Source organism: Bactrocera neohumeralis, chromosome 6 (genome assembly GCF_024586455.1).
Source record: "Bactrocera neohumeralis isolate Rockhampton chromosome 6, APGP_CSIRO_Bneo_wtdbg2-racon-allhic-juicebox.fasta_v2, whole genome shotgun sequence".
Taxonomy (NCBI): domain Eukaryota; kingdom Metazoa; phylum Arthropoda; class Insecta; order Diptera; family Tephritidae; genus Bactrocera; species Bactrocera neohumeralis.
In genome coordinates this window covers 26725897-26868838 of record NC_065923.1, presented here as the reverse complement: position 1 = coordinate 26868838, position 142942 = coordinate 26725897, and the positions used below count along the sequence as shown (strand labels likewise).

The 142942-nt window shown below is 35.9% G+C and overlaps 18 protein-coding genes across 27 annotated transcripts; 7 read left to right on the top strand and 11 right to left on the bottom strand.

The window, feature by feature from the left end:
- Positions 1 to 74180: 74180 nt before the first annotated feature.
- LOC126762970 (signal recognition particle receptor subunit beta) lies at positions 74181 to 75489 on the bottom strand. The gene is made up of 4 exons (XM_050480077.1): positions 75242 to 75489; positions 74871 to 75177; positions 74674 to 74799; positions 74181 to 74613 (listed from the first exon to the last, which is right to left on the bottom strand). The coding sequence occupies exons 1-4, from the start codon at positions 75345 to 75347 to the stop codon at positions 74418 to 74420; spliced, it is 735 nt and encodes a 244-aa protein (XP_050336034.1). The 5' UTR covers positions 75348 to 75489; the 3' UTR covers positions 74181 to 74417.
- Positions 75490 to 75878: 389 nt separating this feature from the next.
- Positions 75879 to 77670, top strand: LOC126762961 (vacuolar fusion protein CCZ1 homolog). Its single transcript, XM_050480066.1, has 5 exons — positions 75879 to 76124; positions 76185 to 76497; positions 76547 to 76722; positions 76800 to 77071; positions 77127 to 77670. The coding sequence occupies exons 1-5, from the start codon at positions 75943 to 75945 to the stop codon at positions 77645 to 77647; spliced, it is 1464 nt and encodes a 487-aa protein (XP_050336023.1). The 5' UTR covers positions 75879 to 75942; the 3' UTR covers positions 77648 to 77670.
- On the bottom strand, positions 77606 to 79061 carry LOC126762972 (ragulator complex protein LAMTOR4 homolog). 2 transcript variants are annotated; one of them, XM_050480080.1, is made up of 3 exons: positions 79043 to 79061; positions 78211 to 78348; positions 77606 to 77988 (listed from the first exon to the last, which is right to left on the bottom strand). In XM_050480080.1, exons 2-3 carry the CDS (start codon positions 78342 to 78344, stop codon positions 77772 to 77774), a joined length of 351 nt encoding a protein of 116 aa, XP_050336037.1. In that variant the 5' UTR covers positions 78345 to 78348; positions 79043 to 79061; the 3' UTR covers positions 77606 to 77771. The 2 variants fall into 2 exon arrangements, with proteins under 2 accessions (XP_050336037.1, XP_050336036.1); XM_050480079.1 differs by lacking the exon at positions 79043 to 79061 and having other exon boundaries at positions 78211 to 78557.
- A 595-nt stretch (positions 79062 to 79656) lies between these two features.
- Positions 79657 to 102178, top strand: LOC126762948 (spectrin alpha chain). 2 transcript variants are annotated; one of them, XM_050480037.1, is made up of 8 exons: positions 79657 to 79780; positions 89562 to 89678; positions 89821 to 93882; positions 94366 to 94413; positions 97100 to 99023; positions 99154 to 99757; positions 100654 to 101254; positions 101344 to 102178. In XM_050480037.1, exons 3-8 carry the CDS (start codon positions 89893 to 89895, stop codon positions 101470 to 101472), a joined length of 7296 nt encoding a protein of 2431 aa, XP_050335994.1. In that variant the 5' UTR covers positions 79657 to 79780; positions 89562 to 89678; positions 89821 to 89892; the 3' UTR covers positions 101473 to 102178. The 2 variants fall into 2 exon arrangements, with proteins under 2 accessions (XP_050335994.1, XP_050335995.1); XM_050480038.1 differs by lacking the exon at positions 94366 to 94413.
- LOC126762950 (protein disks lost) lies at positions 81917 to 86405 on the top strand. Its single transcript, XM_050480040.1, has one exon. The coding sequence runs from the start codon at positions 82041 to 82043 to the stop codon at positions 86286 to 86288; it is 4248 nt and encodes a 1415-aa protein (XP_050335997.1). The 5' UTR covers positions 81917 to 82040; the 3' UTR covers positions 86289 to 86405.
- Positions 102179 to 102393: 215 nt separating the features above from the next.
- On the bottom strand, positions 102394 to 103344 carry LOC126762967 (39S ribosomal protein L46, mitochondrial). The gene has a single exon (XM_050480074.1). It carries the CDS (start codon positions 103260 to 103262, stop codon positions 102447 to 102449), a length of 816 nt encoding a protein of 271 aa, XP_050336031.1. The 5' UTR covers positions 103263 to 103344; the 3' UTR covers positions 102394 to 102446.
- Positions 103345 to 103404: 60 nt separating this feature from the next.
- LOC126762963 (DNA polymerase delta subunit 2) lies at positions 103405 to 104894 on the top strand. The gene has a single exon (XM_050480070.1). The coding sequence runs from the start codon at positions 103534 to 103536 to the stop codon at positions 104818 to 104820; it is 1287 nt and encodes a 428-aa protein (XP_050336027.1). The 5' UTR covers positions 103405 to 103533; the 3' UTR covers positions 104821 to 104894.
- On the bottom strand, positions 104818 to 105325 carry LOC126762975 (U6 snRNA-associated Sm-like protein LSm8). Its single transcript, XM_050480085.1, has one exon. It carries the CDS (start codon positions 105217 to 105219, stop codon positions 104929 to 104931), a length of 291 nt encoding a protein of 96 aa, XP_050336042.1. The 5' UTR covers positions 105220 to 105325; the 3' UTR covers positions 104818 to 104928.
- Positions 105326 to 106285: 960 nt separating this feature from the next.
- On the bottom strand, positions 106286 to 108539 carry LOC126762958 (protein ST7 homolog). Of its 2 annotated transcripts, none has more exons than XM_050480063.1 (3): positions 108124 to 108539; positions 107768 to 108058; positions 106286 to 107704 (listed from the first exon to the last, which is right to left on the bottom strand). In XM_050480063.1, exons 1-3 carry the CDS (start codon positions 108260 to 108262, stop codon positions 106569 to 106571), a joined length of 1566 nt encoding a protein of 521 aa, XP_050336020.1. In that variant the 5' UTR covers positions 108263 to 108539; the 3' UTR covers positions 106286 to 106568. The 2 variants fall into 2 exon arrangements, with proteins under 2 accessions (XP_050336020.1, XP_050336021.1); XM_050480064.1 differs by having other exon boundaries at positions 106286 to 107701; positions 108124 to 108538.
- A 370-nt stretch (positions 108540 to 108909) lies between these two features.
- On the top strand, positions 108910 to 114548 carry LOC126762953 (cleavage and polyadenylation specificity factor subunit 6). 4 transcript variants are annotated; one of them, XM_050480046.1, is made up of 9 exons: positions 108911 to 109233; positions 109290 to 109418; positions 109477 to 109719; positions 109990 to 110460; positions 111815 to 111982; positions 112381 to 112907; positions 113088 to 113381; positions 113455 to 113520; positions 113619 to 114548. In XM_050480046.1, exons 2-9 carry the CDS (start codon positions 109350 to 109352, stop codon positions 113830 to 113832), a joined length of 2052 nt encoding a protein of 683 aa, XP_050336003.1. In that variant the 5' UTR covers positions 108911 to 109233; positions 109290 to 109349; the 3' UTR covers positions 113833 to 114548. The 4 variants fall into 4 exon arrangements, with proteins under 4 accessions (XP_050336005.1, XP_050336003.1, XP_050336006.1 ...); XM_050480048.1 differs by having other exon boundaries at positions 108910 to 109418; positions 113622 to 114548; XM_050480047.1 differs by having other exon boundaries at positions 108912 to 109418; positions 111818 to 111982.
- Positions 114549 to 117793: 3245 nt separating this feature from the next.
- On the top strand, positions 117794 to 119823 carry LOC126762968 (bax inhibitor 1). The gene is made up of 4 exons (XM_050480076.1): positions 117794 to 118126; positions 118507 to 118960; positions 119032 to 119202; positions 119664 to 119823. Exons 1-4 carry the CDS (start codon positions 118050 to 118052, stop codon positions 119700 to 119702), a joined length of 741 nt encoding a protein of 246 aa, XP_050336033.1. The 5' UTR covers positions 117794 to 118049; the 3' UTR covers positions 119703 to 119823.
- Positions 119824 to 120047: 224 nt separating this feature from the next.
- Positions 120048 to 121347, bottom strand: LOC126762965 (selenocysteine insertion sequence-binding protein 2). The gene is made up of 3 exons (XM_050480072.1): positions 120788 to 121347; positions 120384 to 120604; positions 120048 to 120320 (listed from the first exon to the last, which is right to left on the bottom strand). Exons 1-3 carry the CDS (start codon positions 121339 to 121341, stop codon positions 120076 to 120078), a joined length of 1020 nt encoding a protein of 339 aa, XP_050336029.1. The 5' UTR covers positions 121342 to 121347; the 3' UTR covers positions 120048 to 120075.
- A 595-nt stretch (positions 121348 to 121942) lies between these two features.
- Positions 121943 to 124040, bottom strand: LOC126762952 (uncharacterized). The gene has a single exon (XM_050480044.1). It carries the CDS (start codon positions 123999 to 124001, stop codon positions 121947 to 121949), a length of 2055 nt encoding a protein of 684 aa, XP_050336001.1. The 5' UTR covers positions 124002 to 124040; the 3' UTR covers positions 121943 to 121946.
- Positions 124041 to 124231: 191 nt separating this feature from the next.
- LOC126762976 (uncharacterized) lies at positions 124232 to 124720 on the bottom strand. Its single transcript, XM_050480086.1, has 2 exons — positions 124588 to 124720; positions 124232 to 124527 (listed from the first exon to the last, which is right to left on the bottom strand). Exons 1-2 carry the CDS (start codon positions 124711 to 124713, stop codon positions 124420 to 124422), a joined length of 234 nt encoding a protein of 77 aa, XP_050336043.1. The 5' UTR covers positions 124714 to 124720; the 3' UTR covers positions 124232 to 124419.
- A 40-nt stretch (positions 124721 to 124760) lies between these two features.
- LOC126762973 (uncharacterized) lies at positions 124761 to 126057 on the bottom strand. 4 transcript variants are annotated; one of them, XM_050480084.1, is made up of 5 exons: positions 126042 to 126057; positions 125415 to 125548; positions 125176 to 125355; positions 125029 to 125115; positions 124761 to 124961 (listed from the first exon to the last, which is right to left on the bottom strand). In XM_050480084.1, exons 2-5 carry the CDS (start codon positions 125457 to 125459, stop codon positions 124911 to 124913), a joined length of 363 nt encoding a protein of 120 aa, XP_050336041.1. In that variant the 5' UTR covers positions 125460 to 125548; positions 126042 to 126057; the 3' UTR covers positions 124761 to 124910. The 4 variants fall into 4 exon arrangements, with proteins under 4 accessions (XP_050336041.1, XP_050336038.1, XP_050336040.1 ...); XM_050480081.1 differs by lacking the exon at positions 126042 to 126057 and adding an exon at positions 125763 to 125986; XM_050480083.1 differs by lacking the exon at positions 126042 to 126057 and adding an exon at positions 125716 to 125735.
- A 512-nt stretch (positions 126058 to 126569) lies between these two features.
- Positions 126570 to 128512, bottom strand: LOC126762966 (ankyrin repeat domain-containing protein 54). Its single transcript, XM_050480073.1, has one exon. The coding sequence runs from the start codon at positions 128276 to 128278 to the stop codon at positions 127295 to 127297; it is 984 nt and encodes a 327-aa protein (XP_050336030.1). The 5' UTR covers positions 128279 to 128512; the 3' UTR covers positions 126570 to 127294.
- A 259-nt stretch (positions 128513 to 128771) lies between these two features.
- Positions 128772 to 131314, bottom strand: LOC126762957 (protein wntless). Its single transcript, XM_050480062.1, has 3 exons — positions 130743 to 131314; positions 129819 to 130681; positions 128772 to 129677 (listed from the first exon to the last, which is right to left on the bottom strand). Exons 1-3 carry the CDS (start codon positions 131183 to 131185, stop codon positions 129301 to 129303), a joined length of 1683 nt encoding a protein of 560 aa, XP_050336019.1. The 5' UTR covers positions 131186 to 131314; the 3' UTR covers positions 128772 to 129300.
- Positions 131315 to 131824: 510 nt separating this feature from the next.
- On the top strand, positions 131825 to 134150 carry LOC126762960 (signal recognition particle 54 kDa protein). The gene is made up of 2 exons (XM_050480065.1): positions 131825 to 132888; positions 133029 to 134150. Exons 1-2 carry the CDS (start codon positions 131971 to 131973, stop codon positions 133635 to 133637), a joined length of 1527 nt encoding a protein of 508 aa, XP_050336022.1. The 5' UTR covers positions 131825 to 131970; the 3' UTR covers positions 133638 to 134150.
- Positions 134151 to 142942: the final 8792 nt, after the last annotated feature.

Sequence of the window (142942 nt, the reverse complement as noted above, 5' to 3'; positions counted from 1 at the left end):
ATGCGTTCGTTCGATATTTTATTTGTTTACATACCCATTGAGCTAGAAATGGACCTTAACTCTGAACAAAGTTTGGCTCGAAGACGTCGGATTTTCTTGGAACTTTTCAAGCGCCCATAGAGAGAAGCGATATCGCCTGGGAAGGTCCCCATAAAGGGCCAAGTCGTTCCATGCGTAAGTCCGAGCTGCTGCGAACGGCACCGAATCGACTCTCCACGGTCTTCGTGCAGACTCTCAGGTATGGCTGCAATAATTTCTTCACTTTGTGCTGGACGTGCTCTAAACGATGGAAATAATGAATGCTGAGTCTCAAGATGGGTAGTGGTTCGTCAAAGTAAGGAAAAGAATGCCTTGAACTCTTAATGGATCTAAAATCCTATTTCACGATAAACCTGCATTGGCTTCTAACATATAGAGATATCCTGGAGAACCGTGAAGCAGATGAACTAGCCGGAACAGACACTACAATACAATTAGACACCGGAAAAATGGAAATTTATTTAAGCAACAAAAAAGTTATAAATCTATCTGTGGCTCAGTGGATGCAATCACTGAATTGCTTAACAAACAGGCAAACGTGGTAAGAATGGAATATAGGCCGCGCATTCCGACTATTAAATTTTAAAAGGGAAGATATACATATGGTTTCTAATAGGAACTGTCCAATTGGCAGGCATGGCAGTAGATAAGGAACGCCATATAACGACTTTTATAGAAACTGTAAGGAGCTAACATAGAGGAAGAGGAGTCTATAAAACATTTTCTTTGCAAATGCAATGCTCTATATAGGAAAAGAATCATGCAACCATCGGTCGAGGGTTTCTTGACGATGTCTGAAATCGAATGAAATTCGTCAGTAGAACGGGTTGGTTCAAAGAGGAGACAATATAGTGAGCGGACTTTAGTCTCCGTGGTATCACAAAAGGCCTAGGTGCGTCGTCAGACAGCCACTCTACCTAGCTACTTAACTTAGTCTAAACCCGCTGAAACAGAACAGAAATCCATGTGATAAAATTAGAATTATTAGAATTAAAATTAGAATAAGAATAGAAATATAATTATTAGGAAATATGTATAAAGTGTCAAAGTCAAACAATTCAAGGTAAATAAGTCGCAATTCTAAATATTTGAGCAACTGGTATAGTACCATATTTGTCTAGATTCACAAATACAAATATGAAACTACGATGGATAACGTTTCACAAGTGTGTTAAAAAAATTGGATCAAGACCTTAAGGTTTTTTGTTTCAAAATTTATCGAAACATTAAAAAATTACCACCGCTCCTTGAATAAAAAACATTATCCTTAAATTTAGCTTAGAATTAAGTGAAACATTTTCTTTGGAACATGCTTATTAGAAAGACTAAAGCTAATCGTACAAACAGGATATTTACTTTAAAATCAAAACAGATCTTCTCAAAACAACAAAGCTTCAGTAGGTCATCAAACAGCCCTAATATATTTACACATCTCTACACATATCTATGTATGTACATATATGTATCAGATATATTCAAAGAATTAATTGGATTTACACAATAATTTAAACGTAATCACGATCACCGGATCAAACTCCTACATACGGACATACACATTTACGGTAGCATCGGTGTGGTCACACGAACATGCGATAATCAGCAAAGCATACACAAATATTTGGAGGGAATTCCCAGCAAACGGCAAAAAATAGTTTGCAAATCTTGTTAGCAATTATTGGGAATTATGGAAATAATTTACTAAATATCATCAGAACAAATTGCTGATCTACGATGGATCTTCATGTATTCTGTGGCAAAACTATACTAAACAACACAGAAACCGTTTGATGATTTTTTCATCCCATTTTCTGACTGAATATAAATAATATTTCCGCTCGGTCGAACAATCAACCGCAATTTCTATCGGAGGGCGTTAGCCATTAAGTTATCACGCATTCTTGTGCTTAACTTTGTTAAATCCTCCATATGTAAATCTGTTAGGCCTCTCGCGAGCACATCAATATTCGTGTAACTTATGCTCAATTGAAGGTCTATCACAATGTATCATATATTTTAGGGTCTCCTACTTAATGAAATGAAAGAAAATTGAGATTTTGAAGAAACTTGTAAGTGACTTTTCAAATAGTCTACAAACGTTCGAAGCAAAATTATTAGTGAGAACAAAATTTGAGAAAGCATTGACATTTATGAAGTCCCACCAACTCCGAGCAATCACTATATCGGAGCATTTTTCGATCGTAATCCACCAAAAGCTTATCCGAAATCAAATTCATAAATCCATAAATAAATCATCTACGACCATATCTTGCCAATTCTCATAGTGAAGAAAAAGAGACAGAGTTGATAAAAACCCCATTGCTTCCAACTTATCTACAGAATCAACTTCATAAATTTATAAATAAATGATCGCTGACCAAATTTTTCCAACTCTCCTAATGAAGAAAAAGAGAAAGAGCTGTTAAAAACCTCATAACTTCCAACTTATCACCGAGTTTGGTGCACAAAAACTGAGCTCAAACAACAAATGTTTATTGGGAAACATATCTACATTTACTTTATCTGGCACAATTGGAGTAAACTTGTAGACTCGTGGACGGACAGACTGTGTAAATAGGAGTTTACTTGTAAAGTGTTCGCTTAATGTTGTTGGTATTGTAAAGCAATGGAATTTTCCCACAGTATTTTACCACTAGCGAACAGACAGACTTGGCTTCGATTGCCGACGCACGCACTGAGTTTTTTTCCGGATTCAAAGTTATTGAACAAAAATTAATACATAATAAAAAATCGACGCTTTTAAACGCTGGGCGAGGTGTTAATCAAATATTTTCGTATTTGCATGTTCATTTTCGACAATTTCGATACTGTTAAATGGAAAATTTTCCACTTGTCCTCTATCAGCGTAAGGCAATCAATTTGCCTGCAATCGTCAAAAGAGAACAAAGGGAAGGAAATTTTTTACTATCTACTATTTATGTAGATATATTTTTCTCTTTAGAAAGTAAACAAGAACAACAACAAAATATGTTTATATGGCTGTGGACAAATGATCATTTACCCGTTGATATTGTTATTGTAAGCATATTCACTTTCATAAGCCAGAAGGTTTCCTTAGCCGCAGACCCTTTTTCCCCACAGTTAGCCAAGTTTTTTTCAAAGGCTGAAATCCGGGTCGATTCGAGTAGCGTAGAACCGTCTGGTGTTTGAGGAACCCATGACTCTGTAGTCAACATTTAATCCCACACTTAAGAGGCTTCGACATTATAACATAGTTGATTGGTTAGAGAAATATTATTTTTCACTCTTCCATCAATTTAATAACCACCTCTTCTCACTTCTTACGCGGTTATAGCCGAGTTAACAACAGCGCCAAACGTTTCATCTTTTAGCAATTTTTGCGCCAATTCGAGATACCAAGTCCAGTCACGTCCTTCGCCACCTGGTCTCTCCAACGGAGTGGAGGTCTTCCTCTTCCTCTGCTTTCCCCGGACTACGTAGTTTTAGAGCTGGAGTGGATCCGCCACTGTCTCTTAATTCGCTGAACTATATAACTCGTACAGCTCTTCGTTCCATGGAATGCGTTATTCGCCCTAGCCAATGCGCATAAATCTCCCGCGGAACCTTTTTCTCGAAAATTCGTAACGTCGACTCATCAGATGTTGTCATCGTTCATACCTCTGCACCATATAGGAGGATGGGAATAATGAAGTGTTGCCCTCGTTCACTACTAAACCCATTTGCTTCGTATGCTTATCCATTATTAACACCAACAAGTCACCCATCCAGTATTTGCTCTTTTGTGGTGCGGACATTTGGTCATTGTTCATTCTGCGTCGACTTTTTCTTCCTATCAAATGCTAGTAAATCGATTGGGGAGCTTCCAATTATTACCGATACAGCTTCGATTGAAACTGTGCGATATACCGATACTACCCTTAGACCAGCTGTGCGATACACTTTTTCTAGGGCTTTCCGTCGGTTATACATTTCCTCAGTGAGTCTGCCCAAAACTCTGTTCCGTAGGGCACGACATTCGATATAGTCGATATTAGAAGAATCCATTTCTCCAGTGTCAGTCCCTCGATTGTTGCTGAGTTGGAAAATTATTTTAAACGGCTTCTCCGCAGTGTGTTGGGTTAGTGCTCAAGTATCTAGAGACAAAACCATATAATTGCTACAATTATTTGTGGGCACGTTTTATTGGCATCATAAATTAGCTTCGTTTAACTGAGCGACACGATCGTCTTAATGAATAAACAAATGTATATTCATATGTAAAAATGTGTATATGTATGTGTGTGTTGGTGACAGATCATAAGGCATAGCAAAAGTAGGAGTTGTGTTAATGAATATACAAATAAATAACCGATCGTAAATTGCTCGCTACACGCGCCAAACACGAACAGACGGAACTGCATAGGAAGCTGGCACGCCACCAGCACAGTTGGTAGTATATCCAACTATCGCCAACAACAATGTGGAATGACAAGCGCGCGCTATCACCTGCCGCAGCAGCAATCAAAGGTGGCCTACTCATATCTATGTACATATATACTATGTATGTATGTAAGCAGACATCTATATATGTTAGTAATCATGTATATATGTAAAGACAATTGATGAATGGAAAATTTATCTCAAACGTACGAAGACCGCTGAGCAGTGTTCGTCATTGGATGACGGTCGATGGAACGTGAGATCGTTTGATCGCTTGATCGGTCGCACCATGGTGATAATAAATTAAATGAATCGATTAGCACATACACTTGGCAGCCTGGCAGCCAGCGAATTGACAGCGTCGCTGCCGACCAGCGCCAATGGGGTAGCGCCAATAACGCCGGCTCAATGCGCTGCCGCTTAGCTAATGCACAAAGTAGTGTAAATTGCTGTGTCGGGAACGTGAATGACTAAACGGCTGAATAGCTGCGATAAATGGCATGACGAAGGTGAGCTGACAGCGGGCGATTGCGCGTGATTGTGGCGACGTGCAAAAACTTCGCAGACAGGTAATTGCCAATTAATCGCCAAGTAATAATTGTCTATGAACGCGCACGTTAGCTTCAGCGGCGGCCGCAATGATTACTTGACCGCACACCAAGGCACAGAAGGTAAGTCTGAGCTGGGGTCGGAGCAAGCGGCAGTTACCGGCACTGGCATGCGCAAATCGGTAAAGTAAATAATAACAAAGCAATTTTCTAGGAATTTGCTGTCAAAACAACAACGTAAACATAGCGTACCAAGTGGCGCACTTCAGCTGAGTGATGTATATGTATGTAGATCCGTGTTAACGGTATAGATGTGGCGCGCGCTTAAAGGAAAGGCTTAGACGAAAAAATGCTACTGTCACCCTGACCAGACTTGACCAAATTATGAATTTTTGCACTCACTGTTAAGCCAGTAGTATATACTGTGAACGCTCTAGAAAAATTTCTATGGCTTCAGCTAATCTCCTGCTTAATATGGCATTGCCTGCTTGTGTATTGCTAATTCATCTTCGCTCCTTATGCTCGCAACGCAGCTGAAAATTTATGTGGCGCGTTCATTAGAAGGATGATTTCCAGTCATCCATATGCAAAGTCATTGCCCGTCTCAGACGCACATCATACGCATTAGCCACCAACTTGGTTTGGCTGTGCTGTCGTGCAAAAAAGGCAAGACCACGCTACCGCCAGACGGGATTATCGGCACTTGAGCGGCACTTGTCGCCACCTCCGTCACCGTTTGCCATCCGCCACAATGATTGATCGTGCTGTAGGTTGCTCGAGGCTACACTATTTCGTTGCCGTCGACGGGTAGACGTGTTTGAAGATAAACAATCTGCTTTTTTTCTGGTTAAAATTTGTGTTATTCAATAAGCCGCTCTCTTCCCAATCTCTGTTCTAATCACTTGTGTGGTCAAACGATTTTACGCAATTCGAGTATCTTTATTTTCATCACAAAACAACAACAGCTCGCAGTAGGAGCGGTCAAGTGAGTTGACTATTCAGCTAAGGTCAAGCCAAATTGAGTTGTGTATTCATCTTTCAACAAAGGACGGTGGTCCATTTTGCGTGCTTATAGCTGCAGTCGACGGCTTAGGATTAGCGCTTTTATGTCAGTATACCTGGAGCATTAGTCAGTAGTAGTGAAAATTATTCAAATGTTAAATACTTCTATTGCTTTTTACTTGAATTCGACTAAGTTAACTCACGTAGGGATATTAGACCTCATCAATTTGTCCAAGTCTATAACGGATCCGGGTTTCATCTATTTTCATCCAAATAAACAGTATTATAGATTTCAACGCCAGACAACGAAACACTTCATCGCAGATTGATAGACAACGTTTATAGAGTATATCACCAATATCTTCTCATAACACCTGAAAACGTCATCATTTGCCTTACGTTAACGTAAAGTTAATCGAACTCCAGAGATTCTTCTGTGGTAATCTTAGCCGGGGTTCCATTTTTGTAGCCAAGGCTTTTACATTATTTAAATCTTGGTTAAGACCTCGATTTATAATGTCATGACTTTACTTCATCTAATTTTGAACAGCGAGCTTCTTTTGACCAAAGAATGAAAAATAGTTCCTTAGTTTTTACTCGAAGAACTTTTCATATACATTCTTAGTTTAGTCCCCTTATGTTGCTTGGTTAGCAAAATAAAAATCATTTTAATTTTTTACGTTCGGTTTCTGTTCCGGGAAATTCGAATCTGAAAGATACCCAAGAAAGCTTCTTTTTTGATGTGCTTAACATACTTCACTTTCAGAAATTAAAGTGATCCCATGAAAGAGAAACTAAAATGATTATACGAGCAAATATTTTTTATGGTAAGACACAGCCTTCAACTAACATATCTGTCGGACAATTGGTTTGTGTGATAAATCATTTTGGAGACGCAGTTTTAGGTATTTTCATATAAGAGGATAAAAAGAAATTTCGTATTAGAACGGTAAGAACCATTCGTAAGTGCTTTGCTTTGTACTGAGGCCGATGAACAGAAAGAAACAGAAAGGTCAGTAGAATTGTATCGAAACAAACGTTAAGGAATCAAAATTGTTTTGGATTACTTTACGATTACTTCAAGTTGATCGAGAGTGATATCTTTCCGCATGTCATTGCAATTTCTTAAATGCGAAACCACAGAAAAAAGGTTCCATTCTATTTTCATCATCGTGTTCCCAGTGAACGAAAACAATGGGTCCAAATTGCATCCCCTTTCATCGCATTCTCAGAATCGGTCAATGTTTTCTTGTTACCGCCGATACTGAAAAATATTTTGAAGTAAAAGACTTCTTCTTCTTTATTGGCGTAGACACCGCTTACGTGGTTATAGCCGAGTTTACAACAGCGCGCCAGTCGTTCTTCCTTTTCGCTGTTTGGCGCCAATTGGAGATTCCAAGTGTAGCCAGGTCCTTCTCTACCTGGTCTTTCCTCTTTAGCTGTCACCCCCGGCGGGTACTGCGTCGGATACCCTCAGATCTAGAGTTTTTTCATCCATTCGACGATATGACCTAGCCAGCTTAGCCGTTGTCTTTTAAAATGCTGAACTTGTTGTTAATTTCGTCGGATATCTCATATGGCTCATCGTTCCATCGACTGCGGTATTCGCCGTTGCTAATGGGCAAAGGACCATAAATCTTCCGCAGAACCTGTCTCTCGAAAACTCATAACACCGACTCAACAGATGTTTTCATCGTCCATGCCTCTGCACCATATAGCAGGACAGGGATGATGAGTGACTTGTAGAGTTCGGTCTTTGTTCGTTGGGAGAGAACTTTCCAAAAAGACTACTCCTACGATAACTGTATTGCAAACTTTTATACTATTTCCATGTATTCATGCGGAAGTCAGGTAGATTGAATAACAAAATCAAAATATGCTTAACACTTTCATGTGTAGACTTCAATGTCTCAAGCGTCAGCGGTTCAAAACCAAAACAAAATGAAAATTTATACTGAGAGCTATCAAAAGGAAATGAACCTATTTACATATATCTAAAATATTTTTCGATATTTTGAAAATCCTAGACCGGCCTTAACACTTAAAGGAACTTTGAATCCTTTAAAGCTTAAGCTCCTACAATCGTTTCCTCTTTGGCGAGGTTTAAACAGATTACCGGCAGATGAAGAGTTCTCATTGCAGATCTCAGTCAGTCTGAAAGCCTATCTGTTAATGACATTCAACAATTTGGGTCGAAATTCAAAAACTCAAAGCGGTTCAATACAACATAGGAACGAGAAGAAGCCGCTAATGATACAGATGTTTGGTGACCACATTCTCGCATAAATTTTAAATATACAGTAGCAGGTCAATTGTGCTGATTTTCGACAGAAATTTATGTACGCACATGAATATGCAGAATTAATAAATATACAACAATAAAATTATAAGAAATAAATGTGTTTATAAAATAGAAGAAATAATATTTATTAATAACATTAAAGATAGTAGAGTGTCTACGACACAAGAGCGCACGAGTTCGATCTTCGATTGATAATTAATTGGCGGCATTGTTCTCGAAGCATGTGTAATTTAGTTCACCCTACAAGCGCATGATCAACTACTAAAGCAATTTTGTTGGTGGCTAAAAGCTTTCTAAAGTCGCGATGACAGTGTAATCAATGCAAATCTTTATATGTAGATATTTATTCACTGAAGAAAATGTCGGGCCAGCGTGAGCTGAATAGGTTTGCCATGTCCCTCTGTCCATCTGTGTGTATATACAGGGTTTGTGCGGAAAATAATCCGACTGATTTTCTTCCGCCGCGACTGAACTTCGGAGCGTGCGCGCACCGACTGGATTCGATATAGAGCGTTTCTAGCTAACAAACGAGCGGCAGGTCAGTTGTCTCCAAGCACCTGCAGAGTCAGGACAAACATTTTCGCGCGACGTGTTTCTGTGAGTGGTGCAAGCCGAATATGCAGTGTTCGTTAGAGCAGAGGTACGCGATTAAATTCTGTGTGAAACTCGGTAAATCTGCGACCAGGCTTACCCAGATTTTGCTTTAGCAAGAAGTGGTGTGTTTCGGTGACACAAGGCCTTTTGGGAGGGTCGAGAAGAGATCGCAGATGAATGAGCAAATCCAAAGTGAAAACGATGCATGGCAGTGGATAGGAAGTTGCACCACGACAACGCTCCGGTCACACCGCCTTTCTTGTGAATAGCTACCTAACCAAGGCCGACATCTCAACGCTTCCGCAACCGTCCTACAGGCCAAATGTGGCCTCTTCGGACTTTTTTTCTTTCCTTGCATGAAAAGAATGATGAAAGGCCAGCATTTTGAGACAGAGAGGAAAGAGTTGTTCAGATCGGACGACTATAGCATACAGCTGTCATACAAACTGAAGGATTTGGTGGCCGGTTATGTTATCGGATTTTGTTATAAGTACACGGGCATTGCTGCATGAAATATCCTTATGAGGGATGCAGCCGAAGTTAAACGTTTTTTCTCACTTTTTATAATTTGTTGGTGTCAGATTTGATATTATTATTATTATTATTTTTTTTTTGTGTTTGGTATTTTTAATATTTTTTTCAGTTTTTTATTTTTAAATTTTTTTTTTTCTTTGCATACAATTTTTACTGCTTTCTGCTTTCACAGCGCTCGTCCCACGAAAATACATACCTACACACAAGCTGCTTTATTTTGCAAGCGCTTTTTACGGTAATTTCGTACGAGCTACTGTGCCTCTTTTTTCATTATTTTTCGATCATTTATGTGTTTATTTTACGCTTTTATAAAGCGACTGGTTTTGTTATTGCTCTTAAGTCGCAATTGTACTTGTCCAGTCGTCGTGTTTGTCGCTTGGGGAAACGACTTTGGTGACTGCGATTGCAACAACGTCAGCGGCGACGTAACCGCCAAACGTCAACATCACTGTCACAGCGCAAGCCAGAAGCAGCAACGATCACGACATCGACTGCATTTCATTCCGCAGCCAACCGATCCACCCCACGTCGCTGTCAAACGCTCTCCTGCCGGCGTTTGGCGCGAGTGAAGCGTGCACAAAGCGCGCAGCATGCGAGCGCATGCATATGAGCGGCGTGCAAATGGGTCAATGGACCCACAATAAATTGGCCAAAATGTCGACCTTGTTAGACCTTGAATTCTTACGTTGCCATCAAAGCGAATTGAATTTTTTACTGGTTTTTTTCTGTATTTTTGTGTAGCTTTTTATGTTGTTGTTATTGGTATTTGGGTTTGTAGTTGTTTTTTTTAGCTGTACTTTTTATTGTTTTTGTTGCTGTATTTTTATTGTATTTTATCTTTTTTTACGCTGTTGCTGCTCATGTCATGGCGCTTTCGTGCGTTATTGTTGTTTTTGGCGCAGCAATCAATTTCTTACCCCATCGAGCGCCAGCAAAAAATATTGAATATGAAAAATTTAAGCAAAAAACATCAAGAAAAAAAAGTACACAAACATTTTAACAAACAAAAAGTTGTTGATTAATTTTTTCTGGCTGGAATTTTAGCTTGTTTTGCGGCAGTTTATAATTCTAATGAAATCACAGCCACACAAACATACAATAGCACAGTTTTTTGGTAAATTTCGAGATCGAAGTCATTGATATGCGCACACATACACAACTACTATGTACATTTGTATTGGTGCCGCGATTAATAACTCACCAGCTCCAAGTTGACTACTTCACCGCTACTGTATTTGCTCAGCGTTCGCGGCTACCTGAAACCAGACGTTGCCAACTATGAGATGGGAGCGTGCGCACGAACACCAAGAAAAACGCAGATCGCGCCATGTGATTGTAAGTAGTTCAACATATACAACAACAACAATAATATTGAAGTAAAACCACAAACAGCACGGCTAGCCTGCCGCACACACCCCCCTCCGCTGCCGCTGAACCAACTTGTAAACTTGTTTGCAGTCAACAAAAACTAAAACAAAAAGCCAAAACAACAACAACAACAAATTAACATCGCGTTTCATTTCAAATTCTGGGGAATTCAATGTGCGTCACAGGCTGCTTAAATAACTGTTGAGCGTTAGCCGCCACGCCCCCGCGCGCATCTCAACTCCCGTCTGGTGAAATGAAGTTTCGAAAATGCTTCAGCACACGGCTGTCAGTGTTGTTAGAATCGGCTAATATGCAAATTGGCTTTCTTGTTTTGTGTATTTTTTTGTATTTTGTTGTTGTTGTTTTTGCTTTTGCATGTTTATGCTAATGAAATTCCAAGCAAGGTGACTTTTTTATGCAAACATTTTTTTCGTAATAGCCTAACATTTATTTTTCGGAATTTTTGTAGTTGTTGTTGGTGTTTTTTGTTTTCTACCTTTCCATCAAACCGGGTGCAAAATCTGAAATGCAAATCGCACTTGACGCACTTCGCGTCTGGTATTTCTCCATTTTTCTATTTTCCAATTTTCGGCTTTTGATTCTCAATATCGGCACAATCGTCAATAACACTAACAACGAGCCGCAAACAACAAACCAATCAGCATAAATGACAATAACATGAGATCACAACAAGAAAAACAACAAATGGTGGCGTACAAAGCAAATATGTACGAATTTTTAGCCAGCATAAATTAGCATTAACTTGAAGAAAGGCACACTTTGGACCCGTCAATGGAAAAACATAAACGAGAACAACAAAAAATGCAACAATAACAGATTGAAATGACATTATGCGATAAAGTAGGATTCGAGCAAAGCAACTGACAAGAGGCAACTTCGGTAAGGACAAAACCAAACTCAAATACTTATGTATATGCGTATGTATTTAGATATATTATATATGTGGATTGAAAAGTCTTAGGTCTGGCCGAAAAATAGCGCCAAAACTTAAAGATCTCTATCCTTACCTTAGACTACTAACCTAAAATAGAATACTCTTACATTGGAAACTTCACTCGAAAATTCTCAAGCTGATCTCCAAGTGACGCTTCTAATTGTTTCCTGATGAGTGAAAAAAAAGGAAAAATACTATTAATGCAAAGCAATAGCTTGTTACAGTAGGTCTGCCCTCGGACATTCAAAAGGCCGTAATTTCGAAAAAGTCGTGAGATGCATAAAATAGTGTTTGATGAGCCTAAATTGAAATTGAGACAGTTAGTTAAAATCATCAGCAAAGCCAGAAAATGCATAAGTGATATCAGGGGTGCCGCGTTTTTTGAATTAATTCACTTTTTCGACTTTTCACTCACACCACATTCTACAGTTTTGGTCTCCAGCAACTGCTTTCTTTGACCTGAGCCAATGAAAATGGTCAAGATGAAAATTGTCTATTCCAAAACTCGAAACTTAGCAATACGAACGGATATTGTGATGTCGGAGGGCATTACTGTTCTTCTTTACTGGTGTAGACACCGCTTACATGGTTATAGCCGGAAGATGGAGTCATGTGTAGAAGTTCACGCAAGTGAGGAAAGTTCTCTGATCACCATTCAATTGAGAGCGGCCTGAAATGATTCTTTTACATATTGACTCGAGCTGCTCACGACTTCCGGTCTTTGACGAAGTATCCTCTGGGTAGCCTAAGAACATCCGTTTGAAGGCGAGCGAAAGTGAGCGGAAGTGAGAATACGATACATCCCTCCCCAAGATTTGGAATCCGTCACGTAAAAAATACCCCTAATGAAAGGACATTTCTCTAGCTGAAGTTTAATTTAAAGACTAAAGCTAATTTCATACACTGGCAATATTAAGTTTTCCACAAAGTTTGTAACACCCGGAAGGAAACGTCAGAGATCCTATAAAATGTGTACATACATATATAAATCAGCAGAGTGACTTGCTGAGTCGATTTAGCCATATTCTTTAACCGCCTGTATATCGGTATATACGCAAACCAGTCCCCTGTCGTAGTGAAGAGTGATCCGTCTTCGGCAGTTGGTTTTCCTGATTTCTTGAAAGATAACTAGAAAACAAATGGTTGTGTACCACTCAAAATTTACTGTTCTGCGTTGTTCCCGTGGTATGGTTGCGATATGCCCAGTTAAAAAAACAATTGCCAACAATTTGCTTAGAAGTGCTTCCTGCGCGAACAACTCTTGTTGGATTCGGCTCACCTGGATACACTTATACAGTCAATTGCTGTGTACTTTCGGATTCATACGAGTAAATCCACGATTCATCTCCTGTCACAATGTCATAGACGGTTTCGAAGCACCGCTATCGCATTTTTTTAACATTTCTCTCGACCAATCGACACGAGCCTTTTTTGAGGTCACATGACCATCTTGCAATAGCAATTTGCACACAGCATCAACAGTTTCCTGAACAACAACTAATATGGGACGACCTTCCCGATATTCGTGGAGTGATCTATGACCTCGATTGAATTCACCATACCACCGATACACAGTGCCCTTTGATGGAGCCTTATTGTCAAAAATTTAATAAAGTTCTTCTATGCACTCTAAAAACTAAACGTGCGAAAATATTCGCTATTTAATTCCGTTTTTTTTTTTTCAAGAAGAATATTTTTAGTTACTGTAAACAACAAAAATAACACTTCTTCCATGCAAACTGCATGACCTTTTTTTTTTTGAAATTGTTCAGTTCGAAGCATTATAGCTGCCATAAAAACTGAGCTATCAAACTCAAGTGCGTGTACATACAAAATGGTAGACCAGTCTTCAGAAATTCGTGCTTTCTAAAATAAAATGAAGACGGGATTTTAAAGTGCGTAAGATAAATAAAGTATTCACATCATTGAATATGTTCTTGATGGAGCCCCCAAAGGCAGACTGGCAGCTCGAATTAAGGGGCTATACCAGTGTGACGCATGAAAAAATAGGCGATTTTCGTGAATTTTTATAAGAGAAAGTACGCTATTGAATATTTCGAACTTCTTTGAACGTAATAAGGTATATCTTTAACTATATTTTTAATTTTTTTTTTACAAAAATTTGGAAAAATAAGGGAGTTATGGGCTGTTTTCGGAGGTGCCAAACAAAAAGTGCCCCAACTGCTGGCATGATTCCGGTCGAATGAGTAGCTGAAACAAAAAAATTTTAAAAATCTATTAAACTTAAAGACATTTTCTATACAATGACCTACGATCTTTGAAAAATATCAAAAATTAACAAAATGCCGTAATTTTGAAAAAAAAAATCGTTTTTTAGGTAAAAAGTGGTCGTTTTTTTAATGCCAAATTGACAATTTTTAACCAATCAAAAAGATCGTAGGTCATTGTATAGTAAATGTATTCAAAAATACTCAGTTTTAAGTCGATCGGTCAATTTCTCAATTGAGTTATGACGCCAGCAATTTTAAAAAATGTCGTTTCGAGAAAAACGCGTTCAAAATTTCACTTATATGTATATGTTTGCACCTCCAAGCGGTTGCTCTTTAGAACGCTACCATCCCAAAACTATTCAAGATACGACCTTCCCGATTTCACAGGATATTTATGGAAAAATAAGCTATCGAAAAAGCAAATAAAAATTTTTTTTTTGCAAGTGTCACACTGGTATAACCACTTAAAAGAAACTTTTAGAAAGCTATTATTTCCCATAAAATTTATTTCATTTGTATTATTTTCTGCAATACACTTAAAATTTGGTTTCCGGTTGTAACGTTAATCAAGAATTATGTACATACAAGTATTTACACATATGGACTTCAATGACTTAAGTAACAACATACATATGTATGTACATATTTGTACACTTGGATTTGTATGTCTGTCAATGAGTACATTAAACATTTAAATGTCAATAAATTATTTGACATCACAAGGTTTTTAAATATTTACACTAAACTTATGTGTGTTACTAAGGCTTAGTATGATTTTACATAAAATTAAGGAAATTAGGAAATAAAACCAATTATACTTGTAAGTATTTACCGAAAGTGACGTTCATTCGGCAATAGTTCAGACAAACAAAGCACAGCACGTGGCCGCTATTGACACTATTTTCCATTGCCACACCCACTACCCACAAAATAACGCCTATCAAGATTTTGTATTTAACATACTTATATGAGCCGCGCTAACACACCCAACCGCGCCCTCTTCTGCAGCGCGAAATAGTCGAGTTTGCGGATCCACCTGTATCTACCGAAATCGGGCTGTGTTGGCCTGTCAGCGTGCGATAACTTGAAGCAGTATTAATAACAACACAACAAACGATGGCATTGATACGGATTTTCGATACAACAAAAACAACAGAATGATAATATCAGAAATCAGCGATACGAGTACCAGGCGCTTAGCTGTTGATAAAAAATACTCGAGAGTAGCAGAAGAAGAGAAAAACCAGAAATACTTAAACTTGTGAAAGTCCAAAACAAATCTAAAGTGACATTCCTAAAATGATGGGGGAAAACCAACACGCGCTCAATCAAGTCGAAACACAAGAAAGTTAGAAAAACACACGAATACACAGTCAATTGAGTGAATATTTTGCAGTGACAGGGACGACAAAATCCATAGCCTTGTTGATGAATGATTTTTGCCACTACAGAAACAACAACGATAACCAAAACTACAATAAATTCACCGCAAGGGAGTTCGATTGTTGCGCAAAGAGCTTTTCGTACTTATTTGTTGTTGGCGGCAAGTGAGCAAAGTGTTGTGTGCCTGCACACACGTCCGCACATATGCATACATACGTAATGGGAAGTGCAAATGCGTGTGCGCTGCATTAAGCTTGATTGATGCGAAATCGCCTACTTACTATGCGAGGGGCGAGCGTGCTTTTGTCCGCTCCGCGTCGCCATGTTAGAATAGGCACGCGCACACGATCGTGCCACTTGTTGCCTTGCCAATTGCCTTCGCTTCGTCGCTCCACCTTCTGTCGCCGTCGTGTTATCCATTGGCGGCTGTCGGCCGTTGGTGGTTGCTGTTTGCCAAACCGCAAGTGGAAGTGGAAGGTGCTGGGGTTAATTAGTATTGCCGCGCAGCGCCCTATTATCGTTATTATTTCTATTTTTCCGCTGTCACTAATTTTAACCAGTTTTAATGCATATTATATTATTATTGCACACGATGGGACAAGAATGACGAAAATGTGCACAAATATTTGAAAATTAAATAAAAAAAAATCCAAATTTGTATTACGTTGATTAATGGCTTTTGGGAAAAAATTGTCTGTCCCAAAAGTAAAAACAATCGATTTGTTTGAAAATAGTGAAAACAATCATGTATTTTCATTGATTTCAGCTACAAATCTTTCGAATTCGGGAAAGAGTCATTAAAAATGTTTTTTATTTACTTTTATTTGAAATGTACACATCTTCTTCTTCTTTACTGGCGTAGTAACCGCGTATGCGATTATAGCCGAGTTAACAAAAGCGCGCCAGTCGTTTCTTCTTTTCGCAACGTAGCGCCAATTGGAAATTCCTTGCGAAGCCAGGTCCTTCTCCATCTGGTCTTTCCAACGGAGGGAAGATCTTCCTCTTCCTCTGCTTCCCTCGGCGGGTATTGCGTCGAATATTATCAAAGCTGGAGTGTTTTCGTCCATACGTAACATGACCTAGCTAGGTCTGGTAAAGAGAATTATTATTTTTGCATTGAGGGGGTATTCTTGTCTTGGATTTTGAAAAAATCGATTTTTTTTTTTTGCCTATCTTGAAAGTTTAGACTTTCAAAAATATGACCTTGGAAGGATTTTTCAAAATTCGACTTATTTTCGGAAATACAGCCGATTTTGTGACGTGGCGTCCGTGTTCACTAGAATTGTCTCCTAAACCTTAAACGCGTTTTTCTCAAAACTGACTTTTTCGGAACGATACCCACGATTTCTCAGGTTCTACTGGACCGATTTACTTGAAATTTTTATAAAGTCTTCTTTATAGGCTTGTCTATGGTTGGAACTAGCCCCATCCTCAAATTTTTACTTTTATTATTTTTAAAAAATTCGAAATAGTCAGAAAAAGTTATCCAAAAAACTTTTTTTTCAGGCAGTCGCTCTGTGTTGCGGCTAGTGGAAAAGTAACTTTTCTCCGATTATTTTTTTCAGTATTTTTAATGATGCAATTTTGTCACAGACATTCCAAGTAAACAAAAAACACATAAAGCTTATTTTTATGTTGGCCCGTTGATTTTTAATTGATTTTAGAAGTCAAATATATAAAATTTTGACGAAAAGAGGGGATTTCAGGGCTGTATTCAAAATGATCTCATTTGATTTTGGTGACAGATATTTTGATTCGGAAAAAAAATCTGCCTTCGGACAAGTATCTTCTGTAAAACAAAGGGATGTTGTTTGAGACATTTTCTTATGCACCTTTTTTAGAGCGAAAACCCGACTAAAGGTCCATTTTTCCTTTAAATTTGGGTTAGGTAATCAATATCTAAAAAGTCCCAGAGAGTCCCAGTTCCAAACCACTACAGAAATGTTACATAATTTGTTTTCAACGAACTGTGAAAAAATCTGCTGCCCATACCTGCCCTCCTGGGAGTTATAGCGATTTTAGTATATCACTCTCAGTATTTATTCCATAGAAATAGAACGGAAATTCTCGGAATCACTTATTTTTTTTATTCTACATTTATTCTAGCACTCCACAAAAATGAGCATAACTCTCTTAAAACTGAAGCTATTGACTTCAAAGCGGTATCAAATTAAAGCTTTTATTGCCACCTTTCAAATAAGAAATAAAATAGATTTTGGTTTTATATAAAATTTCAGAGTTTTTCAACAAATATCGAAAAATCATGAAAATTTGACGTTTATAATTCTTGTTCGGACCACCCTATACTTTATTTAAAAAACTAATCATGGGGTATTTATCAGAAATAAAGGATGAATTAAAATACATTTTTTTTGTAAATTTTTGGAACAACTTTTTTTTTTTTTACTTTTGTTGAAAATTTGACCCAACAATTTTTTTCGGTGTAAATTTTTTTTTCACTCATTCTGTTTGGGATTTCATTCTGACCAATCTGTAGAAATTTCTCATCGATACAATTAAAATTACAGTTTAGGCAATATGATTTCCAAAAAATTCCGGTTTCGCAACACTGTGAGTCGCCATTTTGAGAAGAAAAAAAATTTCCCACTTTTCCGTAGTTCCGGCCATTGCGACATTATTCTAGATTAATAATCTTTTTTTTGGTTTCAGATAACTAGGAGGGTTGAAATCATGGGTATGGTCACGTGGAAATTTTTAGAGACCCCCACTTCGTCAGCTCATAATTTTTGAAATTTTTCACTTTTTTTAGTTTTTAATTTTTTTCTGTACTCTTCTAAATTAACAAATAACTAGTAAAAAAATGGATAATAAAAATATTAATTGCCTTTTTTTACGACACTTTAAAAATTACCTGAAATTCATGCTTCTAGACCAGAATACCCCCTTAATCCTAGTCAAAAAGATCTAATTTACGTCAAATATGAAGCATTTTTCGCGATGATTTCCTTCCGTTTTGAAGATAATTTCAGAATATCACTATCGTACAAAACTTATTTTGTAGTGAAAAAAAACCTCAGACAGTCGATTTTCTTTGAGTCGAAGTGTCTTTCTATTGGCCTAAGCTGGGATATTACTTCTTTCATATGGTCCAAATTTTGATACAGTTGAGAGGAGATCCAATCCAAAACTTGAAGGCCGACTTTGTAGTGACGGAGAACTCAATTCTTTACTAGACTAAGTAAAAGGTAGTTCGTTTAAATTTGAAGCAATTTCTCCGTCCATAAGTCAGAGTCGCTTAATGGTTCTTGAGCCCTATAGAGTGTGTCAACCAGACATAACATTCTTTATTTGCGATTTGGGGGCCATATCAGGTGAATACGGTGCTTGCTGAATGATAAATATTTGTTGAGTGTTTGACCAAAATTTAACACAAATACTGAGGACGACTGACATAAACAGCTGCTGTAAATACACTGGTTGACAGATTGCGCTAATTTTTGGCATCATAATTAAGTTGTACCAACCTAGGGAAAGAAATTTACATGTCTTCCATATGAGTGGGAGATAATAGGGGGAAATGAAGAATTCCCGATAATTTCTTGACAGGATGTATTAAATTTGTCATGATATTTGCAACACCCAAAAGGAAATGACGGAAGAAAGACCTCAGCGTGATGAGTCGATTTATCCATGTCTGACTGTTCGCTCATCTGTCTGTATATACGCAAGCTAGTCCCTCAGTTTTTGATATGTCGATCTGTATTTTGCAACGGTCTTTTCTCATCAAGAAGCTGTTCATTTGTCAGAACCGCCGAAATCGGGCCACTGACTAATCGAAATTAAGTGCTTGTATGGGAAAATTTCATTTGTCGAGGTATCATAAGGTAATTGGCAGATATTATTAACCAAGCCTTTGCTGCAACTTCCGAACATATTGCTCAGATGGGGCCACTATAACTTATAGCTACCATCCAAATTGACCAATCAAAATCACAATAAACATATTTTTATATCCTTTTAACCACCTGTAAAGGTTATTGTAGCCTCGGAGCAGTTTTTAATGCGTTTTGATTTATAAATTGCACTTATTCCCTATTAGCTAGGTGAACTAGTTCGACCCTAATGAACCTATTACATTGCTTGCAAACAGTACTACAACGGATCTAACAACAAATTCACTTATTCATTCTACTCTAAATATGTATACTATAATATTTGGTAGTCGAAAAAGTCGTTTCTTATTTTGTCGTATATCTCCAGAGCTACCAATCACATTGTGTCATACCATATAGCGTTGAAAAGTTGAGATTTTAAGCTTAATTTAACCAAATTCGGGGAAGTTGAAAAAAAGTTAGAGATGTTCAAAATTGGGTAAAAATAGTGAAGAAATTCGCTATATTTTGAAATTTTTGTATAAAAAAGGGAGGAATGCCCCGCAAGCCACCAATGAAATTTGTGAAGTTTACGGAGACGATGCTGTATCAGTTCGTGTAGCAGAACAATGGTTCGCTCGCTTTCGTTCTGAAAATTTCGAAATTTCGATTTACACTGATGGAGTAATGTCTCTAGCGGAAAAATGGCAAAAAGTGGTCCACCAAAACGGTACATATTTGTTTATTTATTTATTTTTATAAATATAAATATAGAAAATAAATAAAAGTATTATGAAGTTTAATTAGAAATACGAAAAGACTTTTTCGACTACCCAATATCTCCGTCGATAACTATAATAATGGTACTCCTTAAAAAATAAAATATTATTCTTACGAAAAAATCGAAGTATTGGTTTTAGCTTAGGCGTATTCAAACAAAAACATTTTCTTCCAAACATAGATTTGTTTTTATATCGTACAAAATTCTCAAACGTAAAAAACAACCCACTGTATCTACTTGTATTCGTTCGTGTTTGCTACTTTGTTCTTATTTTGCTATGTCCCCACATTTTTTTGTGGCGCACTCCGTTCACGCGCCTGACTTTGGGGAATTCCGATTCTGCTGGCTCGACGTATGGCGGAGCTATTAACTCGGTCGCTACGCTGCGCCCCCCATTTGTCTGTGTCAAAATCAGTTGTTTGGTTATAGCTTATTTACCCACACTGACGTTGTTGTTGTTTTGCATTGTCTACAAGCGTTGAACGTTGATTGCCACCACTGCCGCCGCTGTCACCGCTGCTGCCGCTGTACACCCCCTGCCGACGGTGGCGAACAATCAAATCCAATTATCATTAACGCTCGCCCTTCGCACCTCAACAATCGGCGAATATGTAAATGTGCGCCTGAACTGGAAATTACTCTCACACAGAACAAAGCGTTAAGTGAAATTATTCGAAGTTCAGCGGCAGCAACTAACAACAATGTTGTTCGCTATTTACATGTGTGTGTATGTATGTATATATTTGCATAACTGAGTGACAGTGTTATGTGGCGTTCACAGCATTGACTTCAGCATGATAAATGTTGTTGTTATTATATTATTATTGTTGTTAGTTTCGATTTTTTTTCGCTTGGTGTTTTGGTAGCTGGAGATGTGCCGTGTCGCCAACCGTCTGCTGACGCGCGCCACTTAATAATATCATGAATTCATTTGGTGGATTATATATTTTGCTTTGTGGTTGTTGTTGTCGCTAAGCAAGCGCTATTCGTAACTGCCTGGCGCCAACGACTTACCAAACCGCATTGCGAATTTTGAATAGCTGTCAAAAATAAATTCGGCTACAGCTTCAACAACAATAACAACTAGTATGAAAATATACTTATGTATGTATCTACGCTAATGGATCGCTCGCCAGTTTGCTTTTTTGTTTTGTTTTGTTTTCTATTTTTTTTGTAATAATTATCAATGCAAAAATGTCGCCTAATTAGCAATTCAAATATTGTCTTTGTTATTTACTGTTATTCGAGGTAGTCTGTGTTTGGCAGCCCCATTGAAGGCGTCACTAGGCAGCGGTCAACCCTTCTAGTGTTGGCTTTGGTTGGGCACTGGTACACCAGGCAACATTATCCAGAGTAAGCACGCGTACCTTTGTGAATATTCTATGAGTATTGGATAAGTTCAAGTTATTTACAAAAATACATACATACATACATAATTTTGTAATTCAGTACAGTGTACAAAGATACATACATATGTACATACATATGTACATCTGTAAGTAAATAAACTTATGTTCATTTGAATATAACTAATAGACCAGTTTTGATCCTTAGCGATACCAGATGGAGTCCAGTTGCTAGGTTCAAAAGAAGTACACTCTCTTTAGAATGCCTACGCTTGGCTTGGCAGACTCTATGGCCTCACTATCGATACCTCCTCCCAGATGCATACAGCGTAGTCTTGTCAATGCGGGACAAGTGCGCAGGAAATGTTCCATTATTTCCCTGGTGCCCTGCGCTAGACATTTCCTGCAGTCCTCCCGATCTGTCATACCCATTCTGCGGCCGTGAGTCGCTACCAGGCAGTGACCAGTTAGTATTCCGATCATATTGCTACAGTCTCTTCTATCGATTGCCAATAATAATTTTGTGTACTTCACATTCATATAGATTTGAACAACTAAAGTTACATAAACCATCTGATCAAATTTAACCCGCATGGGTCCATTTAAACTGCGTGCTCATACCGAACCGATAAAAAAACTTTCATACATTGACACAACGTTTTTTATGTTCGTATAAAGTTTGAACTTCATTTGTCTTTTAAAATGTATTTGGCAAATCTTTGGTTATGACGTGAAACGTTTTTCTGATGACTTTTGCCATGGAAAAAATAATTAACAATGAATTTGCTTGCAATTTTGTATTTTCAAAAGAATCACGAGTATGGAATCGTTCAAAACGTTACAGATGCGTTTTGAGGAGTCTACTTTATCACGAACTTAGGTATTTGAGTAGCACAAAGGGTTCAGTTGAGGTCACGGAGTCATGTCGTTCCCACGACCGTAGGGTCTACGTTACCGGAACGGACCCCGATTTTTACCCGGCCAAGGACGGTCAACTCGGCATAATTCTAGCGCTACAACAACAACAAGTCATCAATAACTTGCCTCTTGGGAGTCGTTAATCCATCCTTTTAATAACGATAACATCGTAAAGTTAAAGAAACAGTGCTTGAAAATCGTCGCGGTGACATCATAGAAATAGCAGAGTACCTTAACATCTCTTATGGATCGTCTCAAGACATTCTGAATAATATTTTGGATATGAAGCGTGTCAATAATGGGCTCATACCAAATGACTTGAACCTTTTGCAAACATAACATCGAGTAGATATCGCAAAGAAGATACTTGATAACATAGCTGAAGACCCTTCATTCATGAAACTCATCATTACTGATGACGAGACGCCAGTTTACGAATACAACGCCGAAACTGTCCGACAATCCAGCGAATGAGGATCCAAAAGTGAACCGAAACCGAAAACCCAAAACTTGAAAACTTGTTTACTCAAATAATGGTTCGGTTCGTCAGACACATCGCGTGCTGCTACCAATATTCAATCGACTTAACCGACTAACTAACGATTCGAGCAATTCGAGCAACCATAGATCACACCACGACTCTAGTGGATACGCACCCACAGAGACGCAGTACAGTGCACACTGAAAACGCTATAGCTACTGTGCTGCAAAGTGTCATAGGAATACAAGAATTGGAGCTGAATTGAAGATTTTCAGAAGGATCTCTGGTTTGTGAACTAACAAAATCCAACCCGTACAAGAATTGAAGACGAACGACCATCAAGCGCGATCGGTGAAACGAATCAAAATAATTAATTTTTGGAAGTTTTGATCGACAAGAATTCCTCGGAAAGAATAGGTAAACTACAAAAAATAAAACTGAGGGAAAATCTTAATATATTTTCCAGAAGATTATAGAAAACACCGCAAATTACCCTCAATGAACCATTTCACAACAAAATACCCTGAGTACGTATACAGCGAGTCACTCTTATCTATCTGGAATAACAGAGCTTTATATGCTCTAACGCCATCTTTAGGAACCGCAAAAGGTTTGTAATAATTTTTTCCCCGATTATTTCCGAACGATTAGTAATTTCACATTAGTTCACAACGATGAGTTCTATATTAATTAAAAGCTTCAGCTGACGACATCAAATAGCGATATATTCGACGAAATTTCCTGAGCCTTATATATACTTATATATAGTACATACATACTTGTACTATGTATGTATGTACAAAAGGGACTTTGATCATAAAAGTATTCAAACCCTCTGACGTGGTTTGAACTAAGTCTAAAATTAGCTTCTTCATTAGTAAGAAACAAAGTGAGGCATGCCAAAAAACAATTAATGTTGAACTTTGCTTTTGGAAACTCTTTGTCAAATACGCACGAGTAATTACTCATACCTATGTATGTATATACATAAGTATTTTATTAAATATAGTTTGAATGGACTTCAGAGATTAGGCTGTTTCCTTGAAAATGATTCACAATTATACATATGTATGTATGTACGAGAATATAAGTACATACTGACTTACAGACTTATGGCGAGTAGTGTATGTATTCTTGTGTTCATACTTGTGAATTAAATTTATTTTAACAGTAATTTGATGAATGAAATGCGGTCATATTACGCTCGTCAAACACAATGCCATGCCGGAATTTGAGGGGAAAGGATTTATTAGAGAAGTTTTTTTAATGCAATTTACCGAGAAATTATTTGAAAAATTCACCTTCCAGAAGTGTTTGAGTATTTTAGAAGTGCTAAATGCCACTTAACATAATTTTGAAAGATAAAGATTGTAGAGAGCTTCTAAAGAGATTTTCCCAGAACTTCATGTACACAAAGTTAATTTATTGATAAAAAAAGAGAGCTAGCTTCACAAACCTTTGAAAAAATAAGAAAAAACGTTAACTTCGGTTGCACCGAAGCTAATATACCCTATCTGTTCAGTTTGTATGGAAGCATATGCAGGTGCATTTATTTTAGTAAAAATAATCTATGTGTTCAAACGTTTTCCCATACAAGAACTATTCCGATCGTTCAGTTTCTATGGTAGCTATATGCTATAGTTAACCGATCTGAACGATTCCTTCGGAGATTACATTGTTGCCTTAGAAAATAATCTATACAAAATTTCGTGAATATATCTTGTCAAATGTGAAAGTTTCCATACAAGAACTTGATTCCGATCGTTCAGTTTGTATAGCAGCTATATGTTATAGTGGTCCGATATCAGCCGTTCCGACAAATGAGCAGCTTCTTAAAGAGAAAATGACGTTTGCAAAATTTCAAAACGATATATTAAAAACTGAGGGACTAGTTCGTATATATATAGACAGACGGACATGGCTAAATCGACTCAGCTCAACGTACTGATCATTTATATATATACTTTATAGGGTCTCCGACGCTTCTTTCTGGGTGTTACAAACATCGTGACAAACTTAATATACCCTGTTCAGGGTATAATAAAATAAGATCTTTATTAATGAAATTGATATATGTAGCTGTGAACGTTCCGCTAACCATTACTAATCGATTGCGCCAAATCTGATTATGGTATAATTATCTATCATTGTGGACGTAATGCAGTCACTCATCGACCTTGAATATTAGATAATACGACTAATCTTATGAAAGCAGTATGAAAAAAACTTTATGTCGCAGAACTACGTCATAGAGGAAAGTTTCAGCGTGGAAATGATTTCAATCTCTGACGTAGAAACATAACTTCTGATTGCTAGTCACATTTTTAGGGTAATTAAATATAAAAGCACTCCTAGCCAATGGTGAATCCCCCGTAACTGTGATATTACTTATGAATGACGAGAGTAATTTATACTCTTCCACGCGTTTAGACAATTATCAAAACTTTAAATCTTAAGTACGATATGGTATAGTCAATAAATTAACACAATAAATGCCCATATGCTAAGCTAAACAATTTTCGAAATGGAAAATGCAAATTATTCCAGAATGAGAATCCCATTGAACCCTTAAAGGAAAGTTGTTGGAAACCGAAATAAAGGGACCTAGTTTATTTTTTCAAATTTATTTGTATAATTACTCGGAAACAATGATCCGAACAGTATCAAATTTTTCTTCACGTTTCTGCATTTGGCGATTTATACGATGAATGAAATTATTTAACAAAGTAGCTCCAATAAATTTTGTGTGCGGAATGAACATTCTGGTGCGGAAACATTCAGAATGTTGGAAAAGGCCTTCGGTGATAATTATTTGTGGGGTGTGCGAGCAATTATTTTTGTTTGGTATAAATTATGCAAAAAGGGTCGAGGAAGCGTTGTCACGAACCCCTTCCAGGACTGCCATTAACATCAACTGAATGTTGAATGTCGAACGTCAATAAAATAAAGGAATTGGTACCAGAAAATCGACGATTAACAGTCAGAGTTTTCACTGGCATCGTTGGAATATCGGAAGAATCTGTGAAAATCATTTTGAAAGAACATTTGGACCTAAGAAAAGTAAAAGCACGATTGGTTGCAAAATCACTCAATATTATCGAAAAACAGTGTCGCCTTAACGTCTATGAAACAATGCTTTCCGACTACCAGGATATCATGAAACATATTATTAATGGCAATGAGTCTTGATCTATACTTACGACCCGGAAACAGACGATCAATCGGTTGAAAATCATGTCAAAGGTGAGCCGATGTCGAGAAAACCATGTCAAAGCAGGTCAAAAAACAAGATTATGTTGATAGTTTACTTCGATTTTCGAGGTATGGTGCACTCGAATTCGTTCCAACCGGCTAAACTGTCAACAAGGAACACTATTTGATTGTTATGCGTCGTCTAACAACAACAACCAATAACAACTGTTTCGATAATTGGAAAAACGTTACACTTATGTAGTATTGAGGTCATGGGGTATTACTTTGAGGGGGACGACATCGACAACGGCGGCAGGCCGGCGGCGATTCGTCCTCATAGTAGAAATCCTAGCGTCCGTAAAAAAATTTGAAACGCAAACGAAATTTGTATTTCTAATTTGTATATTTTTCCACATCCTTGGTACTAAAACGAAGAAGAAACCATGAAAAATGCAAAAATTTTGAGCTTTTGAAAGCGACTCTTTTCTTGTTACTAATTATTTTTTAGATGAACAGTTTTCAATATTTTTAGCAAGTTGTAGTACCATGGATACACAAAGCCCTGATGTGATCTCACAAGTTAGAAACCCCCTTAAGCACTAATTACGTCAAAAAATTTATACATAATGACCTTTATCGCAAGCTTGTAACCATAGCATCGACCGTTCTACGAATTTATGTGGACTTTGAACAGTTAGTATTGTTGATAAAGCCTATTTATGGAGAAATTTAAATTTCACACTTTTATCCAAGAAAAAATATGTTTCATTTCTAAACGCTTGTGAAATATGCAGCTTTCGATTTCATTATAAGGTAGTACTTTGAAGTGTTTATGAATCAGAAGGAATTAAATTGAGCTTTGACCTGCGCTGTCATACATATATGTACATACTATATCCATACTGATATGTACAAATACGTGTACATGTATGTATGTATAGTATAATATTGTGACGGATGACAGCGCAAACAAGGAAGCGCGTACGTGCGGACCTGACTTCCAGAAATAGCTACAAATGGAAATATATTTATGCACATTCATATGCGCGTGTGCGTGTGTGTGTAATTAAGACTATACATATGTATGATGAGTCATGGACTCATGGGTGACAGTATTGTCACACTTTGGCGTCGGCCGACATCATGCCATAATTTCCGTCGAGTATACTGTACATACATATATGTACTTATATAGATATCTATGTATGTTAGTATATGTTTGCATGTACATAAGTATGTATGTATTTCACACTTTGCACTTTTATTGTTTTTAGCGCTTATCGGTGCTGCTCGTGCCAGCGACTAACACAATGCATATGCCACCTTATAAAAGAAATAAATTTATTTGCTTTCGTCATTTATTGACTAACCTTAGAAGTCATTGCGGTTTTAGTTGCTAATTAATGCTAAAATTATTAGATAATTTACCGGATTGCACATGCATTTGAAATTGACTAACAAAAAGCACATGATACCAAAATTAAAAGAAATTAATGAAGAAAAAATCTAAGTAATTGATTGATTTTCGATGCCTTCCAAAAAAGAACTAATAGAAAAAAATTTCTTAATTATTTTTAGATGTCGTTCGGCTCAATGTCTTGTCATGTGCTCTCTTTATTTTTTAAAATTTTAAGTGTTTGGTACTTTTTTTGATGAAAGTAGGTTTGCAGTAGAAAAATGTGCTGTGAATCTCCTCAGTCATGCTTTTTGCTTTGCTACAGGATTTTCATCAAATTTCTTTTTTTTTTTAAACACACCTAAGTTCTCAAAACTTTATTTATTTGGTAAAAACTTCTAGAGCCAATCCGCCGTAATGTCAAAACGCTTGGATCAGTCAAAATATAACCAATTTTATTCGAAAAAATCACCGACATTTAACTTCTGTACTTCCCGGAACCATATCGCATTCAATATTCTAAAGATAAGTAGATCTTCAATCAAAATACAAAACTGAAAGATATAAAAGTCTCCCCAAGACTCAGTATCTTAACTATCTAACATCTAGCGTATAAATATTTTGATTTTTAAACAGTTAGAGTATAAATCTTGTTCGTATAAAATGTCTTCAACTGGTTATAATACAGATAGCCGTTTTCGAAACTTGATCTTTATACCATCTTTAAAAGACCTTTTCGACTAACCAATATTTCTCCGAAGCGATTATTTCAGTTGATTTATTCGTTTATCTGAGAAAGACCATAATAACGTCATTTGAGAAAATTTAAAAGCTAAGATTTACTAAGGATTATTTAAAAAATTTTAACTTTAACTGAAATTGTATATCCCAGAAAAGAGTTGAACCAAATTACAAAAAATTATAACCTCTATTTATCAGTAGAGCTTAAAAAGAAGCTAGTCAGTGTACCTCACTTTCAGATTAGATAGCTCAAACTGGAAAGATATTGAAACAAAACCTCTATTCATATTTAAAGAACTGCACGACGGTTGTTTGGCATAATGACAGGTCACAAGTTCCTGGCACCACATGCGAGCAGAAAGTGCAGGGAAGTAAATAAGAAAGAGACGTTGGAGCATCTCCTAAGCTTCTGTTAAGCCACTAGAATTCAACTTCAAGGGACTGAATGAAATATGTAAATTAGATATCAAGTCGCTCTTAAAGTTCACAAAAAGCGCTAACGTGACGAATACTTCAGCTCAAATTAAACTTTATGACCTCCATCTGGCATAACTAAGAATAGGTAGGTTTATGTACTTTATTAATATTTATGATACATTAATATTTTTGATACATACGTGCGACTCACTATCCTAAATGAGTAACCAAATACAAATTTTTGCAATCCCTTCTTTTGGCTATACTTCATATATACGAATTGAATGGAAGAGTCCCTTTTATGAACTCTAACAAGACAAACAAAGATTTATAAGAAAATTTAATTAAAATTATTCCCCTGTTATACTTTTGAGGCTGATTACTGATTCTGAAACTCTGTCATTTCACCGACGAACCTGATCCGATGAAGACAAAGGCGGCCCTGTCAAGAGAAAAAAGTATGACTATGAATTTCTGGGTGCCCTAAAGTATGAACTACACCGACTACTTGGAAATAAAAGTAAAACCGTCACAGGGCTCTGCGACGTTCAGCTGTTGCGCTAATCCGATGAAGAATTCCAGCAAAAATCACTCCATTTAACGAAAAAAAAAACGATCTGACTCACACTTTCATCATCATGTTCAAATTAGTCAATCTAGGCTACGAACTATTACTCTATACACTGTATTCTCCAGATGTGACTCCATACAACTTCTTTCTGTTCTCAAAGGAGGAGGTTATCGGCGCCATTTGACCTACTTCTACAATCTCCAGGAATCGTAGAGCACACCGAGCAGCTGATATTCTTATAGTCCCTGCTTTCATCATTAGAAAGTAAAGTAAAAATATGCAAAATATTTTTAAAATATATGATTTAACTTCTTATTTGCTAGAATTCCGGACTTTGACCATCAAATAAAACTCGTCATATTCCTGGAACACTATCAACACAATGGATCACCGCCCAATCGGACTGTATTGAGGAAAGTAGATAACATATGAGACACAACAACAAGTGTTTTCCTTAATGATTTTATCGCAACAGGTGACAACAGGTCGCACACGTAGGCTTTATGATTTCAGCAAACCGACTAATCGCATAGTACACACACACACTTAATTTACTAAATCTATATGTGAAATTACCAGCAATATTGAGGATGTTTTGTGAAATTCGCTTGCAAACATGCCGTGAAATGCATTCTATGTGTTGGCCATCACGTACACTTCAGTACTTAAGCATAGACGGCAAGTGCATGCTCAGGCCACTGACCACCCAAATAACGGCTGCACCGTACGCTCTGCACTGCACGCCCGCAGCAGTAAGTCAAACAAGTCAACGCCACAAAGTCCAGTGCAATTTTTCGTCAACGCGAATGTTTGGCACAAACACTTACACTTTTCATTTTTTTTTGCCGACTCACCGAGGTCAATGAAATCTGCGCCGAATAAGCCGAAATCGTCAAAGTTCTGCGAGTCAAACCATGTTACATAACGTCAATAGTAAGCACGACGACAGTGGTGGCAGATGCGTGAATGGGTTAAAGTACATGACGCGTCGAATCGAAACGAAAACGGCGGGTGAGTAAGACCCTATAGTTGTGGTCAGCGAAATGCTGGCAATTTAAAACCTCCGCAAGTACTTAAGTATGTATGTATGTTTGTGGTAAGCAAATCATCGAAAGTGCTTACACTTGTGCACCGTTCACCGCTTTAAGCTGGTGAGTCGGCAGCTTGTGGTCGTGTGTAGTTGTTGTGGTTTCAACGCCGAACTCGTTGCACCAGCGCTCAGAAGGCGGCCTGCCATTGACTTCGTAGCTCGCGGTTGCATTTTGGCCGTGCGGTATGTCAAAGGCATGCTTACGTAAGTTGCACAATTGCTTAATTGCTCGATTGCCATACTTTACATAACCGGCAAATGAGCTGATAGTGCGGAAAATATTTTGCACGATACAAACTTTAATAGCTTCATTGGCAACAATGGGGGCATAGCGCTGGCAATAGCACCAATAATTGTAACCGCAATCACACAAACGCACCGACATACAATAGATTCGTACAACAAAGCGTCCAACTGTTCTCCATTTACCTTGTGCTGTTGTTGTGTTGCCAACGGCTGCACACCCCTTTCTCACTATCGCGCTGGTGAGCACCTCTTTTGCTGCGATTGATAGTTGATAAGCTTATTATTTGCGGTCGCTGAACGCGTGTTGTCATGCACGCGCCACAAGCGTAGTAAGTAGCACAACAACAACACCAACAAAAAAGTCGTATAAAAAGTCAAAGCGAAGTATAAAAAAACGAGAAAAAAATGGAAATTAAAAATAGCAAACAATAGACGTCGCTGTGAAAGTGAAGAAAAATTGCAAATCACAAGCAATAAAGCGGAAAAAATATCACACATTTGAAGCGTTCGCAAACACAACAACAATGCTGGCGAAAGGTATTAGAAATTAGGTGTGTGCGCGTGACTTGCACTGACGCTTGTACATATACATATGAAAAGCTAGACACGTAAGCTGCGAAAATATATTATTAAATTTACAACAACAAACGCCTCCCGTGAAGTGGTAGATTTCCACTGAAGTCTATTCGACATAAACATTTTGGAATCGGAATATATACATACATACATATATGTATAAATAATCATTAAAAGTAAATAAAAACTGATTAAAATCAAGAATAAACGCTTTCAGATCGTCAACTGCTTTTATTTGTGGAGCTTCGCTTCCAGCTTCCTTTGAGAACTTCATCTTCTTCTACTAAATTAAGGTCTAAGAAATTTTAACCACTTTCCTAATAGTATTTTATTAAAGATAATTTATGTGAAGCTCCTTAATGTCGCAAAACTTCTCGCAATTCATTTAAGGGAAAGATTCTTCTTCTCCTTTATTGGCGTAGACATCGCTTACGCGGTTATATCGCAATTTACAACAGCGCACCATTCGTTCTTTCTGGCTGTTTGGCGGAAATGGGAGATTCCACGTGTAGCCAGGTCTTTTTCTGGTCTTTCCAACGGAGTGGAGGTATTCCTCTTCCTCCGCTTCCCCCGGCGGGTACTGCGTCGAACACTCTCAGAGCTGGAGTGTTTTCATCTATTCTGACGACATGATCAAGCCAGCGTAGCCGTTGTCTCTTAATTCGCTAAGCCATGTATGTCAATGTCGTATATCTCGTACAGATGACCGTTCCGTCCTGCGGTATTCGCCATTGCCAATGCGCAAAAGACCATAATATAATGTAGCAGGACGGGAATGATGAGTAGCTTGTAGAATTTGGTGTTGTGCGTCGAGAGAGGACTTTACTCTCAATCCAAAGTAGTACCTGTTGGAAAGAGTTATTCTGCGTTGGATTTCGAGGCTAACATTGTTGTTGGTGTTAATACTGGTTCCAAGATAGACGAACTTATCTACGACTTCAAAATTATGACTGTCAACAGTGACGTTGGAGCCTAGCTGCGAATGCGATGACTCTTTGTTTAATGGCAGGTGATATTTCATTCCGTCCTCGTTCATAAACAGTCTGGAGAAAGCAGAACTAAGGGCACGGTTGTTGAGGTCAATGATATCAATATTTCAATAGTATAGTTTTATCAAAAATAGTTTATGAGAAGTTCCTTAATGTCGCAGAACTTCTCACAATTCATTTGAAGGAAATATTGCATTCACTAAACAATTTGAGAGCCTACACCCGCGACCCTAACTAGTATTTGTGGCGCGCTAAAAGTGGCACTACCTCACTACCTTTGACACTTAATGACACTTAGAATATAATTTATTATCTGATACTCAGTGAAACTCTAGATGACAGCCAGAAAATCATTAAGCATCATTATCACTGATTGCATTCACTGTACCGAAGAACTTCTCATCAAGGAGCTGAATGTTTTTACTAATGATTCTAAGCTCCATTAGAAATTTTCTCGCACTAAACACTGTTCAAAAGTTTTCATCTACTCTGGTCAGACTTTTAGACCATTGCTACTTTAAAAAAGCAGAAGATTTACTGCTTTGAGCTGCGTTTTCTTTCAGAGAAGTAAGATTTTATTTCGTTAGCTTTGGATTGTGTCGAGTTGTCGATCATTTTTAATAACACTGATCTGACCTGAGCAGAGCGACATCACTTGATGATACAAGACTGATTACTCTGCAAAATATGACAAATTATTTAATAATTAAGGAAATGAGAATAGATGAAAGAACTTTTTTGTTATCCAACGCTAAACAATCGTCTGGAGTTGAAAACTAAAGATGGAGCTTCGTACTCTTCGTAAGATTAGTCTTTTTGTGGTGATATGGCTTTACTTTAAATGCTGCTTGATCTGTACTATTGATTGAACTGTGAGGTAGACTCCTTCCCTTTTGTTGGTCCTGAGCATCTATCGATATTTTAGTATGCGTTCGAAGATACTTTCAGCAATATCGGTGTCGAAGTTAACGTTTCCTCTCAGTACGTCGTAAGCCATAGGCTCCATCAAGTAAAACAAAAAGTAGAGAACAAAGATAAGAAAGTTTGAGGTTATAAGTGGTTTTCAAATAAAAGGACTGGAAAATCTTCGACAGGATCACCTCTTCTGTAGCGGATAGAATAAAAAGAATATCCTTAGCTAAGTTCTAATGAAACAGAGGAGAGTCATTTTAGCAAAACATTGATTATATATGCGAAAATAGTATGGACTAGTATTGTAAAGCTAAAGGGAAAGGCACAAAATCTAGTATAAATTAATATTAAAGAACTTCACTGATTTTTAACTGAATTTAAAAAAAGTTAGACCTACACACTTCATAACTGAATCACTCGAATATGCCATAAAATGAAATGTATGATAAAGCAAAGAGGCCCATCATTTTATACAAATATCATCATGAGATAGCCATAAAAGAGCAATGTGAACTTAATCTATAGTACACTACTAAAGGGTGATCCATTTCGAGGTTCTCTACCTTTTTAAATAAAAAACACGGAAACTTCAAATTTAATGCAGAATGTGGAGTTAAATTGGACTTGGAAATAACATTCTTTGGCATTTATTTTTTGAAGATTATCTCTTTCATTTGTTGGCCGTCTCAAATAGTCCATCCGTTGAGCCCAATTTTCGATGACTCATTCAAGCATTTCGACTGGTAACTGGCGAATGATACGCATTATGATTTGCTTCTAGGCGTGAATCGAAGCGGAACTTTAGATTTTACATGTCTCCACAAGAAAAAGTCTAAAGGTGCGATAATACACGATCTTGGTGGCCAATCGACAGGCCCAAAACGTGAAATTATCTACTCACTGAATTGAATTGAGCCAGTAATGGGCCTCATCGCTGAACAAAATTTGGCTCTTCTTGGAACTTTTCAAGAGCTCAAAGAGCACTGCGATCGGCATCAGTTTTTGCACAAGCTGAAATTTGCACGCTGTCAATTTAAGATCTCGTCGTAAAAGGCGTCAAGTCGTTCCATACATCAGTTCGAGTAGCTGAATCGACTTTCTATGATCTTCGTGTTCACTCTCAGCTACGGCTGCTATATTTTCTTCACTGCGTGCTGGACGTGGTCCATTCGGTCGAATATTATCCAATAATTAATGCTTGGTGATGGTTTTGCGAATAGTACGCTCAGTAGGCCGATTGTGTTGAGTGGAGCACGCGAAACACATTCTTCACTAAATGTAAATTTTCGTAATAAAGTTAAACGATTTGTAAATGTTCTTTTGGAGTAAGTCTTTCCACGATGAAATGCCAAACAACACTCAACAAAAATAGCATGACAGCTTGACACGACTCCCGAGTGATCTGTCAAAAAAGGCTATTCAAAAAAGTACCTCTACTTGGGTCACCCACTATTAAAACTAACAGTAATACTTGAAAGTAATTTTAAACCAGTTAAACGGAAAATTCCGCCACTGCACACCAAAATAGATACCATAAACTAACATACATTCGTAGCTAAATGTTTAATACAATTATACAATTAAGAATGTATGTCACTAGTATGTTAAAAAAACAACAAAATTTAAGTACTGCCAACAACCTAACATCAAGGCTTTACACAAACAAAACGCCTTGGTGGAGTGTGTCAAAAGCCACGCGCGCACCAGCCGCGAACAGTCGTCGTCGAGCGGCAGTCGTCGGCATTTAGCAATCAGCAGGCGGCAGGCAATGGGGCGGTAAACGATGAACGATGGGCGCTGGTCTACGACCGACCAGTAATCGCTGCGAGGCGACGAGTTCACTGTCTAAAGTTCTTGCTGACGCACAAGATCGCTATCAACCATAGCCAGTGTGGCGTTTTGCTGGACCCACTGTCGTATTGTGGCGCTTTGCTGCAGTGTGTGATCGCTAGTAATTGCTGTCGGTATGTATATATGTATGTGCGCTTATCGACACAAGTGTGTATGTAGGCTTGTAGGCGCAAATTAATATTAGTACTGATATACATACATATGTATGTGTAGTATGTATGTAGATGGCTGCTCGTGTTTTATGGATGCAATGGCAACAGTCGATGGGCGGGCGCGTGCACAATCGAAACGAAAACACTCACCCTTATCACATGTTGTCCTCTTGTCAACAACTGCAGCTACCAGAAAAACCATCAACAATAATAATGTTGATTACAATTAGACCAAGCGACAGTGCATAGGCGTGATAAACATATTTATATATATATAAAGTGTATAAAAGTGTACATATATCTATACAAACATACATATAGTATATGCATAGCAGGAAAGTTTTATCATTTTGTCAAAATAATTAGAAACCGTTAACATTCTGATACCGTGTCTTTCTGTACCGTAAGCCGTAGTTTTGTCTCGATTGAAGAAGGCTTGAAATCATTTTCCTATCAGTTGCATGTAGTATTCAGTTTTTCTAGATGTTGGTCACTACCGTCAAAGTGTCAGTGGCAAAAGCTTCTAAAGTCAATTGTTCGGGTATTTACCAAGAAGTTTATTAAGTTAGGTTCTATGGCTGAACGCAATTGGCTATATTCAGTTTTGTGAAGCCAGAAAAGGACTTGCATGTGTAGATGTTGACAAAGTGTCTTGAACCCACTACAAGCTGCTTGCATTTTATTGCTATTCCAGCTACCCATCTCGATGCGGCCGTGACACGACTAAAAGCAGTTTCCTATATACATAAGTACAAAAAGTTTCAGTGAATATGCTTGGCGCTTTTGGAATATAAAAATTGTTCTTAGTAACCCTGACAGACCTACCATTAAGATCCCACTTTCAGACAATTGGAAAAGTGGGTTCGGCGGTATGCGGTATGCAGTATATCTCCCCCGGCTTCCAATGTTTCAATTTAAGAAGCGATGGCCTGCTGGAGTGGAACCACCCAAGAACACATGGTTCTACTTACATATGACCTAAGTGCTGCCTCATGCTATCTGACGCTCCTGCGTATTATATTAGATCTGATATGCAGCTGCCCAATAAAGACGATCACCAAAGCACGCAACTGCCATTAGTAGTCAAGTAGACTCTCAACAAAGTCAAACGTACTGGGAATTGGGAGGAGTACAAATGCAAGCTAAATCCCTATAACAAGGAGATTAGGTCTGCAAAACAGAAATATTTCAGGGATTTCTGTGAAAACGTCTCCTCGACACCAGAGAGAATAAAGGCCCTTGGATCCATGTTTCAACCAAATATTGTAATTTATTAATATGCTGGGACTCAGTGAATCGTTGTGACTTAGGAGAGCACACAACAGACCTTAGGTGGCGTAAACTTCATTTATTCCTCGTCTTTTAATCCTGCGTCAACCAACCGACAGAGTTACAATAATATATCACACTTTTTTCATAGCAACAATCACTTCAATAGCAGTAAAAAAATCGTCCTCTAATAATTGGCGGAGAAGGCTATCGTTCCCGTAGCAGAGTGCTCGTGCGTCTTCAACGTTTTCAAAGTGGTCGTGAGGACATGTGGGCCAATCAAAATCCGTGATCACTGGAATTTCCATCGAAACTGAAACTGCGTGAATTCATCAAAAATCAGCCGAAATCATCATTGAAATTCATGGAAATAGAATAGTCGATTTATCGCATTTTGACCGAACATTGGGGCTTACGAAAGGTGTGTGCACGGTTTGTTCCGCACAAATTGACTGACGACCAAGAATTGCTCAGAATCCAACATTCGAAGGACGATTATTTGACCAAAAATCACATTTTAACCATTAACCACTCCCCGTATTCACCTGATATGGCACCGTGCGACTTCTTCCTTGTCGGAAAAATGCATTTGCCCATGAAAGGAAAGCGTTATGCAGACGTAGAGGCCATTCAAAAGGCTTGCACCGGCATACTGGAGTTAAAACGCTCGTTCGGCATGCTTTTGGACCGTACAAAAAGCTGTATTGAAGCAGAAGGAGACTATTTTGAATAAAATATATTGATTTTGCCGAAAAACCCATTTGTTCTGTTTTTTTTTAAGTCCTGTTTACTTTGGTAAGCACCTTGTATAGTGTCTCTGTCCACAAGTCTGTACCTTCCATTTTACAGAAATGTCTATACAATACTATATAAAAAGTAATATATGATGTGTCATATATAACGTAAAAAACCTAACAATTTAAGAGTTGAAAACAATAATATTGTTGAAAAAACAATTTTTTGCCACATATATACATTTAATATATTCCAAATCTCGCAAAAATACTTCCATTTTACTAAAAATAAAATCTCACCTGTTGCCGCATGTCCCAATTTTCGCTTCTAATAAACAAAAATATTAATATACTTATATATACATAAATATTTATGTATAATATATAATATAATATATTATATATGCTAAGTATGTATCCAAAAAACTTATATACAATTAAGCTTACAAGCGTACAAATATCTATGCAACGTTGAGTATGACAAAGGCGCACCAGATCGTATTGTAGTTGTAATAATTGTAATTCTACAGTCGAATGTTTTCTATTTTCATTTGTATTTCGTCTATTTTTAAAATTTCAACCATAACCGAAAACAATCTATGAGCTCATTGATTTCATTTCCAATTTTGTACACCACAAACAACAAATGTCGCACAGGTGTGAGTCGGCCTTTTTTGGCCCCTATCTTATCAGTGCTGTGAAGTGGAGTGGTGTGTCGTTCATAGGCGGCCTCATTCAAATAACGAATTTAAGGTCACCAATGTCAGTTGGCAATATCCGCTTCAAAAATGTTTGATAAGAAAAAATAAAGCACTCAAAAAGTGCTTTAAGTGTGCAGCATGGTGCTGTGTACTCTGATAAAAGCGATCAGTTTCTAATTTTCTTTAAGTATTTACGTACGTACATATGTATGCACATACATACATATACAAAGGTCTACTTCTTGTTTAAATAAGCGAGTGGGAAAATAATGCTCGGCTCAGAAAAGTTTTCACTGAGGACATTCATCTCCTTTTTTATTTAAGCCGGAAGTTGAATTGGAACTTTTGTCGCCCTAAGAAGCGGCTCCATTCATCTCACTGTTTTAAAATTCTATTTTCGTCCTGAAACTTTTCAATGTTAAATTAAACACTACGGCGGTTACTAAACTAAACAAGAATATTTAATATATGAAAATTATCTTCTTTATTTAAAAGTCTAATGAAACGATAATCTTCAGAGGATATATTATCTATCTACTATGTCACTGTTTTTTTTTTATGAAAATGCAAATTTATTGTAAGAATCTGGTTAAAAATGAACTATTCAAAGTATTCTTCATCGCTAATCACAGTTTTTTACAATCTTTCTGAGAAAACTCGAATAACATTACGATAAATCCATTCATCTTATAATCCTATCTAAGAAACAAGCCATTTTTCGATGTCGTCTTGTGAGTGGAACTGCCTCTGAGCCAAACCATGTGCCATCGAAATGAACAAATACTAAACGGACGCTGTAATATCTGGGGAACATAGCGGGTGAGGTACGACTTCTCATTTAACCATTTCCATATAGGTTTCAACGGGCTTAGCAACGTGAAGCCGAGCATGGTCTTGCAGCAGGATTACTTTTTCGTGCCTTTGCAGGTATTGAGATCATAAGAAACACAAATTTCTCGTTTCTGAATCATTTCCAGCGCATGTAATTGCCTTGAAAAGGCTTGGAGGTTGACTCCTAATGCTGAAGCAAACTCTTCTCAACTTACTTGAGCACCTAATATCTATACCTGTCGGGGACTTTGGAAATTTCAAAAAAAGTTCTTGGCATGATGTACTCTTACGGATTCTAAAAACGCTATAAAATGGTGTAACAGTAAAAAAACAATTACTTCTCTGTTCAAAAATATGTAATGGCGAAGCACTCTAAGCTCCTAAAATTTTAAAGTTTTTTTTTCTCGAAACTAAATTTTTCAAATCAGCCGACGCTGGTACCCGGAAGCTGGTTCACTTAAAATTTCAACTGCTGTCTCATAATAATATAATCTATTACACTATATTTTTGTTACTAAGAAGTTTTTATATTCAATACCTTTCTAATTTTTATGGTCAAAATGTAATTTTTTTCATTCATTTCACGAATAAGCCCTTTTTTATTATTTTTGAGATAGCTAAAATTCCCAAAAGAGCTCTCAAAACAGGTGATCCAGCAGATTGGCACAGTAGCTGCCCTCTCGTATTAAATTGTCCATAAAAAAATAATTTATACACTCAAACGATTGATTAATGAAGACTGAAAGAGTTTAAAATTCGACTTCTGTTTCCTTATTCCCAGAATAAATATTTAGTAAAAGTTACAGCTTTTATGTTCCAATCCCTTAAGAATGATATACATACGTGCATATATGAATATGTGTGTGTTGAATTTAGATTACACATACTCACATGTTTCAAGCGCTTGACCTTGCCAATTTTCTATTTCATAAACAAAAAATAATCACGTTCACTTGTTTGGCTGTTGGCGTTTAGTCATCAATCAGTTCAAAATACACCTACATGCCCACACTCTTACACACATACATATGTATGTATGTATATGTCAGCTAATTTTCTATTTTTATTCTAAAAATATGGATTTTTGAGTATTTTTACAATAACCCTGAACAACCTAGGCACTTAAATAAATAAAGTGGACACAACAGCCTATATAGAATACATATACGAATACAATATATGGCTAGCTATAAATGTAAGTTTGTGTGTATGTATTTTTATAATGTGTTTGTTTATAGATTTGTTTACATTCTGTGAACGGCATGGCCAAAATGGGACAGACACCGCCACAACCCTGCGCAAGCCAATTGGCAAGCACAAGTAACCATCCAATGTAATTAATTTAATTACAATAACAACGTACAACAGCAATAACAATGATAGTAATGCGCGCGACTGTAGCGCTGGGGCGTTTTTACGTGATGGCAAGAAGCAGCACAAAGGCAAAATAGATCAACAACACAGCTGATCGCTTTCCCTCGTTTAATCACGTAGGCACTGTGGGCCGGCTGTCGAGAAGCCGGGCAGTCGGCCAGTCGACCGAAACGAGCGCCATCAAAAACAACCTTATCAGCGACACCCAAAGTTAAAGCGATCGATGCCGCCACCGCCACCACCCTCACCAACGTCGTCAAGCCTGCCTGTATGTATATATACATGTCTGTATATATTGTGCAGCACCAATAAACATTGCCACTTGTTTGAAATTATAAATATCTATGAGTGACAATCTGCTTGTATATTAAAAAGCATACGGCAAATATGTATATATTTGAAGTATATGTACATACATATGTACACAGATTTTACAATCACCATGTATAAATTTAAACTGTCTCCAGACTAATACATTTCTAATGCCGTTCGCAGCAACACTAGTTCGTTACCAATGCCATTTGAGTGCAACGGAAGAACTCAATGCTCGAAAACAGCCAATTCACTCTCCGAAAAAATATCGTTTCGTTCCCAACAGTTAGCGATTTAACGTGAGAGGTTTCCTTGGTGTTTGACCCTGCTTAGCCTTTGAGTTAGCGCCAGCTTATGATTGTCGAGCGGTTTTTTACGCGGCTAAAATCAGTAAATTCTTAATTTGTGGATATAAAAGAGCATATGGAGCTTTTATGAAAAATGTATCATTTAAGATTTGATTTGGGATTGATAGAGGCAAAATTTTGTTACAGTCAGCAAACTGTCTTCGATTCGCCATTTTCTTTCTTCAAAATATAAATTTAAAAGCAATGGTTAAGTTAGCGAGGGCTGAATAGGCAATTGACAAGTAAACTCCTCTCACAACGAACAAAGACCAAACTCTATAAGTCACTCTCTATTCCCGAACTGCTCTGAAGATTCAAAGTTACGAGTTTTCGTGAGAAACGTTCGCTGGAAGATTTATGGTCCTTTGAGCATTGGCAATGGCGATTATCGCATTCGACGGAACGATGAGCTATACGAGTCATACGACATCATTGACATACGCCTACGCTGACTAAATCATGTCGTCCAAATGGATGAAAACACTCCAGCTCTGAAAATATTCGACGTAGTACCCGTCGGGGGAAGCAGAGGAAGGGGAAGACCTCCACTCCGTTTGAGAGATCAGGTGAAGAAGGACGCGGCTGTGCTTGATATCTCGAATGGGCGCTGTTGTTAACTCGGCTATAATCGCGTAAGTTTTGTTCACGCCAGTAAAGAAGAAGAAGAAGTTTTATCGTTATCTTTCTTGAAAAATCTCAAGCACGGATTACAGCTGGTTTCGGGTAAAAAAAAGCTTTCATACAATAACTGTTTTGTAGCGGGTAAACTTTAGCTGCATATCTATATTGAGCACGAATACTCGGACCGCTGTCAACTGACTCGCGCGGTATTCATTTTGCACCAGTTCGGGTGGAGTGACGAATGCATAGCAATTACTCATATGTATATAAAAAACCGTAAAGTACAAAAATATAACTCTATACACACACACTTTTTTATACACACACATGGTTACAAGTGCACATTATCAGTCGACGCCACCTCCTCCGTCTGCCACGCCATCGCCTACCGGATGCGCCTTAATCGCCGATAAGAATTTGTTGTACACACCCCAACAGGCATGCTGGTGAGGTGGCAACAGTCCACTAACCATCATCGCTAACCAAGTGAACCGAGTCAGCAGACCTCGAGATCGTGTGCGTCGCAAAGCCCAGATGTTATACTCATACAAACGTTGTCGCGACATTATGGTATACTAGTTAGTATGCCCATAAATTGTGTAAATATTTGCTGCGGCTGGTGCAGCACGACGACAACAATAGCAATGCTTGTTGAGAGTGTGCCTTAACAACAAAAACAGCAAGAACAATAGCAAATATGCAAACATACACATGTGTAAATATACGAGCAAGTGTGAACGTGACAGCGGCACCTTATTATAGCTAATGTTGTTGTTATAATATTATTGTTGTTGTTTTTTGATTTTTAGTTGCGAACGAAAGTGATTGCATGTAAAACCAATAAAGCGCCGAGCACCGGCGCTCTAGCCGACAAGTGCTCCATCAACATCAACACCATTAGCCACACCCGCACACCCCCGCACCCAAGTAGGCGTCTACAATTAACCGTATACAGTGCTCGTGCATGCTCATAAAAGCGGTAAATAGTTATAGAGCGGTAAATAATATATGCGACGGTGGAATTGTCGTGTGAGAAGTTGAGCGGGCGGAGTGGTGAGGTTGGCTACAATCGACGTGTTGCCTCCAGGCATTGCACGCTGCCGCTGATAAGTATATTACAGCGTGGCAGCGGGGTGGCGGAGGGCGTTCAGAAAATAGCAAATAACCGCTGATAAACGCCTCGACAAACAATTCATGGAAAATTTCTGAATAACAGTATAAAGCTACAATCGTACATGTGCTTATTGACATACACGCACACACATGCATACATACACGTAACTGCTATTCAGAATTTGCATACACTGGTACGCCTGTGTGTGTGTGGGAGTGTGAGTGGTGTTGGCGTGCTGTTGTTTTTGTTTATTTATAACTCAGCCACTCATCAGTCATGGCACACGCAAATCTGTTTTATTATTTTCCTTTATTCTAGATAAACACAATACCAACAAAACGCGATACAACGACAACACAATAACATCAAGTGTATAAATGGTGAAACAAATGTACTTAACATGAATGTGACCGTACAAAAATAACATTTAAAGTCTTAATTTAGACAAAAGCAATTGCGATCTGGAGAGATTCACGTTTTTGGCAGAAAATTTATATACATCTTCTTCTTCTTCATTGGAGTAAACACCACTTACGCGGTTAAAGCCGAGTTTACACCAACGCACCAGTCGTTCTTCCTTTTCACTGTTTGGCGCCAATTGGAGATTCCTAGTGCAGCAAGGTTCTTCTCCACCTAGTCTTACTAACGGAGTGGAGGTCTTCTTCTTCCTCTGCTTCCCCGGGTGGGTACTGCTTCAAGTACTCTCAGAGCAGGAGTGTTTTCATCCATTCGGATGACATGACTTAGCCAGCGTCTCTTAATTCACTGAACTACATACATACATATATAAAATATAAAAATATATACATGTATGTATGTCAATAGCGTCGTATATCACGTACAGCTCATCGTTCCATCAATCGCCGTTGCCAATGTGCAAAGGACCATAAATCTTCCGCAGAACCTTTCTTTCGAAAAGTCGTTACGTCGACTAATCAGATGTTGTCACCGTCCATGTCTCTGCACCATTTAGCATGACGGCGATGACGAGTGACTTGGACAATTTGGTCTTTGTTCGTTGAGAGCGGACTTTACTTCTCAATGGCCTTCTCAATCTGAAATACCACCTGTTTGGCAAGATTTATTCTGCGTTGGATTTCGAGGCTGAAGTTGTTGTTGGTGTTAATACTGGTTCCAAGATAGAAAAAATTATTTACGAATTCAAAGTTATAACTGTCAACAGTGACGTGGGAGCCAAGTCCCCAGTGTGACGAATTTTTGTTTGGTGACAGGAGATATTTCGCCTTGCCCTCGTTCACTATCAGACTCGTTTGCTTCGCTTCCTTATCCATTCTGGGAAAAATGATATCAATATCATCGGTGTATGCCACCAGCTGTACACTCTAATGAAAGATTATGCCTTCTCTATTCAGACATAGCGGCATAAAAGCAGCTCCTTTTCGTGCTGTCATAAGCAGCTTTGAAATCTACGAATAGGTGGTGTGTGTCGGTTATCTTTTCACGGGTCTTTTTCAAGATTTGGCGCTTGGTGAACATCTGATCAGTTCTTGATTTTCCGGGCTTAAAGCCACACATATAAGGTCCAGTCAGTTTGTTGACAGTGGGTTTTAATCTTTCACACAGTATGCTCGATAGAACCTTATATGCGATGTTGAGGAGGCTTATCCTACGGTAGTTTGCGTAGATTGTAGAGTCTCCCTTTTTATGGATTGGCCAGAGCACATTTAAATTCCAATTGGGCATGATTTCGTCCGACCATATTCTACAATGATACTGATGCAAGCTCGGCCATTAAGTCCATATAACTTTAAAAGCTTTTTTAAAATTTAAAATTTTTTAAATCGGGCAATGATGAATTCGGATAGTATCGTACATAACGATTTTAAATTTTAATAGAATTATTTTTTTTTCTGATAACACGTGCTACAATGTTCGCCCTCACCCATAGAAGAGCTTTTGAAAAAGGTGATTAAAAAATTAGCCCTATAGTCACCATTGTGTATCAAATGTTCAAAATAAATCAAATAGGGGATTAACAAAACCTAAGAGATATTCATTTTTATGTTCTTTACTCCTTGAATAAATTATCAAAGGTATATAATTTCATTCATTTTTATTCTCTGCTAATAAGAAAGCAAATTGCTCGCGAGCATCATGACTTAATTAGTGCCACAAGGCGGTAGGTCGTTCAATGCAAGCAATTTGAAAGTGGCCTTAAATTATGTATATACATATGTATGTATGTATTTCTCTTTTCAGTTATATAAAAGCAAACATATCAGCTGTAAATGTATGCACACATGGATATGTATGATATATACATATTTACTACCTTGCATACCATGGTGTTAACTTAATTAAAAAGTCGGGACGCACCAATGATATGATTCAGTGAAAACAACGGCCAGCATCCGCAACTCCATAGTAGCCTTGCAATTGTAATTATGTGTCTCGAACGCATTGCTTCACATCGTCTCGCATTTAAGCATTATGTAAAATAAATGTAGCGCGCTGCCGTGAAAGGGATTTCGGACCTCCAGTGCTCCAACGATGCAAAGGCTCCGCTGAAATGTGGCAGCAACTCCAATGAAAGACACGCACGCGCTGTCGATCGTCCAATTTGCCAGCCAATCATCACTGGCCATGCGGTTGATTATCCACATATATACATACATATGTGCATAATTCGAATTGCTGAAATAAACGAATATGAAGGTTGTGCAAAAAACAAGAAGATTCGCAACGGTGTACATATATGTAGGTACATTGATATACATGAGTATGTGTGTATAGAAAAATGTATGTACTTAAATGTCGGCAGGCTGCACATTATGAAAGCTTGTCTGACAGGTTGGCGCATATTAGCGCACACGGGAGTCACAAATGGACGCACACGACGCACAACGAATCGGCGGCAGCCAGATAAATGTATCAATAATAATGTCTACATATCAGCACACATGTAAGATATAGTATATAGATAAATATTGCACAAACATACATAAGTACGTGATTGGTATATAAAAGATAGCGAAAGTTGAATAGGCCTTGTGCTCATATTGTGTCAAAAGATGGATGCTTTGATCGAAAACGGAACTTTTCATAGCTTTCACAAGTCGACCGTATGCATAATTTTATGCACACAATATTAATTATAAGCAAATTCATGTAATTGATTTTTTAATAAGAAATTATTATTATTAAAATATGTAAAAAAGATATTCTGAAGCTTACGAAAGCTTTTCCAGTCAAATTGATGGCCGAAGGTTGAAACATGTTAATTGAGTCATCATATTTGGTCTCCAAATGCACTCAATTAAAATTAATAAGCATTAATAAAGGGATTTTCAATAGGGCACTACAAAAGTAGACAAAACGGCGCCATATTTTTCCCCGCTTTTGACACTTCTCCTCAGTAAGGTTTGCCATTTCATCATGAAAAGAATTACGATCCAACAACAAGTCGAAATTATTAAAATTTGCTACCGAAATTCAGAGTCAGTGGCTTTAACTTAGAACTATTTGACAGCTGTCAAAAAACTTTTATTTTAGGTTTTGTTCGTAAAAGTTTCCTTCTCAATAATATCTTAACTTAGAATAATATAACTATTTCGCTTAACTCTAAGAAATCATTTTTCAGCAAGTCGATTAGCTGAGCAAATTTATTGGTTAATTGACCCGTCATATTGATCTTAAAAGGTTCTCGATTTAGCTTAAGCAATCAATAATTGATAGCTCTCTCTAACAGAAAAATATTTCGGTTTACGTTGTGAAAATGTTCTTTCCTTCGAATTTCGTTTGCCTGTCATTTATCTTTCCTCCATTCCTCCATGAACCAACTTTCGAACTTGCATTACAACTCTTACATCAATTTATTATCACTTAGCTACTAATTAAGTAATTAATTAATTGTGCTAATGTATGGTAAATGCACAGTAAACAGTATTTATTATAAATCAAATTTCAAAATAAAATTTAGTTTTGAAGGTCTTAACTCAATGTGGACTTCTAAATCTTGATTTCGCTGTCAATCTGTGTGGACTGTTGAGCTCTTCGTAACTATCTTTTTTAAGATAAGTGATTGTAGAAACTCGTGCTATTCGAATCACATTGAGAAAAGAATTCTTAAACTATATAAGAATTAATAGTAAAGTACGTACAATTACATAGATTTTTCGCAAAGTGGAGTACCTATAAATAATGATTACATTTTTACGAAAAATTTGGCAATAATTTTTTTATAAAAAGTTCCAATAATAACAAGACATAGTACTTAGTTGATTAGATAATGTTTTTTTTAAGTTACAGAAGACAGAGATTTTCCGTGGGATACGCGTCCACAACATCGCATATAAGGTTCTATCGAGGGTACTGTGTGAAATGTTATGACCCACCGTCAACGGATCTTATCACTGTCGCTTCAAGTCTGGAAAATCAGCAACTGACCAGATATTCACCATACTTGGAAATCTTGGAAAAGACCTGCAAAACGCTTTTCACGCTCTTCGTCGATTTTTTAGGTGCTTGACAGCGAGAAAAAGAGCTGCCTTTATGCCGCTATTTCTGAATTTGGTATCGCCTCAAATCTAATAAGGCTGGGTAAACTGACGTTGAGGAATACCAAAAGCTCCGTCAGGATCAGGAAGGTCCTTTCCGAGCCGTTCGATACCAAACGAGGTTTCAGACAAGGCGACTCCCTATCGTGCGACTACTTCAATCTACTGCTAAAGAAAATAATTTGAACTGCAGAGCTGAATAGAGAAGGTACAATCTTCTACAAGAGTGTCGAACTACTGGCATACGCCGATGCCATCGATATCATTGGCCATAACTGCCGCGCCGTTAGTTCTGCTTTCTCCAGGTTGGACAAAGAAGCGAATCAAAGAGGGACCTGGCTTCTTTCGGAATCTCCAATTGGCACCGAACAGTGAAAAGGAAGAGCGACTTCCGCGCTGTTGAAAACTCGGCTATAACCGCGCAAGCGGTGTCTACGTCAATTAAGAATAAAAAAATTCTCTGAGTACCATTGTCGCCCGGTTCGAAAAATATAGTTTCGAGAGTTCCATCTGCATGCTACACACAGATTGTTATTTTAAACAACCAAATATTTTCAGTAACCATTTGAAGATGAAGAAAAGAATGCAGGACTACCCATCCGGTTATAAATACCGAAATGATTAAAATAAAAATTGTTGAAATATCTAAATAAAGCTTAATTTGTTAGATATCGCGTCTCCTCTCTTATACAGCTCTAGCTCTAGCTAATCTAACTTAATCCGAGATATAAAAACTCTCCGTTCTGCTTAAATATGTAAATATCTATGTATGTATATACTTTATAAGTATGTATGTATGAACATATGTAACTATTATGCATTGCATATACGGCATCACTATTCGCTATCCCACAAAAACACCGTTTGTTGATTATTTTGGCTAACAAAGGTATAATCTTTATGGCCTTTTGTGAAATTCCATAACCAGGAAATTGTTTATATATACATATATTTATATGTATGTATGTTTACAATAATAGCAAGCGTATGACGAATTCCTTACTATTTCAAGAATTTTGTTGTTTATCAGTTCACGTGACGATTCCTCGTGAGAACGCGCGCAACACGACACACCACACTGAGTGGAACCGTTAATGTCAGCAGCTTGATATTTTCCATAATTAAGTATGAAGAGCGTTGCAATTAGCTGTACCGACAACAACGCCGGCGTATGTCGAGCTTGTCGTGTACTATATGTATGGACATATATTTTTGAATTGCCCCTTGCCCTCCAAACGCTTCATCGCTTCATTAACACTGACCGATTAGTACACGGCAAATTGTTATCGCTAATGTTTTGAATTGCCGAGATTAATTTGTTGACGTCAATATGCAAGCGCCGAAAATAGAGCAGAGCTATGGAAAGCAACAAAAAACACAACAACAAAATATAATTGATAGACGGCTGCTGTCAAGCTCAGTGTCCACGAGTCATCCGAAAGTCTAGAATAACCTACATACAGGCAGACATACATCCAATAAACAGATTATAGCTAATACATTGTACTACAGGTACATACATACATACGTATGTATGTTTGCGTATACTGAAATACATATATATTCTTAATAACTATGTACATATGTATGTATTTTTAATAAAAAAATTTTAAATTTTAATTTGAAAGCTTAATATTTACGGCGAGAAATTATGAAATAATAAGTGGGTATGTACCAAGCAAAGTTCTGGGCCTTAGTTCATAAGTATATGTATGCATATGAACACAGGGCCGTAGAGAGAAAACCGGGGTACGAAGTATAGAATACGGATCCCTTGATCCCTTAAATTATACTGATGAAAATGTTGTATGTGGAGAATTGACTTTTAAATCTCAGCGTCGTAACTCCACGTCATAACACCAAAGGCATTAGTACCAAGTTCAAACACACTACCCAGTATCCAAACTTTTTTCGACTGTTTTTCCGACAGACCCACTCCTAGGGCCGAACTGCCTATGCCAATGCCAAAAGAAAGTACTTGTATATCTGAAGTTCCCCAAACTCAGCGGGGTAAAAATTAAAGAGGAAATATATATGTATGCCAACAAATGCGGAAACTGATAAAGGATAAGAGCTTTAAGGATATGATCTGGAAAAACTTATCTGGAAATCTTTTGAGAACGGTGTCTAAAGTTTTCTAGGAAATCAAAAATCGGAAATTACAAAACCGTAATAAACTAACTTATAATGTTACATGTTATATGTTTCACCTGGAATTCCATCCAGAGGAAGCATCTGAAGCAATTTGAAAAAAATTATTTTTGGCCCTCCTGACAACTCCGGTCACGGGATAAATTAACCCTGATCCCGCCCTCCGATACCCCCTCTCTCTCCAGCACTGCATGTACAAACCGCTATCACCACGTGCACAACTTTTTTATATGAAGGGGTGGCAAAAAGGCCATAATTTGTGAATAACAAACAACAACTGGGTTATTTATTTTATTGTTCATTAATGTTTTAAAGCGCCTGACATACAGACACACGTATGTACTGTGTAAACAATTATAGTACTTGTGAAATACTATAGTTATCAGCAACGTCTAACTATACTATATTGGCACTCGTGCCAGAAATAAATTGTATTCTGCTTGTCATTGGAATTGTCGCTGGAGATTTGTACTGATCGTATGTACATATGTCTTCAAACAAAGTGTGCCTACATGATCGTTCCCTCGTAAGCCATGGGCATAGAAATATTGAGAATTCAGTAATTACTTTGATACCCTGAACAGGATATGCTTAGTTAGCCACGAAATTTGTAGAGAAAGTTGTTGGAGGCGTAGTAAAGCAAAAATATAAGTGACTAGCTGGTAGTCCCTGAGTTTTTGAGCTATCTATCTGAGACTTTGCATATTTTCAAGAAGCTGCTCATTTGTCGGAACCAACGATTTCAAACCACTATAGCATGTAGCTGTCATACAAACTGAGCGATCAAAATCAAATCCTTGTATGTTTTTATTTGAAGTTTTTTTTTATATATATATTTTTTTTATTTTATTATCTACACATATTTATTTATCAATAAATATTTTTGTTGCTGGAATTCACAAATTGAATTGACAACAGAGATAACATTTAAGGAGATAGTTCAATTCGGTTAAATATAATTATACCATCGGTCTTCGATGCTCTCGCCTGTGTTTGGGCTTTAGTCTCTTAACAAAAATGTTACATATGAAAGCAATAAAAAATTGTCTAATTGAATTTAATAACGTATGGAAATGGATTATTTATTCTTATTTGATTACATCAATTCATTCTTTATTAGACCACTATTCAAGGATTGGCGAGTCCAAGACACACGTTATATAATTCGAAAGCCTGCCAGAGTTATGCTTTTTCGCAATAGCTCCGATAATATTTAAATAAATTCTTGGAACCTAGTAGAAGAAATATAGATTATTTAGAGAAGATATGAGCATGCAAATGGAGTTGCTTGATTTACAGTTAATCGGCTGTGCAAATTCGCCATTAAACTCATACAAGGAGTGTTCCTAAACAAACAGGACTTTTTGAATCTAGCGCCCCTGGTCATCTATATATCGACGTTAGAATCTGCTCTTTTTATCGATTGTCCAGTGAGAATTTCATGACATTTCATAGATTGGAAGTGAAGTTATTGCGTTTAAAGTGTCAGTATGTTTGAAAATGAGCTTCGAACAAAGAGCAAACATTAAACTTTGTTTTAAAATTGGTAAAACTTTTACCGAAACGTTTCAATTGATGAAACAAGTTTATGGCGTTGATTGCTTATCCCGTAGAAGAGTGCCCGCACCGTTTATTAACCGTTTTCAAAATAATCGTGAGGACATAAATGACGATCAACATGTGGGCCAATCAAAATCCGTGATGACCGGAAATTTCATCGAAACTGTGCGTGAATTCATCAAAAACCAGCCGAAATCATCATTGAAATTCATGGAAATGGAATTGAACATCTCCAAAACATCAATTTATCGCATTTTGACCGAACATTTGGGCTTACGAAAGGTGTGTGCAAGGTTTGTTCCGCACAAATTGACTGACGACCAAAAATTGCTCAGAATCCAACATTCGAAGGACGATTATTTGACCAAAAATCACATTTTAACCATTAACCACTCCTCGTATTCACCTGATATGGCACCGTGCGACTTCTTCCTTTTCCGAAAAATGCATTTGCCCATGAAAGGAAAGCGTTATGCAGTCGTAGAGGCCATTCAAAAGGCTTGCACCGGCATACTGTCCGCCATACCGGCCAACGAGCTAAAACAGTCGTTCGACGTGCTTTTGGACCGTGCAAAAAGCTGTATTGAAGCAGAAGGGTACAGTTTTGAATAAAATAAATTGATTTTGCCGAAAAACCCATTTGTTCTGTTTTTTTTAAGTCCTGTTTACTTTGGAATGCAACTTGTATGTGGTTTTTGTGGCAGCCAAATTTTAGGGATATACCCAACACTCTGGTAATACATGCCGTCAATATCTATGTTGAACTCAGAGTCAAAGAAACTGGATAGACCATTTTACATTTCTATTTCGTAGTTAGCGAATTTTATAAGTTTACTCCCGGTTAATATCTGACGATGTGAGTCTTCAAAGAAGCTATTCAAATTTCAATTGTCAGCTTAAATTTTGTGTTGTCTAATATTTGGTTGGTACGAACCTCTTTTTTGTAAGTTAATAGAGGACTGATGGACACTAGATATCTGCCAGTTGGGTTGAACCAAAAAACTTTCACTCTCGAAAATTTTCTAATACACGATTTTTTTTTTTTGAATAAGAAATACTATCCTTAGCTGAATATTTTTCAAAATTTTATTCTCTTCAAGAATTTGCCATGAAAAAAACAGTATTCTAAACTTTTATTTGCTAAATCACAATATTTATTCCCTATGAAATATGGGTGTCAAAAACAATATTAAAGATGAAAAATGCAAACATATTTGTCTACGGTACAAGTGTAAAGACTTATCACCAAGCACGTTTCATTGTTTAACGAATTAAAATAACAAATCTTATACACATGCATATGTGCATATGTAACGAAAACACATATTTCTCTCTTAGCAGACAAAAGTCATATATAGGATTATAATTGTACCTGTCGGCAAATTCAATTCGCGTAAACATCTAATAAAAATAAAAATAGCAACAACAACCAAATGTTAACTGAGTATTTGTAATGTAATTGTGTAACATTAGGGTGGTTAGCACATTAAACTTCTAGAGTATAACTTACTATCAAAAGTCTTACTATCAAAAGATTAAACATAGAAATATGAAATGACGGTTAAGTTGCTTAGGAAAATATTTTGAGTTTAAACATTATGAGATGAATTTGAAATTTTGAAAAGATGAAGTATCTAGTGACGAACTGACCAATATTATCAAACCGTATCAATAATATACAGATATTTATGAACTCATGTACTAAATCAGATTTCCATCCAAAGTACCCAATATAATACACCCATGATAAAAATATTAAACATTTTGAGCTTTCATTAATTCATGTAAATACTATTTTTACTCGAGTTTATTCGAACCACCCTGTGTCACTAAACATTTATGAAGTGAGCATTTCTACTGAATTTCAATATTTGGAATAATTCAAGCCCTTAATTGTTTTTGACCACATTCAAAACAATAAAGTTATTAAAGCAAGTGCCCAGTGTAGATATATTTATATTTAGCACACCTGTAGTAGACGGATATAAGTAGCTATTGAATCATGTAATTTTGGAATTATACCTGCAGGAAAAACTATCAAAATATGTTTTGGAACAAAAATTAAATATACGGTTGACACATATACATAAATAAGTTTTCTGTAGCATACTACAATATGTACTATACGTCTGTCTTTGGCATAAGGGCATATTCTAGTCCACAGGCCCGAATTTTGAGACTTTTTTGGCAATTTATAAAAAAAACATTCGATTTTTTTTCCATCCATTTTTCAGCATTTGTTTATTTATATTTGAAGAGTACACAAAATTAATTTAAAACTTTTTTCCATTGAGTTATGCGTTTTTGAAGTAGCAAGGAAAAAATTCCGTCTCCTCGTCGCCATGACTTCCACCTTTGTGTACATCTGAAAATTATAACAACGATGGATTCTTGATAAGGGAAAACTTTAGTATACCGTCCCAGGATTTCGGAAATAAAATGGGTATGGTCGAATAGAGGAGGTTCTCCAGATCAAGAATATATATAGTTATAGTCGCAGGAAGCTTATAGTTTTCGATATATTGGCAATAAAAAAAAAATTAAAATAATTTTACTTATATTTTTCATTTTTACATCCAGTAACACTTCACTAATTCGTTTGTACACATTTGTTTACATTAAATAGTGCATAAATAGTTTTATTTCAAGGATTCTCCTCTATCCGACCATACCAATTTTATTTCCGAAATCCTGGAACGGTATTCTAAAGCCTACCCCTTGATAAGTACGAAAAATAAAGGTCAGTTCTAATACTATTTTCTTATTTAATTTTTTTTTTTTAATATTAAACATTCAAATTTTCTTTTTTTTACTTCATATGATATTTAGATATTTGATTTTATTCATGACATACTTCAAGTATGTCGACTGATTACAACTAGAGATATTGTGGCAATTTCAACGAAAAAAGTAGTTTCGTGAAAAAAGCATTTAAAGTTTTAGGTTCACGTTACTTGGTTCTGTTGCCTCGACACTAAAATAGCCATAATTTGAATCTTGAAAAATTATTTTGGGGTGTGCTCTCAACTTTCGAATTATGGAAAAAAAAATTTAGATTTTCTTTTTAATTTCTGAACTTGAATACCTTCTTAAAATGTATACAATACATAAGTTTTATGGACTTACAGAATAACCCTTCTTATAATTTTAAAGTTTTAAATAGAACAAGTAAGGAAGGGCTAAGTTCGGGTGTCACCGAACATTTTATACTCTCGCATGATAAAGTGATAATCGAAATACTGTTATTAGCAACTTTTTTGCGAGAGTCTTATAATTTCAAAGTTTTAAATAGAAAAACCCTTGTTTTTCAAAACCCATTTGTTTGGTGAATATTGTAGGCTGAAAGGTCCCCACCAAATAAAATATCAATTTCGATGTTGGAAGCTGGGACCCGTCACTATGAATGTAGTCTGCACGCCACTTTAAATTATAGAAAAAATATTTCTTGAAAGATCATCTTAATTTAACAAAACCCCACAATAAAAAGGAAGAGGCTCTGAAGTTGTGCTAGAACGCAAACATCTCAAAAAGCTCTTAGCAACATACTATTAACGTATTAATAAACGTATTTTAGGTAATTTAAAGATTCCTGACATTATTTTTGTTGTATCATGGAAATATCTTAATAGAAACCATTTTACCGAAAGAAGTTAGTATGAGTGTCGATCTGTGGAGAAACGATAAAGACTAATGATATACTCGAAAGCGAAAAGTATACTAAATAATAAGGTATATTAAACAATAATTTTCAAAGAAGTACTGTCGCAATATAAATTCATTGAAAAGAAAGGAGGATACTTTATTCATAAAGTTTAATATAACATCCGAGGGCGATCCAATACGTACTTAGCATACAAAAGAAAAACTAACGAGGACAATCGACCGGCCCAAAACGTGAAACTATCTGCTCACCGTAATGTTCTCTTAATAAATCCATTGACTCATGCGATGAGTGGTAAACCAAATGTCGCCGAGATCACGAACTTCAATTTCTGGCATCAAATAGTCGGTTGTCATGGCGCGATAAAGGTCACTATCAACGATTGCGTTCTCACCTGCATCGTTTTTGAAGAAATGTGGACCGATGATTCCACACCAAATCATTGCTTATTCTGTATGAAATGGCAGCTTTTGAATCTCTTCAGGTTGCTCTTCGTCCCAAATGCAACAATTGTGCCCATTGAGCCAGAAATGTACAACATCGCAGAAGCCCATAGAGCAAAGCAAACTCGTTTGGAAAAGTCGAGTAGCTTCAGTTCTTAAACTGGGTCTCAAGATAGGTGATGGTATTGCGAATAGTACGTTCAGTAGGCCGATTATTTTCACCAGAAGTTGAGCGGAGCGCGCGTTTACGGAACGTGAATTTTCGTAATAAAGTTGAATAATTTGTAAACGTCCATGATGAAATGTCAAACAATAGTAAACAAAATATTATGACAGCTTGACACGACTCACGCGTGATCTGTCAAAAAACGGATATTGAGAAAAGTACCTCTACTTGGATCACCTGTTATATAGAAATTCATATCAACAAATGTATTTATTCATGCAAGTGTACTATATACATATATACTAATTCACTTCATAGCAAACTATTTTATATGTCCGGCCGCTTGTCCTCGGTACTCCAAGTCAATTACCAATCGACGGGGGAAGGGGGAAAGATTCACTATCTCTATTTGTAATTTCGCACTTAAACCTTATCATTATTACTGACCCAACCAACAAAGTATGCGACTAGCTTAACATATTTATTGTTGTGAAAATAAAACACTACTCAAAACGTTATTTGAATTTTAATATAAGTACATACATATGTAAATGTGAATGTGCTCCAATAAGTGCGGAATTTATTGTAAGGGCGCACTTTAATTGATTCTTATGCGATACGCAATGGCGGACACTTCTCAGAATATCAATAAATGAATATCTGTATAGTTACCGGAAGAGTTGTAAAAATAGACGCTATTTTAAACTTGACCCACATTCGAATATGGACGTGCTTTTATATATAGATATTTCTGTATACAAGCGTATTTACATACAGTTTTGGCAGCACTTTTTACTGCGCCATTCACAAAAACTTTCGAGGCAATGGAAAATATGAAGTTAACTATTTCGTTAATATTGCTGGAAACGCGTCGCAAATGGCCACAAATGGAAAACGACGCAGGGCGCCGTGCCTTGTTGATCGATGGTCCGATGGCTCAGTGGACCACCGGCGTTGCGCCACCTGCAACAATTGCAAAAAAACATGCATACACACACATACATGCATATATGCATATGCAAACGTGGTGCCGACGTATAAAGCCACAAAAAGCGACGCCGAAATGCAGTTGCACGAATCGAAATCAGAGTTTTGTGGTCATCGTCAATTGGCTAATGCGTGTGGCATAAAATTTGCGTGCGTGCGCCAAAACGGGCTAACTCCCCACCTGCACGCCGATTATGCCGACATACACGCTTGCATGCGATCAACTTCCGCCGGCACTGTTGCTCCACAGTGGGGGTCTACGCCTCTTTGCCGTTGCCATTTGCCGTTTAGACCGACTTGTGCTTGGTGGCCGGTGGCCGGTGGCGGTAAGTTTGCACCCAGCCTCGTGTAGGCACACGAACTTGTCGGCGCACACGGGCACTGATTCCCTTTAGCCACTAATTCACAACCCAGCGCCAAAGCGCAGTATACTGTATATAACATGTGTTTGTACAAATGTATGTAAATATTTTCACATATGTATGTATGTATGTGTATATGGCGGCGATCTGCGACTACTGATTGAATTTCAAATTACTCAATTTTTGTAGCCGCAAATTTGCGCTGAACCGCAGCTTGCCTGGGAACTGGGCGGCAAGCATTGCAAAAGGTTCTTTGCTTTTCGGCATTGTCGGCTGTACATAAAGCCAGTCCTCTATAGACATACATATGTATATGTATATATATATAGATGGTATGAGCACACACTGGCGGCGACCACCGACCGTCGACCACCGTGGTCGCAGCAAGCCACAATCCATGAATCAACTGTGAGTGAGTTGGTGCCTGCAAATTTCGGTGTCGGCGACCACACGGTCGAGTAATTAACGGATGCGATATGATAATTTCGAAGGTAGCAATTTAAAAAGAATAATGCGACAATGGTATGAACGCGTGTGTTTATATAATTATATACACCGTAGATATGGATACAAGCTCGCCAAAACAAAAGTGGGTAGCAAAGGATATGTAGATTGTTCGATGGTGAGCGTGCGATTTTTGGAGATTCCAAATGTTGCAGATACATATCTCTAAAGTTGATGGAAATTTAGAAATTTCACAGCCCCAAAAACTATTTTTGGTCTCAATATTCGGAGTTTTGAAGTGCTTTGTAACTGTATGTGTTAAGAGAACATCCTATTAGTACTTCTCCTTCGCTTATGCGGTTATGACCGAGTTTTCAACAGGTGAGCCTGAACTTTCAACGGATTGGAGGTATTCCTCTGCTTCCCTCGACGGGTACTGCGTCGAATACTCTCAGAGTTAGAGTGTATTCATCCATTCGGACGACATGACCTAGGCACCGTAGCCGCTGTCTTTTAATTCGTTGAACTATGTCAATATCGTCGTATATCTCGCACAACTCATTGTTCCATCGACTGAGGTATTCGCCGTTGCCAATGCGCGAAGGATCATAAATCTTCCGCAGAATCATTTTCTCGAAAACTCGTAACGCGGACTCATCAGCTGTTGTCATCGTCCATGCCTTTGCGTTATATAGTAGGACGGGGAGGATGAGTGACTTGTAGAATTTGGTCTTTGTTCGTCGGGAGAGGACTTTACTTCTCAATTGTCTACTCAGTCCGAAGTAGCATAGCAAATAGTTATTCTGCTTACTCTTGGTTACCATAGGGTTTTACCAGTCACTGAATGGACTCCTACATATTTATAATTAAATACCTCATAGCTTGTTAGGTCCTCCTTCACAAAACAACCTTTAAATTCCTATGAAATGGTACCTAAAATGGAGTACCAGTCGTGAGGCTTTCTTCGCTCTTTGTTACTGCATCCCTATTATTACAGTTGTAGCAACAGACATATGAATCCAAATACTTTTAAGGACTGCTGCTAAATGACAGTCCTTAACACGGTATAACTTGATATCCATTCCCATTTATTTAGAAAACAGACAAATTATTTAGAAAACTAAAAGGGAGAAAAAATTCTGTTCGTATTTCAATAGTACGTATATGTATGTATATCTTACAGATTGATCGATACTCGTATTTTTGTTTCCTAAGACCAGATTACCATTATGGACCCATTAAGATAACCGTGAACCAGCACAGAAGAGTGAAATATCGGTGGGATGGAGAAAGCTGAGTTGCGGTTTCAATCGCCTTTAGCCCGTCTAAAGTTCATATATACTCTCTTCTTTGCACTTGTAATTAGCAAAATATTGCGAAATTTCAAGGAATCCCACCAAATCAAAATGAAGTGATTGTGTGAAGGCAGGCATATGCGGTTTTCATACTTTTTGTCGAAGAAGCAGAATTCGGATGTGTAAATATCGATTTATGTGTATTTATGGGCTACATAGCTCTGCAAGTGTTTGCGGTAATGGTCAAGTCATATTTCCACATATGCGCGCGTAAATCAAAGACACACTACCGACTATATTACCACAGCCTTAAACCACAAGATTACAACCCGTAAATAAGTGCTGTGCATATAAATATGTATGTAAGTATATAACTGCTAGTAGTATTCCCCAAACGAAGCATTGGGTTTACGAGTGTAGACGCAATAATTGACGAAGCGTAAAAATACATTCCAGAGGCATTCGTCCATATCGTTAAATCTGCATACAAGCTTGGATCAATAAGACCTTGCCAATTTAGTAGGGCTGCCAACCGAGCTTTATTGCTTTTTCAAATAAAAAGCAAGGTATATACAAGTACATATATAGTTACCCATAGGAGACAAATAAGCACTTTTCAGGCATTGTGACTTGATATCACACTACGCTGATTCTACAAAGAAGTAGTTATAATATCATAAAGTCAAAAACCATTTCTTCATAGACTTTACCTCAGCGAGAAGATGGAGTCCTGTGTAGAAGTTCATGCAAGTGAGGAAAGTTCTCTGATCACCATTCACTTGGGAGTGGCCAAAAACGATTCTTTCACATATGGCTCAAGCAGCTCACGACTTCCAGTCTTTGACCAAGTATCCACTGGGTAGCCTAAGAGCATCCATTTGAACGCGAGCTGAAGTGAGAAGGCGAAACATCCCCTACATAGGGTTGTGTAAAAAAACACCCCCAATGAAAAATAACAACCAGCCTCGGATGAGAACTATCGAGCGCACTGTGTGAAAGATTAAAGCCCACCGTCAACAAACTGATTTGGCCTTATCAGTGTGACTTTAGACCTGGCAAATCAACAACTGACCAGATATTCACCATGCGCCAAATCTTGGAAAAGACCCGTGAAAAGAGAATCGACACACACCACCTTTTCGTCGATTTCAAAGCTGCCTTTGACAGCACGAAGGACCTCTCCGAGCCGTTCGATATCAAACGAGGTTTCAGACAAGGCGGCAGATCTAAACCGAGAAGGTACCATCTTCTATAAGAATGTACAGCTGCTGGCTTATGCTGATGATATTGACATCATTGGCCTCAACAACCGCGCCGTTAATTCTGCTTTCTCCAGAATAGATAAGGCAGCGAAGCAAATAGGTCTGGTGGTAAAGAAGAGCAAGACGAAATATCTCCTGTCATCAAACAAACAGTCATCGCACTCATGACTTGGCTCCCACGTCACTGTTGATAGTCATAACTTCGAAGTTGTAGATAATTTCGTCTATTTAGGAACCAGCATCAACACCAACAACAACGTCAGCCTAGAAATCCAACGCAGGATATCTCTTGCCAACAGGTGCTACTTCGGACTAAATAGACAATTGAGAAGTAAAGTCCTCTCTCGACGAACAAAAACAAAACTGTATAAATCACTCATTATTCCCTGTCCTGCTAAATGGTGCAGACGCATGGACGATGACATCAACTGATGAGTCGACGTTGCGAGCCGAGAGAGAAAAGTTCTGCGAAAGATTTATGACCCTTTGCGCGTTGGCCGCGGCAAATATCGCATTCGATGGAACGATGAGCTGTATGAGATATACGACGACATTTACATAGTTCAGCGAATTAAAAGACAGCGGCTACGCTGGCCAGGTCATGTCGTCCGCATAGACGAAAAGTATTCGACGCAACACCCGCCGAGGGAAGCAGAGCAAGAGGAAGACCTCCACTCCGTTGGAAGGACCAGCTGGAGAAGGACCTGTCTTCGCTTGGAATCTCCAATTGGCGCCACATTACGAAAAGAAGAAACGACTGGCGTGCAGTTGTTGCTGGGCAGCTTGCCTTATATCTAAATGTCATGTATGGTATATAAGTTCACAGATGCTTGGCTGTGCGAACTTTTGTAGGCGTACAACTGGAATTTTTACACAAATTAACATATTTTTGCAGAAATTAACACTTAACAGACTTTGAGTAAAGACTGGCTGAGAAATCACAACTGCATCACAAATAATTCCGCTCAAATATGTATATATTCACATTTGTATAGATATACATACATACATACAATGTAAGCAACAAAATATACTGTACTGGCATACTCTTGAAAAAACTTCGCTTTATTTACTCGCATTCAACTGTTTCCGATCATACGGATGTACTCGTACTTACAAGGTAAGTTCCAAAGTAAACAGAAATCTAGAGCCCCCTGGTGGCGCCATCTGTATGTCGACTGATGCGTTAGAAAGCTACCTTTATCGATTTGTCTAGTGAGAATTTTATGACATTTTATCGATTGGAAGCAAAATTAATGTGTTTTAAGTGTCAGTATGTTTGTGTTATCGGTGCGAAAATGAGCTTCAAACAAAGAGCCAACATTAAATTTTGTTTTAAAATTGGTAAAACTTTACCGAAACGTTTCAATTGATGAACAAGTTTATGGCGATGATTGCCTATCCCGTAGCAGAGTGCACGAGTGGTTTCAACGTTTTCAATGTGGTCTTGAGGACATAAATGACGATCAACATGTGGGCCAACCAAAATCCGTGATCACCGGAAATTCCATCGATTCATCAAAAATCAACCGAAATCATCATTGAAATTCATGGAAATGGAATTGAACATCTCCAAAACATCGATTTATCGCATTTTGACCGAACATTTGGGCTTACGAAAGGTGTGTGCACGGTTTGTTCCGCACAAATCGACTGACGACCAAAAATTGCTCAGAATCCAACATTCGAAGGACATCATTAAACCGATTATTTGACCAAAAATCACATTTTCACCATTATCACATTTTACCACTCCCCCTATTCACCTGATATGGCACTGTGCAACTTCTTCCTTTTCGGAAAAATGCATTTGCCCATGAAAGGAAAGCGTTATGCAGACGTAGAGGCCATTCAAAAGGCTTGCACCAGCATACTGGCGGCCATACCGACCTCGAACACTCGTTCGACATGCTTTTGGACCGTGCAAAAAGCTGTATTGAAGCAGAAGGAGACTATTTTGAATAAAATAAGTTGATTTTGCCGAAAAAACCATTCGTTCTGTTTTTTTTAAAGTCCTGCTTACTTTGGAACGTACCTTTAACATATCTGGGCTGCGTGTGGCAAGCATTTCATTCAGCGTCGGTTATGCTTTTGTCTAGACAGTTTTCTTTTAAGGAATAATACAATACTAAAAAAAATTAATGAACGGAAATATTTCCATGTCGCTTTCGACCCGCCAACAAAGAAGGCGATATTTTGACTCACTATAAAATCAAAGAAACTGTCACTCATAATAGTGTTGTATATTATAATATTTCTATTTAACAGTTTTCTTGTGAACTTTTTCAAAATTGCTGTTCTTCTTCTAAAATAGGTGCTATAAGTCCCGGAAAAATTTTTAGATGTCTTTCATCGAAGACAATATCTTTCCCATGACTTTTATCCGGCAAGGACTGTCAAATCGAAGCCATTCCTCGAAATTACTTCAGGAATGCTTTCTATCGCAGCAACAACAATCGGAGACCTTATAAACTACACTTTATACATTGTGACAACAAAGTACCAGGAAATTGTAAATAAAACCCAAAACATTTAATTATTCATTAATATATAATTTATTTCAGTTCTCGAAACATAAGCACTTTTTGGGATGGCTTTAGCTTCTTCAGTGAATTTTGTTTTATCTTTTCGATCAACTGAAAACGGGTTATACGGAGCAGCAATTTCATTTTGGGGAACAAGAAAATGTCATACGGAGCCAAATCTGATGAATACGGTTGTTTTTCGAGGGTATTCTTTGCCTTTGGACCTTAAATTCGGTCACATCGAGTAAAATCCATGAATTGTTCATCTACAATTCCGAACGTTTTCGACGGATGTTCTCACGCAAACGCCTCAATACGGCCAAATAGAACTTCTTATTGACCGTTTGTCCCTCCGGAACAAATTTATGATGCACCAAACAACAAATATCGAAAAAAACAATCAGCATCATCTTGATTTTTGAGCGATTTTGGCATGGTTTTTTTTGGACACGAGAGGGATGTGGAGCTCTCTTTTCAAGCACAATATCCTTCACTTTTTAAATATTTTCATCAGTTGAAGAAGTCGAAAGTCGTTCAGAACGAGGAATACCTTCAACGATCTCTCGGCCGTCTTTGAAGGCTTTGTTCCACTTGTAGTCCTGTGTTTTTGATAAAACCGAATCATCATAGGTCTTTTCAATATTCGCAACGATTTCGCACACTAAATTTAGATAGAATTACAAATACTGAAACAAATTACATTTTCGATGTTTTTATCCATTGTAAGAATCACAACCCACTACGACTTAAACAGCTGCTGTAAACAAACTGGTTGACAGATCGCGCTCATGTATTTGGCATAGGAATTAAGGACAGTCCTACCAACTTAGAAAAATACATTTTTTTGTGGAATTTAAATTTCAATTTCCGTATACTCTTTAGTCACTATTTATATAAATAAGCACCGCGATAAGATGAGTCGGTTAAGACATGACAGCCTTCATATCTTTCCGTTTTTGAGATACCAATCCTTTTCTCCTCAAAAAGCTGCTCAATTGTCTGAACTGCCGATTTCGGACCACTTGTCCTGATACTGTTTAGACTTTTTTGTTTGTTGCTTCAGAGAATCCACATGATCACACTACCCTAAGGTTTGGTATTCTACCTCAATGCACCTACCTAATCTCAATTATTCAGATTATCCCGTATGTGATTCCAAAGAATTAATCAAATATATGAGGCATTACGGAGAAATCAATAGATTGTAGTAAAACTGAAATCACTACATTCAATACTTATCAAATAAGGAACACAAATAATCCGTATTACTTATTTATGGTCTCTAGAATCGCTGTCAGGCATATATCGACAGACACTCACATTTATAGAGAAAGTTTTCACGAGAGGAACATAGCACATATATGTTATGTATCCAATTTTGTTTAAAATGGTCAGGTCAACTTTATAAATATCTTTGTTATACCAAAAATTCACACGAATGTTTCTATTACCCGCTGAAAACTTTACTAAAATCTCTATATCCTTTTATTTTTACCTAACCAAGATGCAATCAAAGCATTTTGTTTACCACCAACATATTTATACTATATGTATATATAAAATAAGCATATAAACATACGGAATATGTAAAAAATAAAAGATCTTGTCACTAAAAAGGATCTGCAAGAGTAACGTTAGATTCTTAGCAAACTCCCTGTATATGCGGCTAAGATCAAAGCACGAATCTAATCACAAATACATACATATGTACATAAAATGTATAGACAAATACCAAAACATCTAACAAAGCAAAGCACTTGTGACAGACGGCGGCCGCTGTCGCACTGAAAGCGCCAACTAATTCCAACCGCAAACTTAATTAGTGTCATATTACTGTGGCATGAACAGTTCTCGATTCAAAATTCCTCTATACTCGTATTCACGCTAAGCCGACAGCTATAGTAATTCAGTGAAACATTTGCAACCCTACACAGCTTGAATTGTGTGCATATAAAGGGTGTATTTTATTTCGACACATTGAAAAACGTAAGAACATTTATATTTAAGATATCTTTTTTTTTAATATGGCCTTTTGGAATTTAGTTTGGCTGTTTATTTTTAATACATTTCTTCAATGGTCCTAGAAAAATTAACTCTTTGTGCCACTAATTTTTGCTCGTTTGGGTACTTATAGCTGTAATTTCAGGACAAATTATTGTCTGCGGAATGGAAAAGCAATCACAGTGACGACTAAATTATGACCGTATAAGTAATAATGATGTCTCATTATCAGTCCAATCGAACTTTTTATTTGTCGAAGAACTCCAAATTGATCCAATTGCACCTCAAACAAAATTACAATTCATAGCCTAATTCTATTAGAGACGGTAAAGTTGTCGCACCCTGTATATTAAACAATCATTAAAAACATCGGTATCAATATAAATATTTATATACTTTACTTGTCACTTTATGCGGCATTTTCTTATGTGCTTGCCGAAAACTCGAAAACTATAACACTGTGCTGCACTGTATTTTGTAGCTGCAGTCGGCCAACTGTCAGGATATGGTCTTCCAGTGCAGATTGTAATTTTATGTTCCACACAAGCTAATTCGGCATAAAGTAAACAAATTAGTAGCTGTCACACATTTGAAGCGACTGGCTGATTTATTGCCCTAACGCGAATTATTGGTAGTGAAAGACAAAAGACTTAAGACACAAACTTAGCCAATCAATCTGATCGCTCACCACAATGTAGCAGATACTTCATCTCTTATATCTATATGTATTATGAGCAAAATATTGGCAATAATACATAGAACAACGTCTTTATATATTGCTTTTGGATATATTAATATGTCACATATATCAGGGGCGGTCCATTCAATACTGTTCACCATGCGATGGCGAATCTATCGCAAGAATACTTTACTATCGCATAATACATAAGTTTTTTGGTCGCTTTTGGAAGCGGTCCTGTCTGCGAATTTAACAAAAAATATATAAAAAATCTGTAACTACAATCTCGGTTTTGGAAAAGAAATCGCGTAATAAAGTAAAAAGTGTTTATGTTAACGACTTTCAACGGCCCAAAAACAGGCACCGCGGTTGAATTAGGTTACCAACTTTTGTATTATTCACCATATTTTCCCTTTATAATTAATTTTTGATGCTTGCACCAGCCATTGCTCTTAATTTTGGGCTCTGTCAAAAAAGTTTACAAGTATAAGTACTATATAAAATAAAAATTGATAGGTATACCTTTCAAATTTTTAATATAATCACTACCTTTGCTTATGGAATAGTAACTTATGAACGTGAAGATATGTATATCGTCACCTAAAATTCAAAATAACGTTATATAACTTCTCAAAAGTATACAGGCGAAGGAAAAACGATATAATGGAAATCACTCATAGAAACAAAATTTGAGTTTTGGTTATATCTGACAACGGAAGCTGAATATTTTATGCTACCTACATATATGTAATATGATGTAGTGAATCATAAGCAATAAAAAACTAAATTTTATTTTTTGGTGAAACATTATTTTGCATTTTAGGTGATGATTTATATTTGGAAATCGAAGATAACAAACGGCTGTCTTTATTAAACTGCTATTAGCTTACAGAATTCATAACCAACAGTCATTTTTTAGCAATGATTCCTTTGTAGTATTCAAAACAGTTTCATTACTTTTCAGAATCATATACATCCGCCCCAAAAACTCGCTTCAATCGACAATGGAATAAGTACTCAGAAAATATATGTCAAATGGACCAGTTTCGTTAATTCGAATTCGATTACCGGTAAGTTCGAAATTGTATGACAAGTTGACTAAACGACAAGTGCTAAACGATAATATTTTGGACACGGAAAAAAACATTTTCAAACATTATTGAACAACTGTGAAGATGATGACTTTTTAAAGCGAGTTCGAGTTCTGTGGAGAGCTTCATGCAAATAACAGAGTTTTCAATAGCGACGCTACCAAAGTAGACCGATAGGGACAGCAAACGATGCCATATTTTTTCAAGCTCTTTTGACATTTCTCTTCAGTAAGGTTTGACATCCATCAGTCCAATAACGAGTAAAAATTATTAAAATTTACTACCGAAATTAGGAGTCAGCGGCCTCAACTTTAAGAGCGCTACATCCAATTCATGGTCGTCATAATCCTCCTGTAAGATCAGCAATTGAGCGTGTAGTGGAAAAATTTGAATCCATAGACACAGTGCAAAATGTTCCCATGTCAGTGAGACAAAGAAGTGGCCGAAGTGTCGAGAACATTGCTGCGCTAGCGCATCAATTGGGGAAGACCCAAATCAGTCTCTCACACATCGTTCTCAAGCGTTAGGCATCTCTGTGAAGTCATTGTGGCGAATGTTGCGAAAAGATCTTGGCCTACATCCTTGCAAGAACTGAAGCCGCTTGACCTCCAGAATCGTCGTATGTTCGTGAATTGAGCTGAGCAACAACTTTAAAATGATCCGAATTTTCATCGAAAAATCAACTTCAGCGATGAGGCACATTTCTGGCTGAATGACTTTGTCAATAAGCAAAATATGCGTTATTGGTCAGACAGCAATCCACACGTACTCCATGAGTCACCATTGCATCCCGAAAAAATTACGGTTTGGTGCGGTTTATGGGCCGGTGGCGTCATAGGGCCGTACCTCTTCCGTGATGATCAAGACCGGCACGTTACTGTGAGCGGAAATCGCTACCGCTCAATGATAACCGAATATTTTTAGACCGAATTGGATGACATGGACTTGGACAATATGTGGTTCCAACAGGACGGTGCCTTAAGCCACACAACGAATGGTGAAGGTGTTATCTCACGAAATGGCCCAGTCAATTTGCCGCCTCGTTAGACTACTTTCTGTGGGGCTACGTCCTCGGATACAAATAAAAAGGCACATGACAAGATCCGCGGTTTATGAACATTGATCGCCAAAACAAGCATTTTCGACATTCATTCGGGCACTGATTGAACGTCACAAGAATTGCGCCTATTTGAGACAATAGATGAAATATGGAAACCTCGTTACACACTTAAGTTTGAATATCTGGGTCTAGATGAAAGGCGAACAACTTTTTGAAAGAAAGAAACAGAAACACTTCGTCGATAAGATTCTTGCCAGCAAATTTTTGGATTCTGATGGAATTATTTCCATCGACTACATCTTACAGCGTAAAACTCTCAATAAACGTTATTGGAACAATTAACTTTGGGATTAAAATTAGGCTCCTTTGCTAGGTCAAAGACTTTTAAGCCCATTAGTCTTTAAAAGAATTCGTAATAATCAAGTTCTAATACATAAAATTAATTCCAAAAATGTATACATACATACTATATGTATGTCCACTATACTTTCAGGTAGACTTAACGTAAAAAATTCAATGTCTGTGTCAGCTGGTCGCGCATGCGCTTTAGCACGTGCTATACGAAAAGAAATCTGTCATTTTTTTTAATGTTTCAATTTTTTTTCGACGCATTTGACCCGTTAACTTAACCGGCCGTTGTCCTGATCGGACCCATATGTCATTTCGTCTGGCATGCGTTAACCAAGCGGAAACTGTAAAACGGTAGCAATCGGATGAAAGACGCTCGACTGCGCACAGATCGATGATGTACCTGTGATCGTAGGTATATACCCATATACGCTCAGACAAATATTCATATAAGTGCGTATGTATGTATCAAGCGAAGCAGGCATCCAGTACAAATTTGATACATTCGAAAAAAGTTGCAAAACTTATTTACTGTTGGCACGACATGAGGTCTAAAAGCAGTTAAATAAAGCTAAGCGATTGCACTTATGGGGGGCGCTTGGATTTTTCGTATATTAAATTTCATCGCCAACCAGAGCTTTAAGGCCCGAAAAAAGTTGGATTTTTAAATTTTCCAGTTGACTTGGCACAATTTTCTTTTGAATACACTTAATCACATGTGGTTTTTGCTACTTAAGGCGCATGCGCTTATAGACATACTAACAGGCATTTCAAGTTTATGTAAATATGTATGCACATTGTACATTTAAATACGGTACTTGTGTATCAGATTCTTGTAATCAAAACTTAATGGCGATAAAGGACAAGTTGGCATGGACCACATGGTAATATGACGCCATGGCGCTGGTGTGGCGACCTCAATCACTTAACGACCAGCAATTCCTAGCATCGGCCCGTCGCAACTGCTTTATTAATTTATTTAATTTTCAAAAATTAATAAGATTTTAAACATTTAGTTTCCAACAACGGCAAATTTAACATTACTGCCTGAGTTGCGTTGACAGTCGAAGATTTGTATACAAGTATGTATTTTTCATATGGCCGCGATCTGAACTCAAACTCGCGACCACGCACATGACATGACACATGACAGTAATGAAGACAGCCTAAATATGAAAACCTTATCATTTACTATTTATGACAAAAATCAAAATAAAAGATTTCATAGGTCTACTAAAAAGAAATGTATTATTTTTGTATTAAATTTAGAGTTTTGTTTACCATATTTATTATATAATGATTCGTTTGAAGTCAAATCTGCACCATTTTATTCGATAACTTGTTAGTCATTTTGGATATAATTTCATAAAGCCACTCCGTAAGGACACATCGTTTCTATTGACAAAAAAAACATACTTGTCATCAGGCGCAGGTGAAATCATTTGCCCAGCTCGTCAACCAGAGGATCGGAATTCGTAAGCAATTTTTTTTGGTTGCTTGTTTTGCACAATATTGTTTAGTGTCCGATTATTTGTTTGTGCTTAAGAATAAATGAATTTATTCTTGTTGTTTTTTTGTTGTATGAAAAATGAGAGATTGGAGAATACTCACCATAAAAGTTGAATCATTGTTGTTCTTTTCTCTGGCTTTTTTCTTTCAATTAAAATAAACTTTCGTAATACGCTGAGCCGTCATATTCGGTAACGTAAAAAGGTTTGTTAGAGTTTTCCGGAAAACGAAAAAAACCATCATTATATTGAGTTATGAGCGTATATATGGCATTTGGGGTAGTATCGAGCCGATTTTATCCATTAACTAATTGTATTATCATGCCACATACTAAATAATATTCCTTGGCATTCATTAGGGTACCTTACATACAATCACTAATCATTACTATTGTTAGGAAAGGATTCTGTCTGAATTTCAATTGCATATCTCACACATTGAATGATATTTACGCTCAAAAGTCAACTATAGATACTGGGCTGCACATATTCGGTACCTAGGTTCTTGGAACAGTTTTGGTTGGATTTGTACAATTTTTGGTCAAAAGGTGGCATACTTTAAGAGAATTATTACTGCAAAAATTTATTCCGTTATATTAATTACTTCTTGATTTGTATACTAGAATGTGAAAGAATCAGATGGAATTTCAAATTGTCTTATATGGAAAGTAGGTGTAGTTGTGGTCCGATTTCCCCCTTTTGTTTACTGTAACATAAGAATATCAAAAAAAATGTTAGTACCGAACTTGGTGCATATCGGTCTGTGGATTTTCAACTAAATGAGGGCGGTGACACACCCATTTTCCAAATTTGATACCGGCTACTATAAAACCTCCTCTTAGCATCTCGAGTGTAAAATTGAATGTATCTGACTCTTTTAGTTATTCATTTATCGCGCTTTCAGTCGTTTTTAAGACACAGTTATATGTGGAGTGGGCGTGGTTATAATCCAATTTCGCCTTTTTCACAGTATCGTTAGAAAGGTAAAGAAAATTTTCGTATGCAAATTTGGGTGACATAGTTTTTTTAGTTCGGAAGTTAGGTACATTAAACTATCCTAATTCTAACTTACGGCTTAGGTAGTTATGACACCTTATGCGGTCTCGATTAATGGCGTTTTGTGGGTGTGACAGTGGTCCGACAACGCCCATCTACAATACCAAACTTATCTTATGATGCCAAGGATCATGTCTACCAAGTTTCATGAAGACATCTTAATTGTTACTTAAGTTACAGCTTCCACGGATGAACTGACAGACAGACACCGGGATGTCCGCCTGTCATTCTGATCATTTATACATAAATAACCCTATATCTATTTCGATTAGAGTTAGTTGATACATACAACCGTTAGGTGAACAAAACTATTACACTCTATAGCGATATGTCGCAGAAGTATAAAAACTAAATTTCAGTTAAAATCTCCAAAATTGAGGCCACATCTTACTGTTATGATCACTAGCTCTATATGAGTCATTGGAAGTGAAGTGTAAGGGAAAAATTAGTTTGCACTCTTAACAATTTTTGTTTTTTATTTTTTTTTTTAGAAAGTGCAGCCGATACGGGCAATAACCAGTTAACTTTTCCTTTCAATGTGGGATGAACCAGGCAAACGTGTTAAGGCGATCACTATTTTACGCATATTCTTACAAATAAGTACATAAGTATAAGTATTAGGGTGGTGAACTTCGTGAAAACGAAATGGTTTTTAATTTTTTTCATAAATTTTGTGGTTTCAATTGCTCACAATTCTATTTATGCTAAATATTTAAGAAAACTATTGTGTAACTAGTTTCAATATACTCATACGCCAATTACTTGCGTAGTCTCTTGCAACGCTGCACCTCTAGACTTCGCGTGAGCTTAGCAAGCGCTGGTCAACAACTAACTCCTGTGCGACTGCGAGATCCTTTATACTAATACAGAACGGTGAAGATCCACAAAACTATTACTTGGTCTCAGTAAGGTTCAGCTTATCGCAAATGTGGGTATACTTACTGGACAATGCCCAATATGCTAACTGCCAAAATTGTATAAAATAACGCGAGGTGGAAGGATCCGCACATTTTCTCCTTTTTTCGATCAATATTTACTTAAGAGTATTTAGGTAATATATGAGAATGGACTGTCGTTCCCAGCTGTTAAGTTCGTTCCCCTTTTGGTGCGACCTTCTAACTCAACCTAATTTTACCAGTATACGTACTTTTTTCGAGCAAAATGCAAAATTTTTAAATTTATATTTTCCTGGTGTTGGTGTGAATTTTTTGTTGTTAAAGTCTCGCAAATGTCGGAAAGTTAAATGTACGAGTGATGCAAAGGTTAGTGACAGTTTGACCTACATAACCAAAACCGTGCCAAAATAATAGACTAAAGACTGAAATTACCGCTTTGCAGACCAGCCGACTTGAAAAATCCATTGAATTTATTTGTCCGTACTTAAGAGTTTTCCTAGTGAAAATTAATATTCTTCAAAATTTTGTTTAAAACTGTCGCGTACTTCCCAAAATCTACACAACCTATAGCTCTCTGTGGGAGATTGTGCACCCTAATACACATCCATATGTGTGTATGGAGCAAATTAACGCGTTCAAACATTGAAGCGCGCTGATGTTTTAATAAGATTTCATGCAGCAAATGCAAATCATGCAGTGGCTGCCGCTACCGTTACTTAAGTTTATAGAGTGTCAACAAAATGCATTCTTCCAAGTGACAGCATGCCGCATCCTTTGATAACATGGCTATCGAACAATTCACTGAAATTTTTATCGCGGCACCGATGGACCTGTCAAGATATGCAATTTGTTTTAGCATATCGTTATGGCCATCAAGCGCGTCACTTCATCACCTCGTTGGTGAACCAATCAATTAACCCCTGAACGTAAAAACGTACATAAAATACATAACGGTGCTACATTCGGCAGCTCATAAATAAATCGATTGGTCGTGTGACGTAGTTAATAATTATCACCTCATGAACGGCAACACTTGTATCCTCATTGTGTACGAACCGGAGCCTTCACAGCAGTTTTACCTGTTCCCTAGCTCCACAAGGTCTCCTGTGAGCATTGCGATGATTATGTTTTGTTTATATTAAATATTTTTTTTTTGCTTTTACTTTTCCTTTTCCGCGTAATTGCTGCTTGACCGTAATGGTGCGCCATTTAACACCTTGTTGATGCGGCACCCAATTACAAGGCGCGAGCAGAGTGTAGTTACCCTGTGGAGACCTCAAGAGCTTCTGCGATGACAATTTCTCCTACAAATCATGTTTGCGTAAACATTACACATACACACAGACATGCTTACGTTATGTATTATATATATCTGCACACTACTTGAGGCACTTGGCTGGATTTCTGTTTGCTCCGTTCGCTAGCTTCTTGACAGGAGGTTACCAATTCAAAGCAATTCCATCTCAAATGTTTCGCCGACTCACCATCTTATAATGCAATTATCGTTTAGTATACAATATATTCTCGTAGAAATTTCAGCTCAATTGGACTGGGAGTTTGGTTTTGACAGCGCGTGGAATAGGTTGTGTTCGCTGATTTTAGAAAAATGGAAAAGGTACGATATCAGTCTTGATTAGTGATATTGAAGAAAGCTTAGAAGCTGTCTATGGTGACTCGTTGCTTTCGATGGCGATGGTCACGACGTAATTTCAGAATTTTGGGCGTTGCCAAATATGAAGAATACGATAAATGGAACACTACTTCGTCGACGGCTAAGATGTGGGCTAGTGAATCAAATTCGGCTTATAGTCGGCCAAATTTCGACATAACCGGGGTTTATGGCCATTATGCCATTCTTCAGTTAGTCTACCTTACCTTATGAATCCCAGATATAAGTGATCATCACTGATCTGACCGTGGAGATAATCTTCGCATTCTTCGTAGCAAGTTTATCGCGTAAAATCTTACTTTAGACTGTTCTTTAGTCTCTGGTATATTCACGATAAGGTCTTATGGTAGAGGTGCCGCCATCGTATTGGGTAACATTCTGGACGCTTCAGCTTCATCCACAGTCGTTTATATATATTTTTCGATTTATCGTCATTAATAGACGTGAATGGACGACTCGCATTAGGCAAGTAACGTTTTTCGACATATCACCCATTCTTTTTTAATATTTATATTCTTGTAACATGTTGCTGCACAGAATATAGTTTTGTTCATTTAACGGTTGTACGTATCAGCTCACAATAATGTATATATAAACGATCAGAATGACGGAACGGAGTTTAAATCTGGGTCACTGTCTGTCTGTCCGTCCATGCAAGCTGTAACTAGAGTAAAAATTAAGACATCATTAAAGGAAAACCTATAAAGTGCCATAACTAAGCATTAAATTCAAATATCGGACTGTAATTTGGCTCAAGGGATTACAATACAAGCTTCCCTTAGGACAATTGCCCTAAGAAACCTTACCGACAGTGTACAAATGGATGAAATCGGATGATAACCCCGCACACTCCCCTCCACTTTATACGAGACGGTATAAAAATTTGACGAAGGGCGTGACACCGCCTACTTTTGGTTAAAATCTTATATCTCAAGATCTGCTCGACCGATTTCAACCAAATTTGGTACATAACATTCTTCTGACAATTTTTGTCACCGTGTGAAAATGGGCGAAATCGAATTGCGGCCACACCTACTTCCCATCCAACACAATTTGAAATTCCATCTGACTATTTTCTTTCCAGCGTACAAATTAAGAAGAGGGTGTACCCTCAGTGGCTATGCACCTACCACAGTTCCCTGAGCCATGTTCTTCACCGGTTTTAGAAAACACGGACAGATCAGCGCTCGCCCGGGGCAACGCAGATGCGCCCAACGCACACTCCTTGACCAATAGACACCGCGGGTAAAACCTGGGCACAGCAGGTTCACATCACCCTATCCATCTCTGTAGCGGAAAAGTCACTGTTAAGATTGCAAGGAACTCCCAAAGCAACGATGTACATATATCGGTCAGATAATTTAACAGCCACACCTAACAGGGTGAACAGAGGCTGGCCAGTAAACCGCTTAATATGTGTCCGACGTGCGTAGATTTTTGTGTTGCTCACCAAGCCTATACATGGAGAGGGAGACACATATTTCTATGAAGCTGTTGGCATTTACACCGCATCCTCCGTTCCTGCCGCTCATCGTCCTCGATTGCTTATTTATTCAAACTTATTTTACAACTAACTCCCACAGTAGCTTATGTACATATAGTGGTATAGACATACATATGTATTTCCAACTAATATGAGATTGGCATATTTCTGACCGCGGTTTGACAATGGGCAGCTCGTTAAAAATTTCAATCACATATCAGAAGTACTGATCCAAATGAAATGAATGCAACGAATAATCGACCACATTTCCCTAATGTTCTTTCCAAACCAATTTTCATAGTATACTTTTAGGCATAACATAAATCAAGGGAGCGCACGAGAATCATTGTAAATATGTATGCTCTTTAAAATCGGTCGTAATAATGTGATTATTATCATATTAAGCTCTCCCCATTTCGCACCTCATCATAAGGTTACTAACATCTTAGCAGCTGTCTCCAGATGTTGTGCCTTCGGTCAGCTCTTAATTCACGGAAATTTGTTTTTGTATTGCGCTAGCATTTTATTTTTCTGACCTGTTGAACGACTTTCTTTTTTGGAAATTTTTTGTTTGACTTGTTGCTTTTCTCTTGGTGGCTGCGTGAAATTTTCTAGCATCTCTGCTGTTATAAATACTTATTTGTATATGTACAGATACATGCACAAATGCACACTTGTTACGCTTGAAGACCCGATTCCATAATAAAGATTAACTACTTGAATTTTTTTTGTTTCTCTCATTTATTTACATATAAAATTGTTATTTTAACTTGAAATTTTCATTTCGTTGCAATTAAAAGTCAGCATAGCCGCTTTTTGGAGGAACTTAACGCTTTGCAACTTTTAATATTTACAAAATTTATCTAATTTATTTTATTTTGTTTATTTGAATAAAAAAAGGAAATTTTAGATAAGCTTTACCATAAGGGCTCAAAACACAATGCTAACCATCCAAAATAACATAACATATAACATAACTAAACCCTCTTCAACCCTGTTCCGTTAAAACAGTATCGCTAACATTTGCAGACAAAGTCTATGAAAGATATTGTTCATTTTCTTATTATACCATAATATCAAAAATTGCATAGTTTTCCGCTTGTTTCACAGCATTCTGTCTATCCAATCAGATAAATTATTCAGTTGATTATCTTTTGCAGAGCATTCGAAGAATTGAACGTTTTGGTTAATGTGCGAAAATTCAAAGTCCTTGCCTTCTTTACCCAAAAATACTGGTTTTGACATGTTATCCTCTCCCACTGACTGTAATTTACGACCACGTGTTACCCGTACAATGTTCCTAACGTAAGAAATGATTTTAATTAGTAATCAACAATTTTACTTGAATTGCTTAATTTACATTTCTTTTTCCAATATACTTTTGATTACTTGAGAGCCCTTTGCTGTGCTCAGATCTTGTTTATTACAAAGCACTAAGAAGGGACAAGACTGTATTGCAGGATCGGCAAGTACGCTATACAAAGCACTATTATGGCAACGAGATTAATTAATATTAAATTTTGTCAAAAATTATGATTTTACGCAATGTATACTTACTCCGCCACGTCGCGGACATCTTTTTGTACTGTTACAGAATCCACCACAAATATTAAGCCCTTAGCTGTACGTTTATATTGATCAAAGCACTTATCCCTCACTCTATAATGTCCAGGTATATCTACAAGACGGCCAGACATACGCCCGGAACGGTATTCGCCCACGTTTTCTGTGATGGAAGTGAAAGTATCTGGGAATTTTTTGTGCATCATTTGCATAAATATAGCACTCTTCCCGGATTCGCTTAAACCGGTCAAAATGAAATCTCGTCGGCCAAAGGATCTTCTACGCAACAATAGAATTATTGCTACAAGGGCATTTTAAAAAGTATTTTAGATTTACAGTTAAAATATATATATAAGAACACTAACCCATTACAATGAATCCCAACACCGCAGCAACCAGTACAGTAGTCATATTCAACTCTGATACTTTGGATGTTGTATTCTCTTGTGCACTTTCTGGAATTGTATCCATTTTATATAAATTATAAACAAATGAAAAGTTTTTTATTGAAAAAATTTAATTGTGGCGCTTTGCAAAGTCGAAATCACTTTGGTTAATATAAATTCCAAACAAAAGTCACGTCAATGAGTTGACAGCGCTCAGTCGACACGCATACACTAGGGTAGTAATTTTGTTGGTGAAATTAATGTATCGATAAAAATGCTAAATGATATGAGTCCACTTAACAAATCAGACTAATTATCGGCTCACGAAAATATATTTCATGATAATTAATGCTTATTTCATCAGTATTATCATTTACTATGCATTGTACAATCCATATATATTCGTATTTACGATGTAGTATTGTATATTATTAGTCTTAGAAACAATTTATATATCAACCATTTCTATACTGGTGTGGTTTAAAATTTTGTTAGCAATAGGGTTAGAATTGATTTTAAATTATCGATTAATTATTGTTGGTCCATTGACCGATGGATGGCGCGCTTGCAGTCAACAATATTTCACCCACATCTATGAAGTAACAGCTGTTTCAGTCATTAAACAAAGATAAGCCGTATAATTAGGTTCATAAGTTGTATTTGGCGTATGTAGTTGGAAAATGGCAAAACTTTTACAGAGGGTTGAAACTACTTTGCGCTGCTTTTATGTTTTCAATTCGAATTATTGTAAAAAAGAAGGCGATGAGTACAAAAAAATACTCTACTATAATCCTGAGGATATCGAACTGAACACAAAGATCAAGGATGTTGGTTTAAGTGAAGCTATTATACAGTTTACTGGGTACGCCGTAATATTTTCATTGAAATCGAAATAATTGTTAAATTTTCACATTGTATTTAGCACTTTCGTTGGTGATGATGACTGCAAAGCGCTACATACACAGAAAACTACGCAGTTATTCTATCAACCCGAAAGAGGTTACTGGATTGTTATGGTTCTAAATGTGCCAAAAGAAGTTAAAAGCAAGGATGGTGTTGAGGTACCGGAGTATCGTGGCACCGAAGTACAAGATCGAATATATAGGGCCGTATTGCGTCAATGTTACAATATGTTCCGACTGAGTTCGGGTACTTTCCGTTCGAATTCAAATGATAGCGATGAAGATAATGGGCGTGAGCAATTAAAAGGGAGACTTTCTACATTTTTCAATAACGTAAGTGTAATTTATATTTGCTTTAGTAAAAGTAAACATATTGTTTTAGTATTTGAAAACTCTGAGGTTTCCCGTTGGAGACGTGCTCAGCTTTATGCACTCCATACAATATTTGCCTTTAGAACAAGCGTTGTTTCTTCGAGCCCATAATTTCATAAACATGATTCGTGCAACGTTTCCTGCCTTAAAAGAGACCGTTTTACTGTATGACGAACGAATAATAAGGTCAGTTTTGCTGTTAAACCAATATTTAGTTGTAATTTTAAATTAAAAAACATAAATATTCAAACAATATTTTACAGCGGTGGGCAAATCGATGCAATTGAATTGTGTAGTTTGCACCAGTATCTTTTAACCTCATTTATCGAAAAATCCGAACATCCCATAGGAAGTTCTCAAAATGAGAGTCCTCTAGTAGAAAAGTTTCAAAATGGAGTTTATGTCACTGGCTTAGGTAGTGAAGAACACTCAACCGACTTACCTAAAATATATATCAAAGTAAGGAAAGAGCTTCATTATTATTACATAGTAATTTTTCGAGTTTTAAGAGCAACGTTGTGTTTACTTATAAGTGGTAAGTATTGTTGAATAATAATATTCACCTAAAAATTCATGACTTTACTTTATAGCGACGGAGGATCCTCCATGCAAAGAGTTTTACGATGAACTACGGTCATATATGGAACCTCAGTTATCAAGTATCGCAAAGGACATAGAAGAAAATATCAGTAAACAAGGTCTTCGTAAAGCAAACACTTCTTCGTCGCTTTCTGCTATAGCTCCGGCTGACGATAATGTGAACCCCAAATACATATTCATCAATGAGCAAAGCTTAAAACATCTTACTAACATTCCCACAGAATATCGTAGAACAAATAAATCAACACACTATCTTCCTGCAAATGTCACTAATCTTATAGCAGATCTTATCCCCTCTGATGAAGCCAATTATTTAGAGGACTCGTACTCGGATTTAAAAGAAGTGCAAATTAAAACTACAAATGATTTTTGGATTGTACAACGATGTTGGAATTGGCGACGGTGCTATGTGATAATACATAACAGTAAAGCAACTTTGCTGGATATTACACAAGAAGCTAGGCGTGTGTTTGATAAAGAATTCACAGATGATGTATTTTTTGACAAATAAAAAGTATAATTAAATAAATGAAAGGCGTTTTCCAATTAAAACGACGCACTTCCTCATGGTAGGCATTCAATTGTCCCATAGCTCGATTACGGTGACAGAACACGCAGCATGATGTTGTAGCGTCTCAAGTTAGTATTGATGCCACACCAGAAGTCTCACTTTCTGAGAATACCACATTGCCACCATTGTTCGTAAGACCGTAAACTGTACCTCCACGCGGAGCATTCTTTAACTTTACTATATATATCCGATGATTGCTCATGGAAATGTTGTAACTGTGATCATCATACACAATTGAGATGCGTTCACAACTGCTATTGGGCATGAAGTTATCGTCAACACTATAAATGTAAAATAGTACACGTTTTAGCAGTGTTTCTAGAACATAAAATTATTAGATAATTTTGAAGTACTACGTTGACAACTGGTTATAAGGGTTATTTATATATGGAGGGTTAGAATGATAATCATTGCAATAAACGCTAATGAACTATGTGGTGATTATAGAAGCCAGCTACTTTATATGCTAACATAAATCATAAAAAAAATAAAACTTTACGAACCTTTCCGCTAGGTGTAAAAGTTCCATGAATATGTTCGCACTTCTTTCATCATTTTCTAAATCTCCACCGGAACCAATAACTGCTCCATCGTCTTGCAATAATAAATAGCCAATTTGATTGCTCAGTTTTTCCATATTGCTAATTAATGCCATTTGAAATGTGAATAATGTGCTGGTAAATTAGGCTTTCTTAAACTTATAGTCAAAGGAAGGATATTTAAATTGTTCCAGATAGAAAGTTCCTTTGTTTTTCACTTAAAATTATCTAAATGTCAATCTAGTTTTAGTGATAACAAAGTGCTTTATGCGCTTTCGACTTTTAAAATGTCAACTGGGACACATGAACCATGCCTACAAATTTGTTGTAATATATGCGAAAAACCTTGAAATAATTGTTCTTCTTTTATTATAAAATTGTTTACTACTTTACCAGTTTTTCTGTGTTAAAATTATTATACGTAATTACGATGCCTTACTCAATAACTATTTAGAATTTTCCTTCGATTAAAAATCGATTTCAGTTTGCACATCATTAGTGTAAATATCTCAAGCCAAAGTTTCGTAAAAAGCGTCTTTGGAGAAGTAAAATTGAATTAAATTTGTTTTGTACCTAACAGTATTTTATATTATTATTTGCCTTTTTTTCATTACCTCAGGATTCGTATTATGCAGTGTACGAGCTAATAAACTATTTTCTTTCGTAAAGTATAAATCTACACGTTTTATTTGGGAGGAGGTTTTTCGTTTCCCAAATCAGGTAAATGCACTTAGAATATTTATTTTCTTAGTTTTAATACACTCAAAATTTGGTGCTTGATATCGTGAAATCTTACATAGAAGCCTAGTTTAGAATATATACGGTATTTGGCAAGTAGCAAGAATGTTTATATTTTCTTTATATATTTATTATGAATGTCGCATACAAAGTAGGACAAAAACGCGAATGAAGAACTCAAAACAATAGCAAATAAATGATGTATAAAGAGGCGAAGAAAAACAAACTGGATTTCAAACAATTATTCATGATTCCTATAACGGAGAACGTACATTTATATATATTATATATTATACGTTCTCAGCAATTCATAACATTAATTGTTGAGAATGAAAAGTTTAGTATAAGAGAGTGTATAATCTAATAAGAAAAGCAGTTATTATAAATATATCCACTCTATTGATATTTGATATTATGTCATCACAACTCAAAATTAATTCAAAAATCTTATGTTAAACCAAATTACTTAGACAATTATACAGATAAATTTTTGGCGCAGTGACATTCCTTTTTTTTATTTTTATTCCAAAAAATTATTGCGTTTATGGGTCGGTTCGATTTTTATCATTTAGGTAATCTTAATTTTTTCCAACACTGGAGAATGCCAAAAAGCAAAGTAGAAAATGTCAAACGACGATCTCAACGAATATCGAATTTATTCGTTGCCATTTTGTAAAGTGCTCTTAAAACATACGAAAGTTGGTGTATTGTGCGCTTTGAATGAATTATTGAAAAAGAGGCTATCCAGTTTAAAACTAAAGCATATTGTGTAAAACGCGACTAAGAATTCATTCGTGTAAGTTAGATTGAAATTTCATAAGTACTTATGAAGTTTATAGTAAGATTAGGTAGTATTTTGTGAAGAAAATTTGTGGGTCAGTTAAGCAGCCGCCACACCCATTATGGGAAAAAATATATTTTGTAGCAAATTTAATCAATATTTAAAAAAGAAAATATTTCATTAAATAAAGAAATAGCTAGTTTTGTTAAAATTTGATTGTGTTTTGTAGTTTAATATTTGGTAAGTCAACGAAAATTTCTGTATCTGAAATTATTAAAAGAAAAAAGTTACAAAAAGAAAAGTATTTAGGGGAGAAATCGTTCATTAAGAGCATTGCCGATGTGAGCGACGTCATCGTGCTGCTTGCTTCGTGATGTGCAGAGCAGACGGCAAATTTGTTTTTGGAAAGTGTTTTGGGAGTTTAGTTCATGTGTTGTGTATGGTGAAAATTAAGCAATTACTATAAATTAGTGCTATCAAAAGAAGAACTTTCTCAATAATACAAGTATATGATATACTTAATATCACGTAAAACAAATAAGTTTATAATTCAAAATTTAATTTAGAGTGCGCTGCTTGCCTACGAACCACAATATACAATTAAATAAAGGGTGTGACCAAAGGATGACATTGGAAATCATACGTTTATATATTTGAATATAGAAACAACAAGATGCGAGCTGTTGCATATTTTTAGGATGATTACAAATTAGTCGAGTTTTTTATATGCTAATAAGAGATCAAAAACACTTTATTTTAATCATATTCCCATGGTCGCTTATAACTTTTTATTTAAAAAACCTATTGATTAACAAAAAATATATTTCATGTGTTCAAAACATAGGTTTCTCAGGTATTTGCGTTGGCTTACATTATCATTTATTAGAAGAAGTTGTAGATGAGAGTCCTTTTAAAATCCCAAAATAGTATTACGTCAACACCTAATGAAATCAACAGTGACCAATAAAGTTGAGTTGTCAAATGGTACATTTAGTCTGCTCTTCCTTCAAAACTGAACGATGACTCAAAGAGCATGCGTTACTTATCTTTTCATTTAGTTTGTCTTTTACTTGATATGTATTTTATTATATACTATTGTTTTTTTTCCATATTTTTGCTTAATATTTACCTTCTCAAGCAGAGGTATACCGGTAATATAGCTAGATAGAAAACGCTCCGACATGCCGATAATTAACAAATTCATTTATACAAAAGGCAGTTTTAAAACCAAATATTTGTGTTTACGCATTACGTCATTTCACAATTTTTGCTCAATTTTCTGAGTCAATTGGTTTTGTAGAACTTGTGTGAGTGTTTTTTTGTTGTTGTCAGTAGTTCAGTGCTGAGTATTCTCACAACATATCTATAGTCTGGTCAAATATGAGAATGTACAAATTTCCATTTGAGGTTGCATATTCACTTTTTTTTTAATTTTTGGGTAATTTATTAAGTTATATACATATGTATATGTACATACACAGATATGATATTTCTATATAATTGCTATTAAACTGTATATAGAAGTTTGGAAAAATACATATACTATGCTATTATTCCACAGTTTATATACTCTAAAATAGTAAAAAATAATGTTTGGTACGTGGTATATTCCAAAAATTGTTTTATTCGAAGCTCCCTTTTAATTTGAATACCCATACATTTTTGTACTTGTAATATAGTTCAATATTTTGAGAAACGAAAAATAATATTTCTATATTTGAAATTAATTTTGTTGTATTGAAAGGAATCGATCGCCTACCCACAAACGTTCAGAATTTATAATAAGTGACTTTGATGAAATAGAATAAAACCTAAAATATATTTGATGTCTGTTGTGATTGTAGTTCTTCTAGGTATTGTTTAAATTGAAGGTCTTTTCCCAGTACTATTTCTCCAAAATAATAACTAACTCTTTCGCACTTTTAAAGCCTAACTTATAAAAACAAATTATTAGCTGTAGACTTGTTGTAGATAATATTACAAACCTATTTATTAATAAACAGTACCAATATTGCTAAAACATGTTTACTATATATTACAATAATAAACGTGTGCATGCAATTTAGATCTTTCCAATAAGTCTGACGACAAGCTCATACCACTTCCTTCCTGAAATATCGTCCTCTTTTTCTCTGACATATTCCATTTCAGATGATCAAATTAAATATTACGAAATATTTAACACAATAGAAAGAGGCATAATGAGCAGTCTTTAGAGATTCAACGATTATCTAAGCTAAATACATTAGAAGTTAGAAAACAGGAAGGTTTAGCAATGACTACGTCGGAAATAAAATTGAAACAGTTGTTACGTGCTAATGTGGAAGTGCCAACACAAACAACTGAAGATGACGCAATTTCTATGGACCATTTTCGCAAATGGTTTCTTCAGCAATTCGAGGAGAATAAGTCGGATACTGGGGACAGCTTGGAGAATTTTGCAATATATTTCTTGAATACTATGCGTAGACAAACTGAAAAATATTTGCGCACAAACGAAGTAGAGCAAACTTGCCAAACGCCTCTAAAAACAAATAAATTGTTAACTAATATTAGCGATATCGATGGGTATGAAAAAATCAATACTCCGAAACGTGTGTCACTATACCCACAGCATTCGGCACCAACCACACCAAATTTTGCCTCTACACCGGAGCAAGGAAATAAAAGTAAAGGTTATTTTGAAAGCAGCCTACTTACCGAAAACTCAAGCAATTATCGAAATAATGGCAAAAACATCTCATCTACGGTTCCTACGCCTGCTCATTCGATGGAACGAAGCGTAACAAGTACTTTTAAAAGTGACGCATCTACGCCTATACGTCGCAGTCAGAACAGCAACCGGCGTTCGGGAAATAGCTCATTGCTGCCAGTAACGCCTCATAGTACTGAAAAGTCAGTACGCAACAACAGCGCTACCTCCAGCTTCTGCCTTGGTGACTTTATGGTGCTCCAACAAAACAGCAATCGTTCGAACCGAAAGAAAGCCACAACTACACAAACTCAAAATACTGCCGCATCGTCATATAATGAAACTCCAACTAATAGTAAACCCAAAAAGCGCGTAGTTCCAATCACTATAAGTAATCGGTCAGTTGTAGGTGTTGCGGGCGAGCTTAAAGCTTTTGGCTGCAACAGTTCATTCAGCAATGAAAACAATATACTTAAACTATCGAATGCTGAAATAGAGGATAAAAATAAGTGCAGTATTATGGCTGCTAGGAAATCTCTGAAACTAAATGCTATTGAAATAAGTAAAGAAATGGAAACCACATCGATTGGTGAAGAAGAGAAAAATTTACGTGAAATGGTTCAGCGGAAGCTAAGGGATGTCACATTGAATGCGGAAGCGGAAACAACGAGAGATACACCTAGAGCTCAACCGCCTATAGTAGAGCTAGGAAAAATCAAAAATCACGCATACATACAACGTCTGGCAGATATATATGTAGTTTTAATGGACTTGAATTTTGTATCTAACATACTGAGTGAAATGGCGTTTACGTTGAATTTGTTAAACATACAGGAAACCACACTTGACGACTTTGAAGTTAATACCAACGAAGGCGCAAATATTAAAACTGACCTAGCTCAAGAACAATCGATAGGCATGCAAATGTTAAGTAATATAACAAATTGCATTTATTTCGCTCTCTGTGTGATTAGACGTCAGCGACACTTGTTTGCACACCTCGATATTAAAAGTTTGGGTGTAGTTCTGCATAACGAACGCATTCACTGTCTTGATACAAATTTGAAATCGTACCTAGAATCTATTTATCAGCTTAAACAAAATTTGCTACAAGATAAGACACAAGCATTCGAAACCTCCACTACAAGCGAACGCCAGTTTAAGAGCGTTTACTATCAAGAAGACAAAGACTCGAGACAGCATTTCACTTCCAATAATGAATTTGGTGCCTTCAAAACTCAACGTGACCTTTTTTACAAAGTACTTAAACTTTGGGAAACTCATCATCTTAATCCCAATTGGAATTTTACACAAGAGTTGGCACCAAGAATTCGTGAAATTTTCAAACAGTCGGAAAATTCAATCAATATGGCACATTTTGCCAAATTGTTTGTCTCGCAACTATTGATATCAGCCAGTGATGCAACTTCACCCGAAGACATTGGTTTAGATGTTGATGCCGAAAAGTTCAGTAAACTAGCACAACGTTTAGTCGCACCTAGCAATTTCAGCGTCGATTATCAATTTCCACGTAATCAAGCTTTCTTTCGTGATTTCATTGCCGAAGCTAGATCTATACCATTTGCTGAACAGTTAAAAATGGCGCTATATTATCAACTAATTACACTAAATAATTCTACATTTGAACAAACGAATTTATTGACTGATAACAGAGATGCGGATGAGCTCGAAACGGATAATGATAAGGCGGAATCCAGTGAATTTATAGTGCGTGCCGAAACACTGGCGTCTATGATCATATTAGCGAAATTTCTCGGCTTCGTAACCGCTTATCCATATAGTCAACACTTACAAACTGCAACTATATCAGGGAGCATTGAAAAGAAGCAGTTATTGTTACGCAGCTTATTTAAACCACACTTCAATGTATCTCACCATTTGTTAGAGGCAATCAAAAATAATAAAATTCTTATTACATTACCGTGGTTGGTACAATATCTTGCAATGCTGGATAATGTTACATTACAATTATCTGACTTTGCCGAAACTACCCGAATGTTATTTGCCTTATACACCACAATCGGCTGCAATTTAACACCAAAATCTTTGATGCCAGCATCTATATTCATTCTACGTTGTTGTATGGGTTGGCTTTTTGATATTAAACCCTTCATAGCTGAAAATTATTTTAGATACCGAACGACACAAACAACTACAAATGTTGGCACAAGATCGCAAGCAGAAACACACGCCGAACATGATGAACCAGAAGAATTAATTGTGAGAATATTAGGTGCCACGCATGTTAACAGCAATGTTTCTGACAGCAAAGTTGTTTCCATTCCTAATGAAAAGAACATGTGTAAGGAAATTACACTTAATCCCTTACTTGAATCTTTACTATCCGTTGCCTGTCCATTTTTGGCAGAGTTTCGGGTAGCCATAATGCCAAGCAAATATGCAACAACAAAATTTGCCTCACGCACAGGTAGATATCGCCATATAACGACACGTATTGCCGAGCCACAATCCTCAGCTGTGAATTCGCCATCACACGTTGCCTGTAACACAAACACGAATGCCATCAATTCACAACGAGCACAACAAAATAAACTTATTGAAGCATTTCTACATTCGCAGAACCCCTCCATGCGTCGTCTTATAGAATTTGTCACTGAAAGAGTGTATAAGTCGGTTGTTAAGGATGGGCAACATAAATATATACTGCCTGCAAAAGCTACAGCTGATAAGCGTGTAAACGAGATCACTTCTTCTAATGTAGATGAGGTTTATAAAGTAGTATCTAACGTATACACCAGTGCCTACGATGAAGTGCACCTCCTTTGGGAATCAAACATATCAAAACTGTTAGATGAACGCACTGCAATTGCTCTAGCTGCACTGCTACCAACGGAGACAACGCCCATAGTACAAAAAACCTACTCCCAATTGATAAGACAAAATGCTATGAAACGAATAAAACAGTGGTTTATCGATAATGTGCAACCAACAAGCTTTTATTGTGGTGATCTCAATGAAATCACGCAAAAAATATGCAAATCAAATAAAAAGGAACAACAAACGTCATCAACATCTGAATTGAAAATAGTCAGTTTCAAGCCAAGCGTGTCTGATTTACTTGACGAACTACAGTACTGGCTTCATTGCACCTCCTTACGCGTAGAGCTGCTTAAGGCAGGATCTGAAGAAATTGTAGCATTTTTGCAAAGAATACCCAAAGCATTCGTAAATACATTGCCAACAATTTTTTACCGCCTTATTGGTGCAGGTGTTATACAAATTATTCAACAATTAATAATTCATAAGGCTTCATTTGTTACAATCGAATTAATGGAATCAGCTTGTACAATTCTATTGCATCCAAATTTTATTGCGCTCACAAATACCACAGAACGCAGTAAAAATAATAATAACAAAAATAACGCACAAGCTGTCAATAATGTCAGTGACGACGAAAGCACTAGTACCAGTTCAACAGATTTAAATAAGACGCCTAATATTTATGACGCATTGATCACGGTGGCATTTATCGAAGCTCTAGGAGATAATAGTGATTTATTTGGAAAACTAAAAGACTTGCTAGTTTATATGATAACACAACAAGTACTTAGCATAGACAAAGTCAATGTGTTGTTTATACCGATTTTCAAAGAGAATTGGCCCGTAAACGTGATGAATGAAATCTCAAAAACACTACAACGAATTGCTGATGAGACCGTTAAAATAAAAAGAACAAAACGTCCAGATACCGCTGACGATGACGAGAGTAGCGAAGACGAAGCCAAATCCCATTTACTTATGGAAGTATTGGCTGATCTCTCAAGAGATGTTGATAATTTAGATTTTTAATTAATACAGCTAAGATACTGCTTGCCTCAATAAGTTTTAATAGGCTAAAGTGTTATTTTGTGTGATTTTAATTTATGACATATAAAATAAATTACAATTCTATGTTTATTAAGCTAAGCATTCACGTGTTTTGTTTTTAAAACTGTATGGGTTATTTATAAGTTTTAATCCAAATATATTTTACAATCAAATTCAATGATTTAATTGCTGTAGGTAATTTATTAATGTTTGAATAAATCTTGATTCGCAAATTTTAAATTTAAAGCCATAACTTCATAAAAATATTTATAATCTAATAAGTCAAATAAGAGGCATTCAAAAATCTTCTTCATTGTATATTTACGGTACATTAGTTATTGTTATTGTTGTAAATAATATGTCCAGACAGTTTTTGGCCGATAGTAAATCGGGAATTTTAAGCGAATATTATTAGCTAGGCCCGACTTCGTGGTCCTTTCATATTTTTTTTTTTTTCAATTTAAAAAAGGTTTTCATGTTGATATTGTTAAGAGCTCGTAGCTTAACGTTTTTTTCTATTTTATTTGTTCGGATATTGTACCGTTGCTTCAAACAATGCCAAATTTAGCGAAGATTTCTTAGCCATATATGTATAAGGTTGATTTTGATCGATTAGTTTGTATGCCAAATTTAATGAAGAGTTCATCAAATAAAAAAATTTTCCATACAAGAATATGATTTTGATTGGTCACTTGGTAATGCAGTTATATGCTATAGTGGTCCGATATTGAGATTTGAACAAATAAGCAGCTTCTTAGGGACTCTTGCAAAATATCTCAAAAACTGTGTAATAAGTTCTCCGTCGTTTGTTGTTGTTGTTTTAACGGAAATTCAATCCCCGTTGGGATGGCAAGTGTCATTTGTGTTGTCGTCGATGTCATCTAACGAGAGGCCCAAGAAACATGCTGTTTCGACGGGGTCGGACCAAAGGGAGGAGGGTGTTAGATGAGTAGGGTTCGTGGGGCATGCAAAGAGGTGGTCAGTGTCATGCGGAGACTCGTTGCATGCTGGACATACATTCGGTATGTTAATTCTCCGTCGTTTCCTACTGGGTGTTGCAAACTGTTCAGGGTATACAAAGATATTTAAAAAATAATGACTCTACAAAAAGAATAAAGAGCAGAGTTCATTAACCAGTTATAAATAATTTAAAAACTCCAATTCTGAGAAATCCTAAATTTACAAGAATGTACCTATTTCCTCATTTTCTTTGTAGAGCGCAATGTTCAATAAATGATTTCAGGCACCTGATAAAATTTTAAGTTGGGTATAAAATAACTTATCAATTGTTTAGTAAATGTTTTAAAGTATTTTTATGCTGAGATAAGATATGGATGACTTGCTGACGAATGAAGAAAAATGCCCGATAGATTGCAGGTTTTGCAAAAGGTGTTGCAGAAGTGTAAGCATTGGTTCAAAAGTGTGTTCGTTTATATGGTTTTGTTAGATTATGTATTTTACATGAAGTGATGACAAATGTGCGACGATTCTAAAATTCGTTATACGAGTGTAAGGGGAAGATTTGGATCAATTCAAGCAATTTTTAGTCCAGACCAATTGCTATATGTTGCAAGGTGCTTTGTTAGTGCTTTAGTTATGTATTTACGGTAATGCTCAAAATGCTGAAAGCAATAAAGACGCTTTCAACGGACACTATAGCCCGAACTCGTAGAAACAGCTCGTTTCTTGAGCCTGCCGTTAACTGTTGCAAGGTGCTTTGTTAGTGCTTTAGTTATGTACATATTTACGGTAATGCTCAAAATGCTGAAAGCAATAAAGACGCTTAAAACGGACACTATAGCCCGAACTCGTCGAAACAGCTCGTTTCTTGAGCCTGCCGTTAACTGTTTTCGATGACAGTTAACGTTTTGCTTTCCTCAAGGCAGAGTCTGGATAATCGTCAAAGCAACAAATAGGCGTCGTCTTAATCCGATTATTATTGCTGGAGTTTAAAGATTATATATTGAATTGTTGGAAAATTAACACTTGTTTAATAGTTTTGAACAAGAGTATTAAAAGGCTTAAAGGTCACTTGGAAACGCAAAAAGTCAAATCAACAAAAAAGGACTAATCTAGAAAGCAGATAAGAGAACAACTTTTCATTCTGGTTATGGACTTTTTTGTTCTGGAATAATGTGTTTAAGCTAACTGAAAAATAGATGTATTTTTAATTGATTTCAATTTCTTTAATTAATTTGCTTTCGGTTTTTTTACATTTATTATTATTACTGATTTCATTATAACGATTACATACATACATATATGCTTTGTTACTACAAGTTGTGTCTACATATTTGGGGAATTGTGTTGAGTATGAGGCTCATTGAAATATTGATTTTATGTTTATTTTTCGGCTTAAATTGTGAAATTATTGTGTGTGATTAATTTTTGTCACCCTAGAAATCAAAAGCAAATTAATAGAACAGTTTCGTTTCTTTGTTTTCATGAGATCATATTCATGGATTAGGGTTATTTCCTTATTGATAGTTAAAAAATAGCAATAATTGTCCCTTTCTATCAATATTTTTAGAATGGCTTCGTACTATATTCACTCTCACTAAGAGTTGTGTGATTAATTTTTAGGTTTGCTTACTACTATGTATGTACATATGTATATGTATATGCCTACATTGTATAAATGTTATGAACAATTTAAATTAACTGCTTATCAAAGGTTTTAGCAGGTGATACACATTCTTCAATTAACCCTTCAACAGGCCACTTTTAAAAGTTGTATTAATTAATATTTTCGGTACCTAAAAATGTGCGCGAAATTGAATGAGCACCGATCCCAATTGGGTTATTAATATGAATATGTTTTTGCTATATGTATATAAACATCAAAAATTATCATCACAATAAAAGCAATGTCATCAGAACTGTGAGAAAATATATCGACTTCGTAATCGTATTTTGCAATAAAAAATAAAAATATTGTTTCAATGAATAGTTAAAAAGGGTTAAGTGTATTAATTTGATATCAAACTCATAGCGTTGTCGACAGTTGTGAGTTCGCATTAAACGCAGCGGCGAATCGCGAGCGCGTTATTTGTCTGTAGCGAGCGAAACGACCAACATTTTACAATCAGTTGACATAATTGAAATTTTGAAGGTCTGACTCACTATACGTACACGCTTACAATCACACTATGTATACATGTAGATACAGTTGATTATTATATAATAATGACTTTTTAATTAAAAAAAGAATACACAATAAAAACAAAGCTTATTAATAGTTTCTTTTTATTGTAGGTATAGAAGGAAGAGGCTCTGAGACAAGTCAAGTGTGGCTGGCAGCTCGAATTACAAAACGCACTTAGCAGTATTAATTTAATTAAAGGAAATAAGAGCGAACGAAAACAAACTAAGGTAGCTATCATCAACCCGCTTAAGCGGATGAGCGGATGAGGTCATCAATTGAAATAGTCTACAACTAAATGAATTATACAGTTTATTTCTAAATGTCACACCCCAAATATCACATTTTAGTACAATTATTTTTTTTTTACAGAAATTTTACAAAATCGACAACTAAAATATAAACGCATTACAAAGCAACGAACGAAACGAGCATACGAGCAAGATGGAGAATTTTACGCCTAAGGAGGTGAAAATTCTAGAAACCGTCGAAGATATTCAGGAGCGTCGAGAACAGGTTCTTTCGCGGTATAATGAATTTAAGATCGAGACCCGTCAAAAGCGTGAGAAGTTAGAGGATTCACGCCGCTTTCAATACTTTAAGCGCGATGCAGATGAATTGGAATCTTGGATTCACGAAAAATTGCAAGCTGCAAGTGAAGAAAGTTATCGTGACCCGACAAACTTGCAGGCGAAAATACAAAAACATCAAGCTTTCGAAGCGGAAGTGTCGGCTCATAGTAATGCCATTGTATCGCTTGATAACACCGGTCAAGAGATGATCAATCAACAGCACTTTGCTTCCGAAACGATTTTGCGTCGCTTGGATGAATTGCATCGTTTATGGGAATTACTTTTGAGTCGTTTAGCCGAGAAGGGTCAAAAATTGCAACAGGCACTTGTATTAGTACAATTTTTGCGCCAATGTGAAGAAGTAATGTTCTGGATTAAAGATAAGGAGGCATTCGTTACAGCCGATGAATTTGGTCAAGATTTGGAGCATGTTGAGGTATTGCAGCGCAAATTCGATGAGTTTCAAAAAGATATGGCTTCACAAGAGTATCGTGTCAATGAAGTTAATATTTTGGCTGATAAGTTAGTGCAAGATGGTCATCCGGAACGCGAAACAATAACTAAACGTAAGGAAGAATTAAACGAGGCCTGGCAACGGCTTAAACAATTGGCAATCGTGCGCCAGGAGAAATTATTTGGTGCACATGAAATTCAACGTTTCAATCGTGATGCTGATGAAACCGTAGCCTGGATCGCCGAAAAAGATGTTGTGCTGTCATCAGATGACTACGGACGTGACTTGGCCAGCGTACAGGCTTTGCAGCGTAAACATGAAGGCGTCGAACGTGATCTAGCTGCATTGGAGGATAAAGTATCCACTTTGGGCGCGGAAGCGTTACGTCTATGCTCCATTCATGCCGATCATAGCGATCAAATTCGTGAAAAGCAAGCGGAAATTGCCAACTACTGGCAGAGCTTGACGGCCAAGGCACGTGAACGCAAACAGAAATTGGACGAATCCTACTTTTTGCATCGTTTTCTAGCCGATTTCCGTGATTTGGTATCATGGATAAACGGCATGAAAGCCATTATTTCTGCCGATGAATTGGCCAAAGATGTTGCCGGAGCAGAAGCGCTATTGGAACGTCATCAAGAGCATAAAGGTGAAATCGATGCACGTGAAGACAGTTTTAAATTAACTACCGAATCGGGACGTAAACTATTGGAACGTGAACATTATGCTGCTGCCGAAATTCAAGAAAAATTAGCTGCTCTTGAAAATGATAAAAGTTCATTATTGTCCTTATGGGAAGACCGTCGCATCTTATACGAGCAATGCATGGATTTGCAATTGTTCTACCGTGATACTGAACAAGCAGATACATGGATGGCCAAGCAAGAGGCTTTCCTAGCTAATGAAGATCTCGGCGATTCATTGGACTCTGTGGAGGCTTTAATTAAAAAGCACGAAGACTTTGAGAAGAGTCTCGCTGCACAAGAAGAAAAAATCAAAGCACTTGATATATTCGCTACTAAACTGATTGATGGACAACATTATGCCGCCGACGATGTAGCGCAGCGCCGTCAAATGCTGTTAGCACGTCGATCGGCATTGCAAGAGAAATCAGCACGGCGCCGACAATTGCTGGAAGACTCCAATCGTTATCAGCAATTCGAACGAGACTGCGACGAAACCAAAGGTTGGATTAGCGAGAAATTGAAATTCGCCACTGACGACAGCTATCTGGATCCAACCAATTTGAATGGAAAAATGCAAAAACATCAAAACTTTGAACATGAACTTAATGCTAACAAATCACGAATTGAGGACATAACAACTGTCGGTACCGAACTCATCGAAAAGCAGCATTATGCATCCGATCAAATTAATACACGCATGCAGGAAATTGTTGTATTGTGGGAAACACTGGTCCAAGCTTCGGATAAGAAGGGCTGTAAGTTGCACGAGGCCTGTCAGCAGCAACAGTTCAATCGTACCATTGAAGACATCGAACTGTGGCTGAGTGAAATTGAGGGTCAATTGTTGTCCGAGGATCATGGCAAAGATTTGACATCGGTACAAAATTTACAGAAAAAGCACGCACTTCTCGAAGCAGATGTAATGGCTCATCAAGATCGTATTGAAAGCATTAAAGTAGCAGCTAATAAATTTATCGAGTCTGGTCATTTTGATGCTGACAATATCCGCAACAAGGAAGCTAACTTGTCCGAGCGTTACGCCGCACTAGCTGCACCAATGGGCGAACGCAAACAACATTTACTCGACTCTTTGCAAGTACAGCAATTGTTCCGAGACCTAGAAGACGAAGCAGCTTGGATCCGTGAGAAAGAGCCCATTGCAGCTTCCACAAATCGCGGCCGGGACTTGATTGGTGTGCAAAACCTTATTAAAAAACATCAGGCTGTCTTGGCTGAGATCAATAATCACGAACCTCGTTTACTTAATGTCATCAGCTCTGGAGAGAATATGTTAAAGGAACAGCCTTTTGCTAGTGAAGATATTCGTCAGCGCTTGGATGCTTTGCAAGAGCAATGGAACAATCTTAAGGAAAGATCAAACCAACGTAAACAAGATCTTGAGGACTCATTACAAGCGCATCAATACTTTGCCGATGCTAATGAAGCAGAGTCATGGATGCGTGAAAAGGAACCAATAGCCACTAGCAATGATTACGGTAAAGATGAAGACTCCGCTGAAGCATTGTTAAAGAAGCATGAAGCATTAGTTTCTGATTTGGAAGCATTTGGCAATACAATACAAGGATTACAAGAACAAGCTAGAAATTGTCGCCAGCAAGAAACGCCTGTTGTCGATATCACTGGCAAGGAGTGTGTTGTAGCTCTCTATGATTATACTGAAAAATCACCACGTGAGGTGTCAATGAAAAAAGGTGACGTGCTTACGCTACTCAACTCTAATAATAAAGATTGGTGGAAGGTAGAGGTGAACGATCGTCAAGGATTCGTACCAGCTGCTTACATCAAAAAAATTGAAGCAGGTCTTAGTGCAAGTCAGCAAAATCTAGTAGATAATCACTCTATCGCTAAACGACAGAACCAAATCAATTCCCAATATGATAATTTGTTGGCTTTGGCACGCGAACGTCAAAATAAATTGAACGAAACCGTAAAGGCATACGTACTAGTACGAGAAGCTGCCGATTTGGCTAACTGGATTAAGGACAAAGAAAATCATGCACAAATTGCTGATGTTGTCGGTGAGGATCTCGAAGAAGTGGAAGTTTTGCAAAAGAAATTCGACGATTTCAACGATGATCTAAAGGCTAACGAAGTACGTTTGGCAAATATGAATGAAATCGCGGTACAATTGACTTCTCTTGGACAAACAGAGGCAGCCTTGAAAATTCAATCACAAATGCAAGACCTTAACGATAAATGGAATAATCTACAACAATTGACCGCCGAAAAGGCAAGCCAACTTGGCTCTGCTCATGAAGTGCAACGTTTCCATCGTGATATTGATGAAACAAAAGATTGGATTGCTGAAAAAGAGAATGCTCTTAACAATGATGATTTAGGAAAGGATTTGCGCGGCGTACAAACATTGCAGCGTAAACACGAAGGCGTTGAACGTGATTTAGCAGCGCTTCGTGACAAAATACGTCAATTAGACGAAACCGCAAATCGTCTAATGCAATCACATCCAGACACGGCTGAACAAACTTATGCCAAACAGAAGGAAATCAATGAGATGTGGGACCAAATCATTACAAAGGCCACTTTACGTAAAGAAAAGCTGTTGGATTCGTACGATTTGCAGCGATTCCTTAGCGACTATCGCGATTTGCTTGCTTGGATTAACTCAATGATGAGCCTAGTAACATCTGATGAGCTTGCCAACGATGTAACTGGTGCCGAAGCTCTTATCGAACGTCATCAGGTAAATTATCAATTATTTTTGTTTAATTTTTTTTTGTTATTTCCTTTTGTTGTGTTTGCTGTTACATAATTGCAAAATAAGTATGTCCCCACTTAAGAATTTGCATCAGTTTGATTGTTTACAGTTTTTACTTAAATATATAAATATATATATTTTTATTTTCGTTACATCCGCATTGGTTTATGATTATGAACAATCACACTTATATGCATATCTACATATATTTGAATTAAACACATGTTTTTCTTTGTTTTGCTGTCGATTTTTCTATGAATTGTTTTCCACCTCGTTTGATCATTTACGCCATTGCCAACATACAAACAAATTTTACTGGATCTTCTACCACCTCCACCACCTGCCATATATGCATAAAAACAAAAAACAATTGATTTCGATAATTGATGGTTAAATAAAAAACCGGCATGAATATATTGTCAAAAAAAAAAAAAACATCCCTATACCAATCATACACCGCAATCCTAGGCTCGTCGCGCTGAAATCGAATCTATTATTGGACACAATAATGCTGAGGTAGTTGTTCGTTACATTGCAAACTACTAAATTTTGAATTGCTGCTTCAGCCAATTTTGTCAAATAATACATAAATGTTTTTTCCAAATTTTAATTGTAACTACTTATATAATACATATGTACATACAACAACATGCATATGTGTTTTTACATATGAATACAATCGTTCCTCGATTGGAAGTAGTGTGCTTATGCGTACTCATTTAGATGTATAGCATTTATTATTTGTGTATTATACTGTTACAATAGTGTTACTTTTTAATTTTTCTTGCTCACATTAGACAATTAACAATTCAATAATTTGATACTAAATTTTTATTTTAAACTAAAACAAAAGCAAGGTATTATACCTCCACATTTAGACGACGTCCTACCTTCTCGAAAGTTAATGTAATAAAATAACAATTAATCTATAAAGAAAGTTATTTCGTTGTAACACTGTCGGATATTTAAAATACTTGTTACTTAGTAAATACGAGTATATTGAATCGGAAATAAATATAAAAATCTGATTCAAAATAAACCTGCTTCAAAGTAAGTTGAAACTTTGAAGAAATTGAAACAAGAAAAAACAGTAACTTCGATTGCACCGCATCGAATCCCTTATATAATACAAACGATTCCGTACAAGAACTTAATTTTGATAGGACAGTTTGTATGCCAACTACATTTGTATGTGCTATAGACATCCAATCTGAACATTTCGGAGTTCGGAGATTGTAGCGTTGCTAGAGAAAATTTTATATGTCAAATTGTAAAATCCTGTCAAATAAAAAAGTTTTGCATAGAAAACCTTGATTTTGATCATTCAGTTTGTATTACAGCTATGTGCTATAGTGGTCCGATCTGAAGAATTTCCTCGGAGATAGCACTACTGCCTTAGGTAATAATTCATGCTAAATTTCGTGAAGATCTCTCGTCAAATTAAAAGTTTTACATGCAAGCATTTGATTCCGATCGTTCAGTTTGTCTATCAGCCTTTTGCTATAGTGTTTTTAGGAATTTATAAAATAAATATAATTTGCCTTTTTAACCTAAATTTTATAAAATTAATTATCAAATTAAACATTTCTTTAGTAATCAACTGGACCCGTTAAATATCGGGTGATTTTTTAAGAGCTTGATAACTTTTTTAAAAAAAAAACGCATAAAATTTGCAAAATCTCATCGGTTCTTTATTTGAAACGTTAGATTGGTTCATGACATTTACTTTTTGAAGATAATTTCATTTAAATGTTGACCGCGGCTGCGTCTTAGGTGGTCCATTCGGAAAGTCCAATTTTGGGCAACTTTTTCGAGCATTTCGGCCGGAATAGCCCGAATTTCTTCGGAAATGTTGTCTTCCAAAGCTGGAATAGTTGCTGGCTTATTTCTGTAGACTTTAGACTTGACGTAGCCCCACAAAAAATAGTCTAAAGGCGTTAAATCGCATGATCTTGGTGGCCAACTGCCCATGCATCCCGAAAAATGCACTGTTTGGTGTGGTTTGTACGCTGGTGGAATCATTGGACCGTATTTTTTCAAAGATGCTGTTGGACGCAACGTTACGGTGAATGGCGATCGCTATCGTTCGATGCTAACAAACTTTTTGTTGCCAAAAATGGAAGAACTGAACTTGGTTGACATGTGGTTTCAACAAGATGGCGCTACATGCCACACAGCTCGCGATTCTATGGCCATTTTGAGGGAAAACTTCGGAGAACAATTCATCTCAAGAAATGGACCCGTAAGTTGGCCACCAAGATCATGCGATTTAACGCCTTTAGACTATTTTTTGTGGGGCTACGTCAAGTCTAAAGTCTACAGAAATAAGCCAGCAACTATTCCAGCTTTGGAAGACAACATTTCCGAAGAAATTCGGGCTATTCCGGCCGAAATGCTCGAAAAAGTTGCCCAAAATTGGACTTTCCGAATGGACCACCTAAGACGCAGCCGCGGTCAACATTTAAATGAAATTATCTTCAAAAAGTAAATGTCATGAACCAATCTAACGTTTCAAATAAAGAACCGATGAGATTTTGCAAATTTTATGCGTTTTTTTTTAAAAAAAAGTTATCAAGCTCTTAAAAAATCACCCGATATTTACTTAATGTACCAGATCACTCACTTTCATTAAATTAGACCACAAAATATTATCTACTACACCGTACAGCAAACATAAGGCCCAATAACTAAACGCAAAGTTGGATTTTAATAATAATTTATAAAGAAGTATGCATGTGTCGTATTGACCATTTTTTAAGAGAGTCAATATTCTCCAATCATATTTACTAACATCCGTTTTGAATATTAGATTAAAATGTTTTTATTGTTGTATTAATCTGAGCGTTCTTCATATTATTGATCTTAAACGCAATGAGCGTTCAGCTTCAATGTTATTTTTGTTTGTTTGAAAGCTTGCGGCTAAAAAATAGTAACTTTTAGTAATTAAGATACAATAGTTTCTGTTAGCAATAATACAAGTTGTTAAGTGATTTTAAATTATTTTTGTGCGGCAAGCGCATTATTGTTTATTGACTAAAACCCGATTCCGTGCGATTTAATGTTTTTTCGTTTTAACCGAGTTTTGTGACTATGCAACTTGTTTTTAACCTTTCAAATGCTTGTGTTTGCCTTATTTATGCTCACTTGGTTTCTTTTTTAATGTAGTAAATTTAAAACAAAATTAATTTTTCTTGTAACTTAGGAGCATCGCACAGAAATCGACGCACGTGCCGGCACTTTTGCCGCTTTCGAGCAGTTTGGTAGTGAATTGCTACAATCGAATCACTTTGCCTCACCCGAAATCAAGGAGAAAATTGAGGATTTGGCCAAGACCCGTGAGGAATTGGAGAAAGCATGGACGGCACGTCGGCTACAACTTGAGCAAAACTTGGATTTGCAATTGTATATGCGTGATTGTGAGTTGGCGGAATCGTGGATGTCGGCGCGAGAAGCTTTCCTTAATGCAGATGATGTTGACAATAAGGGCGATAATGTGGAGGCTTTAATTAAAAAGCACGAAGATTTTGATAAGGCCATTAATGGTCATGAAGAGAAGATAGCTGCTCTTCAAGTATTAGCTGATACATTAATTAATCAAAATCACTATGCATCTAATCTGATCGATGACAAGCGCAAGCAAGTGTTGGAGCGTTGGCGTCATCTAAAGGAAGGTTTGATTGAGAAACGTTCACGTTTGGGCGATGAACAGACATTGCAACAATTCTCTCGCGATGCTGATGAAATTGAAAATTGGATCGCTGAGAAATTACAGCTTGCCACCGAAGAGAGCTACAAAGATCCAGCTAATATTCAATCAAAACATCAAAAACATCAGGCTTTCGAAGCCGAATTGGCAGCAAATGCCGATCGTATTCAAAGTGTTTTGGCTATGGGTGAAAACCTGATTGACAAGAAACAATGCAGCGGTTCCGAAGATGCTGTTCAAAAGCGTTTGACACAAATTGCCGATCAATGGGAATACCTTACACATAAGACAACGGAAAAATCGTTGAAATTGAAAGAAGCTAATAAACAGCGCACGTATATCGCTGCTGTCAAGGATTTGGATTTCTGGTTGGGCGAGGTCGAAAGCTTGCTTACCACTGAGGATTCTGGTAAGGATTTGGCATCAGTCCAAAACCTCATGAAGAAACATCAGTTGGTAGAGGCGGATATCGTGGCACACGAAGACCGCATTAAGGACATGAACAACCAGGCCGATTCCTTGGTCGACAGCGGACAATTTGATAGTGCTGGTATTCAAGAGAAACGTCAAAGTATTAATGAACGTTATGAACGCATCTGCAATTTGGCTGCACACCGTCAGGCACGTTTGAATGAGGCACTTACTTTACATCAATTCTTCCGCGACATTGCCGATGAGGAAAGTTGGATCAAAGAAAAGAAATTATTGGTTGGTTCAGATGATTATGGTCGCGATTTGACGGGTGTACAAAATCTAAAGAAGAAACATAAACGTCTCGAAGCCGAATTGGCATCACACGAGCCAGCCATACAGGCTGTGCAAGAGGCGGGTGAGAAGTTAATGGATGTCTCCAATTTGGGTGTACCCGAAATTGAACAACGTCTAAAGGCTTTAAATCAGGCTTGGGCTGAACTTAAAAATTTGGCTGCTACTCGTGGACAAAAATTGGATGAATCCCTCATATACCAACAATTTTTAGCACAAGTAGAGGAAGAGGAGGCTTGGATAACAGAAAAACAACAGTTACTCTCGGTCGACGACTACGGCGATTCGATGGCTGCTGTCCAAGGTCTTTTGAAGAAGCATGACGCATTTGAAACTGATTTTGCAGCCCATAAGGATCGCTGCTCGTTGATTTGCGATCAAGGAAGTGAATTGGTGGAAGCTAAAAACCACCATGGTGATTCAATCGCTCAACGCTGTCAACAATTACGCAATAAATTGGATAATTTAAATGCATTGGCTGCTCGACGCAAAGGCGCTCTCCTAGACAATTCAGCTTATCTGCAATTCATGTGGAAAGCTGATGTTGTTGAAAGCTGGATAGCGGATAAGGAGAATTACGTGCGCTCCGACGAATATGGGCGTGATCTATCAACAGTTCAAACATTACTGACTAAGCAAGAGACATTTGATGCTGGTAAGCAAAAATTTACCAGAATTCCTTTTTTATGTTTTTTTTTTATACCACATCGTAGTCTGTGTATGCTAGTTAGAATATTTTTAATGAACTATTTAAAATTATACTTGTCTTCGCTTTTTTATTGCAGGTCTTAATGCATTCGAACAAGAAGGTATACATAATATTACCGCTCTGAAGGATCAACTCATTAACGCAAATCACGCTCAATCACCGGCTATTTTGAAACGTCACGAAGATGTCATTTCACGTTGGAATAAACTTCGCGAAGCCTCGGAGACACGTAAACAACGCTTGTTGGCCATGCAAGATCAGTTCCGCCAAATCGAGGAACTCTACTTGACATTTGCGAAGAAAGCTTCGGCCTTCAATTCTTGGTTCGAAAATGCCGAAGAGGACCTTACTGATCCTGTTCGCTGCAATTCGATCGAAGAAATACGTGCTTTGCGCGATGCGCACGCACAATTCCAGGCTTCACTTTCGTCAGCCGAAGCCGACTTTAAAGCTCTGGCAGCGCTTGATCAGAAGATCAAGAGCTTCAATGTTGGGCCTAACCCATACACTTGGTTCACCATGGAAGCTCTTGAAGAGACCTGGCGCAACTTGCAAAAGATCATAGAGGAGCGAGATGGCGAATTGGCTAAAGAGGCGAAGCGTCAGGAGGAAAACGATAAACTGCGAAAGGAATTTGCCAAACACGCTAATCTTTTCCATACGTGGCTAACCGAAACGAGGTAAGTATCGTTTAGAAATATTACTGCCTAAGGAAATATGGAAACAAGGTTCACATCATTTAAGACTCAATGAAATTTATTTTTAATATCATATTTTTCACAAACCTTACTGAGACGAATTATACTCTTTTATATTTTGTTTTAGATATTATATGCTGGGTTATAATAGAGAAGGGTAAAAGTTCTTTACTTAACTATAATCAAGTGTTCGTTCTTCTAACCAATGTTACATTGCAAAGAGTTGATGATTTAATGTCTGATATAATAATTGCAGCTGTGTGTGTTAAAAGTGCTTAGCGAATAACTTTTTATTAACAGCAACAGCAAATACCATAAATAGCTTCTGTCTGCTTCAATTATTCCACATACATATGCGACGTTAAAATTTTTTGAAAATATAATATTACCAACGCAACAATTAATTATTTTGGTTTTTTAGAGAACCATTAAATTGCATTAACCGCCGCCTATTTTTTAATTAATTTTTACTCCGGTTGTTCAACACCACATTTACCACTTGATAGAGTACTAGAAAAATATATGTAGTTTAAATGAGTATAAATATATATTTGATACTTTTTATTTTTATATAGTATTCTAATTAGTGTCCATATAATATTTATCGAAATACATATATGTATATTTGAGAAAATCACTTTTTAATTTCTTAAAAAGCTCGTTAAACAATAAAGAGTTAGTTTTTATTGCGAAAAATATTACTTAAGTACCATCAGATTTGTTGGTTAGCTGCGCTTTTTCAATAACTATTCTGGAATAGCGTTGCAGGCAAATTTAACAAAAAATAACAAACTTCTAAAAGCTGATTTAAATATGATAGAAAAGTAGTCGATTGCCATTTCTTTGCATTAACATACTTTTACACGCTTTTAATTTAGAACTAGTATGATGGAAGGCTCTGGTTCGTTGGAACAGCAATTGGAAGCCCTTCGCATCAAGGCCACCGAAGTACGTGCCCGCCGTGTTGACTTGAAGAAAATCGAAGAATTGGGCGCGTTACTAGAAGAGCATTTGATCTTGGACAATCGCTATACGGAACATTCAACAGTAGGCCTGGCACAACAATGGGATCAACTGGACCAACTATCAATGCGCATGCAACATAATTTAGAGCAACAAATACAAGCGCGCAATCATTCTGGAGTATCCGAAGATTCACTAAAAGAATTCTCAATGATGTTCAAACACTTTGACAAAGACAAAAGTGGTAAACTTAATCACCAAGAATTCAAATCATGTCTGCGTGCTCTCGGCTATGATTTACCCATGGTTGAGGAAGGACAACCAGATCCAGAATTCGAAGCTATTCTTAATGTTGTAGATCCAAATCGTGATGGACATGTTTCGTTGCAAGAATACATAGCTTTCATGATTTCAAAGGAAACAGAGAATGTCCAATCCTACGAAGAAATTGAAAATGCTTTCCGCGCTATCACTGCCTCCGACCGCCCCTACGTAACAAAAGAAGAACTTTACTGCGTAAGTGTATTTCTAAATACATAAATATCAACGCTAATAATATACATATATTTGTATATGTTTAATTAACGTAAATTTATTTATTTTAGAATCTAACCAAGGACATGGCAGACTATTGTGTGCAGCGTATGAAGCCTTATTCAGAACCCCGCTCTGGTCAACCTATTAAGGATGCACTCGATTATATCGAGTTTACGAGAACACTGTTTCAAAATTAAATCAAAAATAATATTAAACATTTAAATACTTTTCTTAATATCAAAGTGAAATATTTCCTGCAATTACTTGGGTAGTTTAGAGTTAAGTATTATATTTCATTGTCTACTTGAGTTTCGCTTGCAACTAAGAAACAAGTTTTTGGCAGCAATAAATATCAATTGCAAGTCATAAAAATATCTATGTAAGCCTCCACATGAATAATATGTTTGCATATTTATTAATTACTCCTACATAACGCGCACTCTTGTATGATGCGAGAAAATTATAATATTCGTATGCGCATACATGCTTTCAGAAAAAATAGCTTGCTACAACTTATAAATTTATCTAAATAGAGTGCAAGATAGCCTGAACTTCCATACCTCTAGAGGTATATGGGTAGCTACATATATTAATCCAAAATGATTAATTATAACCTAATCGAAAACAATAATAGAGTTTTTCATAAATTTTATGACTGCATTTGGTACGAGGCTTAAAAGTAGAAAAGAAACTATTAAATCTAAAATACTATTGACTAAAATTCAGTGACGATAATTCATAGAATTATATTTCTGTTTCTTTTGTATACAAATGCATTTATTTGACGCAGATTTAAAGTATTCAGATGCACTTGAAAATTTGCAAATATTTTATTAAATAAAAAGTTATACATATATCTATATACTGCATGTCTAATAAAGATAATCGTATACCATTAATTGATATCTAGAGTTTATAAATTTGTGGCTTGAAATTTTTGAAAACAATTCTATTGAGCCTAGTTTTGACTTGTTAAAGAGGGAACTGCTAGGGACTGACAATTCACTTGTACGAGTTTCAAGTTTGGGTTCAGATCGACATTCGTGATTCCAATTACATATGTATGTCGCAGTCAATTATTTTAATACATATACATTATTTATCAAAAAACGACTAAATTGATTTTAACGAGGATTTATTAACATGTTTTGGGTACTTATGTACATTTATTCTATAACAAAAATTTTTGTATACTTTCTGAATATTCAGATTTTTGAAGTTGTTCCTCCAAAGCTGGCCTTGTCAGCCATTCAAATTTTTTCGCAGTTGCTGTATCGACATTACCGCCAAGTAGGGATGCTCGGTAAAAGAAAACTTTGGCTCCGACACTACTTTTACGCACTTCTTTCGGATATTTATATTTGTAAAATCCGCATGGTGCGTTTCCATAAAAAGTAACCTCCAATTGAGTGCCACATTTCTCACGTAGCACTCGTTCTGCCGCCTGACGCATGGTCTCACCATCAAGTCGTGGACCTTGAGGTAACATTTTCACCGCTTGCTTGCTTAATGATTCCTCGATAACCAGATACAAAGTATCTTCTAAGCATCGATTTGTTGAATTCGTTTTGTTAGTTGCATCGTCGGCGGTAGACCGTAAAGCAAATTGAAAACTTTTTAACTCTTCTGAGTAGGCATCTTTTAAATCTTGTGCTGTTTGCTTGGAAGCGCTGTCGTCTAGGTCCACTTCCATTTTTCCTTTTTTGATTAGTTCACTTTGTATTAAATCTCGTTGATGTTTAAGTTCATGATCAGACTGTAAACTGTTCTCGAACTCTACTCGCCATAGTTGCTCCTGGAATTCACGTTCAATGGCGTTGAAACTTTTTGATACGATGGGCAGACGTTCCACAAGGACAGATGCATACAAATCCCAGTTTTCAATTGATTTAGATTCCACTGACTTTGCTGACATTGGTCGCATTATCATGTTCCCATTTCTTTTCGGAACAAACTTCACAAGATTCGTAACAATTTTTCGATACATTTTTATTTTATTAAATTAGTTATTATAAAAACTGACATAACCCAATCACAGGTCGCAATCCAAATATTTAACCTTTTTATGTGATTACTGAGCAGCTGTTTTCAGCTGTGTAAGAAAACTGTGAATTGTTAATTTAATAAAAGAAGAAGAATACAATTTCCCGGTTAATTTGTTATAAACAACAACGAATTGTGTTTTTTGTATATTCCGCTGTGAAGTTGCTACATTATTTTGCGAAAAATATACATACAATAGTTTTTAAAGCGTTACAATGCTATCTCGAAGTAAATCTGAGTATAAGGACTTATCCAACAAATTTCGGCTTACCACATTCGATTACCACAAACAATACTCACACTTTTATGCTCATCGATTAAGGGAAATGACATCGCTCCTTTTACCACTAGCGGAAGAACATTGGAGCAACAATTATGCTGTAAAGAAACTTTGCGATTTGCGTGAGGAGCAAACAGAAACTTGCATTATTATTGGTACAATTTACAAACATCAAGCTCATAAACCAAGTATATTACGTGAAATTTCTGAGGAGAACCAACTCGCTCCGCAGCCACCTCGTGAACATTATGCAGACCTTGAAGATAAGTTAATTCTTGAGGATGAACTTCAACGAGTGCGTTTGTATGGTAAAGTAGATGGTCGCTTTATGTCATCCGGTATAGTTTGTGCTGTTTTGGGAAGCATTGAGGAAGATGGGAGATTCGATGTTGAAGAAATACTATATTATGAAGCCGGTCCCCAAAAGCCTTTGTCCAATAAAGGCTATAATCGAAAACTGGTTCTTTTATCCGGTATTAATTGTATAGAAGCAGATGACTATATCGACGAACTTAACTTATTTCAACATTGGTTATGTGGTAACGTGTTTGGAAAACAAAATTCCCAAATAGTTCGCGTAATTGTGGCTGGAAATTCCGTTGGAAAGGCAACAGAAGAATCTCAAACTGCATCTTTGCAACCTCGCAACAACGATAATAATGGAGCAGTAGAAGCAATATGTGCTCTTGACGGTTGGTTTGCTTCTTGGTCGAAAAGTGTATCAATTGACATAATGCCAGGAGCACTTGATCCAGCCAACTTCATGCTTCCTCAACAACCGTTCCATCAATTTATGTTCCCCAAGGCTTCTAAGAGTACATCTTTTCGAAGTGTTCCTAACCCGTATGCTTTTTCATTAGATAATACTCAATTTGTGGGATGTTCTGGACAGAATATAAATGACTTACTTAGATGTACAATGATCGAGAAGCCTTTAGAAGCGCTACGAAGTACTTTGATTTGGGGGCATTTAGCACCAACAGCACCGGACACCCTTGCGTGTTACCCATATGTTGACACAGATCCTCTTATTTTGCAAGAATGTCCTCACGTGTATTTCGCCGGAAATTGTGACGTATTTGAAACTGATATACATAAAGGTTCAAAGAAACAAACTACAAGATTAATCTGTGTACCGAACTTTTCGAAAACACAAAGCATTGCTGTAGTCGACTTGGATACTATGGATTGCAAAGAAATAAAATTTAAGACAAATAAATAATAAAGTTAATCAACAAAGTAATTTATTGATTATCAAAATATGAAAATAATAAAAGATTTATTATTTAATTGGGATTAGTTGTTTTATTGTTGTAATAGATAAGAAACCTTAATGCACTACTGGACCCAATGGTTCCCCACGTATGTTACCCAAGTCAAGTCGAGAATCAATTTGGTCATCTATAAGACCAATTACAGCTATGTTATCACCACGAATAATATGTAGTCCCAAAACAATTTGTTCGATACCAGATGTGGTAGAGAAGACTCGCTCATGCGACTCGTCGAGGATGACATTTATAGTTTGATCGAACCCTTTTAGTGTGCCAATAAAGTTTCGTCCATCTGCGGTAATTATAGACACCGTATGATTTATGTAGGCCTCCAACCCTGTTGCCATTTTAAGATGTTAATTTCACTCGAATATTGTCAACAGTTTCGGTTAAGTAAAATATAAACAAGATTTCACTTTTGTATTCGTGCTTGTTCTTATCTTGTTCTTTAGAACAAGATCACAATAAATGGCTACATTGCTATTATTCTGTTCCCATGACAGTGAAGTCTACTTAACCGGGACTCATCCCGATTCTACCGATTCTATATTTACAGTATAAAGTCGTATACATTTAAAACTTTCCTCATATTTGACAGTTTAACGTATATGTATATTACCAATATCCGATACATTATAATTATTTAAATTTATTTATTTAGTTGACTATCCTTAACAAATTGCAAACAATTTCTTTTTATAGAAAGTATGTATGTATGTACATATGTTTATTAAATGTTCCCTTATTTACGCGCATTTACACAAATATGATAAAAATACAAACATTCATAAATATACGCACGCTATTGTTTATCAGAATGGGAGTCATAATGCCTGTTTAAGCTACTATGGACCATATGGGTTACTAGCCCGGGTGGGACTCAATGCCAGCACCATTCAGGAGTCTACGGACCAAACCTGCTGCAAGGAGTTGCTCCAGTGGTAAAAACCCGAATCTAAAACTTACCGATTCAAACGGGGTTAGATTTCCGAAAAAACAGCCTTTGGTGGGATAAAATCCTTAGCATTACGAGATTATATCACTTACAAATATGTGATGTTTGTGGTGCATCTTATTCAATTTGGCAACGTTCAAGTAATGTTTATTTATCAAGCACAATTAATTTAAAAATAGTTGAAATTGTAATTATATTACCTTATTATCGCGAAATAACTTTGTTCTTTTGTATACATACACAATATTTATTAAAAATTTCCTTTTTTCTTTAAATAAGAGTTCTTTAGAATTTCAAACAAGATAAATTCCACAAAGTGCTTAATGAGTCTGCATTGTTTCCTAATGATATACATCTGTATGTATATGTAAGTACTGAAAATTATCGCATGCAAAATATTCAAAATGTACCTCCACAATGAAGGAAGCAAAATATGCCAAAATTAAATCCACTGCAAGTTTGCTTTTAATAACTTTATATTGACTTGAGATTGCTAATTCATTTTCTGAATTTAACACTTTCATATATGTATGTAAGTAATTGCTTTAAGCAACCAATTGGTAAATATTATTTGAATAAATAAAATCAAAAAATCAAATCATACAAAACAACTTAAATTAGTATCGAGCAATCTTAAAAAAAAACTCAAGTTAAGTGTCGGTCCGACATCTTGATGCTTTCACCAACTTGTTAATGTGTCTTAAATTATTAAATTACGTTACCATTTTATGAACAACAATTTTAAACTCGAGTCAGCTGATGAAGAAAGTTACATGGCCATAATGCTTCAATGCGCTCTTTTAATATTTGAAATGGGTAGGAGATATAAAGAAGAACATTTTGTGCAAGCGCTCCCATCGGCTCAGGATACTGATGTGTAAGCAAAGCTAAAAGTGCTGTGAAAGAGCAAAGTCCTGCTGTAAATAAAATAAAGAATGGCAATTCTTTTTTGGGATAAACTGACACCTCGTGAAAGGCTGGCAGTAATTCACGATCAGCACATTCTGTACATGTTGGATATGGATAGAATAAATGGCCCCTCTCTAACGGATATGGTAACATACGAAATGTACCTTCCCATGTGCAATGAAGTAAATTTATTGCTCCTTCCACATTTTTCCAATGCTTTAAATGGAAAAAAGAATAAGCAAGCGCTTCTGAGTCGCCACGTTTTAATATGTGTTCTGGTGGCAAAATAAGAGGTTTTGTTTCCAATAAATATTTTGGTACATGCGGGTTAAATTCAACGGCTCGATGAATTGCTTCGACGGCGCTCATTTCAATGGTATTAAGACCGCGCTTTGATGCTATATCGGGCGAGAATTTATCTGCTACCGAACGAGCTTTTAATAACGCTGCTGTGTAACAAATTGTTGCCGATTTAGGTAAAGAAATATCATCATATTTGGCCAAAACTGCCTGACAGTCGGCATAAGCTTGCATCTCAAGCAGCGTCTCTATGAGATTTTCATGCACGTTTAGTACATTCATGATAGATGGAATTTCTTTGCTGAGATCACGAAATATTTTGGCTGCCTCTTTTAATTTTCCTAGCTTCCGTGCACACATTGCCAGTCGTCGTTTAATATAGATTAGTACATTTGTATCACGGCGATGTGCAGCTTCGGCTATAGGTCCTTGATGTTGTGTAGCCTGTGATCTCCGGTAATTTATTTCTGCTACCTTCAATGCTGTTTTTAATATTTTTTCTGCTTCCAAAATAGTTGTGGCTTCTTCTTCTGCTAAAAGTATGTAAGCGGGCGCGCATTCTGGATTAATTTCAAGCGCATTATGAGCGGCTTTTATTCTTTGAACTGGGTTACGTTCTCGCCAAGCTGTTTGCATTATTTCATATTCCTCTTTCCTCGCATCTCCTACTTTAAGGAATATTTTTAAAATTAGTGTACATTAGTATTATATATTGATATGTAATTAATTACCTTCGCATGTAAAGAATGTTTGATGGTCTTGTGCGCTCAGATTCATGTCATAATAAGTTAGAGGCTCTTTGTTAGTTGCCCAAAAAAAGCGTTGATATTCTGCTCCTCGATACAAGTTCAAAGGATTGCGCCAGACTTTGCACTCTGGCATTTGCTGGCTTGAACCAGCTGTCTGATTATTAGAACTTCCTGGTGTTCCATTTGCATTACCATTATTTCCATTCCCATTAGCTTCAGCCTGTGCATCGCTACCATTTATCCATGGACTAATGTGGTTTATAGAGACTTGTTCTTTACATAATAATTTTAAATATTATTATTATTAAATTGAGGATGTATAAAAATTACTGTTTTACCTATGAAAGATGTACCATATTTACGAAAATACCACCATTCGAAAATTAAAATTAATCCGGAAATAAGACTCGATGTTCCGGTCAAAGCCACATAAAACTTCGGTGTTAGTGTGCTTAGGAACACCGAGGAGTCCCACATTCTTCTTATATGCTCTTTTTCCTTCTCCCACCGTTATAAAGTTTTTCGGCAAATGTATACTTTCTTCTTTGGGACGCAATGACAACAGTAATATTTAGTTACAAATACCCAGCTTTTGATAATTATTTTGTTAATAAAACTGTACACTTTTATTCAAAATTTAATTATAAATTTTGCTTGTTTTATTTTTATGTGAGGGTTTCTTTCTCCACTTTGTCCAATAAGCTAAACCAAAATTTTTGGAAATATGTAAATATGTTTTATATGTGATGTTTGCAAATGCAAATTTATTACAATTTTATAGAGGATTATATGAGTTGTTGCAGATCTGCTGCCAGAAAATACCCAATTTTATTTTATTATTGAGGGTTTGGGGATATTTCGAAGGATTTAGTTTTGGAAATGTTTTAACAGAATGTTTAATAATTAAATGTTAGGAAAACATAAACAAAAATTATTTACTAATTTCAGATAATCATTACCTTTATTATTATTTATTAGTTTTTTTAAACATTCAGTTTATTCAAACAATTTTCTTAACTTATTTAACACAAGAAAAGTAAATGAGGCAACTCTACTTAATTGCAAATCTGCACGAATTACCTTCAGGTGTCGCCATTATTTCTTACGCTTCTTTTTTTCCACAGCTTTCGTGCACCATTTTCTATTCGATTGCGGTATGAATTGAGAAAAAATATTTTTCTGCGGGTTATTCAGAGAAGTTATAATATTTTAATTCTTAAAGGTATAAATTGTGAATTATATTATTAGTTCGCGTTAAAAGTATATGGTTACAGTTAGCAAATTACCATGTGTGGAAAAATGTTGCTAAAAAGTGAAGAAAAGTGAAAAAGAAGCGTAAGATTTTGTGGATAAAATTCACGTTTTCGCCGGTGTGGTTGGTATAAAAAGAGCGTACCGTTTCTAATATACATACATAATATTTAATTGAATGCTGCTCGTAACGGAGGGTGAAAATTTGTTAACAAAAGTTAACGAAATTGAAATATAAATAAATTTCCTTCAGGCTTTGGGTATTAGGCCAGTTTAAATTGTTCGGAAAAATTGAAATTAGTTAATATCGGCCATGGCTGACGGTGCTGTGCTAGATCTTTATGCTGAAGATTTGGATAAAGATTTTGCCGCGCAGAACCAAGTGAGAAAAATATATGATTTATACATTGTGTTCGAGGTTTAATTTTTATTTATATCAGGAGGAATTTGCAGCAGAAGGCGTAGATCTGTATGATGATATAGGTGGTCCCACAGAACCATCATCTGTCCCTGCCGGAGTGACAGTATCTGCAAATGCAGTTGAAAATGCTGCGCCAGTAGTTGGAGGTGATTCAGCCGCTAATGGTAGTGGCTCAAATGGTCTTTACCATCAAGGAGGTGGTAGTTTAACTCCTAATCATATGGGTCGCCGTTATCAGCTGTATGTAGGCAATTTAACATGGGTATGTTTGCAATTTCTTTAAGTTATTTCTTTTTTCAAGTTTATAATGATGCATATCCTAAAAAACTTGATATATATAAATTGAAATGAGGTATATACTGCTTTAAGAATTGCCACTTATGGGGCATATGTATATTCGTTTTCGTTGAAAATACATTTATAATCGCCATTAGCTTCATTTTTATATAACTTAAATTAAAAATATATAATTTAAATTAAAGGCAAAGGTGGTAAATAAAAACTTTAATTTTTTGTATATATACTGTTACAGTGGACAACCGACCAAGATATTGCTAATGTTATGCGAGAAATTGGGGTAACAGATTTTCAAGAGGTTAAATTTTTTGAAAATAGAGCTAACGGTCAATCGAAAGGATTTAGTGTTATATCGCTTGGATCTGAAGCCAGCTTGCGGCTAGTTTTGGAACGTCTACCTAAAAAAGAGTTGCATGGCCAAGCACCTGTTGTAACCTATCCAACGAAACAGGCACTAAACCAGTTCGAGAGTTTGCAGAAAACACGACCGGTGCCACCGTCGCAGCAAAATGGTCCTCCACGTGGTCCGGCGCCACCAAATATGGGAGTGGGTGGGCCAATGCCTCCACATCCCGGTGGACAAGGTGTGCCTCCTGGTCATCCTCCACGTATGATTAATCCCAATATGGCACCAGGTCAATATAGACCCCAACATATGCAACAGGGTCCACCTGTCGGTCCAAATGCTGGTCCTCCACGCATGCAGGTATGTGCTATTTATTTTTTATTAACTATAAGTTATTAAGAAATTAAACAGTTTATTCCCAGTTTCTTATAATATGTTTTTTTTTCTTGGTTGCATATATTGTTTATTATACGAGGTATTTGCATCTAACCAATTAAATTAGGCATGTTTATCTGAGTAGTTCTGAATGCCAATTCAAAAATAGTCTTTTAAGTATGCTATATCCTTGATTTAATCGGTTTTAATCTTTTAAGCAATCACAATAAGAGTAGTTCTTATATCTCTTTATGATACTTTGGCTGGGAAAATATGTACAGCCTTAAGAAATTATTTAAAAACTAAAGAAATTTGTTACTTTTTGTATTACTGTTTTAAAATTTTTACATGCCAATGTTCATGGCGTGGCTTTTCTGATTTCCAAAATATATAGTACGTAATTCATCCAAAATTATTTGAACTATTCAGAACACAAATTTTATTTTCTGTTAACCCATTGTAGCAAAAATGTAGTTAAATATTTTTATAACATTAATGTTTCAATTGATACAATATTTCATTGTAATATGAAATCAGTGTCCTTATACAATTACTATTTATTTTATTTTACGCAAAATATTCTAAGAACATATTTATTTTCAAAACTTCATATTTTAAAGGTTGGAATTTTATACATTAAGAAAATTAATTTATCCAACTAATGTATCATATTTTAAGCATATGGCTTTGGTAGTAAAAATATTGGTTTTATCAACTATGTGTATTCATTTGACTTTGGTAGGTAAAAGAAAATATATAATTCCCCTATACTGTAAATACTTCTTATATTAACCTACGTACATTGTAAGATTTGTTATTAGTAAAATATTCAACCAGTATTAAATGCCTCCAAATCATATTGAATACTGTTTTAATTATATTTTTCAATTATATGTCAATTATCCATAGATCTGTACATAAATATTGTTTATACATATACATATGTTGTTTTAAGTACAAGTGCATGTTTTTTGGTAAAATAATGGGTTTCTTTATGAAAACAGAAATACCGAAAATATTTAAAGGGTTTAGCACTTCGGTCAACTCTAAACTGTTACTTTCATTTAACTTCTCTAAACTTAATTTCTTGGATTTAAGCGATTAAAATCCGATATAATATTGCTGTAAAAGAACTACGTCTGTAAAAGTCTTATAAAGATACCTACATTTGTTATTATTGCTACTATTATTGTTTTATTCCATGTTTTTATTGGACCTTTTCGATGTGATAATTCGTCTTCTTTCACTCATTTTTAAACAATGAAATTCCGCTAATGGCAAAACATTTACAACAACTCAACTGTCATGCACATAAACTGTGTTTGTACAACGATACAAGCAGGCGCCAATGCATCAGGGAGGTGGACACATGGGACCACAACAACCATTGCCCGGTCCTCCGCCACGCTATCCACCAAACCAAGGTCAGTGGACAGCTACAGGACAGCCTCGTCCAAATGGACCAAGAGTGGGACCGCCAAATGGACCACCACAGCGACCACAAATGGTAAACCAAATAAAATTTGTAACATTGCTGTATAACAATAACGATTTTATTCTAAGGTAGAAACACACCATTTCGAAATTATCAATACACATAGTTAATTTTATTTTTGCTTTTACATGTTTATTTATAGGTAAATTTTTTATAGTATTTAGTAACATTTGTAACTAAAAAAAACACTCTTTAAAAGAGCATTCAGATTATTCAGATAAATTCATTTATAAAGTTCTAACAGCCTTCAAAATGTTGACCTATGTATGTGCGCTTTACCTTAACACTACTAAAAGCAGTTTTTATTAAATAACAAACATCTAGTACCTAGTCTAGTAAACTTTTTATTTCAATTATTTTTATATACTTGCATATATAAATGTTATATTTAAACGTTATTTGTATTACAGTTCCAGGGACCACCAGGGGGAATGCCCATCCGTGGCCCACGTCCAGATTGGAATAGGCCTCCAATGCATGGTGGTTTTCCGCAGCAGGGTCCACCTGGAGGACCTTCGCAGGGACCACCACATATGCAAGGTGTACCACGTGGTCCACCAGGTGGGCCACCTCAAATGGGCCCCGGCGGCCCGCCAGGAGGGCCCCATGGAGGTCCCGGTGGTCCAGCGCCGCACGTAAATCCGGCATTCTTTGCTCAGCCAGGTGGTCCTCCTCAGCATCCAGGAGGACCACCCATGAGTGGTCCACCACATGGCCCACCAGGACCACCTCCGCAAGGAATGGGTATGCCACCTCAACATGGCCCCCCACCACATTTTGCCCAACAAGGTACACCACGAGGACCGTGGCCGGGCCCAGCTCCGGCGAAACCACAAGGCCAATTCCCTGACCAAGCAATCGGACCCCAATTATCTGAAGTGGAATTCGAGGAAATAATGAGCAGAAACCGTACTGTGAGCAGTTCAGCTATAGCCAGGTGCGAAAACAGTAAATTTATTATGAAACTGCAAACTCGCGTTAGATCTTACTAATTTTGTTTATACATATATATACATACATAGATTCGAGTGTTAATAAGGAAAATTAAACCATTTAATCTTTATATAAACCATACAATCTTTTTTATAAAAATATTTTATATATTTTTTTTCTATAGAGCCGTTTCAGATGCAGCTGCTGGGGAGTATTCCAGTGCGATTGAAACATTGGTCACGGCTATTTCACTCATAAAACAGTCGAAAGTGGCTCATGACGAGCGTTGTAAGATCTTGATCAGTTCATTGCAAGATACTTTGCATGGTATTGAAACGAAAAGTTATAATCGGCGGGAACGTTCACGATCTCGTGAGCGCACTCATCGACCAAGACAACGCAGGGAGCGTTCATCGTCACGTTATAGAGAACGTTCACGTGAACGGGAACGTGAGCGCGATCGTGATCGTGAGGCTGGGTAAGTTGACACACAAACAACTAATCTTTGCTGAAGGTATTAGACTATTTAAAAACCAAAACGTATATTTCAGATACAGGGAGCGCTCCAGAAGCAGAGAACGTGAACGCCCCGTGCCAGATCACTACCGCGATGATAGGTAACTTGAAAATTATTTTCTAAATTAATTATAAAACTTATTTTTATAAATGTTACAAGTTAATTAATATTCTTATATCACTTGGTTCAAAAATAAAGTAGCTCCAGTCGTTCTGCACGACCACGAAAATCTCCAGAAGCAATTGCGGAAGTTGTCAGCGATGTACCATCAAAACGCAGCTATTATGAGGAACGTTATCGTTCATCAGATCGGGATCGTGATCGTGACAGGGAACGTGAGCGAGAACGTGACAGGGACCGGGATCGGGAAAGGGACCGTGATCGACGTGAGGAGCATCGCTCGCGACACTGAGCAGAAAATGAAGCACGTAGAAATTTAAACCAGCACATGCAACAAAATAAATAAATCTATACAATAAGAAAAGATGCTACGGTACACTTAAAGTGGTACATTTATTGTATTGTATGCAATGCTTAAACCATAGAGAAATAATCAACAATTATTCAACTTTTACGACAGGCCCCATAGCAAACATACGTTTGCAAATTAACACTTTCAATTGATTATCATTATATTAAATAGATTTAAATGATCTAAACATGCTGAAATTAAATAATTTTTAAAGAAATCGCAAAATGCGGTTTAAACATAGACGACTTCGATGGAAAACATAATTAATTCAGTGGAATCGTCTTGATGAAGAACTATACATACATACATAGATGTAAACTCTTAAGTCGGAAATCATCAATTTTAAAATACAACATGCACATCTTCAATCAAGATTTATGCTGTAGAAGTAAATGAAGTATTCAATAACGGAAATATGGAACTAACCAGTACTAATGAGCCTGTGTGTGTGTGGAAAGATTAAGAAAAGTGAATAAATTATTTGAAGGACATCTAATTAAAGTTTTATTAAGTGAAATCGTAACAACTAACGGCGACAGCAGAACCGGTTTTCGTGTTTGCGGCATTAATCCTGCGCGTTCACATCCGAAGAAGATTGTATATTGATATTTCCATTTATTAATAAAAAAAAATATTTTAAAATGTTAAATTGCAAACTATTGTATTGTCTTTTATGCTGATATACCTATAATTATATAAATATTCCTATATTTATATGCACCATTGTTTTGTGCGTGGCTATAACAATTGTTATTTATTATTTCTTTGTTTTATCATATTAATTATTGTTGTTAACTTTCTTCTTATTACAACATTGTTTCCAATGTTTATTTTCAATTGTATGTATTATATCCATATACTAACTTAAAACATAGTAACAACTTCTGTTTGCACACACATTACTAACACAGAAAACCTCTCATAAATTCTACTCCCAACGGTATACTTAGTATTCGACAATCTCAAAGTACCTAGAATTGTAAGTTTAACATTTTCGGTATATGGTTTTTATACTTATTACTCCTTTGTAACACCATTAGACTTAGACATAACGAAAACTTTGTTCAATATATTTTTTTTTTTCAATCACTTGTGTAAATTTCGAATTTGTTGCTTAGAGGAGTTTTAATTTTTTCCTTAATCACATTTTCATCTTATGTACACTTCAATGGAAGAGAAATGTGTTTAATCTTTGTATAATAATTATGGGCGAAATTAAGCGTGATTTCAAATTTTTTATTGTGACAATCGTAAATAAGATTTTACGGGTTCGATCCTATTAAGTATGTTCAATATAGATGAAAGTGTAGATATACTAACGCCAAAACTATAAATTAAGTGGCTAGCGCAATGTAATTGACAAATTTTATTTTTTCTCTTTATTTCTTCAAACTGTCCATCGCCTTACGATAGATACTTAATAAGAAATTTGTAAAAATAGACAACAAAAGGAACTATGATAGCATTTAATTTGAAATGTATAAGTTTACCAGTTATTGAATGTTTTTTTTTTTTTAATTTGTTCTTAAAACATTATCCAGTATTCATTAATGCTACATATATTTTTGAGATACATATGTATATGTATATTTTACTTATTATTGTAAATCATACATATATTCAAACCCTGAAATTTTTAATTTTGCTCAGCATAATAGTATTCCATCTAATTTCATATCCTAATCTTAAGAATAGCACTGCAAGTGGTAGTGTAATAATATTATTTTTTATTATATTTTATTTTTTTTTTTAGTTTTGCTAAAATTGAATTAATTATGCATATACGTATATATATATAATATATTATTATATAATCTATAAATTTCATATAATGATATGCTTTAATTGCATTGATACCTTTCTTACATAAAACCAAAAAAGTCAGTAATTTTTAATGAGAACTATTTATTTCCAATATTTATTTTTGTGATTTGAAGTTTTTCAAAATGCATTGTATATACTAGTATAATCTGTGATATAATACGGTAAAAATGTACACCATCTGTGATGATGGCATTATTACTGTTTTAATTATAAAGTATTGATATGATTAATTAAAAGCAGGTAAAAATACTCGAAATATTCATATTGAATAAGTGGTGTATGTAAGGCTGTAGTTATCGGATGTTTGAGCTCTATTTTATTTTTATAACGGTTACCAAAATAATAATCAAACAATTGTGAGTAGTTATGTTGCAACTGCAAATTTGTTATCATCCGATAACTTATGCATTTATATTGTTATGCTTTTTTCTATTCCAATTTTGCTCAATTACAAGTACATTAATGTACTTTAATCCAAATTGAACTGTTAAAAATTTTTGCATTGCCATTTTACATTTAAAGTGATATTTAGAAAATAATTACAGTTTTTCTGTATTTGAACTAATGTATTAAATAGCTATTTGAATTATATAAACCATCAACTATTGTTATGAACAGTGAAAACTTTGTGGTAAATTAGTATGTATGTGCACTCTCTAACAAGAAATCACGCTCGTGCTCTAAAAAGCCATCCACTAAGTCAGTAAGTTAATAATTTCAGTCAGGTTCGTTGTTTATAGATGCAAATTATTTTATTTAATTAATAAAATAAAGAAAAGTTAAAGATGAATTTTTCCGCCAGGAAAAGTGGAGCAATCGCTGGTAAGTGTAAACCGATTTCTTGTTGGAGAGGAAAAGCATATTTAAAAATAGTTGATGCAAAATACAAATATTATGTAAATGGAAAATATTAAAATTAATCCTAATGAGACTTACCGTACGCAGATTTCAAGCACTTTATTTTTACAAGAAGGATGTTAAAGAGATTTTTCTTTATTATTTTGTTTCAACTTTACGAATATTAGATTTATTAATAATAGCATAGCAGTTATTTTATAAGTGTCAACATATTTACAAATAGTTAATTAAGGAATATATTAATGACATTTTCATTAATACTAAGCTCATTGGAGCTAGGCCACCAATGCTCGTGTGCCTTGTCTTTTAATATAAATCATATTCAGACGTACGTAATATATACATAAATAGGGTGGTTTTTAAATACACTGTTTTATGTATTTATTCTAAACAAGTTGTTCAATAAACTTCTGTAAAGTGGCTTAAAACTATACATGAAAGTCCTTCGAATGTCTTAAGTCGGCCATATTCTTTAAACACTACCAAAATTGTTTAAATAAAAATATTCAGGGAGTCAGTAAGATGATTTCAATACACACAATTTTCATTTTACAATTGAAATAAAATAATTGTAAATCCTTCTTCTAAATATAATTTTGTGTGCTCTAAAGCTACAATATATCCTTTGTACAGTTTTTTTTAAATAAAATTGTATATTTTACTTAAAACAGAAATAAATTAAATCGCACAACAATAATGCGTATGTTATGTAGGGAAAACGCATTATGTATGTATGTACGTACAAGTAACAGAACAATCAGAAGAGTAAGTAAAACATAAACGCAATCATATTCTAATTTTGTTTTACTTTGTATATATTACTATTATTTTGGTGTTTTCTTCTATTCTCAACGTATTTATTATATAAATTTAATAGACTAAAACGAAGAAAGACGAATATTAACGGTTTGGTAGATATCATCATTTACCGTCAGGGTAGCTGCATAGGACATATGTAGGTATATTAAGTTTTCTTTCTGCTGTAGTAACCGAATTTTAATTTCCATCGATTGCGTATTGTTTTATACATTATATTGTTTAAATAAAATAAGATAAATTGACAATATCTGATATCTTCTAATGGGATAATACTTAACGCAAACATTTCATTCGTGTGTAAATAAAAATATTTTCAAAGAGCCTGGCATCACCAACCTGTGGTGAAAAATGTACAAAGCGATTGCAATAAAAAGCAAGTAAAGAGTTTCGGAGATGATTAGAAATTTATTGACAAGAAACGCGAAAACGTCTAGAAGTAACGAGTCGTAATACATCAGAGAAAACTTGTGATTACTTTGAAACTGAAAATTTATTAAAGCAAGATATAAAGAGAGTTTTTTGTCAAAATAATTGAAAAGAATCAAAACCTAAAAAATAATAAATTTATAGTTATAATAACAACAATAATTCCACGGAGGTAAACCCCACGTATCCTCAACAGAAATTTCGCAATACGTTAGCCACTTTGCCTTGAAATGGCGTCTTCGACTGCAACATATGCAAATTTCCAGGACAGAGTCCAGGGTTTCATCAATGGATTGGGTGATAAATAGTGAGTATCTGTAAAATCTGGTGTTATCAAAATCATATACTCGTTTGTTCTGCTTAGGTCGAAGTACAGGTGAATTTATATATAATGTGTACATAAGTACATGTACTGATAAATTTAGGTTTTGCGTTTTTATGAAATGGCCACTTTTTGTATTCACCAAATTTTTAAAGAATTTGATTTTTTGATAATATATATATGTAATTTAAACAGAATACACATATATCCATTTATACATATGAGTTGGTTGTAATATCTGCATTGGACCACGTCATTTTCATTTACATATATGTCTACATGCATAATAAATAAGTATTAAGAATCGCAGATGTATATTTATCCCTCAACCCATATTAAAGGAATGAAACCATATTTTATTGCAGTGAACCGTATGTGCGTACTCATTTGGCCAAAGTGTACATGGTACTTGGAGCCGCAACGGCTAGTACTGCGGTAGGAGCGATGTTACAGTTATGGGGTGTTATAAATCTTGGTTTGATAGCAGCACTGGCCTCCTTGGGGCTTGTGTTGGGTCTACATTTTTATAGAGATGATGGAAAAAACTACTATACACGCTTTAGCATGTTGATGGCATTCGGTTTTTGTTCAGGACAGACTTTGGGACCGTTGATGCAATATATAATAAGTATCAATCCATCGATAATAATAACCGCGCTAACAGGCACTGTGGTAACCTTCGTTTCACTTTCATTGGGTGCTTTGCTAGCGGAACGAGGAAAGTATCTTTTCCTGGGTGGATTGCTGGTCAGTGTAATCAATACTATGGCAATATTAAGCCTCTTCAATATGTTTTTCCAATCATATTTTGTACAATTGGTAAGTAAAATAGTTAAGTTTATTACACTTTTTGAAATTAATTTTGTAAATCACTTTGTTTTTAATTACAGGCGCAACTTTATGTCGGCGTATTTGTAATGGCTGCCTTTGTGGTCTTCGATACACAAAACATAGTGGAAAAATGCCGGGCTGGAAATCGAGATGTTGTTCAACATGCATTAGATTTGTTCTTTGATGTTTTAAGCATGTTTAGACGTTTATTAATAATTCTAACGCAAAAGGTAAAACATTTACACAAATGTTGAAAGTGTTTGTAGAATCTGCGGGTGTTTGTTGTTACTTAAAATTTTATGCTTATATAGGGTTTGGCTCTTTTACATTTTTAAATTGTTAATTTCCGTCTGTGTTCGAATATTAACTACACAAATTAGATTGATCTTGAACTGTAGTAGCAGATGTAATCAAAGTTCATTTGCGTGTACAAAATTTCGGTTATGAAAAATATTTTCTAATTATAAAAAATAAAAATATTGCAGCTTAAGCATCATTTGCTCTCATAAATTTCTGATTGCCGTGCTAGTTACTGAAGTTTCCTAACTAAACGTAATATGCAAATCCAATGATGAGAAATTTGTTTCAAAAGTTAATCACATCACCCTACGGTATTCAAACTATTTAATTATTTTTTTTTTTAAGAAAATATTTATATTTGTAAGTCAATAATTTATTTTTTTTTTTACAGGAGGAACGTAAACGTGAGGAGCGTCGTAAACGGAACTAACTGAAAATACCTTCGCGGAATGTCCAAATATTAATATTTTATATGTTAAATATCTTTTCATGAATAACTTATACCCAAAATTCAGCATTAATATTATATTATATTTCAAATCAAATACTAATTACTTTGGTTTGTTTATCCCATGTTTCGTAAATACATCGGAAGATTGTGTAGTTGTTCTATTTTCTAAAAAAAAATGAAATTTATTGTCTGAAAGTTAATAGGATGTAAAATTGTTGAAATTTCACAATGTAGTGAATGTTTGATTAAAAGCAGTTGGAAAAAAATTAATCAAACTAAAAAGTTATTATGGAATTAAATATAGGAAATTGATTGCAAAAGTACTTATTTAGTCCCAAGTTTTTAGATTTGTTTATTTTATTTCAGCAGATCGTACAATTGCAAGATCTTCATAAGATTTTCTTGCTATTTCTAACTCTTGTAACAACTTTAGAAATATATCACGTGCTCCATCGAAATCAAGCACCGCGACACAGCCAACCGGGGCTTTCTTAAACAATGTATATGCCAATTCACGACGCCTTAGTGAGAAAAGATATGGAATATTCTGCTGTTGGCACTGCTTCTTAATATTGCAAATCTTCTCATCCAGTCCGTCTATAATAGAAATAAAATAAATTTATTTGAACAAATTATAGGCAATATTTGCATTGTTTCAACCTTCGCCATCACATTTTTCACAGTCTGGTGCAATGATTATCAATTTTACTTTGTTTACAAGTAAAAAGTTATTGGCTTCACGAAATCCTACTACGAAACGTCGATGAGCATGAGCCTTTATTGCATTTTGAGCGACGGCACGTTTTTGAAAGCGATCAAGTTCGCGGAGTAGTTGCTCAGTAAGTTTTTTCAATAGAAGAGTTGTGCAATTGTCGCAATAACTAAAAATATAAATTATTTGTTGATAGTAAATATATGTGAAGCTTTGATTTGAAAAGCCCTTACTTTAACAATTCTTGAGGTGGCAGAAGAAATGCAAATAATTTTTAAATGTTCAAGAATTTATTAATATTTTTTTAATTTTAAAGTATGAATATTGGTAAGTTTGTAGTATATATTTATACCTTCTGAATCGTCTCGAGTGAGCGGTTTTAACATATTCTTGTGTAGGCTTCAATTCGTTACTAACTGGCTCTTTTTCTATTTCTTTGGAATCAATAGAAAGAGATTCAATTAGATGCACAGTTTCCTGTAGTAATTCTGGTTTTAACTGAGGTTTTTGTTGATTGTGTATTTTCTGCTGCCTGTAGTTCAATATAGCTTTTTTCAACTTGGTATACTTTTTTCTTTTACCACCTTCTCTAGTCTTTCCTCGTTGCTTCCCGGTTTTATGCGTACGATTTCCAAATTTGCAAACAGTTCGGTATTTTAACTTTGTTTCCTTTTTTCTTTCCTTAGAAGTTTTAATAAGAAAATGGAGTAAATTAAAGGTTGTACCTCCACCACATTTCACAGCGCTTTTTTTCCGAAATTTGGCATTTTTTAATTTACAGAAGGGATCATCGTTTTCAGTACCTTGGTTCTGCTTTATATTTTCGAAGGTTTTTCTGTCAATAACATTTAGTTTGTCGGAAGTACTTTTATAGTGAGCGGCCATGTCATTAAAATTGTATTTCATATATGTTTACAACTTTTTCTTACTAAAACGAACTCTTAACAATTAAATTTTATTTTGTACAACGAGATTTATAAAAAAAAAAAACAGACTTTGAATTTCACAGCTGTATTGTTTACCAAGTGTTCTCACTGTCAATAATAGATGCTATTGTTTTTGTAGTTTGTACTACATTTATTCGTTATCGATGTGAACGGAAGGATGGATTAATTCCGGAAAGTATGGATGTGTTTATGAAATTATTTGCGAAAATTTACAAATCAAGTCATTTTTGTTTTGTTTGCAGTAGTGTGAATATTACGCCGAGTAGTTCATTGTCAAATACCACTTTGTCCGGTTAACAAAAAAGAGCGTTTAGATCATAATGCTAATTATTATCTTAAAGGTTTTAAGCGAGTTTTCGAATGATCTCAGTTATACTGAATGATTAACAGGGACATAATTAGTAAAAAATTGTAAATTTTGTGAGTAAATAATTCAAAAATAAGTTGTGTTTAATACAAAGTCAAAAAAATATACATCCATATATTCATGTGTGTGAAATGTAAGTTTATGAATATATATTCTACTTCTTCTACAGACCTGAGATCAAATAAAAAAATTTATGTTTAATATAGAGGGAATATAGTTTTTAATTGCCAGTTTACATCGCTCCATTCAACAAATTGTTCTACATCCATTTTCTGTTTACCTATATTGTCGAATTTTTGATATTCAACTATAGTTTTTATGTATTCCAAACATTTTCTCATTTGAAGTGAGTGTAGTTTTTGGCGTTTGCAATAGCTGAGTAAAGCTTTCAATTGATCCAAGGGTTCCATTTGAGCCAATACAAAGCCAAATATATTTCGCACATCCACCTTTAAATGCATTGGAAATACTCGAGAATCCGTTGCACGTCCACGGGGAAACACAATCAAGGTGGGCGTTTTATCAATTTTAAACTCCCAACTTAACTCATCTAACGATGTATTTATACGTACGATTTGAATGCCTGACGAATCGTCAAGACGAGCTGATAATTGTATAAGTGCCTGTGATACAAGTGCTGAGAATGTACATAACGGCGAATAAAGCAGTAAAATTGTGGTTAAATTGGACTGCTCTATTTTTTTCATGAATATTTCACTGTTAACGTTTTCAATAAAAACCTTGTTTTGAGGTATTTCTGTTTTTATTTTAAAGTAACTACTTGTTTTATACGCTGTAAGGCTATTATTATAATAACCCCGTACAAAGTTTTCCAACTTGTCGTATTCAAATAAATCTTGCGACAAAAAAATACTTTCTTTCAAGCGATCAGCTATTATCATTGTTACTAAGCTCTTTACATTCGTCTCCTTAATTCCCAAAGTTTGAAAAAAATCCATGTGCTTAACTTCATCCAAAATAACAACAGATAATGATTGATTTTGGTTCGACCTGAAATCGACCAAATTTGCTTCGACAAATTTTTTTAAATATTTTGCGGCTGCTATTTTTCTTTTGGGCGAATTAAATTTTTTGCTTCGTAAACATTTTGTAAGTTGCTTAATATTGAATTCCAATCCATTTTCATTGTCACAGTTATCACTCAATTGGCACATCAATCGCTTAAGGTGAGCGTTTAAGCCGTAGTAATATCGTAAATTCCATAGGTTAACATATTCTTTAGCTATACATGTGCGTGGGTTTGATGTTTTAATTTTGTCCATCGCATATCTTAAATAATTAAGCTCTTCAAAAACAAGCAGATCATGTTGCAAATAGTTTAGAGAACATTCGTCTTTAATGGAAATTTCAGGATTTGTTAAGTTAAACATATATTCGTAGAAATAGTCGTTCGCAATTACAGCCAATACGGGCGACAAGCGTAACTGACTTGCAATATTTTTTGGTGAGTTATAACCGTACAAAGAATTAACTGACAGCAACACCTTAGATTTTAACCACGAAACGATATTGCTAACGTTCCAATCTTTTGGTAACAGCTCTATATCTTTATTAGTGATGAGTAAAATTTGTGATTGTGTTTGGTTGTTATTATTCACTTTGTCAATAATAATATCCATTGGTGTTCCAAATGTTGTGGCAAATCGAAAATTTGACTCTGGATCAATTTCTAGCCATTTGACGCCTGCACTTACAAACTTCCGAAACTCAGGTTGGAAGAGATCAGGAAAAACTCCCAATACTACAGCATCTCTTTCCATTCTCATTTCTTTTAATTCACTCCTTGAATGTAATCTTTCCACAGGTAGAAACAGGTTGTCAATAAAGATATGAAGAGCTGTTGAACTCCAATCCCCGTTATATTGTAAACGAATTCGTTGACCGTATTGTACTAATAAAGTTGGCCATTTGTTTGGAGCTCCTGAGCCAAGCGCAGACGTGTGCGTTTTACTGCAGTTGCATGCAAGGTGATAACAATCGATGGTAGCGAAAAAAATGTTTTCCCGGTAATAATGTGCAATGTGTTCGTATACCTTTCGGGCTATTCGACTATCATCGCTCCACGATACATGATAAAAAAGAAATGATAACTCATATTGTTCAGCTTGTTGACGTATTTCATTAACAGCTTCTCCTGGACATTCAATAGGCGATGCAGTTACGATTGAAATAAACAATAATCTGCCAAATATAAATAACACGTAAGAAAATATTTTCCCCCAGATCAACATCTTTTCTAATTGGATATAAACAGCTGTAATTGATTATGATATGAATATGGAGGCAAACACAATCGAAATTAGTTAAATAGGGCTGCCAACCTTTTTTAATCCGGAATAGAGAAAGCCAACATAGCATATATAAAAACATGTATCTGCAAAATCTACGAAATTTTTTTGGCGGCAAGGGGAAGATTTTTTTTGCCTAAAATAAAATGTCTCTTAAACAAAAAGAGTTAAAATATCAATAGGTTTTACTACTGTGTATTTGAGAACTAAAAAATTTTAACACTAATAAAAGTACGCAAAAATAAATAAAGTAAACATAGTTATTCGTGACATTACATAAATTTTACAATTTTTTTTATCTTCAAAGTACATGATTAAAGTCCCCTTTTGAACAACCAAGAATTTTAAATACGTTGTAGGTTCAAGTTGAGGTACTAAGTGCTGTAGTTAAATTCAATATACTCATTAATGCTCCGACAAGTATTTTTTCTGAAGCATATAGTATACCGCCCACTGTTGCTGTTATGGGCTGAAAATATAAAATATTGTTAACACAATTCAGTAATTGCAATGATAAGGAAATACATACACCGAGCAAATATAAAGTAATCACGATTACGCGTTGCAGAATCACGATCACAATTGATATTCCCGTCAGCATTCCTAGCAGTGTAATTAAGGTCAGAACCTCAACTAAGCGCACAGCTACGGCCATTTTGCTTTTTGTAAAACCAAAAAAATATGTTTGTTCAAAATTTCCAATTTTTCGTTTGATATACAATTTTTATAGTTTCTCTGACTTTTTTATTATTCATTATTTTTAATAATTTTCTTTCACAGCAACTTTGATCTTGCTATATTGTGGGATTTTTCGCTTCATTTTATGTCTACTGCTTTGAAGTATGATTCCATTTAATCGAATATATCAAATGCAAATTCTAGAAGTTTAGCTAAAACCATTACCTAAAATATAAAATAATACAATTGTTTAAGGAGTCATTAAATTTAAATACAGTTTGTGGATACTCACCAATGTATCTGCAATAATACTGAACGATTTCATCATAATTGTAGTGATTTCTTCGGGATCATAGAACTGTAATATTCGAAATACAACCTTCCAAAGAAAACAATAATTGGATGAAAATGTTTATAAAATTTAATATTATAAACTTACAATTGCAGAAGCTATAATAAATAATGGCCAAATAACCGCCATTACTAAGCGAACTGCCCATATTATTGTATACCATGTTATAAGGAATAATCCAATGTAGGCAATGATCGTACCGTAGTCGTTAGGCAAATTCATGTTTTTTGTTAACCATTCATAAAGTACACAATGCAGAGGTAAGTCCTAAGTAAATCATTTAAGAAGTTATTTCCTTTGTTTTTCATTTCATTTATTATACTCACCGTCCAATTGCCAGTTTCTGTTGATTGGAAAGGGGAATATGACATTCTTTTTTAGAAATTTTGATAAATTAAAATTTGAACGAAAAATGTTTGTCATCAAAGATTTCTGGGCTAAACTGTTTCATATAGATTTTCTAAAATGAAAGCATTAAAATACCCCGATGAGTATTTGGGTAGATGTGTATGCACCGCATTTTCAGTACGAGTAGAAAATTATTTAGTATTGTAATAAGATATACTATATTATCATATGCATAAGTTGTACTATGAATACACAAATACTTTAATTATATTAATTTACTATGTCTATATTGTGAATAAATTTTCGATATTTTTTGTTGCGCGAACCTTCGAAATACGTGTACCACAACTATTTGGTGTTTACACCACAACGTTTGTTTACGATGAAATATTTATAATATTTTCGCATTCATGCTGATTTGTATTTCTTTCGCATATCCGAAATGTTATCTAATTTTGTTTATAGTAATGGCCGTTTTTAAGTTGATCAGACGTTTTTTTAACGGTAAAATAAAATATTGATGCTATAGCAAAATAATTAAATGTTTTGTTTTTGTTTACGTCTTTGATAATGTAATTAATATATTTAACAAAATATAAGAAAACCTCTTTTTTGATATTTGTTTATATTAAAACATAAACATTTAAAAAACCAAAACATATGTTACGTAGAGCTACCAAGTTCTTAAAAATTATTATTATTTCTGAAAGTCGTCAAATACCCTCGGTTAACAAATGGCAGCGAATTAGCCAATAAAAATCTGCACTTATTTTTATATTTAGAAGCAATTTAGTATATATGCCTCTAAATTTAATATACAATTTTAATTCTGCCATTAGTAAAGTGTCAAAATTTTAACAAAAAAATTTTCAAGAAAAATGCGATTTTTTAATTTTTTGTTTGAATGGCAAATGCCTTTATTTTCACACTCATTAAATTGAAAATACATACAGTTTAGTTATTTTATCAGCAAAGTTATTTATCGTTTCGGTGTGGTAGTTTCTCTACTATACGTAGGTTTTTAGTTCACATTTCGCATATATAAACATACATACATATATGTATTCTGAATGCATATTATATATTTGTTGAATTCTGTTCTGATTGATTTCTAGGTATATATATGATGGATATTTTGTAATTATATCTCCTATATTTTTCATTTACATTATAATTTGTATGAATATACATACATAAATATCTATGTTTATGTATATGCATATATCATAAATTTAGCTTAAATTTAAACTTAAAAATTTCGAATACCATTGTAACGTGATTTGTTTTATATTGTTATTATTTTTGCTTTGCTCGTTATTCATTATTTTGTATCGGTTTTGCCATCGATTAAAACTAAAGTCATTATTCGTAAATTATTTAAAATATGTTGACTTATGGGATCTGAAATTAAAAAAAGCAAAAAATATAACATATCATAAAAATTAAAGCCTACGCAAATATATCCAAGGATGTGCACAATCAGGACTGAAGTGTTGAAAATTGGACTGCGTTGCGTCGACTTTAAACGTAGTGAAATTCAATACTAATAGGGCGTAAACACACATATATGCACATATCAAATGTATAAAATATATATGTATGCAAAAAAAAAATCACGTGAAAAAAACTTATTAAGGGTCTTTAAAGCTCCTAGTCGTATGGACCCATATAAAATATTATTAAATCACACAGAACAGGCAATCCAAAACGTTTTTATATCGAATTGCTTAAATTTCTTGATAAATAACTTATTGTACTCATTTGCTTGCCGCATTTTCTGATTATTAAATGCATTACAAACTTAAATAATGGGATTTTGCTGTTTTTTATTGAGCCATCATCACTTGTTGAATTGTATTTATTTATTGATTGATAAACGTTCGACACTTGCCAGTAATTCATCCGCTGTCTGAGAAACAACCTGATCCTGGTCGTCACTGGTACTCAAGTTCTGCAGACGTTGTTCAAGCGCAGATAGATCTTCTAGCTCACGTTGTTGTTTTACCATATAGCGTAAAATAAGCGTTGTCAGCATGCACATATCTTCTAAAATTTTCGCTGACTCGGGAGTGGGACGGTCGTAGCGTGTGCGCAATAGACGTAATTTGGCCTCGGCCAATTCAAGAGGAGTTTTACCACTGCGATCATACATATGTACACTTGCTCCACCTTGTAGAAGTACGCGTACCACAACATTAAAATTATTAGAGCTGGCTGAAATTACGGCAAGATGAAGTGGAGTATTGCCAAGCGAATCCACAACATTAGGATTGGCGCCGAACTTCAGCAACTGTTGGACGATTTGTATGTAACCTCGACAAGCGGCCAAATGCAGTGGACTCCGTTTATATTCATCAGCCGCATTAGGATCCGCTCCAGATTCTAAGACGCGTGTTAACAATTCGATATTGCAGGTGGTAGCGGCGGTGCGCAATTTGCGACCATTTGACTCAGCCAAAATATTGTTATAGTTTGAACGTAAGCGTTGCTTGCTACGCGTGCGGAGGCGCATCTTAAATTGAGACAGATGACTTCCTGACGGCAGGTTACTCGGATGGAGTAAATAATCAGAATTGAGGGGTAATGGCGGCAAGTGTGGTAGCGCAAAATGTTCGCCGCGATTCAGTTGGAATGCATTCGGACTGAAATTTGGCCACTCATGCGTGTTGGGTGAGGACGTTGGAGTGGGCGGCATTATGGCCGGTGGCGGTGTAATATCTATGATTTTTGTTATGCCACTTCCAATACCTACTGATAATCCGACTCCAATATTAACACTAACATTACTGACTCCATCGTTGCTATCATTGCTCGTCTCTACGCCGGAATCATTCGCGGCCATTGCTTATGTGTGTGTGTAATTTGAGCTTTGCGCTCTGTTAATATAAATATTGCTTTAACGGGCGTTAAACTATATATTTAATAACAGTTAAATATTAATATTATTTAGTTCTTAATTTTTTGTTGTAAATTTTTTCAATATTTCACACGCTTTCTTAAATAAACAATATTTTTTCACACATTGGAAAATTTTTTGTTTTGTGTATTTTGTGTTTTTTTCTCTTCTTCGCCTATTTTTAATAACACTCGACTACTGCTGTCAAATTGTGTAGTTGCCAGCTTGTATTCTTTTGAAGTTTCCCCATAAATGTGTTTAAGATCGTAAATTAATTTCGAAAACTACGATCAAAATTGGTCAATAAAAATATACTAAAAATTATATAATACGTATAAAAACAGCACGGTATATGTATTTTCTATTATATTAAGTACCGTTACTTGAGTGAATATTTGCTATAATTTATATATTTAATACTAGATTATAACAATGACCATTTCCCAAACTAAGAAAGGTAAATTAACGTTTTATTGTTTTTCTAATGCTCGACATTTATTTTATTCACAATATATATGTATGTATATAAATTTAAAAAAAATTTAGTTACATGCATACACTACACTAATAGTAAAAACCCTAAACGACAGCATACAAATTTATCATGTAGTCTGCTAATAGTAATAAAACATAATACTGTTGAAACTTTTTTCTTATAACAATGTACATTTGTACCTCTAACACTAATAAGAAGAAAATTTTATAGAATATACCTTCTTTTGCTTGCTAGTTTTACATTTTTTATGGCAAGTTATTAAAAAAAAATATGTGTTCACTTTCTAATTGCTTTCACATTTTTAAGTTGACTTATAGTATATAATGGAGTATGATTGATTAAAATTCATAGTATTTAAGTACAATTGTGGTATATACAAACTTATATCAATTTGCATTGCCAATATTTTGCCAATTTCAGTCTATTGTAAACGATACTGCAGTTGCATTCTACTCATGGCTTAACTACATATTTAATCGAACGCTACTTTCCTAGTAAATGAAGTAAGTGATGAAATTTCACTGGGATTAGAATCAGAAGGTAAATGGCTAAATTCAATTTCTTCATTTGCGGCTGCAGCAACAATATTTTCATTTGATTGTGTTGTTTCATCAGAGCTATTGGATGGCCATTGTTTGTGGCTTGGGGCATACAGAATAAGTAGTGCGAATATGTAGATGTTCCACATACCATAGACACCAGTCAAGAATGCAGATGTTAATTGTATTTCCATATCTTCGTCCCACTTCCATTGACCTTCCGCAACTTGTCCCATAATGAATCCGGCAACAGTTAGTCCAGCACATAGTAGTGTAGCAAGCATCAGAAATTTGAACCGATATATAAGACCTACAAATTCGTTAGAAAATATTAATCTACTTGTAGTTAATATTAGCTCCACCTAGGCTATTATCGGATCTAACAATAATCTTTTCCTTTAACAACTTCTCAATATGTATATTTGCTATAATTTCATGTAAAAATACTAACCTTCATAGTGTAGTCGGCGAGCATTAGACATAGATGGCAATGATGTGCGCTTTGCTCCGATATTTTTAAAAACTTTCCAAACCATATAGCATAGAAAAAGGAAGTAAATGCCAGCCGATATTGCAGCCAAAATAATAAAACTCATTGCCACTCTGGCACCCATAGGCGTAGTCCATATAGAATAGAATGGGTTTCGCATCTGTACACCACGCTCGCATATATCAAATATGAAAAGTGACAAACATCCAACTACAACAGCTGATAAATGTTTCCAATAGCGGGAACGTATTGTTGATTTATACGGCGACTCCTGAATTAGCATGTGTTCTCCAGCAAAAACAAGCCAGAACGAAAGCAACATTGCATAAAATACGCCTTGTCGAATATCACTCAATAGCAGCATATAGGGCATCTCAATGAATAAAGATAGATATTCCAGTGGAAAATTAAGAAATGTTAAAGCAGCACCGAGATATATCAGCATATATTCCAATAAAGCTGGTGAACGTTGTAGGATATGTACTCGCCGCCAAAACCAAACCATTATAGCCACCAAAAAGGGAAAAAGGATAGTTTTAAGAGATAACCACACTTTTGTGAAACCACCATTTTGATGAATTACAGTAAGTGTTAGATCGTGCATATGACCCAAATTGAGATTCATTTTCATATCGGTGTCAATGGGAAAACGTAAATTAAGCAAATAGAAATCGTGATGTAGATCGCCCAATTCAAACAGAGGTACCATATCACAAGAAAATAGAGATTCCTCTTGACTCGCCGTCTTCAAACTGCAATCAAGGTAACGCTTTTCAAGCGAATGTGCATAAAGTTTCCAATCACTTTTACGATCACCCTTGTTTCTATAATTATATACGAGATTTAGAATAAAATGTAATAACATGACGCATGATTTGTACGTACCTATAAGCTAAACGCGTATCGATAGTTAATTGAAGATCTTTAGGCGGCTCTACCAGTGACATGTCAGAATCGTATGCAATATCTACCTGTAAAACTCCAATTAAATTTTGTTGCCACCGGGAATAGTCAAATTCTTCTCCACGCGGCAAAGGCATTTGGAAGATATATACTATCTCATTTGCCATCTTTGTGTCGTGTTGTTCAATATCTTCTTGTGAAACGGATGCACATTTTCCCTCACCTCGTAAATGCAGCCAAAATGTAGTATCATTTTGACGCTGCGGTGTATCTTTACAGACCATACCAAGAATTACCTGATGGCCGGCTGGTAGTGGCGCCAGTAGACCACCCAAGAGAAAGCAGGAGACTTGACTTAACAGCAATATAGCAACTAATATGGCTAATTTACGTCCGCTAAGATTCTCCAGAATTGTACCTGACATTTTTGGTATGTATTAGCACCAGACTTTATTTAAAAATACGGCTAAATAAAGAATCGATATAAATATAAAAATTGTTGTATACCAGGGAAAAAAACTAAAATAAAGCGTCGCCGATAACAATAGCGACTGCGTAAGAAGAAGAAGGACCAGGCTGCCAAGCTTGGTTAAAAAAAAAATAATGTGCAGATCTATATTAGAGCATGCGATTAGTAATCTTTTACTATATGAGGAAATTTACCTTCAAATGAAGATCTCATTTATTTAGAATTAAGAATTTAAGATATTAACACAATACATTCAGTATGTGTACATTTAAGTGAGTATATGAAAATTTGTGTGGCAACTCCATTAACAATGTCAAATTTGTAATGCTGCGTTAACACATAATTATCTCTTCAAATTAATATACATAAAACATGTTTAGATTATGAAGTACGAGTATAATATTAATAATATTAAAATTTAAGGGACTTCAATGCAAAGCGAATATAATCAAACGGCTTGTATGTTCTCTGGTCATAGTTGCTTTTGTTTCATTTGGGCGTCATCTGTAAGCTGATAGTTGCATTAAAATTGTAGAGCTACATTCCAAACAGTGTCCACATTAGTGACATGCTACAATGAAATTTTGACAGTTGACATGCACATCGCATCGACGTGTCAAAAAAGTAAAAGTTATAATAAACTCATCTAGCCTGTATTGTCTTTTAAAATAAATAAATATTTATAAACAATTGTAAAACTTTAAAAATTTGCTAGAGCGCACGGGCTAGAACGGCAGAGAAATGGTTTTGGCAGATTTGGGTCGGAAAATTACCTCGGCGATTCAGTCGTTGAGTAAAGCCACAGTAATTAATGAGGAAGCTCTGAATTCAATGCTGAAAGAAATATGTGCAGCTTTGCTTGAGGCTGATGTGAATATTCGTTTGGTTAAGCAACTGCGAGAGAATGTAAGGGCGGTCATTGATTTCGACGAAATGGCTGGCGGCTTAAACAAGCGACGTATGATACAGTCTGCTGTCTTCAAGGAATTGATAAAATTGGTGGATCCTGGTGTAAAGCCATATCAGCCAGTAAAGGGTCGCCCCAATGTTATTATGTTCGTCGGTCTACAGGGTTCGGGTAAAACTACAACATGTACTAAGCTAGCCTATCACTACCAAAAGCGAAATTGGAAATCTTGCCTTGTATGCGCTGATACCTTCCGTGCAGGTGCATATGATCAGATTAAACAAAATGCAACAAAAGCTCGTATACCGTTTTATGGTAGTTATACTGAAATAGATCCTGTTATGATTGCACAAGAGGGTGTGGATATGTTTAAACGTGAAGGATTCGAAATCATTATAGTGGATACATCCGGTCGTCACAAACAAGAAGAATCTTTATTCGAAGAAATGTTGGCTGTGTCTCGAGTTGTTTCTCCCGACAATATAATATTCGTAATGGATGCTACAATTGGTCAGGCTTGTGAGGCTCAAGCTAAAGCGTTCAAGGAAAAAGTGAATATTGGTTCAGTTATCATTACTAAACTCGACGGTCACGCAAAAGGTGGTGGCGCACTATCTGCAGTTGCATCAACTAATTCTCCGATTATTTTTATTGGTACTGGAGAACATATTGACGACTTGGAGCCTTTTAAGACGAAACCCTTTATAAGCAAACTTCTTGGTATGGGTGATATCGAAGGTCTGATTGATAAGGTAAAAGTTCGGACAATGAACTAGGCGTTTTATAAAACAATTCAATACAATTTGATCGAAATAGAAACCTTTTTAGGCATAAGTTTAAATTTATTTGATTTATTCGCCCTTGAATATATATAAATTTATGTTTTTTTAAGGTGAATGAACTGAATCTGGACGGCAACGATGAACTACTCGAAAAAATAAAGCATGGCCAATTTACCATACGCGATATGTACGAACAATTTCAAAATATTATGAAAATGGGTCCATTCTCTCAAATAATGGGCATGATTCCGGGCTTCTCTCAGGACTTTATGACAAAAGGTGGTGAACAGGAGTCAATGGCAAGAATAAAGCGTATGATGACCATGATGGATAGTATGTCCGATGGTGAACTGGATAATCGTGATGGCGTAAAATTGTTCACAAAACAGCCCACTCGTTACGTGCGTGTAGCTCAAGGTGCTGGTGTGCTCGAAAAAGAAGTACGCGATCTAATTTCACACTATACGAAATTCGCCGCTGTAGTGAAAAAAATGGGTGGCGTTAAGGGCCTTTTCAAACAAGGAGACATGACAAAGAATGTAAATCCCAGTCAAATGGCAAAATTGAATCAACAAATGGCAAAAATGATTGACCCGCGTATGCTGCAACAAATGGGCGGAGTTGGTGGGCTGCAGAATATGATGAGACAGTTACAGCAGGGTGCTGCTGGTGGTCTTGGTGGTTTAGGAAATCTAATGGGTGGCTTTGGTGGCAAATGAAAAACGCAGTAATAAGATAATGTTTAGACTCTAGCAAAACTATTTGTTAAGAAATCGTATGGTCAAGCAAAGAAAGAGCCGCGGATGTGGTGCCCATTTACATTAAGCACATCTGCTTTTCTTGTTGCGCCAATAAAGAGTTTTCCATTGTTTTCTTATTTAACACTTTTTGATTGTATATTATGTAAATTTTATGTTATTTAAATTGGATCCAATGAAAAATACCACGTACATAGATATACATTTATAAAAACAATGCGGCGTAAAATTAAGTATATTTACGGCGTCATTTTGTATTAAAGTCCATTAAATAAAAAAAAGAAACGAAATTATTGACTTTTAACAGCAAAAGGTGAAATTGAATCAAGTTTAATAGAATAAGATTCTGTTGTGTGTAAATTAGTCCTTATAGACGAAGAAGTAATTCTTTATCAAATACCAATAGGCTAAGTCATAATAGATACTTTTTGAATCGAAAAGGTTGCATGAATAATAAAAAAAATTTCAAGTAAACGATTTGTTTCTTTAACAAGTGAAAGAGTAGTTTTAATTATTTTCATTAATAAAATATTTTCATTTAATTGTATAAAATTTTTAAAATAAAAGTTATTTTGGTGGGTAAAAACTTACTTACTTGATTTGCATCACACTCAAATAAACAATCTGACATTTGCATATAAATATTTGAGGTCAACATCGTATGTAAAAATAATGAACAGTTATTAAAACAAAAATATTGACTTTAACCATATTCATATGTATGTATATAAGACTAGGGTATGATCTGAACCAATTTTTGAAATTTTTAGCTTCAAACCACTTTATACTTAGCAAAAAGACTCGATTTAATTTCATTATTAATGAAATACTCATTTTGATTGGAAGAGTAAAACTTTTTTATTTAATGTATTGACCATTACTTTTTACACATCTTGACCATTTTTCTGGAAAAATAAGAAACAAATGTTCGCTACCAATACATTTGCATCTTAACTCACTTCATACCGCTATATACCTGGTATTGACCAATATATGTACATACATACATATGTATGCGGAATAAAGAGAATAAAGAAGAATTTCGAAGAATGCTTCAGAGCCGACATTGTTTGGCGACATAAAAATGCAAATCCATTTAAGTTACTTTTTCGACGAACGTGGGAAGAGAGATCCTTATTTCGGTGACCAAAAATAATAAGGATCGATTTCGAAACTATTTCCTTTGCGTTTAGTTTGCACGTATCAGGTAAAAAATTGTTTGTGTAGCTTGTTTCTCTTAAAATTAGTAAATTTCACGTTCAACATGGAATGACTATTGCTGCTGATAATGGAAGCACATAGAATCTACTATGCCACATAGTGAACGCATCCCGTTAACAACTGAAATATATTGGATATAGTTTGGTAGTGGTCCTTTCCCACTTATTTTGTCCGCTGAGCGAGGCATAAAGTGTATAAAGAAGCGTGACGAGCTGGGTCGATTTAGCTACATATGTCCACCTGCTCGTTTGTCTATATGAAAAGTATTCCCTAAGTTTTGAGACATCGATTTGAAATTTTGCACACGCACTTTTCTCCGTAAGAAGCTGCTTATTTGTAGGAACCGCCTACATATAGCTGCCATATAAACTGAACGATCAAAATCAAGGATATGTATTGAAATCTTTTTTTATTGGCCAAGCTATTTACTCGAAAGTTGATTCATGGGAGAAAATGGGTAACTTTGTTATTTCGAGGCTATTTTCTTCTTTTCATTGGTAAGGTTTTTTACGTGGCGCGTCCCAAACCCAGCGCACATCCCTCACTTTAGCTTGCCTTCAAACGGATGTATTTTGATTACCCAGACGATACTTGGTCTAAGACCGGAAGTCGTGAGCTGCTTGAGCCATATGTAAAATAATCGTTTCTGGCCACTCCTAAGTGAATGCCGATCAGAGAACTTTCTTACTTGCGTGAACTTCTACATATGACTCCATCTTCCTCGAAATCCAACGCAAAATAAGTCTTGCAAACAGAAGTAAATTTCTCTCTCGACGAACAAAGACAAAACTGTATAAGTCACTCATTATACCCGTCCTGCCATGGTGCAGAGGCATGGACGATGACAACATCTGATGAGTCGACGTTACGAGTTTTCGAGGGAAAGGTTCTGCGGAAGATTTATGGTCCTTTATGTGTTGGCAACGGCGAATACCGCAGTCGATAGAACGATAAGCTGTACAAGATATACGACGACGTTGATATAGTTCAGCGAGTTAAGAGGCAGCGGCTACGCTGGTTAGATCATATCGTCCGAATGGACGAAAACGCTCCAGCTCTGAAAGTATTTGACGCAGTACTGACCAGAGAAAGCAGAGGAAGAGGAAGTGTATAGTGCACTTCGTTGGAAAGAGCAGGTAAAGAAAGACCTATATATATATTTATATATATATTATACTATACTTGGAACCTCCAATTGGCGCCAAACAGCGGGAAGGAAGAACGATTGGCGTGTTGTTGTAAATTAGGCTATAACCGCGTAGGCGGTGTCTACGCCAATAAAGAAAAAGAAGAAATTTGTTATTCTTATTGCGTGTATGGGCATTGTTTGAATCAAAAGAGTAACATTCGGAGGGTAAAAACTTAGCTGTAACTGAGCCATCTTCAGGCCTAAAGTCATCCTCGCTTGGGTGCCAAGGTGCGTTGTCAACAAGAAGTAAAGCCTTTTGAGGCAATCCGATCTCTATAAATAGGATTTCTGAAATCGATTTTTGCATTCAGGCTGCACTTGCACTTTGGTAATCCAATGGGTAGTTTTGCTTCCCTAATTAGAAGCATTTTTATACCCTGAACAGGGTATATTAAGTTTGCCACTAAATTTGTAACACGCAGAATGAAGCGTCGGAGATCCTATAAAGTATATATGTATATATATGATCAGTATGTTGAGCTGAGTCGATTTAGCCATGTCCGTCTGTCTGTCCGTCTGACCGTCCGTCTGTCCTCAGTTTTTAAGATATCGTTTTGATTTTTGCAAACGTCATTTTTTCTTCAAGAAGCTACTCATTTGTCGGAACTGCCGATATCGGACCACTATAACATATAGCTGCCATACAAACTGAAGGATCGGAATCAAGTTCTTGCATGAAAAACTTTTGCATTTGACAAGATATATTCACGAAATTTTGTATAGATTATTTTCTAAGGCAGCAATGTAATTTTCGAGGAAATTGTTCAGATCGGTTAACTATAGCATATAGCTGCCATACAAACTGAGTGATCGGAATCAAATGCTTGCATGGGAAAATTCCTCATTTGACGATATATCTTCACGAGAGTTATTGTTCATAGAAATAATGTAATATCAGAAGAAATTGTTCAGATCGGTTAACTATAGCATATAGTTGCTATACAAACCGAACGATCGGAATCAAGTTCTTGTCTGGAAAACTTTCGCATTTAATGATATATCTTCACGAAATTTGACATGGATTACTCCTTAAGGTAATAACATAATCTCCGAAAAAATTGTTCACATCGGATTACATTAGCATATAGCTTCCATACAAACTGAACATATAGTTACTAAAATAAATGCACCTGTGAAGGGTATATTAGCTTTGGTGCAGCCGAAGTTAACGTTTTTTCTTGTTATCTCGTGTTTTCAGTAGCATTGGCACACGCCAGAAATTTGATACGCTCTTTTTCAGATTTGTTTTCTGATGTCTATTTTTCCTTTTTGGAAAAGTATGATTTTCCCGTAAGAAGCTTTCAATGGAGACCGGATTCATTTGTCTTGCAAATTTGCTCTGGGCATAGTCTAATTTCCTGAATACATCTGTGCCGGTTTTTTCTTGTTTTTTTTTTAATAATTATTTTTATTACAGGCTAAATTACAAAACACATTTTCTTTGGTTCTGTGCACACTTTAAAAAGTTCTGTGACGTTTTTTTTTTGTAAATTCGTACTTTATTTAAAGTTTTAATTTTCTACTTTAATTTCTTTCGGTACATATTATTCTAATTATTTTCTGTTAAAAATTGCGATTCAAACTTTAGATGCTCTAAAACTTACGATTTTTTTTTTTAATTTTAAATCTCTGAGAACTTTTAATATCATATAAATAATTCAAGAATATGGAATGTACTAAAAGAAATGAGATTATTTTCTGAGTACTGAGATTTTATTATACTGAGTACTAATATTGCAAAAATAATTTACAACTATACATTTATTTAATATTGCTCCAAAATTTCCGGAGCCAAATTCAAACAAGTCCATACTAACTAACTACCCTAAAGTATCTAAAGTACTCGTATGCATGTTGTATGTGTACGCAAAGTTTGTTACAAATACTCAACATTGAAGTAACAGTATAACATTATGTAGATATACGTAATCTGTACATATGTATGTATGTATATGCATACACTCCCACTTTTACGACGGCAATAACACTAAAACGTGTCATTGCTGTCAAATTTTGGCACTCGTAAAACCGTCAAACAAGCCAAACGAACAGGAGTGCAGCAAATTCAGTAAAAGTATTTTGGAAATGCTTTCATTGTGGTAGAGGATGCGAAAGTCAACGAACTTCAAATAGACATCATTGTAAGCTTTTACTTTTCCATGCATATATATTTGTGTATGTTTTTTATACATACTTATGTATATACATATGTATTCTTTATACACCACATACATACAAGTAGTGAAGTAGCAGTACGATTGCGTATACATAAATGGTGAACAGGACATTACACACATTGGTGTATGCATCTGTGTAATATACAGAATTTTTATCTTTGAGTGTGACTATCTATTACAATACCTTGTACCTTACCTAAAACGACTAAAAATAGTTTTGTACAAATTCCTTATACCTTATGTTCCAGGGTTGTGCACTGGGTTTGGGACCCGCCACGTAAAAAACGCTACCATTGAAAAGAAAAAAAAATAGCTTCATATGATGACGACCCCTTCAAACGTGTAAAGGACTAAGTGCATGGCCCTGGAATGTCCGGTCCCTTAAACGGGAAGGTGCTGCTGCCCAGCTGGGTGATGTTCTCAAAAGAGTATTGGCTGACATCATCGCAATCCGATTGGAGATTCCAAGTGTAGTCAGATCCTTCGCCACCTCGTCTTTCCAACGAAGTGGAGGTCTTCCTCTGTTTTCCTCGGCGTACATTGCGCCGAATACTCTCAGAGCTGGAGTGTTTTCATCCATTCGGACGACATGACCTAGCCAGCATGTCTGCTGTATCTCAATTCGCTGAACTATGCCAATGTCGTCGTATTTTTCGTACAGCTCATCGTTCCATCGACTACGGTTCCGCCGAACCTTTGTCTCGAAAACTCTTAACGTCGACTCATCAGATGTGGTCATCGTCCATGCCTCTGCACCATATAGCAAGACGGGGATGATGAGCGACTATTAGAATTTGGTCTTTTGTCGTCGAGAGAGGACTTTATTTCTCATTTGCCTACTCAGTACGAAGCAAGACCTATTGACATGAATTATTCTGCGTTGGTTTTCGTGGCCGACGTTGTTGTTGGTGTTAATGTTGATTCCAAGATGGACCAAATTATCTACGACTTCGAAGTTATGACTGTCAACAGTGACGTGGGAGCCAAGTGGCGAGTGTGATACCTGTTTGCTTGATGACAGGAGATATTTAGTCTTGACACAGGCTGACAAAAAAACTATTCATAAACCCTTCTCAACACCATAAACCCTGCTTTTTACCAATTGTAATAGGTATGATGAATGTAGGGTCCTCAGATGCGTTGTCAAGATTTAGTTCTTTTCGTACGAGTATAAAATGGGGCGCTTTATATCCTAAATATTAACCAAAATGGTTGAGTAAACCCATAAAGATGTTGGGACCCTCTGTTATCTCTGTGATGTCTTTTCGATGTTATCACCATTAACAGGGGAGGATGAACGTCTCGCATGAGTAAGATTTGGATAAATTCACAACCTTCACTGATCGCTTTGTGCTACCCAAATATTTGTGTTCTTGGTAAAGTAAACTCCCAAAAAAAAAACTTTACAACAAGAAAGTTTTCTTCGATAAAGAAGAAATCGCAAGCCAGGTGGTGATTAGCAATTATGGTCGATTCCGTGCCAGTAGTTTTAATGTCAAAGATGCACCAAAATCTAATTATCGAAAAAGCGACAAAATAATGGAAATCATTTGGTCCGACAGCACGCTTTCAATAGCCCAGGAGCAAAACATTGTACAAAAAAAATTTGGGAATCATTTAAATAAGAGTAGATACAAAGAAGCTCAAGGTATGTGTGTCACACGAGCCTCACTGACCGCAATCCCATAAGTTTGTTGTTGAATCACACCAATATCGATTAATTTCTGAAGTGGATGGTTACTGGTGATGAATAGTGTGCCACTTACGACAACGTCAAGTTTGTTTATTAGATATTTCAGATATGTACTCGTTTATTTATTAGTGAAATGGAAAAATAGTAATATCCGTCGGTGATTCGATATTTTTAGAGAGATCATGTAATGAAACCAAAGAGCGTTCGAACGCGTGATCCATGATCGAATGCTGTATATACTGACTCGTTTAAAGAGTTTCAGTGGGATTGCATGTCGGTTTTTGATAAGTCATGTTCTGGTGTTCCGCAAATAGATGAGGATAACGTGTCAAAAGTTCAGCTTGCACCTATTGAAGGTGCCCTAGTAAGCTAAGGCCGTAGACATCAAAACCCCACGTGGTCATATCCGGCATGAATCACGGTGATCTACTATGCCAAATTATTGAGTCGATTATACGGCAAATTGAAGAAGAAACGTCCTCGTTTGGCGAAGAAAAAATTGCTTTTCTACCATAATAATGCAGTGGCTCATAGAGGTTATGCTGCCTCTTTTACTGTATTCTCCAGATTTGGCAAGCTGAAATTCCTATTTTTTCTAAATTGTGTGATATCATTCGCGGAGGAATAATTTTAGTCGACATTTTCCAAAATTCAAAGTTTTTAGTTAAAGCAGAATTGTCGATGTCGTATTAGGTAGTTAGAGCGCCAGTAGATATTCCGTCTGCTTAACTACTAATTAATTTTTTTTATTCAACCTGTAGCCGTCTATCAGCCGTTTCTTTCTAAGATACTTGGTGATAAATGGGTAATCAGCGTAATCACTGGATTTTATTGACCATAAAATATCAAAGTCGGCTCAAAGCTTAAAGGCTTTATATCTCCATTACCATTAGATTTCTACCTCTCACTTTCTTATCCAAATCAATTAACATAATCAGCTGGAGGCCCATCGCTCCAGTGGTAGACATAAGAAATTATGAATATGGATACTTACGATGAAAAACAAGTTTATTTACCTTTTATTCCTTTACTACTACAAGTACATCCCTTTTTCATCACTCATATGATGAAAAATTCCAACCATATAAAAATATTAAAACATTTTGGTTTTAATTATGTTCTTATATTTTTTTATTTAGATTTCAAATTAAATTAATTTTTGCTTCTAAGGCGATTTGTTGTCAATAGAATTCAATTGGCGAACAAGTCAGCCAGTTCAGCACCTAAAATTTAACGTCTCTTTCTCGATACTACCGAGCGCCGATGGTTTTCAAAAACTGTTGAATGCGTCTGTTTGAAATTTTAATCGTAGCTTTCCTGTAACCTTATCTCTTTTTTTATACTCTTGCAACTCTTGCAGAGTATAATAGATTTGTTCACCTATTGGTTGAACGTATCACCTAAAAGTTATCGATATATGTACATAGATATAGGATTATATATATATATAAATGATCAGGATGTCGAGACGAAATCAGGGTGACTGGCTCTCCGGCTGTCCTTCCGTCCGTGCAAGCTGTAACTTGAGTCTTGATAAAACTCGGTATGCACGTTCCACGGAAAAGAAAAATATCGAGTTCGCAGATGGGCGTAATCGGCGCACTGCTAACTTGGTGCAGACAATCGCAATAGCAAAGTGCATCTGTAGGAAAAATTTTTTGAAGAAGTGGCTCGCTCTATAATAAGTTTAATGTACATATCTCCTAAACAACTAAAAAACTAAATTCGCCTAGTGCAAATATTCTATTATAAGAATTCCTATTGCCAGTGTGAAAATGAATGAAATCAGATGATAACCCCGCTCACTCCTCAGATAACGGTAATGTTAAAAAGTACTAAAAGCGCGATAAATATATTATATAATAAAATTCACCAGAGACATTAAATTTTACTACCTAGTTGATAAGGGAGGGCTTTCTGGGAGCCGCGGTAAAAATTGGACCATTGGTGTTGTGGAACCACACATTTTTAGGTTAAATCACATATCTCGGGACCCGCCTGACTGATTTCGGCCATATATGGTAAGTGACATTCCTCTAACATTCATATATTATGTTACAGTGTACACAATTTTAAATTCCATTAGAAACTTTCACTTTCCAGTTTACAAATCAGGAGTGAATTAATATACCAGCTCTAATATCGGTCAATGTGTGAGACAATTCTTTCCTGATGGTAGTATGTCTTTGTGTCAAAAACTGGTTGAAATAGTTCTAGTTTTATTCGTCGCATCGGGTCTAGCATATACCTTTTTGGAAAGCTCATTTCATGCGCTAACACGTGTTTGATTGATTGTCGTTTCTTTTAAGTCGTTCGTGAGTTATAGCGTTGCAAACATGGAGCAAAATAAAGAGAAAATACGGCATATTTTACAGTACTACTACGATAAAGGCAAAAATGCATCTCAAGCCGCCAATAAAATTTGTGCAGTTTATGGACCCGATACAGTTTCCATTTCCACCGCACAACGATGGTTTCAACGTTTTCGTTCTGGTGTAGAGGTGGTCGAAGATGCGCCACGCTTCGGAAGGCCTGTCGTCGAAAATTGTGATAAAATCGCTGAATTGGTCGAAAGAGACCGGCATAGTAGCAGTCGTAGCATCGGTCAAGAGTCATCAAAAATTCATTTCAATTTCAATAAAAAAAAAAAAATTCAATAAAAATACCGCAAGACTTTTTTGACAACCCATTATTTTAACAAAATTGAGAGAGCGTGTTTTTCTAATAACATTGATTTATTGATTCTTAGTATAAATAAAATCCGATGGAAACTAATCCCAGCCCTCATATAACTAACAAACCTTATGTAACTGGAGGTACTTGCCTGGCGCTAATCCTTGCAAGTTGCGAGTGTATGAAACGTTCTCTTCTACCCGAACTTAGCTCTTCCTTACTTGTTTTTGTTATTATTAAAACTTTTGAACAAACTATTTACTGCCAGGTTTTACGTTAAAAATTAAAGTTGTGTACACGATTGACCTAATAG

Coding starts and splice junctions, on each gene's coding strand:
- LOC126762952 (XM_050480044.1), bottom strand. CDS start 124,001: ATGTTGATCTGGGGGAAAATATTTTCTTACGTGTTATTTATATTTGGC.
- LOC126762966 (XM_050480073.1), bottom strand. CDS start 128,278: ATGGCCGCGAATGATTCCGGCGTAGAGACGAGCAATGATAGCAACGAT.
- LOC126762963 (XM_050480070.1), top strand. CDS start 103,534: ATGCTATCTCGAAGTAAATCTGAGTATAAGGACTTATCCAACAAATTT.
- LOC126762972 (XM_050480079.1), bottom strand. CDS start 78,362: ATGGCATTAATTAGCAATATGGAAAAACTGAGCAATCAAATTGGCTAT. Junction 77,989..78,210: donor CTTTTACACCTAGCGGAAAG/GTTCGTAAAGTT, acceptor TTACATTTATAG/TGTTGACGATAACTTCATGC.
- LOC126762967 (XM_050480074.1), bottom strand. CDS start 103,262: ATGTATCGAAAAATTGTTACGAATCTTGTGAAGTTTGTTCCGAAAAGA.
- LOC126762953 (XM_050480046.1), top strand. CDS start 109,350: ATGGCTGACGGTGCTGTGCTAGATCTTTATGCTGAAGATTTGGATAAA. Junction 110,461..111,814: donor CTGGTCCTCCACGCATGCAG/GTATGTGCTATT, acceptor CAACGATACAAG/CAGGCGCCAATGCATCAGGG. Junction 112,908..113,087: donor AGCAGTTCAGCTATAGCCAG/GTGCGAAAACAG, acceptor TTTTTTCTATAG/AGCCGTTTCAGATGCAGCTG.
- LOC126762958 (XM_050480063.1), bottom strand. CDS start 108,262: ATGTGGGACTCCTCGGTGTTCCTAAGCACACTAACACCGAAGTTTTAT. Junction 108,059..108,123: donor ATATGGTACATCTTTCATAG/GTAAAACAGTAA, acceptor TATTATGTAAAG/AACAAGTCTCTATAAACCAC. Junction 107,705..107,767: donor AACATTCTTTACATGCGAAG/GTAATTAATTAC, acceptor TATTCCTTAAAG/TAGGAGATGCGAGGAAAGAG.
- LOC126762960 (XM_050480065.1), top strand. CDS start 131,971: ATGGTTTTGGCAGATTTGGGTCGGAAAATTACCTCGGCGATTCAGTCG. Junction 132,889..133,028: donor TCGAAGGTCTGATTGATAAG/GTAAAAGTTCGG, acceptor TGTTTTTTTAAG/GTGAATGAACTGAATCTGGA.
- LOC126762950 (XM_050480040.1), top strand. CDS start 82,041: ATGACTACGTCGGAAATAAAATTGAAACAGTTGTTACGTGCTAATGTG.
- LOC126762976 (XM_050480086.1), bottom strand. CDS start 124,713: ATGGCCGTAGCTGTGCGCTTAGTTGAGGTTCTGACCTTAATTACACTG. Junction 124,528..124,587: donor TTACTTTATATTTGCTCGGT/GTATGTATTTCC, acceptor TTATATTTTCAG/CCCATAACAGCAACAGTGGG.
- LOC126762957 (XM_050480062.1), bottom strand. CDS start 131,185: ATGTCAGGTACAATTCTGGAGAATCTTAGCGGACGTAAATTAGCCATA. Junction 130,682..130,742: donor GATACGCGTTTAGCTTATAG/GTACGTACAAAT, acceptor ATATAATTATAG/AAACAAGGGTGATCGTAAAA. Junction 129,678..129,818: donor TCGCCGACTACACTATGAAG/GTTAGTATTTTT, acceptor ACGAATTTGTAG/GTCTTATATATCGGTTCAAA.
- LOC126762961 (XM_050480066.1), top strand. CDS start 75,943: ATGGCAAAACTTTTACAGAGGGTTGAAACTACTTTGCGCTGCTTTTAT. Junction 76,125..76,184: donor GCTATTATACAGTTTACTGG/GTACGCCGTAAT, acceptor CATTGTATTTAG/CACTTTCGTTGGTGATGATG. Junction 76,723..76,799: donor TATGACGAACGAATAATAAG/GTCAGTTTTGCT, acceptor AATATTTTACAG/CGGTGGGCAAATCGATGCAA.
- LOC126762968 (XM_050480076.1), top strand. CDS start 118,050: ATGGCGTCTTCGACTGCAACATATGCAAATTTCCAGGACAGAGTCCAG. Junction 118,127..118,506: donor AATGGATTGGGTGATAAATA/GTGAGTATCTGT, acceptor ATTTTATTGCAG/TGAACCGTATGTGCGTACTC. Junction 118,961..119,031: donor AATCATATTTTGTACAATTG/GTAAGTAAAATA, acceptor TTTTAATTACAG/GCGCAACTTTATGTCGGCGT.
- LOC126762975 (XM_050480085.1), bottom strand. CDS start 105,219: ATGGCAACAGGGTTGGAGGCCTACATAAATCATACGGTGTCTATAATT.
- LOC126762970 (XM_050480077.1), bottom strand. CDS start 75,347: ATGGATACAATTCCAGAAAGTGCACAAGAGAATACAACATCCAAAGTA. Junction 75,178..75,241: donor GTTGGGATTCATTGTAATGG/GTTAGTGTTCTT, acceptor ATGCCCTTGTAG/CAATAATTCTATTGTTGCGT. Junction 74,614..74,673: donor AGTATATTGGAAAAAGAAAT/GTAAATTAAGCA, acceptor TTCTTACGTTAG/GAACATTGTACGGGTAACAC.
- LOC126762948 (XM_050480037.1), top strand. CDS start 89,893: ATGGAGAATTTTACGCCTAAGGAGGTGAAAATTCTAGAAACCGTCGAA. Junction 93,883..94,365: donor CTCTTATCGAACGTCATCAG/GTAAATTATCAA, acceptor CCGCAATCCTAG/GCTCGTCGCGCTGAAATCGA. Junction 94,414..97,099: donor TTGGACACAATAATGCTGAG/GTAGTTGTTCGT, acceptor CTTGTAACTTAG/GAGCATCGCACAGAAATCGA.
- LOC126762965 (XM_050480072.1), bottom strand. CDS start 121,341: ATGAAATACAATTTTAATGACATGGCCGCTCACTATAAAAGTACTTCC. Junction 120,605..120,787: donor CACTCGAGACGATTCAGAAG/GTATAAATATAT, acceptor TTATATTTTTAG/TTATTGCGACAATTGCACAA. Junction 120,321..120,383: donor TGAAAAATGTGATGGCGAAG/GTTGAAACAATG, acceptor TTTCTATTATAG/ACGGACTGGATGAGAAGATT.
- LOC126762973 (XM_050480084.1), bottom strand. CDS start 125,459: ATGTCATATTCCCCTTTCCAATCAACAGAAACTGGCAATTGGACG. Junction 125,356..125,414: donor CAGAAACTGGCAATTGGACG/GTGAGTATAATA, acceptor TGATTTACTTAG/GACTTACCTCTGCATTGTGT. Junction 124,962..125,028: donor GTATTATTGCAGATACATTG/GTGAGTATCCAC, acceptor TTTATATTTTAG/GTAATGGTTTTAGCTAAACT.